Source organism: Nicotiana tabacum, chromosome 22 (assembly GCF_000715075.1).
Source record: "Nicotiana tabacum cultivar K326 chromosome 22, ASM71507v2, whole genome shotgun sequence".
Lineage (NCBI taxonomy): Eukaryota > Viridiplantae > Streptophyta > Magnoliopsida > Solanales > Solanaceae > Nicotiana > Nicotiana tabacum.
This window is the reverse complement of record NC_134101.1, coordinates 72,886,912-73,031,090: the sequence shown is the minus strand read 5'-3', so window position 1 is coordinate 73,031,090 and position 144,179 is coordinate 72,886,912. Positions and strand designations below refer to the sequence as shown.

General features: G+C 37.0%; 6 protein-coding genes across 8 annotated transcripts in view; 3 read left to right on the top strand and 3 right to left on the bottom strand.

Moving 5' to 3' along the window:
* The first annotated feature begins 56,054 nt into the window (after positions 1 to 56,054).
* LOC107825048 (hypersensitive-induced reaction 1 protein-like) lies at positions 56,055 to 58,807 on the top strand. Its single transcript, XM_075244829.1, has 6 exons — positions 56,055 to 56,215; positions 56,988 to 57,179; positions 57,330 to 57,450; positions 57,588 to 57,679; positions 57,771 to 57,867; positions 58,246 to 58,807. Exons 2-6 carry the CDS (start codon positions 56,991 to 56,993, stop codon positions 58,602 to 58,604), a joined length of 858 nt encoding a protein of 285 aa, XP_075100930.1. The 5' UTR covers positions 56,055 to 56,215; positions 56,988 to 56,990; the 3' UTR covers positions 58,605 to 58,807.
* A 21,591-nt stretch (positions 58,808 to 80,398) lies between these two features.
* LOC107775130 (uncharacterized) lies at positions 80,399 to 96,380 on the top strand. Its single transcript, XM_016594814.2, has 13 exons — positions 80,399 to 81,655; positions 83,362 to 83,536; positions 86,213 to 86,325; positions 86,476 to 86,574; positions 87,641 to 87,710; positions 88,200 to 88,255; positions 91,812 to 91,862; positions 91,995 to 92,099; positions 92,310 to 92,354; positions 93,283 to 93,391; positions 93,971 to 94,173; positions 95,630 to 95,713; positions 95,945 to 96,380. The coding sequence occupies exons 1-13, from the start codon at positions 80,525 to 80,527 to the stop codon at positions 96,134 to 96,136; spliced, it is 2,433 nt and encodes an 810-aa protein (XP_016450300.1). The 5' UTR covers positions 80,399 to 80,524; the 3' UTR covers positions 96,137 to 96,380.
* A 10,059-nt stretch (positions 96,381 to 106,439) lies between these two features.
* LOC107775128 (isochorismate synthase, chloroplastic) lies at positions 106,440 to 122,025 on the top strand. 3 transcript variants are annotated; one of them, XM_016594811.2, is made up of 16 exons: positions 106,440 to 106,735; positions 106,832 to 107,026; positions 114,932 to 115,182; positions 116,403 to 116,520; positions 116,621 to 116,737; positions 116,849 to 116,995; positions 117,199 to 117,273; positions 117,361 to 117,429; positions 118,187 to 118,305; positions 118,402 to 118,459; positions 118,721 to 118,831; positions 119,110 to 119,194; positions 119,614 to 119,711; positions 120,022 to 120,114; positions 120,259 to 120,334; positions 121,644 to 122,025. In XM_016594811.2, exons 1-16 carry the CDS (start codon positions 106,541 to 106,543, stop codon positions 121,649 to 121,651), a joined length of 1,815 nt encoding a protein of 604 aa, XP_016450297.1. In that variant the 5' UTR covers positions 106,440 to 106,540; the 3' UTR covers positions 121,652 to 122,025. The 3 variants fall into 3 exon arrangements, with proteins under 3 accessions (XP_016450297.1, XP_016450295.1, XP_016450296.1); XM_016594809.2 differs by having other exon boundaries at positions 106,449 to 106,735; positions 121,844 to 122,025; XM_016594810.2 differs by having other exon boundaries at positions 106,449 to 106,735; positions 121,606 to 122,025.
* A 94-nt stretch (positions 122,026 to 122,119) lies between these two features.
* On the bottom strand, positions 122,120 to 124,411 carry LOC107775129 (pectate lyase-like). The gene is made up of 4 exons (XM_016594813.2): positions 124,136 to 124,411; positions 123,052 to 123,703; positions 122,711 to 122,953; positions 122,120 to 122,581 (listed from the first exon to the last, which is right to left on the bottom strand). Exons 1-4 carry the CDS (start codon positions 124,321 to 124,323, stop codon positions 122,360 to 122,362), a joined length of 1,305 nt encoding a protein of 434 aa, XP_016450299.1. The 5' UTR covers positions 124,324 to 124,411; the 3' UTR covers positions 122,120 to 122,359.
* Positions 124,412 to 125,152: 741 nt separating this feature from the next.
* LOC107775126 (uncharacterized) lies at positions 125,153 to 129,428 on the bottom strand. The gene is made up of 2 exons (XM_016594808.2): positions 128,109 to 129,428; positions 125,153 to 125,690 (listed from the first exon to the last, which is right to left on the bottom strand). The coding sequence occupies exons 1-2, from the start codon at positions 129,287 to 129,289 to the stop codon at positions 125,663 to 125,665; spliced, it is 1,209 nt and encodes a 402-aa protein (XP_016450294.2). The 5' UTR covers positions 129,290 to 129,428; the 3' UTR covers positions 125,153 to 125,662.
* A 14,464-nt stretch (positions 129,429 to 143,892) lies between these two features.
* LOC107786410 (delta-1-pyrroline-5-carboxylate dehydrogenase 12A1, mitochondrial-like) overlaps positions 143,893 to 144,179 on the bottom strand; it is a 7,924-nt gene continuing 7,637 nt past the window's right edge. Inside the window, exon 16 of the mRNA XM_075243476.1 lies at positions 143,893 to 144,179. This exon is cut by the window's right edge and continues 234 nt beyond it. The gene's annotated coding sequence lies outside the window, so the exon portion shown is untranslated.

The window sequence follows — 144,179 nt, the reverse complement described above, 5'->3', positions numbered from 1 at the left end:
ATTTAAGACTTGCACGCAAAATTTGGTGTCATTCCGAATAGTAAAAGTATTTTTCGACGCGTTCAGAGTAAGTTTGAATCAATTTGGTTTGAAGTATGATTCTTAGTTTTGACATTGTTTTACATGTTCTGAGGGTTCGATCAAGTCCATTTTATGATTTCGAACTTGTTGTTATGTTCGGATGGGGCTTCGGGTGTCAACCGGACGAGGCTCGGACCAATTTTGGAGTTTGGAGCAGCAACTGAAGCTTCCAGCTTCTGCTGCAATCACACTTGCGCTTGGGAAGTCGCAGGTGCGAGCATCGTAGATGCGATATTTTGCTCGTAGAAGCGAAAAGGGGAGTCCAGGCCATTAACCGCAGGTGTGGAATTTTTGGCGCACCAACGAGCACGCAGGTGCGAAGGCGTAGGCGTAGGCGTAGAAGCGAAAATGGCACAGGTGCAGAGGCTTTGGTCGCACTTGCGGATGCGCAGAAGCGGCCCACTTGACCGCAGGTGCAGAGCCAGGCCAGAAGGAGAAATGCACACCTGCGAGGGTGTTTTCGTAGGTGCGGCTATCCCTTCGCAGGTGCGAAAATGTTGTTGGACAGAATGTTAAAAGGGGGTGAGGCTCTGTCATTTTTAGCCCGTATTTCCTCTATTTTTGGGCGATTTTGGAGCTTTTTCAGAGGGGATTTCAACTAGCAACTTGAAGGTAAGTTAATTCTACACACTTTGAGTTAAATACATAGATTATGGGTAGGTTATAACCTGTAAATCATGGAAATCAAGAGTTTAGGTGAAAACCCTAGATTTTTATAAAAATGAGATTTTAACCACGAAAATAGTTATGAAATTGGATGGAAATTGTATATTTGAGTTCTTGAGATTATGGGTAACGTTTTCCTCCAAACATTTTCGGAATCTGGGTACGTGGGACCGGGGTGAAGTTTAAGAATTTTACCATTTTGGGTTGGGTAATTAATTTAATAGTCTAATTTCGAATTATTGAGCATGTATTAATTATTTTGTATAATATTTGGATAGTTTCGGATTTTTCTGCATCGAATTGAGACTTTAACGCGACGTTGTGATCGGGAAGTGGGCTTTTGAGACAAGGTAAGTCTAATGTATAACCTTGTAAGAGGGAATTTACCCCATAGGTAATTTTAGTTAATAATTGTTGCTAAGGGTGGGTGCTACGTATGCATGAGGTGACGAGAGTCCATGCGTAGCTACTAATTATGCTATGTCCGGATAGTTTAGGACTCAAATCATGAATTACTTGTGATAATTGCATCCTTTATTTATTTAAAATACTGAAATTATATTGTAAATTGTTAGAGAAAATAGTAAAAGACCGAAATTTCGCATACTTAAATTTTTGTGCAAATTATTTTACTATTAATGAGATTGTACATCCTTATGTGTTAAACTTATAATATCTTCTCATTTCGGAGGTTCATAAGAAAATGTCCTCCTTTTTGTGGAGCGGGACGAATGCCTCAGAAGTATAGATGCATCTATGGATCGTGTCGCACATACCTCGGTAGTGTACGCGATACTCTGGATCGGGCCGAACGACCTCGACAGAAATCGTGCCTAATAATAATAATTATACGATACTCTGACATTTTATTGCAGCTTGTGAAGCTAATTAATAAATTAGAAATTATTGCAATTGAAAGAATTAATTATTTCTGATGGTTAAAGAAAATTATTGTTATTCCTATAAATCATGTTGATTTAAATTTCTATTTTAATATTATTGTCCCTTAGGGAGTGTCAAAGTCGACCTCTCATCACTACTTCTTCGAGATTAGGCTTGATACTTACTAGGTACACGTTGTTTATGTACTCATGCTACACTTGCTACACTATTTGTGCAGGATCTGAGACAGGAGTTTTAGGTGGTCCTACCGGAGCGCATCCACGATACCCCGAGGCCTAATGATGAGTTGCCTTTCTGAGTCGTCATGTAGCAGGTAGTGCCTCTCCTTGTATTTGTATTTTATTTATTTTATTTCAGACAGTATTTAAAAATTTTGTATAATCTACTAGATGCTCATATACTTGTAACACCAGGTCCTGGCACACACACTAGTAGAATTATGGTTTTAATTATTTTCTTAGTTTTTATTCAAATCAAAATCATTTATATTTTCTTAAATATAGCAAGTGAAAAGAGTTTAATTGCTCAGAAAATTTTTAAAAGAATAAATATTTGTTTAATTCACTAGTTGGCTTGCCTAGCTGTGATGTTGGGCGCCATCACGACATATAGGTAAAATTGGGTCGTGACAAAAAGGATCACATCTTCGCCCTATCATCCGAGCGCAAATGGTCGAGCGGAATCAATAAATAAAGTGATTGTACAAAATCTCAAAAAGAGATTGGAAGCAGTTAAAGGTAGATGGCCTGAGGAACTACCTAGAGTGTTATGGGAGTACCAAACAATGGCCAAATCGAGCACCGGAGAAACTCCTTTCTCCCTTGTGTATGGAGTAGAAGACTTAATCCAAGTGGAAGTAGGGGAGCCCACCTTGAGATATTTCCAAGAAAGTTAAGAGACAAACAACGAAGAAATGTTAATCAACTTGGAGCTACTCGATAAGCGTAGGGACATGGTGCATATAAGAATGGCAGCCCAAAAGCAGAGAATAGAAAGATATTATAATCGAAGATCTAACCTCCGTTATTTCAAAGTGTGAGACTTGGTTCTAAGGAACGTAACTCAAAACACTCGGGAACTCAACGCAGGGAAGCTAGGTCCAACCTGGGAAGGCCCCTACCGGGTTTCAGCTGTCACCGAGAAAAGTTTATAGGAGTTGGAGAATTAGGATGGAGAAAAGTTTTCAAGCATCTGGAATGTGGCACACCTCAAGAGATATTATTGCTGATGAACATCACATGTACTGAAAGTACATGATGCACTCTTTTTCCCTTTGTCCAGTTTTTGTCCCAATGGGTTTTTCTGGCAAGATTTTTAATGAGGCAGCAACAGAAAGCATACTACGAAGAAGGTTTCAACAGCAGCAATAAGACCTTTAATAGCAAGGCACGCGAGCGAAGAACCACTCCGGAGCGGTTAGATAATCTTTGGCTCAATAGCAAAATTCCCACCGGAAAATTAAGTTTACTATCAAGCAAAGGTTACCCGGCCTTTCACAAATGCAAACCACTAAAAGATTGTTACATAGTCTTTGGCTCGATAACATAAATTCCTAAAGAGAAGTGATGTTTGTTACCATACTAAAGATTATCTAGCAATTTATTGGTGGAGTCCTTGTAGGTGCAAAACTTTCAGTGTTCCAATTCACATTCTTCAAATTCGAACACTAGGGGAATGATATGAGGATACGGCAACAATGACAATCACATCGACCGGAATACGAAAACCGAAAACTTAGTTGTATCATCGAGACCGGGGACTACACAGTCAGCCCCGCAGAAATAAGTTTTATAAGTTAGCCACAAGAAATGGCAATTTCTTTTTAGCATAACGAATGCTTATGTACTTTTTGAAAATGGAAGGAATAAAGTAAAGTCCTTTTATTTCTATCTTGTTTCTTGTCTGAACGATGAATTTATTTTGTCATTTGAAAGTTAAACAAGTACTTCAAATGTTAGTGTCGTAATGAAGAGGAGACGTTCTCTTCAAGAGCACCGTAAACATAAGAGGACCCTCTCTTATAAAAACCCTCACGACAAAAAGTTGATTTCAGAATAACTTATGCCTGAAATCCAAATGCTTTCGAGGGAAAATACACCCGAAAGCCCTGCATAGTCAGACGCAAATAAGTAAACTTTCGCAAAACACTTAAGCAAGAAAGAACGCAAAGATTAAAACTTACATAAGTGTTCAAACTAAAGAACGCAAAAAGACTCATGCAATACTTGAGAAAAAGATGTTTTTATTCACAATAAATGTGTCAAAATGGCACAGGCACAAAAGTTGGGAAAAGAAATGAAAAGCTAAATTGCTGCATCTCTGGAACCAGGAGGAAAAGAAGCATTCGTGCCCCCAGGGGAAGTGGGTAAATCCGTCGTTGGCTCAATATCTTGACCCTCATCAGTTTGGCCTTCAACATCTTTGCCATCCGGCTCTTCTTCAGTTCCTGAGGATTCGGAACTAGAACTAGAATAATCGGAAGCATCAGGCCCTGCCGGGAGACCCCTTTTAGCAGCTGACTCTAGCTCACGGTCTTTAGCGATTTCGGCATCAAGGTCAATGACGCCCACTTTAGCCTCTTTCAAGGTTTTTCTCCTCATGCTGTACATAACATATGTTTTTTCAATAATGAGGGAAGCCTCTCGGCGCTTGAGTTCTTCTTTAAGTTAGATAACCTCGGCAGAAAGGTTTTCCCGGGAGGATCTAATGGACTTGAGACTAATGTCGAGTTCGCGGACAGTAGAGCTGAAAATTCTATTATGCTCAGTGGTCTTCTTATACTTCTCCTCCAATTGGGCATATTTCACCCCCGTAGCAGCAAGCTCTTCAGTTTTATAGTTCAAGGCTTCCTCCAAGTTGGTCAATCTCCCAGCAGAGGTAGCCTCGCAATCGGATGCAGCAAGATCGGCCCTATGGACTTCATCCCATTTGTCCTTGGCCTCTTCAAATTGAACCCTCAGCGGGGCAATCTCTTGGCCAAGGATTTCCACTTCTTTCTCGCTTTACTGCAAACGAGCCTCCAACACAACGGCCTCAGTAGCTTTGGCTTCCCGTTCCGAGAGGAGAGCAGCAACGTGGTCCCGCTCGGCCAAAAGCCAATCTCGGCCGGAGGTGAGTTATTATTTTTCCCGAATCAACATCTAGAGGTCCTCGGAAGCAAGGAAATTGGCATGTAAAACAACAAAGGCGAACTAAATTTATTACAAAATCAAAGACGAGAGAAATGACAAAGGAAATGAAAAATGTACCACTACGGCGTTGTGCATGGCATTGTTCAACAAGCACTCTCCCGAGAGAGCCTGTATATTTTCCCAATCTTTTTCTGAAGCCAAAGGCTTCATATAGTTAGCAAGTTCCACCGGCCGAGATAGCAAATTGCATCCGGTGGATACCGAGAGAGTAATGCTCCTCCTCCTTTGCGGATCTTCTGAGGAGGATTCATAATTTTTCCCCAAATTCCCATAGACTGGGGACTGGGAGAGAGAAACATCCTCTTCTCTAACAGAGGCGGACAGTGGAGATGATGTAGAAATTGCTGGTGGAAGAGTTGGTAAAGAAGGGGATGAAGCTGATGGTATTGAAGGGTGAGAAAAAGTTGCGGCAAACGCAGTGTTGGTAGTTGGTTGCTCATCAACCAAAGATGATAGGGACCCGGTACTCAGCCCCACAATACCGGGCGCAGCAATTGGCATCCGAAAACGAGAGTTCACATTTTTCACCATTTCATACTCCCCCTAGAGCGCCGAGGCATCCTCCTCGGTTAGTGTAACTAACTCAACAGATTGAGCAGTCCATTGAGTTGAGGAAGGTCATTGTCGTCTTCTATGTAGAGAAGCTCCATCCTCGCTAGCTTCTCCATCATCGTCAATCATCACAGTATCTATGGTCGGCCCAGGCGGAGGGCTTGCTATCACAACTTCCGGAGATGACTCGGGGCAGCATTCTTCGCCCTCTTATTCTTTCCCCCGGCCGCGGAGGAACGCCTTTTTTTTTTGTTGCTTGTTCTCCGGACGGGGACTCCGAGAAGAAGCACTTGCACCAGGAGCAGGCCCGGAGATGCCTGTCTATGAAAAACGCCTTCTGCAGTAGCCTCGCCGCATTAGCAGGAATAGTCAAAACGTCCTCCTAGGGGACGACAACTGAGTCATGGGGTAGACCTATATTCAACATGAGAGAAGAATCATACAACTTTCTCATAAGAAAGGATAAGGACAAGATGAGTTCAACTTACCTTGATTTTTGGTCTTCCACCCATATTTTAGGGACAGCTCTTTCCACGTGCAGGTTTGGGGCGTAGTGACGTCCAAAATTTTTTGAACCCATTGGTCCAAGCCCTCAACCATAGGGGGAACACACCGAGTCGTTGAGACATGTAAAGGGATAAAAGTTAATAATGACGAGGAATGGTATTTAACAGAATCGAAAGCAAACTATATACTTACGAGTGCGATTCCAAAATTTCGGGAAAGATGGACCAGAGGTCGGGATGATATCACCGGTGGCAACTAAAAGAAATTGTTCCATCCACCCACGGTCGTTATCATCATCCATGCTGGAAATAAATGCATGGTGGCCCCGCTTGTTGAAGTTAATCATTCCCCCACGGAAGATCTTGGGGAAATAAAGGTTCATCACGTGAGCTAGGGATAGCTCCTCCCCCGTTTCTTGGCACATGCGCCGAAGGCAAGCAATCGTCCTCCATACGGAGGGACTCACCTGTGCCAAACATACTTGGTAGCAGAGGCAAAATTTTGCAATAACGGAGTCAAGCTCTCCACTCAAAGAAAATATCCCCAAAGTGAAGGGATACGTGTAAAAGTACGTAAAACCATTCTTGGATAAGGTTACCCGCTCCGCCAGATCAGGAGCAATAATGTCGAAATCCTGGCAATGACATCTTCTTTCACATCAGGAATACTGGAAGGACAGATGAAAGAAGGATATCTGCCAACGGCCCAAGTACGAGGGCTAGCAGAAGGAAATTTCTCTTCGAAGTCTTTAGTTATGACGAGACTTCTAGGGATGATCGTGCTCACTATAGGGGGAGCGGCCTCATTGGCTTTGCTTTTGTTCTTTGAGGAACTAAGGTTTTTGAAGAAGAAGCCATTATATGTTGGAGAAGAAGGAAAAGTGTTTTCCTATGAAAAGAATTAAAGAAACATTGAAGAACAAAGTGCAAATTCAATGAAAAGAGTTTGGAGAATTATGGGGTGTGAATAAAGGAAGCTGATGCGTATAAGTAAAGGTTTAGTCGGCTAAATTCGTGGCCATAATTACCTCGATAACCGGCAAAAGTTATGCTGAATCATGGGATGACGTGTATTCGGGGCATTAAATACGGAGAGACGTATGTCTAATCAACCGTCAGAAGCTTTTCATAAGGAGTTAGAGAAATTCCCGCCAAAAAGAATATTTTGCCACCTTCCCGGTGACACAAAGTTATGTCACCGGAAAGTAGGGGGACTATATGTATAGGTTAAAATATGATATGTTAAGTGATTGCATAACATAATGACATGTGGAGCCGAAGGCAGAGGATAGCTAAAACCGTAGACAACTGTTCTATTTTGTTACCGAAAAGAGTGATGCTCATAAAGATGCAATAAACGCCTGCCATCCGGTAGCATTTCATGGAGAATATTCTACATCATTTTGTACACTGCCCCGTTACAAAAAATTTGTCATCCATGCCCACCGTTATACATTCTTCAATGGCTCTCATAATTGACGTTAAAGAAGGGCATGATCCTAGAACCTTGTTCCCTAGGTCCAACTATATATAGTGAGCTCTGTTATCATTGTAAAGGACGCAAATTTTCTCGCGAACTAACGCTACAACCTATTAAAATCTTTATACAACTTTATCCTCTTGCTTTTTGATTTCATCGTTGTTTTACCCCAGAAGCCCTGCTCCAGAAACTATTGTTTCTGCTCTTTCATTTTCATCTCAATGCTAAGTATTGCATATTTATTCAATTATTTTATTATTTCAGGATCGAATTAATTCACTTGTCTAGAAACCACGTATAAATTCAATTGTACCTTTTTACACACACACACACACACACACACACACACACACACACACACACACACACACACACACACACACACACACACACACACACATATATATATATATATATATATATATATATATATATATATATATATATATATATATATATTGTCCTAATTTTGCTTACGTTTAATATGTCACTTTAATTAATCACATTGTAAATTATCATTCTCTTAATAATATAAAATTTTAGAATTGTTATGAAACAATAAAAGGAGAAGAAGAATATTGCAGAGAAAAGTAGAGAGAGGGGATTCTTATTGATTTGGGACCAATTATAATGGAATAGAACTCCTTTATTTATAGGAAAAAAGTGACTTAAATTAAAGGGATAATGGGTGTGTTTGGTATAACGGAAAATATTTTCCAAAAAAATATTTTCTTAGAAAACAAGTAGTAATCTTACTCATTTTTCAGTGTTTGGTACGCAAATTAAGAAAAATAATTTCTCAAGAGTATTCATAAATAATTTAGATACAATAAACATGAAACCATAAACTTTCGAACCAACAACCTTCCGAACCCACAAATTCCATAAACTTCCGAACCGCTAAATTTTCAAACCCGTAAACTTTATAATTTCTAAACCCGCAAACTTTTAAACACATAAACCTCTGAACTCATAACTTTGGAACTCATAATATTTCAAACCTGTAAACTGAAAAATAAAAAAATCAAAACTGAAAATATATAAAAAAAAAAAAAAAATTATTCTTTTTACTGGGGGAGGAGGATTGGGGTCAGATGTGAGGGTAGGTGGAGTTTTTGAAAAATATTTTCCTAACTTTTTCTAAAGAAGTCATTTTCAGGAAAATGTAATATCTAGAAAAATATATTTCAAACTATTTTGTGCAACCAAACGGTGAAAAATGAGAAACTATTTTCCAACCATACCAAATACACCCTATATCACATAAACGAAGCCTTGAGTTGAATTGTATCATGAAGTAACATCAGTGAAAATTCACTTGAACCAAAATTAAAGGGAGAATATTCCTTAAATAAAAATTTTATTATAGAAACATTTCTTGAAAAATTTAGATTAGATTTTGTCCTATTGTTGTTGATCTATATTAGATTTTATCATAAAATCTATTAAATTTTATTTTAAAAGTGCCAAATGGCTTTTTTCTCAATATGCCACTTGGCATAACCTCGCGATAAAAATGTCATTTCATTTTCTAGGGCATTTTGCTAATTCAACTTTTTAACTGGGAAGCTTCCCACTTTTAAGTATAAATAGACTGTTTCTTTTGTACTGTAATAATAATACTTGCGTGTCAATCTTAAGCAAATTACCTTAAATTATATATATACTAGATGATTGGTGCTCGTACATAGCGGATGCCCGTATTGTCAGTACAATTACAGGACTATCTAAGAACTTCAACACTGCAAAGATAATTTTATACTATGTACTTCTTATCGAGGAACAAAGTTGTATAATATCTGAAATATGTATCGACAACACATTGTATTTTCAACTTGCTTCCATGACAAAACCTACATACATTGTAACGACCCAACTAGCCGTTTTAACTGTTAGAATCTCGTTCCTCTAAATAAGACTCCACATATGTGCTTTTACTAATTAATAACTTGCGGGGATGGTTGGTTCGGGATTTAGAAGTGTTCGGGTTGAAATCGGAACACTTGGTTCCTTAGTTGGCTTTACAAAGGGCGAGTTTGACTTCGGTCAACATTTTTAGAAAACGGCCTCAGAATCGGGATTTGACGGTTCCAATAGGTTCGTATGATGAATTTGGACTTGGGTGTATAATCGGATCGGATTTTGGATGACCCGGAGCGTTTCGGCGCCTATTGTAGAAAGTTGGCATTTTGGAAGAATTTTATAAATTTGGGTTGAAGTGCATTTCAATGTTATCGATGTCCGTTTGGGATTTCGAGTCTGGGAATAGCTCCGTATGGTGATTCTGGTCTTAGTAGCGCGTCCGGATGTTAATTTGGAGGTCCGTAGGTAATTTCAGAGTCATTTGGCGAAAGTTATAAATTTAAAGGTTTTTAAGAAGTTTGACCGGGAGTGGACTTTTTGATATCGTGGTCGGATTCCGATTTCGGAAGCTGGAGTAGGTCTGTAATGTCAATTATGACTTGTATGCAAAATTCGAGATCAATCGATTTGATTTGTTAGGTTTCGGCGTCGAATGTAGAAGTTTGAAGTTCTAAAGTTCATAAAACTTGAATTGGGGTGCGATTCATGATTTTGATATTGTTTGATGTGATTTGAGGCCTCGAGCATGTTTGTGTTATATATTGGGACTGGTTGGTATGATTGGATGGGGCCTCGGGTGTGATTCGGGGTGGTTCCGGACCAAGTTTGGATATTTTGATGTTGCTGGTTGATGGTTCTGGTGTTCTTCTTCGCGTTCACGAGGAGCCTCTCACGTTCGCGAAGAAGGATTTTGCTGCTAGGACTTTGTTCTTCGCGTTCGCGAAGAAGGAATTTCTGTTGTCCGCCGTCTGACTTCGGAAGCTTATATCTCTCAATCTATAATGAATCTGGAAATGATCTAAAAATGAAAGTTGTAGCGCTTAGTGTCTAGTTTTTAGAAAGGTAAACCATTTATCATTTGGAATTGTTTATAAAAAGTTATGGTGGATACATTACAGACTATTCGAGAAGAGTTTAGAAATCTCTACTGTATAGGGCTGACTTTGGAAGCTTATATCTCGCAATATACAATGAATTGGGAGATGATCAACATATGAAAGTTATAACCCTTGATGTCTAGTTTTCAGAAAGTCAAACCATTTGTGAAAAATGAGGTGTGACAGCTCTAGCGACTCTGCTGGGGACGAGAACCCAGAATCTCTGGTTCAAGGTTCAGAATTCGAGCTTGTAATGTGATCTATACTTGGCTTTCTTGATTGTTGAGAGTATTGTGTTTGTGGGCCAAATGTTCTAATTGCCGCTCATTTACCGCTTTGATATTATTTGAACTGTATTAAACTGTCTTCTTACTCTTCCCTTCTAAGTCTTCTAAAACTTTGGTGCACACGTACGCGTAGCCCATTTTCCTGTTAAAGGTCATACCAAATAGAATGAGGCTGGATTAGCAACTAGGCCGTGTAGACTTTCGTGCTCCCGGTACATTGCCCCCACCTCGGCTCAAGTTGTCCGCTTGGGTAAGCCAGATCTAGAACATACCCCCGAGCTTTTAAACCTAGAATAACATAACCTCATGTTGGATCCCTAGTAGGAACGTTTGTTTGCATCACGTGCATTTGACTTTGGGGACTCAACACAGGGGTTGGGTCCGTCTAGGACAGGTGTACCCGAAATAAAAGACCATCCTGATACATCATACATAATATTTGTGCATTTATTTGTTTTAGCTTGCATGTTGATCAGCTAGGGAAAGAAAATTGAGAAAAAGCAAGAGTGAGAGGTAGGAAAGAAAATTCATTCGGTTTTCAAAAATTCCGGTATTTGAAAAGTCCTAAAACTAAGCCGAAACTTTTGAAAATAAAATGAATGAAAAAAAGAAAATGGTCATTTCAAAATGAGTCAATATCGTGTTTTTCCGATTATATCAAAAATGATCGAACTATGCGGGTATGATTCTCACCTAATATGAGATACGTAGGCAAACCTCATCGTTTCCAACCCACAATTTTCAAAAAATCCAAAAATATTTTCCTTTACTTCTTTCTTTTAGACCCCAATTTTTAAAAAAATACAAAAATATTTTCTTTTTAATTTCTTCCTAAAATCCAAAAATATTTTCATTCTTCTTTCTAAAATTGAAAAGAAAATTCAAGATTCAAAAATATTTTATTTTTTCTTTAGAAGTATTTCTTTCATAAATTAAAAATAAAAGTCCAAAAATCCAAAAATATTTCCTTTCTTCTTTAGAAGTTTTTCTTTCGAAATTCCAGAAAAATAAAAGTCGAAATTCAAAAAAAAAATCTTTCTTCTTAAGAAGTCTTTCTTTTCAAAAATTCTTAATAAAAAAAACAAATCGAAATCCAAAAATATTTTCTTTCTTCTTTATAAGTCATTATTTCAAAAATTAAAAAAAAATTAAAATCCAAAAAAAGAGAGTTAATTTATTTTCTTTATTCCTAATCTTCCCGAACTACGCAAGATCTGATACATGTTCCCACATAATACATAGGCAACCCACATCAGGTTCGATCGACCATTTTTAAAAAAAACATGTTAAAAAAATAATAAATGATGATGATAATAACAAGGACCGACTGAGTCCACTCTAACACGTCTCTTGTTTTGAATTGTAAAGAAACATTGAGGTGGTCGGTTTGTGGTAAGCTGACAACACAAGATCCAAGGAAAAATGACAACTGACATCGAAGTTGTTACGAGTGCTCAAGAGGCTCAAGGTCAGAGGGTTCAACAAAAGTCTATTGTGGCTGAGGAAAATAGCGTACTGAAGCAGCAAATGACTGAAATGTATCAAGCATGGGCAAATGGCCAAGGATCGCCTTTTTCTATTCATGGTTTACCATAGTTCACATCCATTTCGATTACTACCATTCCGGTCTCATTGCCTGATCAATCCTATCCACCTGGGTTCAGTCTTTATCCCAACTGTATAACTACAGTTGAAACTTTTGTTGCGCGCTCCCAAAGTGTGCCATTGACAACCAATCAGATAACCACTACTGTTATGCCTGTCTTCACCATCCCACAGCCGACGGTGGTGCAGAGGAAAACTCATGAGTCACAATTTGCTACCCAGCAAGAACAATACCACTCTCATGAGTACCACTCGTACCTATTTGATCTTCCTGTAAAGATGGAGAAGCCTGCCCGAAAGATGGCACACGAAGAAATGACCCAAAGAATGAAAAGCTTAGAACAAAGGTTGAAAAACATGCAAAGGTCGGCAGGTCAGAAGAGTATTGCCTTCAAGGATCTATGTATGTTCCCTGATGTTCGTTTGCCACTTGGTTTCAAGACTCCCAAATATGAAAAGTATGATGGACATGGAGACCCCATAGCCCACCTGAAAAGGTATTGCAATCAACTAAGAAGTGCGGAAGGAAAGGAAGAATTACTGATGGCTTATTTTGGAGAAAGCCTTAGCCTCCGAATGGTTTATGGATCAAGACACATCTCGCTGGTATGTCTGGGATGGCATGGCCTAGGCCTTTGTCAAACAGTTCCAATACAACATCGACATCGCCCTAGACCGCAATTCCCTTTCCAACCTGAAGAAGAAACCAACTGAAAGTTTAAGGGAATATGCCATTAAATGGAGAGAGCAAGCGGCTAGAGTTAAGCCACCCATGGATGACCACGAGCTAATCACTGTCTTCCTTCAGACTCAAGAGCCAGATTATTTTCAAAACATGATGTTCGTAGTTGGCAAATCCTTCTCGGAAGCAATCAAAATGGGGGAAATGGTTGAGAATGGCCTTAAGACAGGCAAAATTATAGGTCAAGCAGTTCTCAAAGCCGCAACTCAGGCTGTCCAGATTGAATCTGTTAATTTTAGTGACACGAATGAGAAGAATTAAGAAACCATGATGATGTCAGGGTCAAGAAGAGGTCCTAGGATAACATCCCGAAGGTATGAGTAGCCTCATTTGGTTTCCTATGATTCCCCTTAGCACTACTACCCACCTCAGAACCCACAGTACTTTGTTGCTCCACCTCAATATGTTGTCCAGCCACCAAGACACCCAGAAGGAGAGCACCAGTACCGCAAAATCACCACCAGCCTCCACAAAATTTTCAAGTGCCCTAACCCACATCCAAGCCAGGGGTAAAGAGGGGAACAAAGGTTGAAAGATAATTTTACACCAATAAGTAAGGTCTTATGCAAGCTTGTTTGAGAAATTAAAGCATTATGACATGATTGCACCTATTCCTCCAAATTATGTGGACCCACATGCAAGAAGCTTTGACCCTTCTTAAAGGTGTGAATACCATTCCAATATCCCAGGGGCACAATGTTGGAAGCTGTCGGGATTTGAAAAGAGAAATAGAAAGGATGATCCAAGAAAACTGATTGTGATCCAAGACAGTGACACTTAGAATATCGCGCAGAATCTTTTACCTACACATGATGATGCACACTTTGTGGGGATGATGCATGGTGACAGGGAGTATGAGAATCCCCTCGGGAACTTGCTGCCTGAAGTTAATGATATTTAAATTGGAGAAGGCCCTGGTGATTCTGATGAGCAATTTTGTGGCTAAATGTCAAGCTTAGCAATTGAAAAGTCATTCCCTCCTCACTAGGAAGGCATCTTGGTAGCTTGTTTTGATGTTTTTTCTATTATCTGGGTTATTTGAGGGTTGTGATCCAGATTTTATTTGTTTTATTGAGTCAAACCCTTCTATCCCTCTATTATGTTTGTGTGAGTCTTGTCAGTCTGTTCTGTTGCTATTTTCATTATCCGGGTTATTTTATGGTCGTAACTCGGATTTTAGGTTGTTTGTCTTATTGTTAAACCTTTCCATCCTTTACTCAATGAAATATAGTTTGTCCTTTTGTGTCATTCTGTGCTTAATCCTTTTTCTGCTAGTTCTAGTGACATGACATGCATGCGGAGTTTTTGGCTAGATCTTAGAAAATTGATTTAAGCTTGAATTGGATAACTGAGAACAAGAAACTTTTGAGGATGGATAAAGAATCTAAAACACTTTGGAATTAAACTTGAGAAAAATTCACGTGGAACTAGAATAGTCATACTCGTGGAGGTTAATGATCTTTACCTTCAAATCATTGTGAAGATCGGGTTTGAGGAAGAAGCAATTGAAGATTGGTGGAAAGTTTGACCTTAATGGATTGAAAGTGTCTTTCGACTACAACACACCGAGAAGACAGACATGTTCATCAATGTTGTGATTGCACGAATGGATACTATGTTTGGCGTTCTCGAGGCTGGGAGGCCCTTTTTCTGCAACCCAACTACATTATACCCTTTGTTACCCCTTTTTGAGCCTGTGTTATCTTCTTTGACCACCCTCAATTGGAGTCAAGTTTCGAGTTAAAAGTAAAAAAAATGGAATAAAAAATGAATAGAAAAGTCCATGCCCCAAGAGTACAAACTAGGGCAACTCTTAAAAAGTTCAAGTGAAAAAGAAGAAGATAAGAACAATCAAAGTTCATGCCCTCAGAAAATAGAAGTTAGGGCAACTTGTTTTGAAAAAAAAAAAGAAAAAAAGAAACAAAAAGAAAGAAAAAAATAATTAGGTCAGATGTTTGAACTACGTTTGACCTGATTCCTTTAAAAAAAAGGATACGTAGGCAGCCTTACACGGTTCGGTCTAACCAAATAAGAATTCAAAATAAAAAATCCCCAGTATCTGAAACTGGGGCAAAGATTTTATTTCACATTTAAAAGAGTCGATTCCAAGGGTTGTAAGTCTACAAGCCCCTCATTTTGAGTCTACTTTGAGCCTTATGTCGTCCCTTCTTTCCAACTCTATCCAAAAATCTTCCAAATAAAGACCTCCTGATCAGCCTTCAAGAATGCCAAGAGACGCATGCAATGAGAAACAGTTGTCACACGACACAGAACACTGTCAAGTTGCTCACACAAGAAAGCAAAAGAAAAAGAAAAATAAAGAAGAAAAGATTAGAGTCTTACTAATGAAAACCCTCACGGGCACTGTAAGACGACGGTAAAGCAGAGATGAATAAATGAGAGAGACTTTGTTGGTGAAAATCCCTCGGGGCACCACTAGTCGAAAGTCAGTCATGAAGCTGATGCATAGAATTGGCACGAACAAGCCCGACTTCAAAGGTCATAAGAATGGTAAGAGTGAAGATTTGATCGGTTTGATAGATCAGGATGTTAAGTCCAAAATGCATGTCATGATCATTAAGGCTAGTTATTGAAAAAAAACTCTTCCTTCTGTCCTTCCCGACAGGGGCATTTCTTGTTAATATTGTTTTTTGCATCATTGTGTCCTCCACTCTGAGTCAATCCCTGTACAAGCAAGAAAAGATTTCAAAATCTGCTACCAGCTTTTCAGTTACACAAAGTGAATTTGACCAGCACACTCAGTTATTTCAGTCAACATTCCTTGAGTATTCATGCGAAGGCTTCCCCTCCCCCCCCCCCCAAAAAAAGACTCTTGCCAGCCTACTTGGCTAAAGCAAATAAAGATAACCTCAAGGTTAATTAGGGACTCTCTGTAGTACTGAACAAGGACTATGAAGTGTGCACATCATGCAAAAGGCACTTACTAGTTGTGATTTTCTTTGACAGAGAATTTGCTTCAAAAGCAAAAGTCATTCAAGATATCAGAAAAGGTTGTCTAAGAAAAGAAATCTCTTTTTTGAGACAAGGCTTATTGAGCCAAAACACCAATGGCATTGGGAGCAAAACAATCAGGGTTGATACAGAAAATAAAGGTCCCTTGAAAGCAACAACAGAGTCTTCCAGCAGTGCAACCAACTACCAATGCAGTCGGTCTTCCAAAGGCTGGATGATCACATAGCCAAGATGCCCAAGACTCAAGGCCACAAACCGACCACTACTTTTAAAACTGACAAAATTTTCTTTGTTTGAAATAGGAACAAAGCAGTGCAAAGAAAGTGGTTCAAGGTAAAAAAATAAATAAAAAATAACCTAGTTTGATGAATCTTTCTCCTAGGATAGAAGTCTTAATCTGATGAATTTTTCTCCTAAGATAAGAAAACCTAGTCTGATGAATCTTTCTCCTAGGATAGAAATCTTAGTCTGATGAAACTTTCTCCTAAGATAAGAAAACCTAGTCTGATGAATTTTCTCCTAGGATAGAAATATTAGTCTGATGAATCTTTCTCCTAAGATAACAAAAAAGAAACCTAGTCAGATGAATTTTCTCCTAGGATAGAAATCTTAGTCTGATGAATCTTTCTCCTAAGTTAAAAAATAAAAAAATAAAAAAAAACTAGTTTGATAAATCTTTCTCCTAGGATAGAAGTCTTAGTCTGATGAATGTTTCTCCAAAGATAAGACAACCTAATCTGATGAATCTTTCTCCTATGATAGAAATCTTAGTATGATGAATCTTTCTCCTAAGATAAGAAAACCTAGTCTGATGAATTTTCTCTTATGATAGAAATCTTAGTCTGATGAATCTTTCTCCTAAGATAACAAGAAAAAGACCTAGTCTGATTAACTTTCTCCTAGGATAGAAGTCTTAGTCTGATGAATTTTTCTCCTAAGATAAGAAAACCTAGTCCAATGAACTTTCTCCTAGGATAGAAATCTTAGTCTGATGAATCTTTCTCCTAAGATAACAAAAAGAGAAAAACCTAGTCTGATCAATTTTCTACTATGATAATTAAAAATAAGTCTAGATTTTCAAAAAAAAATAGGGTCAGTTTTAGTTTTCCTAAGTTGTTAATCTTCAGCTTTTTTGGAGTTCAGGGGTCTCGCCTGTAGAATAAGGTCAGTTTTTGTTTCCTTAAGTTTTCAGTCTTTTGCTTTTCTTAGTTCAGGGGTCCCGCCTGGAGAATAGGGTCAGTTTTTATTTCCTTAAGTTTTTAGTTTTTAGTTTTCCTTGAGTTCAGGAGCCCCGCTGATTAGTGGAGATTTTAACCTATTATTTGCTCTCTTTTACTTGTGTTTTAGGCCAAAAGTACTTGAAGGTATTCCCGGAAACTAATGAAATATGCTTGCTTGCAGGAATTGTTCAAAATGAGCCAAAGGAATCAAAATCAACTCACAAAGGAGTCAAAAGTTAAAAAAACACCAAGACTAGGCAAAGAGGTCTGAAGTGCGGACGCACAAATATTGTGCGGCCGCGAAAGCCAAGATGCGACTGCGTTCATAATTATGCTGTCCACAAGAGGGAAATTCAGAGAGTGTGATTTTACGCTAAATGATGACCGCGGACCGCGATGACGGAGATTCAGAGAGCTGACAACTTAAGCAAAAGAGAGAAGTGCGGACCGCACCAGAATTGTGCGGTCGCGGAAGTCCCTTGTGCGGCCGCGATCAAAATTATGCGGTCTGCAAGATGAAGAATCAGAGAGTTAATTTCAATCCAAACTCAAGCAAGTGCGGACCGCATCACTTTCATGCAGCCACATAATTTGGTGCGCAGCCGCACTTAGAATTATGCGGTCCGTGAAAGTTCAGCTCAACCCAGATCCAAAAGAGATGAATGCGGACCGCATCATAATTATGCGGCCGCGAAAGCAAGAGTGCGGCCGCACTTAGAATTACGCGGCCACACAACCTCCGCATGGGCATGTTTATCAGATATTTTCAGCTTAGTATAAATAGAACTTTTTGTGATTTTTAGGTTAAGTTATGTTTTGTATGAGCACCTGAGACGGCTGACTTTTCTGTTTTCGGAAATTTTGTACTAGATTCACTTCTTAACATTAGATTTTCATTCTATAAATTAATATTATAAATTTTATCTTCATTTTATCTTTAATTTTTCTGTTATTTCCATGAGTAGCTAAACCCATAGCTAGGGTTGTGACCCAACCCTAGTGTGGGTATTTGATTTTAGGGATTGAATGTGAATGGGTTAGTTATATTTAGCCTAGTTCTTGCTAGAACTCAAGAATTAATAGTTGCAAACATTGATTCATGCCTTTATGAGTTAGTCTCTACTTGAGAAAGAGAGACTAAGTCTAGGAAAACTAGGCTAACAAGGAATTAGGGTGAACTCAAAAAATTGATAGCCCCAATTAAAGGGTTAAACCTAGATATAGTAATACCCAACTTGAGCTTATATCACTTGATTTGCATGAATACCCATTTGGACTTGAGAAAGCCAAATTGGGCAAAATCACTCAAACTACCGAGAGGAATAGAGTGAGTACCCGGTTGTGATACCTATATTAGAATCTCAACTAATCAATCTTGCCCTAGATTTTGCTACCCGTTAGATACCCTCCTAGGTAGAAGTCACTACCTTAGTCTCTTTAAACAGTTGAAAAATAACAAAAAAACTATTGTCCTTAGTTTCAATTATTGCAATCTTTAGAGGAATATTAGAAGTAGAAATCAAACTCAAACTTGTGGAAGTGTAATTAGGTTCAAAACCCGCATCTAGCTTAGATATAAATCTGATTCGAAACATTAACTCCCTATGGATTCGATCCCGACCTAGTTGCGTTAAAATTGTATCGACCACCCTCGCTATTCAATAGTAGTGTAGGCTTGGACCCGATCAATTTTTGGCGCCATTGACGGGGAGTTAAATGGATTTATCTATATATCTAGGTATTTGTGTTCTTTGTCTGTGTTTCCTTCCGAGTCACTAATTTTGTTTGTGAATTGCTTTTAGGTATAAAATGGCCCTTAACAACGAGCCCCTCAGAAATTTACCATTAGGGGAGGAGGTAGATGATGATCAAGTGGATGAGGTTCATCCCGAGCCTCAAGTAAACAGGCAAGGCCGACCGCCTCAAGATAATCTCCCAAATCATCCCCCACCTGCACCAAGAGCAGCGTACCGGGTGTTTCCGAACGAGGGTTATGCAAGTGCAATAGTCCCGCCCCGGATTAGGGCGGGCAACTTCCAAATAACCAACGTGATGCTTACACTGCTTAAGCAGCGGGGTTTCTTCACCGGAGCTCCACAACAAAATGCCTACAAGCATCTCAAGGGTTTCATCATACTTGTTGGGGGAGCAAGCAAACAAATATCCCCGAGGATGCACTGCGATTAAGGTTGTTTCCTTTTTTCTCTACGGGGAAAGGCTTTGGACTGGTTAGAGAGATTGCCCAATAATTCCATCCACACTTGGGATGAGTTGGTCGAGAAGTTCATTGACAAATTATTCTCTCCGGGGCACACGGCTACACTCAGGGATGAAATTTTAGCTTTCAAACAAGAGCCCAATGAGCCATTGCACAAGATTTGGGAAAGATATCGCACCACGGTCAAAGAATGATCGAACAATGATATGACCGAGGCCATGATCCAACAGAACTTCTACAGGAGGATCAACATAACAAATCAGTGTGTGGTAAATCAAATCGCTGGGGGTAACTTCATGAACATGCCTTATTCTGAAGCTTGTGAATTCTTGGATGAGATGGCGGACACCTTTTCGGCGTGGCAAAGTAGAGCCAATGTTCCTTAGGGTGACCTAAATATTATTCACCTACACATGGAGCTACATAATCATGGGAAAGCTATTGCGGAGTTGACAACCACCATGAACCAATTGGCCAAGGCTCAGCTTCAACAGGTTCAAGGGTCAAAACAAGTGAATGCTATGAAAGGGGTGAACATGATGGTAAACAAGAGACGGCAACGAGGTCAACATGTACAGAACCATCCGGAACAATTTGAGCAAAGTAATAGTGGGTATAATCAAGATGATTCATATGATGAGCAAGATGAAGAGGTTCAATATGTCAATAATTATCAAGGTCAAAGAAGCAATTCTCCAAATCAACAACAATGGAGATCACAAGGAAACTGGAACAACCAAGGCCTCCAAGGAAATTGGAGTGGTGGCAACAATAATAATTAAAAGCAATTGGGGTAATCAAGGAAATAATCAAGGTAATTGGGGTGGAAACAGTCAAAACAATTGGGGGAACAACAATAATCAAGGGGGTTGGAACAATAACAATCAAGAAAATTGGGGGTCGGGCTTTTAGAGGCCCCCAATGTATCAACAACTAAACAACCCGCCTCCATATCCGTCGCAAGGTCCTAGTTCTTCCAATAGTGAAATGGGATGGATTGAAAACATATTTAAGCAAATGATGGAGAAAATCGCCGACTCCGATGCCCAATTAGCCTCCCACAACACTTCTATCCACAACTTGGAGGTTCAACTTTGCCAAATTTCTCAAGCTTTAAATACTCTCCAAAAGGGGGCACTACCTAGTGATACTGTGGTGAACCCGAAAGGTGGGAATACGGGGCATGCAATGGCCATGATAATAAGAAGTGGGAGAGGTGGAGTTGCTAGTACCTAAAACCAAAGAAGACATGTGGGTGATGATGTGTTTGTGCAAGATGCTGATGAGACAAGCAATGATGTTCTAGCTAATGAAGAAGTGGGGATTGATATTGATGAAAATGTGAAGGAGACGCAAGAAGAAGTGAACCCGTCTAGGGAGAACGTGACTGACATGCCGGAACCGGTAGTGCCAAAGGCTAAGGTACCAATGCCAAGGCCTCCTACTCCATACCCTCAAATACTTGCAAAGCAAAACAATGAGAATCAATTCAAGAAATTCATTGATATGATGAAAAGTTTGTCCATAAATGTGTCGTTGGTTAAAGCCTTAGAACAAATGCCGGGATATACCAAGTTCATGAAGGATTTGGTAACAAAGAAGAGATAAATGAACTATGAAATGATCAAAATGACACATCAAGTGAGTGCTATGGTGCACTCCATGGCTCCAAAGTTGGAAGACCCCGGTGCTTTCACAATCCCGTGCACTATTGGGAGTGCCAATTTCGCCAAAGCTTTAAGTGATTTGGGGGCAAGCATTAACTTGATGCCCTATTCTGTATTCAAAATGTTAGGGATTAGGCAACCAAGACCCACATCCATGAGGTTGCAAATGGCGGATCGAACAATGAAAAGGACATTGGGGATAATTGATGATGTGTTAGTTAGGGTCGACAAGTTCATCCTTCCCGCAGATTTTGTGATACTTGACTGTGAGGTTGACTAGGAGGTGCCAATCATTATGGGGAGACTTTTCCTTGCTACAGGGAAGGCCTTAGTTGATGTGGAAGCTGGAGAGCTCACCTTCCGGGTGGGCGATGAAAAAGTGGTGTTCCATGTTTGTAAATCAATGAGGTAGCCAAATAGCAACGAAGTGTGTTCGTTCGTGGATCTTTTGACCAAAGTAATTGTTGATGACACAAGTGTTGTGATAAATGTGGAAGATACCTTGGAAATTGTATTGTTGAATTATGATGAGGATGAGAAGGAAGACTTTGTAGAAGGTGTCAATGCTTTGCAAGGAATGGGATCATATACTTATAAGCCCCGAAAACTTTCCTTGGATCTAGAAAACCGGAAGACTCCACCAACAAAGCCCTCAATCGAGGAGCCTCCCACCTTGGAGTTAAAGCCTTTGCCTTCACACCTCAGATATGAGTTTCTAGGCCCTTGTTCCACTTTACCTATTATTCTTTCCTCGTGCTTAACTAACGTGCAGGTAGATGCCACCCTTGCGGTGCTTCAAAGGTGGAAGAAAGCAATAGGTTGGACATTGGCAGATATTCGGGTATAAGCCCCGCCTTTTGCCTGCACAAAATTATTTTGGAGGAGGATGCCAAACCCTCCGTAGAACATCAAAGACGATTGAATGAGGCCATGCAAGAGGTAGTAAAGAAAGAGATCATCAAGTGGTTGGATGCCGGGGTGGTTTACCCCATTTCCGATAGTTCGTGGACATCGCCGGTGCAATGTGTCCCAAAGAATGGGGGCATGACTATGATAACAAATGACAAAAATGAATTGATCCCCACAAGAACTATCACCGGGTGGAGAGTGTGCATGGATTATAGAAAGCTCAACAAAGTTACGCAGAAATACCATTTTCCGCTTCCATTTTTTGATCAAATGTTAGATAGGTTAGCCGGACGTGCTTATTATTGCTTCTTGGATGGATATTCCGGATATAACCAGATTCTTATTGCACCTGAAGACCAAGAAAATACCACCTTCACTTGTCCATACGGCACTTTCGCATTCTTGCGGATGCCATTCGGGTTATGCAATGCACCGGTAACGTTTCAGCGGTGTCTGATGTCCATCTTCACCGATATGGTGGAGGCCTTTCTCTAGGTTTTCATGGATGATTTATCTGTCGTGGGGGATTCTTTTGAAGAGTGCTTGGATAACTTGGAAAAGGTATTGGCACGTTGTGAAGAAACTAACTTGGTGCTGAATTGGGAGAAGTGTCACTTTATGGTCCAGAAGGGCATTGTCCTCGGTCACATGATTTCCAAGAATGGTATTGAGGTTGATAAAGCAAAAATTGAAGTGATATCCAAACTCCCTCCCCCTACTTCCATAAATGGAGTGAGAAGCTTTCTAGGTCATGCGGGGTTTTACCATCGATTCATCAAGGACTTTTCTAAGGTGGTAAACCCCTTATGGAAACTCTTGGAGAAAGATGCCAAGTTCCTTTTCAATGAAGATTATATGAAGGCATTTAAACTACTCAAGTATAAGTTGACTATCACTCCTATTATCACCGCACCAAATTGGAGCTTACCATTTGAGCTCATGTGTGATGCAAGCAATATGGCGGTTGGTAAGGTATTGGGGAAATGAATTAATAAGATTTTTTATCCGGTTTACTATGCTAGCAAGACCATGAACGAGGCCCAAGTCAACTACACGATGACTGAGAAAGAACTCCTAGCCATTGTCTTTTCTATGGAGAAGTTCTGCCCGTACCTAATGGGTACAATGGTGATTGTTCACACCGACCATGCGGCACTTCGTTATTTGATGAGCAAGAAAGACTCTAAGACAAGGTTGATGCGGTGGGTGCTTCTATTGCAAGAGTTTGATCTAGAAATTCAAGACCAAAAGGGTAGTGAGAATCAAGTGGTGGACCACTTGTCCCGATTGGAGGAGGAGGGGAGGCCACATGATGGCCTTGAGATCAATGATTCATTTCTTGACGAACAACTCCTCTCCATTTCTATGACCGGGATGCCATGGTTTGCCGATGTGGCCAACTATCTTATGAGTGGCATTATTCCGAATGAGCTCTCCTCAAACCAAAGGAAGAAGCTCAAATGGGACTACCTGAACTACTATTGGGATGAGCCATATCTCTTCAAAATTTGCACTGATGGTGTTATCCGGAGATGTGTTCCAGAAGAAGAGCAATTGGGTATTTTTGAAGCTTGCCATTCTTCGCCCTATGGTGGTCACCAAGGTGGGGCAAGAACTGCTACAAAGGTCCTAAGCTGTGGATTCTTCTGGCCTACCTTGTACAAAGACGCTAGCGATCTCGTTAAGCATTGTGATGATTGCCAAAGGGCCGGTGGGATCTCCAAGAAAAATGAGATGCCTCTCACCACCATCCTCGAGATTGATATTTTCGATGTGTGGGGCATTGACTTTATGGTTCCATTTGTGAACTCGTGTAGGAACACCTATATTCTTGTTGTTGTGAATTACGTTTCCAAATGGGTTGAAGATGTGGCTTTGCCTAATAATGAAGCACAGAGTGTGGTGGCTTTCTTGAAGGAAAATATATTCACAAAGTTCGGCACCCCAAGGGCCATCATTAGTGATGGGGGTTCACATTTTTGCAGCAAAGCCGTTGACACTTTACTCTCCAAGTATGGTGTCACTCACAAGATGTCAACCCCCTTATCACCCCCAGGCAAGTGGACAGGTTGAAGTCTCCAACAGGGAGATCAAGCGTATTCTATCCAAGACTGTCAATGCAAATCGGACTGATTGGTCAAGGAAACTTGACGATGCTCTTTGGGCCTAAAGAACAGCTTGTAAGACTCCAATTGGTATGTCTTCGTATCGGTTGGTGTTTGGGAAAGCATGTCACCTTTCGATGGAATTAGATCATAAGGCCATGTGGGCGTTGAAGAAATTAAACCTTGAGTGGGGTTAGATTCATTCCAAAAATGTCAAATTGATGCTTAATTCTTGTTTAGAAGCATGTGGGTAGTGTTTGAATGCATAATGGGGGCTGGGGTTAGTAGCTTTTATTGTTTAATTGCCACAAATCATGCCTAATTAGTGAAAACTCTAGTATTAATCGTACTTCAGTGCCGCTCAGATTTGAATTTCGCGGCCGCACACATTATTGTGCGGTCTGCGCTAGGGTATGCAACCACATACAAAATTGTGCGGTCCGCGATACCCTAGGTTGAAGGCATTTGTCATTGTTAAGTTTGTGCGGCCGCACGCAATTTTGTGCGGTTTGCGGTTGGTTTTTTTTTGCGGTCGCACTCAATTTTGTGCGGTCCGCACAATTAAACTTTCGAGACCCAGAAAATCGATTATTCAGCCGCACTCAAATTTTATACAATCCGCGATGGGTTTTTGCAGCCGCACTCAAAAGTATGCGGTCCGTACTAAGGTAACTTCAGAGAACCAGTAGTCTGAATCTAGGATCTTCGTGACCGCACTCAATTTTGTGCGGTCCGCGATGGGTATTATGAGGCCTCACTTATTTTTGTGTGGTCCGCGATGGGCAGTCCGCGGCCGCACTCACTTTTGTGCGGTCCGCGCTGCCCTGTTCTGAGAAGCTATGTCTTTCTTTTCAACTGTAATTCAATAACACATGTTGAACCCCAATTCTAACTGACTTTCACTACTTGTGTGTTGCAGATAATGGTGCGTTCTCGTGGTCAAAGTGATACTTTCAAAGGGAGGGCAGAATCCTCCCGAGACCGGGATAGAGAAAAACCCAACATGCCACTATCAGACCAGAAAGTATTGGGCAAAAAGACTACTCTCAGTAGACCACCTCCAGAGCCCTCAGACACCAGTGAATACCTCTCATCCCGGGAAACTTTTAAGGGGGGATTCTGTACAACCATAACCGGGGGCACAATCACAACAATTCATCGATAGACTCCGTTTAGTCGATGAACCTACCTCCTCCTCTAGTTCTTCTAATGGCTCAAAGGGAGGTAGTCAGGCATCTGAACCATCCTCCCCACATGTTACAACACCTGCCACAATAGCTACCCCAATCAATTTAGATGATGATGATGAGGTCCCTGGATGACGGGAGAGGGGGTGACACAATTGTGGGAAGCATGGCTAGATCAAGGAAGCCGGAGGTGTGGGCTGATTAGATTTGTAAGTGAGAAGGCATTTGCTAGATTTCAGGAATTGTGTCCCCAAAGGTCGCTCACTCTTGAGCGATAATTCATAACCAAAGACCTAAGCCAGCATAATCTGAATATCCTAAAGAAATTTACGGAGAGAAAAGGATGGAAATGGTTCAACGAATGGTTGCAAGATGCCAATGAATACCTCGTCAAGGAATTTTATGCCAATGTTGCCCACATCAAAAAGGGTACAAAGATGACAAAGGTCCGGAACTTGAAAATCTGATTTGATGGCCACGCACTGAACACATATGTAGGGTTTGAGGAGGTCGAGGCAGTGCAATACCTGGAGAAGCTAGCCTTGGGTGATGCAGTTCGCCCATGGCTAGCTGAGATACTTGCTATTCTAGGGACAACACCTGCATGGCTCACAACAGGAGTTCAAATTGTAAGAGTCACCCTTAACTTTGAAGTAAAAGGGTGGCAAACATTCGTGTGCAGCCGTCTTGACCCGTGCCGGCATGAGAATGTCCTTCCACTCCCCCAGGCAGTATTGGTAGCTTCCATCATAGTAGGCTATCCTATTAATGTAGGAAACTTGATATCCTACAACATTTCCAATGCAGTACAGAAAGAAAAGAGATCGAATCCCTACCCCAACTTCCTCACAGAGCATTTCCAAGACCAAGGGGTAGAGCCGAGACATTTTGATGTGGAGGTGAAGGCTAAAAAGCCTTTCTCATGGTACTACCTCCAGGGAGCAGACAACCTGAAATTCAAGGGTAAAGCCACTACCTCCACTGGCCAGTCTGAAGAGCTAGGGGTAGTGGCCACCGGGTCAGTTGCTGAGCCCTCCACAACAGTTGGTACTTCTGCCGGAGCAGCTGTCATGCCTCCTCCTTCCTCCGGACCATCCCTCTCAGTGCTACTGTCAGTGCCCACATTTTCTACCTACCCTCTGACTGCATTGCGGGTTACACATACACTATCCAGTCTCAACAACTGGATGCAGGCAGCTACCACAAAGCTGACTGCCATATCTAGTGCAGTGGCAGCACAGTCTTCAGCCCCATCAGAGCTTCAGATACCTCCATCAGTGAAGGAATCTTTGAAGAAGATTCTGGACAACCAGAAGAAGATTCTGGATGACCAGAAGAAGATCTGTGAGACTCTTGATACACATGGGAGGATTATCAAGGATTTGGGGAGCAGGTAAAAAAGATGCGGAAGACTCTAGAATCTAAGGAGTTGGTGGAGAAGTTGAGCAAAGAGGTTGAGAATACTGCTTCTGCTGGTGATATTCCACTGGACCTGCTCATAGAGCGGGCAGTCCCAGCAGCACATGCAACAGTGCCCGAGGCATCAGAGGCAGCAATCGGCCAGCCTGAGGAGCCGGCTGCCACTTTACACACTGCTGAGGAGCTGATTCAGATGCTCAGCAACCCCGTAGTCCCCCAGTCAGAGGATGTGGAGATCCAGTTAGAGGATACAGAGGGTGCTGATGAGCCCATCCATGTTGAGGTCCCGATGCAGACAGAGACCACATAGGGAGTTTTCTATACTCTCTACCCCTTTTCCCTGTTCTTATTTGTTATGAGCAAAGAGGACAATGCTATTTTTTATTTGGGGGTGGTCCATTTTGATTTGATGACATTTGGTATGTAATAACCATTATACTATTTTTCTTTATCTTTATTTACCTTTATTTTCACTTTTGGTATGTATATATTCTTACCATTCGATGTATATATTCATTTCCGTTATGTATATATTCGCTTTACTTCATTTTGTACATATTCAGTCTACTTTCCGTAGTTTACTTCGTAACTTCTTTCGTTATTTTTCCTTAGTAGCATAGCTTCTTATTTACTTTAGTAGCTTTTTTTAAGTTGTTAGCTTCTTTTTACATTTTGTGTGAACAATAAGCCTTTGGTTTTCTTAATGACATGGTTCTTTCCAAAGGTGGATGTTGTATGAACCGGGTGGCTCTTCCCAATGATGGATGGTGTGACAACCTTCTTAAGGGATTGAGTCTATTTTATTTATATTTTTGTATATATAGTAGTAATGAATAAAAGTGTCTCAAGCAGGCTTCACTTGGTACTAACACATTTACCTTCGACCTTATGGTTAGAAACAAGTTGATTGGCAAAGAATAGCTCTAGTTGTGACCTTTAGACTCTTGTGTTGACTAAAACAATCATCGAGTGGCTTTTTTTGAGCCATTTGTGATTTTTAATCTCAGCTAGGGTTGTTGTGGGCCCTCAACTCTGTTCTCTTTAACAATCCAGCAGCTTGAGAGGTGAGGTATTGAATTGCAAGTCCAAGTTTCGTGCCAATAAGTCTAGAACCTGCCCTGAATGTTTGTCTAGGCGAAATTCTAAGTGTAGCTCGACTTGAGAAATAATTGTAGGCTCTCCTTGATCCAATTTGAAACTTGAAAGCTTCCATAACCTACCAATGTGATATCCCTAGTCAACTCCTTTGAGCCGAAGTCCTTTTTCATTCAATAGCCATGCTACAAGTCTTTATCCATTTTATAATGACCCTCTCTTGGCACCCGATCTTTCCTTAGCATTCTTGATACAATTGGTAAAAGCATAAGTTTGGGGGAGAGATGAGGTATGTTAAAGTGATAAAAGGTACAAAGAACAAAAAAAGAAATGAAAAAAAAGGGAGGGCAAAGAAAAGGAAGAAAGGCCAAAAAGAAATATGTCAAAAAGAAAGTGAATAAAGTAGAAAGTTGAAGGGATTCAAAGAAAGCAATGATGAAAGGCATGAAGTTATTAGAAAAGGAGAAAAATGATCGTCATGAGCAAGAAATAGTGACATTACATCTCTCTAGTTCCCCTAAGGAAGAAGAAAATGACTCAAAGAGTCAAGAAAGTATGAGCCAAAAAGAGGAAATGGAGTGCTTAAGGAAAGATGAAACCATAATATGCCGATAAATCCTACCTTGATCCAAAAGCCTTCATTACATTCCCGAAAAAGCCCTATATGATTTCAAGTTGAGTGAGCGTACATTAGTGGTGATTTACATAAGGGGTAAGCTTATGGTACTTAGAGCCGGACTTGTGACATTCTTTTGAGAGAGATGAGTGCACTTCTTCACAATCCTTGTTTTGAGTGTTACATTCTAAAGTGAGATTTACTCGTGGAGAGTAGAGGAGGAGGAGGAGTTTGGGTTCCACAATGACCTATGTGATAGAGCGAGCTTCCTTGGTGAATTAAGTCAACTCTTGATGCTCTAGTGTCACATTAGAACTATGGTACTCAAAAGGTCAAAACATGGTATTGTTAATAATTCATTTATGTTGAGGGTAATTGTTAGTCCCAATTGATGCATGATTGATTCACCTTAGGCCAGCTGAAATATCCTTTTTTTTCTAGTGGAGGTGGGAATTACCTTATTTGCTTGAGGACAAGCAAAAGCTTAAGTTTGGGAGAGTTGATAAGTGGGATTTTAACCTATTATTTGCTCTCTTTTACTTGTGTTTTAGGCCAAAAATACTTGAAGGTATTCCCGTAAACTAATGAAATATGTTTGCTTGCAGGAATTATTCAAAATGAGCCAAAGGAATCAAAATCAACTCACAAAGGAGTCAAAAGTTGAACAAAAACCAAGGTTGGGCAAAGAGGTCTGAAGTGCGAACCGCACAAATATTGTGCGACCGCAAAAGCCATGATGCGGCCGTGATCATAATTATGTGGTCCGCAAGAGGGAGATTCAGAGAGTGTGATTTTACGCTAAATGATGAGCGTGGACCGCACCAAAAATGTACGGCCGCACCAAAAATGTACGGCCGCAATTGAAATTCCGCGGACCGCGATGACTGAGATTCAGAGAGTTGACAACTTGAGCAAAAGAGAGAAGTGTGGATCGCACCAGAATTGTGCGGCTGCGAAAGTCCCTTGTGCGTCCGCGATCAAAATTATGCGATCCGCAAGATGAAGAATCAGAGAGTTGATTTCAAGCCAAACTCAAGCAAGTGCGGACCGCATCACTTTTATGCGGCCGCATAATTTGGAGCGCGGCCGCACTTAGAATTATGCGGTCCGCGAAAGTTCAGTTCAACCCAGATCCAAAAGAGAAGAATGCGGACCGCATTAGAATTATGCAGCCGCGAAAGCAAGAGTGCGGCCGCACAACCTCTGCAGGGGTATTTTTGTCACATATTTTCAGCTTAGTATAAATAGAACTTTTTGTCATTTTTAGTCTAAGTTATATTTTGTATGAGCACCTGAGACGGCTGACTTTTCTAAAAGTTTGTACTAGATTCACTTCTTAACATTAGATTTTCATTCCATAAATTAATATTATGGATTTTATCTTCATTTCATCTTTAATTTCTGTTATTTCCATAAATAGCTAAACTCATAGTTAGGGTTGTGACCCAACCCTAGTGTGGGTATTTAATGGGCATTTGATTTTAGGGCTTGAATGTGAATGGGTTAGTGATATTTAGCCTAGTTCTTGCTAGAACTCAAGAATTAATAGTTGCAAACATTGATTCATGCCTTTACGACTTAGTCTCTACTTGAGAAAGAGGGACTAAGTCTAGGAAAACTAGGCTAACAAGGAATTGGGGTGAACTCAAGAAATTGATAGCCCCAATTAAAAGGTTAAACCTAGAGATAGTAATACCCAACGTGAGCTTATATTACTTGATTTTCATGAATACCCATTTGGACTTGAGAAAGCCAAATTGGGCAAAATCACTCAATCTACCGAGAGGTATAGAGTGAGTACTCGGGTATGATAGCTATATTACAATCCCAACTAATCAAGTTTGCCCTAGATTTTGCAACCTGTTAGATACCCTCCTAGGTAGAAGTCACTACCCTAGTCTCTTTAAACATTTGAAAAACAACAACAAAAATATTGTCCTTAGTTTCAATTATTGCAATCTTTAGAGTAAAATTAGAAGTAGAAATCAAACCCAAACTTGTGAAAGTGTAATTAGATTCAAAAACCCCATCTAGCTTAGATATAAATTTGATTCCAAACATTAACTCCCTGTGGATTCGATCTCGACCTAGTTGGGTTAAAACTGCATCGACCACCCTCGCTACTCAATAGTAGTGTAGGCTTGGACCCGATCACCCGCCTAGAGAATAGGGTCAGTTTTTAGTTTCCGTAAGTTATTAATCTTTAGCTTTTCTTAAAGTTCATGGGTCACGCCTGGAAAATAGGGTCAACTTTTAATTCTCTTAAGTTGTTAGTCTTTAGTTTTTCTTAAGTTCAGGGGTCCCGCATGGAAAATAGGGTTAGCTTTTAGTTTCCTTAAGTTGTTAATCTTTATTTTTCCTTAAGTTCAGGGATCCCACCTAGAGAATAGAGTCAGTTTTAGTTTCCTAAGTTGTTAATCTTTAGCTTTTCTGAAGTTCAGGGATCCCACCTGAAGAATAGGGTCAGTTTTTAATTTTCTTAAATTGTTAATCTTTAGTTTTTCTTGAGTTCAGGGGTCCCGCCTGGAGAATAGGGTCGGTTTTTAGTTTAGTCAAACTCAATTTATAATTTTTCTTAAGCTCAATCTCATAGGAGACGTGCATCCTAGTCGAGTCTTTAGTTTTACTCTCATCATTGCGTCCTTCATCAATAGCATAGGTGATTTACAGTTTTGCTAACAACTCACAAATCTTCCTAGTGCAAACTAGGACAGAAAAATTTTGTTCGTTTTGTTTGTTTTGATTGTAGGCACCCACCTGGAGAACGAAGGCAATATTTCAGGAATCCGTTTTAAGTTCAAATCAGAGAAGTACCAGGAGCCCGCCTAAAGATCATGGTCAACTTTCAGTTTCTTTCAAGATCAAGCACGAGGATCCCGCCTGAAGAACAGGGTCAACTTTCATTTTTCAAGATCGAGTCAGAGACACCAGAAGCCCGCCTAAAGAATAGGGTCAACTTTCAGTTTTCAAGTTCAAGTTAGAGAAGCATCAGGAGCCTGCCTGAAGAACAGGGTCAACTTTAAGTTTTCAAGTTCAAGTCAGAGGCAGCAGGATCCCTCCTAAAGAATAGAGTTAACCTCCAGTCTTTTCAATTCAAATTAGAAGTAGCACGAGCCGCCTGAAGAATAAGGTTTGCAAGCTCAAGTCTACTCCAAGTTCAAGTTTATTTCAAGTGCAAGCAGTAGGATGCCCGCCTGAAGAACAGGGTCAATTTTCAGTTTTCTTCAAATTCAAGTCAGCAGGATGCCCACCTGAAGAATAGGGTGAATTTTCAGTTTCATGTTGAAGGATCAAGTGGAGTTTGAAGAAGATTCAAGACAAAAAGTAAATAGGATCATGTATTTTTTATTTTTATTTTGCTGTAATCTTTTGCTTTCAATTTATGATGTAAATGGCAGGGACTATGGATCGGAGCCTCGACGGAACCTTACTCGACTCTCCAACTCATCATTCTATCATTCTCCTTGAACTACACGTGATCTGATTCCCTTATAACCCGGGATATGTAGGTTGTCCATAACCAGGACTCGGTTGCACCCTTTTATTTGCTTATTTTCCCTTTTGAATAAAGATTTGGTCAAAAATTAGTCACATGGCTCACCTTGTCTTTGCTTGAAAACTCTTTTTCCAAGCAAAGAGAGGCATGCTGTGAGCACCTAATTTTTTACCATATTTAGATCTTTTATCACCTTTTAGTTTTTAAATATTTGTTAAGTTTAATCTTGATATTTTTGCCTTTATTTCACTTTTTAGTATGTTTATTTGATAAAATTAAAAATCATACAAAAAGAATCACATTTTAGATAATAGTTGTGTTTTATTTGCAAAAGAAAAGAAATTCACAAAAAAAAATATTTTTTCTTCTAATTTTGGTAAGATTAGCAATTTTATAACCTTTTTCTTAATAGTTTCTTATATTTTTCTGATTTTTAATATTAATGTAGTATTTTTAATTTTAGATTATTTTTTCTATAAAAAAAAAAAGAGCCAATGAAGAATTGCCAAATGTCAAAACATTCCATTTTATCTCTACTAACTAACTCCCACTCACTCACTTTCTTGGCAATTTACGCCACATTCACCTGCCCCTGAGTTCCTTGCTCCCTAATTCATCTCACACACTATATAAGTTACACTAACCTAGGACAAGAAAAGGGAGTGAAACGAAAAAACAGAGAGGAGGAAATCTGGGGAGAAGAAACAGATTGAGAGAGGAGAAAAACGGAAATAGAGAGAGACAAGAGGAACGAGAGAAACAGATCTGGGAAAGGGACAAATTAGAAAAGCTAAGCATCCATATTTTTCTCTTCTTTCCTCATCATCAATCATTAATTTTTCTTCCATTTAAATCATAAAAATAGCTCCTTGAAACTCCATGAAAAAGCTATAGAAAAGCTGCTCAAAAGCTCCAAAAAGCGAGCTGAAAATCTGCCCGAAAATGCAGTCATTAAAGCAACCTTTAAACTCCACCAAAAACCAGTGAAAACTAACTTCAAAACCAGCCCTTTTTCTCTGTTAAAACTCATCTGACAAATGCAGCGAAGACACCATTAAAACCATTGTTGTTCTTCCTCAAAGCAGCGGGCAATTGGTTGAGTCAGATTCGAGTTTACGACAAGGTTCCCAGCTCCGGTTGGTGGTCTGGCTCCTACGCTTTGTCTGACTCGGGAATACAGATGTAATATTCAAGCAATTTTTGTCAATATGAAGGTTCATCTTCCTATTTCATTCAAGTTCATATTATTCTTGCTAGTGACGGAGCCACCTTTTATGGAGGGGTGTCAAAAATACACAGTGTAGGTAGGTAAAAAAATACATTTTATATATATACACTATGTATTGACTCCCCTTAATTTTCTAATATGTTTACTTTTATATATTTTGACACCCCTTAACGAAAATTCTGGCTCCGCCACTGATTCTTGCTCAAGTTCCATGAGTATGTTGTTTGATGTTTTATTAATCTTTATCTTTCTTACCTACTGAATTAATATTGAACTTGCATTGAGTTGATTTCTCCTTGCTAAATAGTCTTTGCTTCTTTGTTCAAATTCCTCGTAGATGCCTTTCATATTTTTGGTTCGTTTAGTTCTATTGTAATTAGTCCACTGAATAATTTTGGATGCTAAATGTTTAAGGATAAGCTGTTGTTTATTCTATTTGTGAGGTAATCAGTTAGGATTAATTGAGTAAACTAAGAAATAAGGAAGAGTAGGGTTTGAGAATTTGGACTGGATTTTTAGGAAACAATTGGACCGCAACAACAATAACCCAGTGAGATCCCACAAGTGGGGGTAGTGTGTACGCAGACCTTACCCCTACTCCGAAGGAGTAGAGAGGCTGTTTTCGATAGACCATCCGCACAATGGTAGTAATTTAAGAATGAATTTTGGACTTGGTTGAGCCACTAGAATAATTTTGAAACCTTAACAAATTTGTTTTTTTAATGTAGTAACATAAGGCCCTTAGAATACATTTGAGACAGATATAGGCCAAAGATAATTTGGGCCTTGGACAACTGTCCGATGGGTAGAAACAAAAGGAAAATCAGACCTTTAGGATTTGGGCTAAAATAATATGCTGCTGGCCCATCTCCTCTTTATTAACAAAGCTAGCCTACTTTAAATTATTTCATGTTTTTTCACCATAAATTCCATAATTCATCAAAAACCTTAAATGTAGGAGATGAACAACTTATTAATATTCGTAGAAATGCCTTTAGGCACGTTTGGAAATTATTATCGTGATTATGTACACGTTCGCGTGACATAACTATGATTCCCAAATAAATCAAAGTACGCGTCCGCGCGATTTTGGCCGAACAATCCTAACAACTAATAAAGCGTGATAAATTGCGTACACGTACGCGTGACATGATTTTTAACGCGTCGAATAAAACGGGTTTACACACATGTGATCCGTTTCAAAGATAAATCCATAAAACGCTACAATTAAAGCGGTAAAAGGTAAAATACACATAGGTTCTAAAATGAGTAATTAAACAAATTAATTAAGCCGAGTATGATTAAAAGCGACCGTACTAAAACCACGGAACTCGGGAATGCCTAACACCTTCTCCCGGATTAACAGAACTCCTTACCTGGTCTTCTGATTTCGCAGACTTTAGAACAGAGTCAAATTTTCTCGATTTGGGATTTAAAATAAACCGGTGACTTGGGACACCTTAAAATTATACCAAGTGGCGACTCTGAATAAATAAATAATCTCATTTCGATTAATGTCACTTTAATTGAAAAACCCGCTATTCCCTCGGGAAAAAGGAGGTGTGACATGCGCATTTAAACATCATTCAAACTAATCAGGAGGATGTTCGCACCTATAAACAGAATCTCTAAATGTCAAAGTATAGGCACATATCAGGATTATTACATATAATACAGGCTTTTAACTCAAGGAAGGTGATCTGATTAGAAGCAATAGTTCTTACACAGATGCAGTTTGTACCCAAGCAACCTAGAGTTGATTGACTTCAAAAATGTCATAAACACTCAACATCTAAGAAGTTGGATCTGTCAGAATCACACAGCAGAAACACTTTGTTTCCAGAGAAAATTTGAGAACTCAAGACTACAAAAGAAGTTCTCCAAGTTTTTTCTCCTTTTTGTTTTGGAGATGACAGAAGAGGAGACGAAGTTGTTGTTCATTGTAATTACTAATCTTGAGAGAAATGCAAAGGAGGGAAAACGTCAAGCTGTGATTTATTACCTTTTGTTCCATGAGTATAGAGGTCAACAAAACATGTATACTGTCATGGGCGGCTTTCCATCATCGACCCATGACCCCTTGGACGCACCCCTTGGCGTCCCGGCAAGCCTCCCAACGCCTAGCGCCATGGTCGGCCCCGTGGTCTCGGCAGCGCCAAGTGACAAGCGCGCATGCGCCTCTGTCGCCCCACCGATAATCAGTGCCAGCGGCTGGCGAATGCCATCAGTGCCGGGCGCACAAACCATCATGTTGCCAACAGCGCCGCATGCACAGACAGTGCCCCGCGTGCAGATTCAATGCCAAGCACCAGCGTCAAGCCGCTGGCATATCCAAATAGTGTCGCGCGCGCCAACAACAATGAGCGCGCAGACCCTGATGCTCAAGACAAAGTTGCTGCCATCGGACTTGCTTCCACCTTGTAGAAGACTAAGTCCTTTTCATTGTAATTATAGAGTAGTTTTACTTCATTCATTTTCAGTGTGCTTCTACAGCTTTCTTAGGTCAACTCATGTAACTTTGGTTTATTTTTTGTAAGCATTATTAAGGGGGACCAAAGCATTCAAACAATTCTCTGTACTGGTGTCTCTCCCCCTCCCTCCCCCGACACCGCATAGCATCTTGTAATAGCTTCCATCATCATCAATACAATCATCAGCTTTCATCATCAATTGCTCATTTTCCGCTACTCAATTGCTCACGATATTGGTTTTCCCGTACGGCACTGACAATCTAGTCTAGCGTACGGAGGGGACCTCAGTTGGCGCATAGCAACCGCACTGACATCGGTTGTTTAGCCTTACATCGCCCTTCCAAGGAATTTCAGGAAGGCGCCGCATAACAATACACATGAAAAAATATCAAAAGCAAGCTGCAGTAGGGACTACCTTTACCTGCAAAACAGCTATTGATATATAGAAAATATAATATTATTTTGCATGTTATGGAATCAATTAGGATACCCAGATTACTGTTACTAAGCCTTCTCTCAGTGTGAGTGGCCACATGATATACCAATATCATAGCATCTCTTGATTTTATACTTACCTCTAAGAGCATTGCATAATAGTTGTTGATCATAGACAACTTTCTAGGTCAGCAATTGTAACCCCATTTTCCTCGCCAGTAACTTGCCATATAGTTTCTACTCGAGTGTTGTAGTTCCACACTTCAATAGTCACTGGATTGCATCTAAGATTGGTGAGGGCATTACTTACTAAAGATAGCAGACACAGTCTATCACTTTTAGTTAACTCAATTAAGTTGTGGCTCATCCTTGTAGTAATCCCAACTAATCTTCCCATAGAAGAGGCAACACAACAATCGGAAGTTCCCGTCTTGATTTTTGACATTGTATACTATCAACAGAGGACAATTGATCATTTCATGACTCAATTTACATCACCAAAGCACCTGTCAAGTTGCTGAATAAGAGATCAGTACGCTGTAGAACAGCTGTAAAAAGGTAAAAGTAATTAAAAACAGTTAATCTAAGCAACACCCTCGGTGCATCAGTTTGCAAATTGGATATCATTACCCATACATGTGAAATCCAATAGGAAACTATCCAAAGATTCAAAGAAACTATTATTACCCATAATGCCGGTTCAATATCATGTCAAGCAATATATATACATATGAGGTCTTGCATCTAAGCCAGTGGCGGAGCTACATGCACCCAAGGGGTGTCAACCGATACTCCTTCGTCGGAAAATTATACTGTTTAGTTCGGTAATGTTTTTTAAAATATGTATATATATTATATAATGACACCAGTGGCGGAGCCACATACACCAAAGGGGTGTCCACCGATACCCCTTCGCCGGAAAATTACAATATATAGCTAGGTAATTTTTTTAAAAATATGTATATATACTATATAATGACACCCCTTGACTTCTTGATGAATTTATTTCTTTATGTTTTGACTCCCCTTAATTAAAATCCTGGCTCCGCCACTGAATGATACCCACTTCTTGATGAGTTTGTTTCTTTATATTTTGACTCCCTTAATAAAAATTCTGGCTTTGTCACTGATCAAGGCATCCACATTTTCTTTCAAAAATAAATATTATATCCATCATCAACCCCATAACCATCTCCTTCTATTTTTAATTAGTGTTTGAACAAGACTCTCCTCTCTCTGCATTTATCTACAACTGGAATCGGTTTTCACTGGATGGAGTTATACGTAGAATGCCCTTTTAGCACATTTCTCCTTTTTTTCGTGCCAAGGGCGGCCCAACCCTAAAGCAAGTGAAACATTTACTTTAGGCCCCAAATATTTAAGGCCCCCAAAATAATTACTATTTTTCTATATATATTAGTATATTATTTATATAATTATCTTTTATTATTGATAACTCGATTTCTTCCTCTAATTAATATAACTAAAATAGTTTTCTGTCAATCTTATTTTACTTTTTTACTTAATTATATTTCTCTATTCATTAGTTGGTCACGTAACTATATCTAATAATCTAACTTATTATTTATTTTCCTTACATAAATTATACTCTCTCCGTCCCAATTTATATGAAAGTGTTTGACTGGACATGTATTTTATGAAATAAAGGAAGGCTTTTAAAACTTGTAATCTTAAATAAATCATAGAAGTTTTTGGGCTAGAAATCATCTCATTAATGGTAAAAAGAAAAATCTAAAGTTGAATTGTTACCAAATATAGAAAGGGACTTACTAAAAAAAGGAGTCACTTATGTTTTCTGGATTCTCCCATTTCAGTTGTGATGCAATCAACGTTAAATTCATTTAATTTTTTGTATTTTATAAAATTAAGTTCTCATTTTTTTTAATTCTACATCTGCACTTGTCTAATTTTTTTAAAAATGATGTTTATTAAATAATATATATATTAAGATCTCTTATTAAGATTTTGCTTTAGTCCGATGAGGTTTATTAAGATTTTGCTTTAGGCCTCCGATGAGGTTGGGCCGCCCCCATTTCCCGCTCATCTCATTGTTAGCCGATGGGATTGGCTTCCTACTAATTTGCTTTTTCCATTTACCTCACAGTAGTGCTAGATTTGTACTAAGTTGTAGTTTATATCCATCTAGAAAAAAAAAACTTGTTATATTTTACATTATAGAGTAATTCCTTTAACTTAACTTTTATTTGGTTTGTTATATTAAAATAAACAGAAAGTACAACAATTATGCTATCTACATAAGCAACAAGCTATATAAGCTTAGTTTGCTATTTGTTTGATCTTCCCCCTGAAAAATTCTTCTGGTCCTCTCCAATTAACATTCCACAAAATACATCAGAATTCCACAATATGCACGTCTAAATCAGGTACAAATACTGACATGCATGTAACAAAATATACCAAAAAGGGATCTAAAGAGTGGGAAAACTAACAAAAACACATCAAACTCCAATAATATTACAGAACTAAAGAAACAAAAGACCAAAACTCAGGAAAACTAACTGACACAGTAGAGGCCAAATAAAGATATTAACCCAGATGGAGAAATTCAGACTACAAGCTAAGAAGCGAGGGGGAGAAAGAGGAAGTAGCAAAATAGAGGAACGATGAAAGGAATGGAATGAACAAAGAGATATAATAATAATTTTAAGATATTAATGAACATAATTCCATGCTAATTAATTATAGTAGAACTTGATTGATAACCAATGTTGAATTTGACAAGATTAATGTGAACTAGTGTGAATATTTGAAGCCTCCTTTTAGGAAGAAATTGGTAGATGCATTTTTCATGCATTTACATTGCACGTTCGCACTTAATATGATGTCATGCATGACATTATTAAGGTCATTTCCCTTCTATAAATAGCAAGAATTTTGTTCATTTGAAAATATCTCTCACTTGCCTTCTTATCTCCTAAGGCATTTGAATCTTCTTTCTCTCTTGTAGTATTTCACTTGTATTTTTGGAGTAAAATAAAGTTTGAGTTGATTGTGTCCGAGGACTAGGCAAAAATTAAATTTTGCCGAACCTCGTTAATTACTGGTGTTCTTTTTATTATTATCTCATTTACTATTTATTAGCTACCTTTAGATATAGTAGTTATGATTTAACCACTCTCTATATATTCGGCTTCCGCAACAATTGGTATCAGAGCCAAGGTTCTATCTTAGTATGCCATGTGGTTGCAGCATAGTCTGAACTTCCACATCAGAAAAGAACTACTTTGGTGTTCTGTACTGTCAGCAAATAAATAGTATCTCTAGCAAAATGGGAGATAATAAAAATGAAGAGTCCACATCGGGTGTCAATAATACGTCGTTGGCATTTTCGCTTATGACAAGAATTATGTCAAATGCGAAATTTGCAGTTGAAATATTTGACGGGTCAGGACATTTCGGGATGTGGCAAGCTGAGGTTCTTGATGTCCTTTTTCAACAAGGGCTAGATATTGTCATAGAAGAAAATAGACCAGACAATATCGGAGAAGGAGATTGGAAGATTATCAACCGCAATATTTTTGGTACCATTCGATCTTACCTCGCAAGAGAACAGAAGTATCCATACACAAAATAAACTTCTGCAAGTAAATTGTGGAATGCATTGGAGAATAAATTCTTGAAGAAAAAAAGTAAAAATAAACTTTACATGAAAAAAAGACTGTTGCGCTTCACATATGTTCCTGGTACTACAATGAATGATCATATTACCAGCTTTAATAAGTTGGCGACAGATTTGCAGAATATGGACCTGACCTTTAATGATGGAGATATGGCCTTAATGTTATTAAATTCACTTCCCATTAGTACGAGCACCTCGAAACAACTCTACTTCATGGGAATGATGATATATCTCTCAAAAATATTTGTTCTGCCTTATACAGTTATGAACAAAGAAAGAGAGAAAAAGCAAAAGAGTGGAGAAGGAGAAGCACTGGTTGTGAGAGGTCGTTCTCAAAATCATATGAGAACGAAAAAAGGAAGATCCAAGTCAAGATCCAGACCTAGCAAAGATGAATGTGCCTTTTGCCGAGAAAAGAGGCACTAGAAGAAAAACTGACCAAAATTGAAAAGCAAGGCCAAACCTAACAATGGGAAGGCTGTCATGGATTCAAATGTAGCTGATTGTGACGACTCTAATTTTTCACTAGTTACAACTGTGCCATTCAAACCACCTGACATATGGCTGATGGATTCAGCTTGTAGCTATCATATTTGTCCCAACAGGGACTGGTTCATTGATATTCAAGAAGGGAAATGTGGAGTTATTCACACCGCGAATAACAATCCTCTTACCGCATATGGTATTGGTTCAATCCGATTAAGGAACCATGATGGATTGATCAGAACATTAACAGATGTTCCATACGTACCTAAATTGAAGAAAAATCTCATTTCTGTAGGAGACTTAGAGTCAATGGGGCTCAAAGTCGTAGCAAAAAATGGGATAATGAGAATATGCTCCTGTGCACTAGTGGTAATGAAGAGAATTCGGAAAAATAATAACATGTACCACTATCACGGCAGTACAGTTATTGGGACAGCAACAGTGACATCCAGTGATGACAAGGAGGCAGAAGCAACTAAGCTATGGCACATGCGCTTGGGACATGCTAGAGGAAAATTCTTAAAGATTTTATCATATTAAGGATTGTTAAAAGGAGTAAAGACTTGCAATTTGGAGTTTTGTGAGCATTGTGTCAAGGGAAAACAGACAAGGGTTAAATTTGGAACAGCAATCCATAATACTAAAAGTATTTTGGATTATGTTCACTCTGATGTTTGGGGTGCTTCCAAAGCACCTTCATTAGATGGGAAACACTATTTTGTAACCTTTATTGATAACTTTTCTCGGAGAGTGTGAGTGTATACTATGAAAACCAAAGATGAGGCGCTAGAAATTTTTCTCAAATGGAAGGCGATGATAGAGACTCAAACAGGCAGAAAGATAAAGTGTCGTCGCACAGATAACGGTGAAAAATACAAAAATGATCTTTACAATAAAATTTGTGAAAATGATAGCATTTTGAGACATTTCACCGTCAGAAATACACCACAACAGAATGGAGTGGCAGAACACATGAACCGAACTTTGCTGGACAAGGTTTGGTGTATGTTGTCCAATGCTGGCTTGGGCAAAGAATTTTGGGCTGAGGCAATAACATATGCATGCCACCTCATTAATCGTCTACCATCTTCTGCTATTGGAGGCAAGACACCATTTGAAAAATGGTATGAAAAACCTGCTGAAGATTATAATTTTTTGCATGTGTTTGGCTCAATTACATACTATCATGTGAAAGAGTCAAAATTGGATTTGAGGGCAAAGAAATCTATATTTATGGGGATTACTTCAGGAGTCAAAGGATACCGATTATGGTGTCCAGAGACAAGAAAAATTATATTCAGCATAGATGTTACCTTTGATAAATTTGCCGTAACAGATAAGGTGACAGTTGAAGATGTCAAACAAACTGATGTTGTTTCAAAGCAGGTGGAGTTTGAGGAAAAATTAATTTTCCCAACATATTGAGAAAACGAGGAAACAATAGAAGATTTTTCCCTGGAAGAAGAGTCAGTGGAAGGGAAGATTCCAACTCAGGAACCCCAATAACAACTTGAATCAATAGCAACCAACAAGCCAAAAAGAACAATAAAGAAATATGTTCGTCTCATAGAGACGGTGGCTTGTGCAACCTCAATTGTAGTTGATGGTATTCCTACCACTTATAAAGACGCAATCCAAAGTTCAGAAGAAGATAAGTGGAGGATTGCCATAAATGAAGAAATACAGTCCCTTCATCAGAATTGCACATGAAAATTGGCCAATCTCCCGAAGGGAAAGAAAGCAATTGGGTGCAAATGGGTATTTGCAAAGAAAGAAGGATTTCCTAACCAAGAAGATGTTCGGTACAAAGCAAGATTGGTGGCCAAAGGGTACGCTTAAAAGAAGGGAATTGATTACAATGAGGTATTTTCTCCAGTCGTGAAACACTCCTCCATTAGAATTTTATTGGCTTTGGTAGCATAGTTGAATTTGGAACTAGTTCAGTTAGATATAATGCATTTTTACATGGAGACTTGGAAGAGGAAATCTATATGACTTAGCCAGAAGGATTCAAAGTTGCTGAAAAGGAAAATATGGTGTACAAACTTGAAAAATCATTGTACGGATTGAAATAATCTTCTAGACAATGGTACAAATGATTTGACAAGTTTATGTTGCGGCAGAAGTACAGAAGAAACAAATACGATCATTGTGTGTATTTGCGCAAGCTTGAAGACAGATCCTTCATATATCTTATCCTATATATTGATGATATGTTGATAGCTTCCAAAAGTAAAGAGGAAATTGAGAAGTTGAAGATTTAACTAAGAAAGGAGTTTGAGATGAAGGATTTGGGTGAGGCGAAGAAAATTCTTGGCATGGAGATAAAAAGAGATAGACATTCAAAGAAACTTTATCTATCTCAGAAAGAATACTTGAAGAGAGTAATAGATCGATTTGGCATGAATGAGAACACGAAGTCGGTTAGCACTCATCTTGCTCCTCACTTTAAGCTTAGTGTTGCTATGTCGCCGAAGAATGAAGTTGAACGAGAGTATATGTCAAGAGTACCATATGCGAATGTCGTTGGTAGCTTGATGTATGCAATGGTTTGCACAAGACCTGATATTTCACATGCTATCGGAGTTGTAAGTAGATATATGCATGATCCAGGAAAGGAGCATTGGCAAGCTGTAAAATGGATTCTACGATATATTCGTAATACTGTAGATGTTGGATTGATTTTTGAGCAGGAAGATAGTCAGTATCTGGTTGGATATTGTGACTCGGATTATGCGGGTGATTTGGACAAGTGTAGATCAACTATTGGTCATGTCTTCACTTTTGCAAATGCACCAGTTAGTTGGAAGTCTACTTTGCAGTCAATGGTTGCTTTGTCTACTATTGAGGCAGAGTACATGGCAATTACGGAGGCTGTAAAGGAGGCAATTTGGCTTCAAAGGTTGCTTAGAGATCTTAGTATTGGTCAAGAAAGCATCACACTATTTTGTGATAGTCAGAGTGCTATCCAATTAGCAAAGAACCAAGTTTATCATGCAAGGACGAAGCACATTGATGTTCGATATCACTTTGTACGAGATATTATAGAAGAAGGTGGAGTCATGGTGCAGAAAATTCGGACTACAGACAACCCTGCCGATATGCTAACAAAAGTAGTGACTGTGATCAAGTTTCAACATTGTTTGAACTTGATCAACATTGTTGAACTTTGAAGATTGAAGTTGAAGACACAATCAAAATTTATCAATGAGAGAAAATTGAAAAAGTGAAATCTTGCCAAGGTGGAGATTTGTTGAATTTGATAAGATTAATGTGAACTAGTATGAACATTTGAAGCCTCTTTTTTGGAAGAAATTGGTAGATGCATTTTTTATGCATTTACATTGCTTGATCACACTTAATATGATGTCATGCATGACATTATTAAGGTCATTTTCCTTCTATAAATAGCAAGGGTTTTGTTCATTTGAAAATATCTCTCACTTACCTTCTTATCTCCTAAGGCATTTGAATCTTCCTTCTCTTTTGTAGTATTTCACTTGTATTTTTGGAGTGAAATAAAGTTTGAGTTAATTGTGTCCGAGACTAGGCAAAAATCAAATTTTGCCGAACCTCGTTAATTTCTGGTGTTCTTTTTATTATTATCTCGTTTACTATTTATTAGCTATCTTTAAATATAGTAGTTGTGATTTAACTACTCTCTATATATTCGGCTTCCGCGACAACCAATTCACAATAAGAAACACATGGAACAGTCAACTTGTGAGAATACAGCAAGAGAAGAAAAAACCAATTGTCACTCACAGGAGATGGCAATAATGCTGGATCCCCAATCGCTTGATATCTTCTTATTGTCGACAAGAATAGAGGCACATAGCTTCACAAAATAACTACTATTACTATTTTTTTAGCCCCCACTATTGTTTTTGTAAGAAAGTTTGGAAAGAACCTGATGCAATTTGAGATTATTACAGATGAAAAAAGGGAAATTAGAAAAAGAAAACAGAAAGAGAGACTGAATAATGAATAAGGGTGAATATATATATATATATATATATATATATATATATATATATATATATATATATATATATATGCACTTCTTCTAAACCATCATTCCCATTTATCTTTTTGCTCATTCTTTTGCGTTTTTGTTATATTTTTTTATTTATCATGTTGTTCGTAATTTCATAGAGTCATTCGATCTGAATGCTATATGAAGAACATAAGTCAGATGACGTAACGGGAAGACTCATAGGATGAAGCCAATCAAAAAAAAGCATGCAAAAGAAAGAAAAATTCGATTTGGATAATAGCTTTTCTTATGACACAAGATTGTTCTGTTCCGGGACTGTAGTGAATAAAGAGGGTCAGCTCTTGTTAACCCGGTACAACAAAGTAATAGAAGAGAGTTAGTACTCATTTAATTGACCTCCTTTTCGAAGTCAATAAATTTCTTTCTTTTACTTTTATTTTGTTCAAGTTGCTTTAGTGAATAAAAATGCTCAATAAAGCAGGTAGGTCTTACTAGCCCTTACACTCGTCAAACTTATTTACTCATTCTCCACAGTATAACCCAGTCAGATGTCTCAGAAAGGGTAGTGATCTCCCCCTGAAAAGTATCACGACCATAAAGAGAAGAAAAGAGGGATTGCATGTTGATAACAGAAAATGGCAATCTGTTGATTAAATACACTGTAGTAGTGAATGCTTCAACCCATAGATGCTTTGGTACTCCTTATCTCATTCCATTTCAGTGGCTCAACCAGTAACCAATGGCGAAAACTAAAAAATCCATGGTTTTTCGGTAGAACCCTATTTCGCCCAAGTTGTTTCGGAACCGGAAAAAAGAAGCGATTTTTCGCACAGCTTGCTCATAGTGCAGGTCCCACTTGTATATCGTATTTGGCCGAAGAAGCATCGGACAGGTTGGAGTTCAGCGTGAAACTAAGAAAGAGAGATGTGCCTAAGGCGACATGTAAGTAAACTGTGCACGCTAAGAGAAGAGGAGAGATGTTTACAATTACTACCACAAGAAAGCCGCCCACCTCTTTCATGAAATTACATGTCCCGAAGTTGACTGTCGAAATCCATTGTGACTCTGGAGGTGATCCTCGGTACTTGAACTTGATTCTTTAAAGCCGGGAACAGCCATAAAAGAAAGGAAAAAATTAGTAAAGATGCCCTGCACGAAACTAACTCTTCTAAAACCTGAAATGGGGAAGGAGAAAGAAAGGAAGGACTAGCTATTCGATTGATTTACTTTTTATTACCCCGTCTGCTCTCTTGTTCATATATTGGTTTTTAGATTTGATTCCCCCGAACTGAAAGATCATTTCGAGATCTTCGAACATATTCGAGGGTTCGATGTTACTATTGTAACTTCGGCCAACACACAAGATGAGACTTTACCACCGTGGAGCGGCTTAGCTGAGAATGAAAATTAGCAAATTTAATATCTACGGCAGATTCTGTGCCCCAAATCATTTAGACCCCCTATGCATCCAACCGTTTCACTAATGTGAATAGGTTATACAGAAGGGTAGGTTGGTTATATACTCTTATGCGCCTTCCTTCTTTGAACCTTTTGGTATGTATTGCCTCATGCATCAAATGGTTGTCTCTCCTCTCTCAAAGCAGGCAAGCTTCAAGCTTGGAAGATCAAGAAAAACGAGAACGGGAACTCCTAGAGCTGCTGGAGCGCCTAACCCGGCTGAACAGTTCCGAAGTAGCAAGACGAGTGAATGAAGGCCGCCTGAATCAGTCCCTTTATGGACTTAAACAAGCGTCCCGAAATGGGTTTGCAAAATTGTTGATTTGGTGAGTTTAGTGATCATGCCTGGCTCACCTGATCTATCAGCTGAGTAGTAAGCCTCCTTGGGATAATTATAAATATCTCTTCCTATCAAAATGAGATTAGGAGGGCGCCCTTTTTAAAGAGCCAGCCTGTCTTTCAATAGAAACTATTGGCAATTACCTTAGTCAATGTAGAAGATCATAACATGAATTATCGTATCCATCACATAGTTTACATACTCAGACAAACTGACTTCAACGCCTATAGTAATAGTCATACTAAAACTAAAGAGATCCCAATAGTCAATCCATTACGCCCCAATGTTGTTAACGAATAACCACCTTGCCTTACTAATATATGAATTAAGACTTAAAAAGTCAAAAAATTACTGCTCCAAACGTTTCATAAAACGCAAACACTTATTCATAAACCGTTTTTTCATATAGCAAAACCACCATTTCTTAAACTGATGATGCTTATATTCCTATTCCTCAAGTCCTCACTAATGGTTCCAAAACACTCTCATTTATTTTATGACAAACAAACAAAGAGAGCTTTATAGCCTTGAGATTCCACCATGAGCGAGAAAGCCAGAAATTCAAATGCTAAACATATCAATATATACCTTCCTCTGCTTCTTTTGGGTTCTCTTTCTTTTTTGCCATGTGCGGTAAGATTACTTAATATTTTTCCTCCAGAAACTCAAGTTTGAGTTTCCACTTACACTCCAATGATTCATATTCCTTATTAATGCAAGAAATTATTTTTATCACTACAGATTGCTAGGAGTTAAACAAAAATTGCTTATTAGCATTTTTTAAATTCGTGATACTAATATTATCGATTGTTCATGCGGGGAGTATTGTTAAAGTTTCGAGCAATAATTACACCCGTTGAAATAGTGCAACCAAAGCCTTAAAAGAGGTACATTCTATACATGCTGTCTTCATTGAATATTGGTAAATAATATTTTATTTTGTATATATAGTAGATATTGACACACCTTTGCTTCATTGTAGATTTACTTCTTTATATTTTGACCTCTCTTAGTAAAAATTCGGATCACCAATATTAAAACCAATATAAGAGTAGATGATAATTGATGGAGTATTATTAAGATCACTTGCAATTCTTCTCTCCTTGGCTTTGCAAGAGATTCTTCCCGGATTAAAAGACAACTCATTTTAAGGTTATTCTAAGTTTCTGTGACAATATTGGCTGTATAACATATAACAACAAATTAAATGGTAAGATCTACGAGATATAAGTTTTGGCAGAATAGAGAATTCATAAAAATTTATCCGCGTATGCTGTAGAAAAGTTATAATCCCCCTCCTGTAATTGTCTATTTATTTGATGTTTTCACATCCATTTATATACTCTTTTATTTCCTTTTCGTGGTGTTTGACCTTCTAATCTTCTCTTTTCTTTTTTGGGTAAGCCTATATATCCCTCATTTTGGAACTTCATTTTTATCATTTTCTTTTTGTAATTTCTCCTTATTTTTTCCGGTCAACACAAGCATTTTAATTCATGGAAGGAAAAAGAAGACTAAAGAAAACTGATGGTATAATACTTTAGAGTATTAATTTAGGGGACAACTTTCATGGTGATTTGATCGCTCAATTAACTATGATACAATCAAGTATATATGCAATTTAATCATTTATGTAATTAACTAAACGGATCAATCTCTTTGGTTTTACCCTTTATATTATATTGTTTTCCTTGCCGAAGATGGTTTATACCTTTTACTCCCTACCCATGCACTTAAAAATATACAATTGATAATTTTGATAATTAATAAATATACTCTTTTCCAAAAATATTAATTAAGTAGTCACAAGTGTAGTGTTTTTATTTGCAAGAAAATGAAATCTCTTATTTCCACTTTCTAATTTCAATAGTGAAAAATGACCTTACAAAAATCTTGATCGATTTTATGTGTTATTTTCTATTGATCTTGTAATGACCCGGCCAACCGTTTTAAAAGTTGTAGCCCCATTTCTCCATTTACTGCTCATTCTGTACTTTATAGCTGTTATGTGACTTGCCGGGTAATTGGTTCGGGTCCGATGAGGTTTTTAGAATGAATTGGAACACTTAGTTCCAAAGTTTAAAACTTAAGTTGAAAAGGTTGGCTGGATGTTGACCTATGTGTAAACGACCCCGGAATAGAATTTTGATGATTCCAACAGTTTCGTATGGTGATTTTGCACTTAGGAGCGTGATCGAAATATTATTTGGAAGTCCGTAGTTAAATTAGGTTTGAAATGACTAAAATAGGAATTTAAGTTTGAAAGTTTGATCGGGGAGTTGACTTTTTGATATCGGGGTCAGAATCCAATTCCGAAAATTTGCATAACTCTGTTATGTTATTTATGACTTGTGTGCAAAATTCGAGGTCAATCGGACTTGATTTGATAGGTTTCGGCATCGAATGTAGAAGTTGGAAATTCTTAAGTTTCATTAAGCTTGAATTGGGGTGTGATTTGTGATTTTAGCGTTGTTTGATGTGAATTGAGGTTTCGACTAAGTTCGTATAATGTTTTAGGACTTGTTGGTGTATTTTGTTGAGGTCCCGGGGGCCTCAGGTGAGTTTCGGATGCTTAACGGATCGAAATTTGGACTTGGTAAACTACTGAAGAATGCTGGTTTTTTGTCACAGGTTTCCTTCTATGTGATCGCGTGAGAAGGTCCGCGATCGCATAGGCTTGTTTGGGCAAAGGTGAGATTTGTTCAGTGCGATCGCGTGAAGGCACCCGCGATCGCGTAGGCTTATTGAGGCAGTGTTGATTTTGTTCTTCGTGATCGCTTGAGGTCAACCGCGATCGCATAGGTTGGGTCAGTCTGTGCTACGCGAACGCGTGGGGAGATACCACGTTCGCATAGGGGAACTTGAGAAGAAGTTGGGCCACGCGTTTTCTCTATGCGATCGCGTAAACAGGGTTGCGATCGCGTAAAGCTGGGATCCTGTGCATCGCGATCGTGTGAAGGCAATCGCGATCGCGTAGGGTTTTTCTGGGCAGTGGAAAATTGTGCTTCGCGATCGCGTGTGTTTGTCCGTGATCGCGTAGAGCAAATGACTGGGTAAAGAGTTTAAGTTCTGAAAATTCGTCCCATTTTCTTTTTTTACAGATTTGGAGCTCGTATTGAGGCGATTTTTGGGAGATTTTTAGAGAAAACATCGAGGTAAGTGTTCTTAACTCAATTTTGGTTAGATTACCTGAATCCGTCACTGTTTTTATCATTTAATTGGTGAATTAAGTTGGAAAAGTTTGAAAATCTTCTTGGATAAATTTGAGGTTTTGAGGGCCGGATTGTTATCGAAATTTAGTAATTTTGGTATGGTTAGACTCGTGGTTGAATGGGCGTTCATATTTCGTAACTTTCGCTGGATTCCGAGACGTGGGCCCCACAGGCGATTTTTGAGTTAATTTTGGATTTTATTGAAAAATGTAGTATTTTCTTATGAAATTGATTCCTATAATTTTTGTTGATTGTATCGAATTATTTTGGCTAGATTCAAGTCATTCAGAGTTGGATAATCGAGGAAAAGGCCTACTAATGGATTAAATTGGAGCAAGTCGAGGTAAGTGACTTGTCTAACCTTGTGTAGGGGAAATTTTCCCTAGGATTAGTATTGATGTGATAATTATAATGTGTTGAAAGTCGTGTACATGAGGTGACGAGTGTGTACACGGACTAAATGTGAAAGATTATATTTTTTAAATTGTGTAGATCACTATTGCATATTAATTAAATTATTTTATTTTGTTATATTCTTCATCATTGATCTTATTTTTATACTTTAAATTTTTTTGATATTTTCGTGCTAATTGTTTTACCTATTTAGTTGAAACTTGATTTCTTTTATTCTGTGCATTATTTGAAGGTTGAATTTCTTTAATTTAAATATTATTAATATAAAGTATTTGATATTTTAAATTTGGTACGGAGGAAACGTATTAAAAATTTTGAAATATTATTTTTGCTGAGTTATATTTATTCCCGAATATTTTATGAGATTTTTGTACTCATTGTGATTGAGCCATGAGCTCCTTGTTGTGGAAAATATTGTTGATGTTGTTTATTTTGGCAAATTGAAATATTTGAGCACGAGGTGCAAATTGTGATATATTGTGATATTGATATGTGTGCGGTGGTATAAGATCTGGGTGTTGAAACGCATGCGGTGAGATAAAGGTGGCTTGATACGCGTGGCTAGTAGGGGAACTACCAAAAGTCATGTGGTGTGATGAGGGTGGCTAAAATGCGGGATGCTATTTCGGAAAAAATATTTTCTTTAAAATTAAATGTGAAGGCTCCCGCGGTGATATAAGGAAATGAGATATTGTAAATTTATTTATGATTGGGGACTACGAGGCGGTACCTCGGGAGTGACCTTGTTGATATTTATTTATGGCCGCAGTTGCCTTTGATTATTGTTGTGATTTTCTTAAAGCTGAAAAATTCTGTTTTGCCTCCGCGAGGTATTGTTTGCTCTTATTTTGTGAAATTAAATGGTGACATACTACTTGATTCATTTTCATTATCATTTTATTGTTATTACATTGTTAAACATTTTACTATGCCTTTTATTATTTTCAGTAGGGCCTAACTTGACCTCGTCAATACTCTACCGAGGTTAGGCTTGGCACGTAATGGGTACCGCTGTGGTGCACTCATACTATATTTTTGCACATCTTTTTGTGCAGATCCAGGTACATCCTACCAGCCCAGACATCAGTGAGCTACCTGTGTACGGAGACTTTGAGGTATATCTGTCAACGTCCGCATACTCCGGAGTCCCCTTCTATCATTATTATGTTGCTTCCTTATTTTGTTTAGACTCTGATATAAAGAGATATTGGGGATAAATTATTAGAAGCTTGTGACTTATTTTTACCGGATTTTGGGAGTTGTAATTATGTGAATTGCAGATTTATTTATTTCATATTTCTATTATTATTCCGCATTGACAGGCTTACCTAGTCTCTAAGATTAGGTACCATCACGATATCCTACGGAGGGAATTTGGGGTCGTGAAAGATCTCATGTGAGAAAAGGTCATATAACTAAACAAATATTTGTTACACTACTAAGCCAAATCTAACTATGCAAATTAAGATGGTGCTTTTATTACTTTTATCTGCATAAATGTAATAGTATTATGAACAATTAAATAGGAATTTGAAATCAGGAGAAATGGTTCAATAATTCTTTACAATTTTAATAGAAGAATATGATTTTGAAAATCTCTTGCATTTTATTTTCAAATCTCAGGTGTGTACAAGATCGCATGGGAGATTTAACAAAAGATTTTTAAAAATTGCAATGGAGACGAAACCAATTTACCCTAAGAGGAACCAAAGGGAAGAAGAATTACATTACACAATATTTTTCTCTCTAAAATGAACGCTAACGTCCCTTTCCAAATTGATATTTGAGAGGACTATTCGTCGAGAACTCTTCCTTTCTAAAAGTAAAAGAAGATGGACAATTTATTTGTATCTTTTTTCTAATTAATCTTTTCCTTGGGTATTTTTCTTTATACATTTGATTTTTATGTATTTTAGTATGCGTTCCTTAGATTAAATATTTGTCGTTTTTCTTAAAATTTTCGTATTAAAAGAAATTTATTTCTTCAATACCAATTAAAATTAAAAGAAGAAATGTATAATTGTGCCAAGCGCGGGTTAATTAACTAGTTAATTAATGAATGAAAGGGAAGCCAGTTGTCCCCCATTAATCACTTAAACGAAACGTGTCACTGAAAAGGACTAGCTTCAATTACCAAAATGCACATACTAACAATAGTATTACTGAAATACCCTTTGGTGTACAAGGTACCTTCACTTATTAGATATTTTCTTTGGTCCACAATAAATAATTTTTTGGCTTTTTTTATGATCCAGAATAAGTGATTTTTCAGATTTTAAGAATGAATTAATTATTTTTTTTCTACGCTGTCCTTAGAGAGTAAATAGTGTTGGAGTATGTGTTAGGAGTGTTTATGTGAAGAGATAGTAAATGTTAATATGGTCAGTTTCATGCTAATTAATGTTAAAAGGTGAATTTCTTAATCTATGTAAAAACAACCAAAAAATCACTTATTGTGGACCGGAGGAAGTAGTTAAATAAAAATAAAAATATTTACTATTCATGTAAACTCATTTCAGTCCATAACATAAATCCATCTATGATATAGGAAGGGATTTTTACCTTCGTATATACTATTTGAAACTTTATTACCCTCTCAACTCAAGTTTCAATTTAATTATATAGGCATATACAATTTACCAATTATATACACTTTATGAATTAATGAGTATCCCTTTTATATTAGGAACTGAATAAGGAATCAATTATTTCTCATCCTTATTCTCTCTCCCTCACGCGTTCTCTCTCTACGTCTCTCTCTCTATATATACGTCTATCTCTATCTCTCTCTCTCTCTCTCTCTCTCTCTCTCTCTCTCTCTCTCTCTCTCTCTCTCTCTCTCAATTCCTCATTCCAGTAATGTGGAGCAAAGAAAAAGAGAGCACCAATTCCACGCTTATTGAAATTTCAGTAATGTAGAGCTGAAGGTGTTGCACAATTGGTGTTCAAATTCCATTAATGTTGCACAATTGGTGTTCGAATTGAAACTGTCAATCAATAAATTTTGAAGGTGTTTGACTTTCCACCATTGATAGCCATTAAAAGGCTTTGAAGATTTGAATTTAAATTTGGGTTTTTAAAAACCATTATTTGTTTGGATTGGGTGTTGTTGCAAATAATTGGGAATATTGTTTGGAGTTTATATCTCAATTTTGAGGGTGTTTGGTGAAGATTAGACTTGATTTTGGTTAAATTTCATATTGAAACTCGAAGAAGAAGAAGAAGAAGAAGAAGAAGAAGAAGAAGAAGAAGAAGAAGAAGAAGAATACATGACATACAATATACTTATGAAATTGTAGTAAAGTTGTAGTATAATTGTATGTAAATTGTATTCTGTTATAGTTATATATCTTTTTTATTTGAATGTTGTATGAAAGTTGAACAATAGTTGTATAATGTATGAATCATTGTATAAAATTTGTATTTAAGTTATCAATACAATCTTTTTACATAAAGTTACTGATATGTATCAAAATTGTATTAAGAGAGTAAGTTTTGATTGGAATTTTAGAGAGGAATAAGCACACACCACAGACAAAATATATACAAATCAGATACAAAATATATATAAAAATATATTGTATAAAATTTATATAAAAATTATATTTTAAGTTGTATGATATTGTAGTTGTATATAACTGGGTAGAAATAATGTATGAAAGTTGTAGATAAGTTGTAAATAAGTTGTATACTATATAATTAGTTGTATGAAATTTATTTTTACTATGTATAAATCAGATACAAAATATACAAAAGACATATTGTATAAAAATTGTATTTAAGTTGTACGATATTGTAGTTCTATTTAACTGAGTAAAAATCGGCATGTTTTCCTTTTCGTCTGCAAATTGGAGCTGGAGTAATGCTTGCGTTCGATGAAAGTTCAAGTCTCAAGGTAAGATTGCAAGGTAGTATATGAACCAAGTCATTTGAAGAACCGGTAGCTGCCTCAATGCCTTTTAGTTTGTTGTAGCTAATGGAACTCGTACTTGTTCTAGTCAGTTAGAGAACTTCAAATGTCATGTAGTATCTTTTTAAGTATATCCTTCTGTTGCCTAGTTGCTAGATCGATTCATGCCAGTTTCTAGAACCTTTACTGTAGTTAATATTACTTGAACCTTATTTGCTTCGAGAATTATTTTCTGTTGAGAATTGTGCCTTCCCCGAGATATTGGGCGGTATACAAAATATTTCTCATATCGTTGCCCCAACAAATGAAGCTAAATTTCCACGTGGAAGAGCTCTGTTGATAATCCGATGGATATAGTCAAGTAAGAAGAAAACGTAAGAAAAACTCAGAGGAAGTAATTTACATCAAAAATTCAAAGAGAAGAAAAGACCTTAGATATCAAGGGTATAGCAAACAGAATCCGGAGAGAAGAGAGAAAAAAGGAAAATGATATAACTAAATCCCTTGATTGAAGGCAATAATAATGGATTAGGAATCTTTTAAGGTAAAATGTATATATTTTGTAGTTAAAACGTGTTTAGGTCGGATAAATATAAAAACTTGAATATTTTTCGTAATAAGATTTCAAATAAAGTATAGGAACAAAAAAAAATGTCATTTAGGAATCCTTACTCATACGTACTCCTTCGCATTAATACAGTAATGTGATGAAATTTTTGTGTACTTTCGTGACACATGACTTAAATGTCCATGTACTGCACACCTATTACCTATATTGGGAAATATACTAATTATTGTACCTTGGATATGCTTCCAACTAATAATATGTTTGACCAACCTTTTAAATTCTGCCTTCTTTTGAGAAGTGCTTTTAAAAAAAATGGTGAAAATCAGTTTGTGTTTGACTAATCAATTTCAAAAGTATTTTTGAACAGCAATTAGTGTTTGACCAAACTTTCAAAAAGTACTTATAAGTGTATTTTTCTCAAAAGTATTTTTTTAAAAGTGTTTCTAGGGAGAATTTCTTTTTTCTGCTTCTATTCAAAAGTATTTTTTTTTTCTTTCGAAAAGTTTGGCCAAACACCTTAATTTTGATTTTAAAAACCACTTTTGACCTATGAGAAAGGAGTATAAGAAGTCAAAAGCTTTTGCACATATCCATCACTAAAAGTATACAGACGTGTTTCCAACTTTATTATAGTGGATAAACAATCTTTATTCTAATCGGATTCCTCATTCCTTCTATGTAATAAAAAAATACCAAAACAAGAAACTATTAATTACAAAGTCACTGGGCACAATTATAATGACAAATTAAAATAAAAGTATCATTCAAAGAATCGAAAGTTACTCCTTTTCTATTAGCGCCAACAGATTTAGGCATAAGTTATTGCCCATAGGATAAAAAAGAAAATGCAACTACCGACAAAACTCCAATATATTTCGTCCGTACCTCTAGGTGAGAAATTTTTTATTTTTTCATTTAATTTGATTGCTCCCTTTTTATTTTCTAGTGTAACTCGAATATGGTTTAACATAATAAGCAGGGTCGACTTTAATAGAGGTGGAGTCAGGATTTTAACTTTATGAGTTCGAAATTTTAGAACGATAATTTTAAGAGCTAATAACTGGGTTCTAAATTTTATATTTGTACATAATTAATAAATTTCTTAACATGAATACACTATTTGAACAAAAATTATTGTGTTCGACGAAACCCGTATTTGGGCTTCTAGCTCAGCCTCTGGGCTCTAAGGTTATTACAAGTTAAGCTTATACTTTAGGCCTCCAAATTTAAGGGGGGGAGAGGCATTTTTCGGAAATAATAGGTTGGTAGGTATTTTTTTAAAAAAATATTTAGTACTTTTAATATAAAAGTTGAGTTTTCTATAATAGTTACCGCAAAAAAAATAAGTTTTTCAAAATTATATTTGATAAAATCTTACCTAAGATAAAAAAAAATATCTCCAAAAAAATTAAATATGTTGGCTATACTATCAATTGAAAAGAGAGTTATTAGAGAAAATCGATTATAAAAAAATTATTAACAACTTTACATTTCAAAAGGTTAGAAAAATATAATTTAAATATATATATATATATATATATATATATATATATATATATTCTTTTTTTTTAGACAAGAGTGGGTTGCTATAGTGGTGAGCACCCTCCACTTCCAACCAAGCTCTTGTGAGTTCGAGTCACCCCAAGAGCAAAGTGGAGAGTTCAGTACTCTTCAATATCATAATTCATAGCTTGAGGTAGAAGCGTCTCACTCAATTATGCACCAATCATAGTAATCTACTGCGATTAAGCGTTAATTCAGATAACGCGCGTAGTATATTTTTTATTATGAGGCATGTTATGTATTTATTACTTATTAGTTTAATACATGAATTAATCGGGACAAATATTTTGTGTACCACCAATGCAATATGACAAATTGCCAATATCCAAACGCAATGGCAACAACTTGCCAATTGCTAAGTAAGTTATACCCTGCTACGTAGGACAGCCTTAGGAAATTTTGATAATTTCCAAGTCTACAACTTTTATAAGTCTCCAACTCCATCTCCACGTACTTTCTTACCAAGTTTCCACCTCCAACATATCCCTTATATTATATTAATGTAAGCTCAAACTTCCTCTACCTAGCGAAACCCAATTCAATTCTTCATACTCTTTTTTGCTATTCCTGTGCTCTATTGCTTGCTGTTAAGCCGTAAGTTTCTTTGGCCAATTCAATTGCTTTTTCTTTAGCAGTTTTTGTTATGGAGTTAATGCATGACATAAGATCAATTTTGTTAATAAGTTATAAAGTGAAAATGGCTTCTCTGGTTTCTTTGATGAAATGTATTTTAGTTTCTTGCCTTCTTGGTTGAATAGAAAATCGGTGTTTGGTTTGATATGGTAATTAAATTAGGTTGAAAGGTTTCTTTCTTCTTTTTTTTCACCTAGAAGATTGACAGGAAAATTCAATTTCCATGTCAATTTGATGGGATAAGACTTTTGTAGATGCAGATGCATACAGTGGAAAACAAGGATTAGACTGCTGAATGTGACACTGAATCTTTTCTTGCAAATTTTGCTGTAACTCATCACAAAGAACTGCTCCCCTCCTCCCCCCCCCCCCCCAAAAAAAAAAAAAAACCCCCACAGACACACACACAAAGAAAAAGAAACGTGCCCTTCTTTTCCAAAAAGTTTGAATACATTTCATCTTTAGTCCCCTCGAATTTGGAAATATAGAATCATAGTTCAAAAATTTACCCCTATTGGATTGTGAATTTGAGGTGTGCAACTATATTTTGTAAACTTTTAGCCATTTGACATGAATCGGTTGATACTCGGAAAAAAAAGTAGTATATGAAGTTAAGTTGAAAAAGGGTATTTGGAAGTTGAATTTAGGATAGTATAAATTGTTGTATAAACCTGGTATAGTCTAAGTTGCTGGTTGAATGACAAGTTCCTTTGGTGTAATGCCATCTTCACAGAGTATGGGCAATTTGTTGTGCTGTGTACAAGTTGATCAATCCACGGTTGCAATTACGGAGCAATTTGGCAAGTATCAAGATGTGCTTCAGCCTGGGTGTCACTGTCTCCCTTGGTTCCTGGGATTCAAGCTAGCTGGTCATCTCTCCCTCAGGGTGCAGCAATTGGATGTGCGCTGCGAGACCAAGACAAAGGTCTATTCTTTTTCCTATACATGTGTTGGTTTTTCACAGCCAAATCATCAAACTCAACCACAATTTGACAATTGCACAAACGTAAGTAGGTGTCAGCTTTTCAATGTTTTACGAGTATATGACTTGTACATTTATTGCAAAAATATGCAGGATAATGTATTTGTCAATGTTGTTGCGTCAATTCAGTATCGTGCCCTGGCAGATAAAGCAAATGATGCTTTCTACAGACTAAGTAACACTAAGGGTCAAATTCAGGCCTATGTTTTTGATGGTAGACATCTAAGCTTTCTCTCTTTATCTTTTTATGATTTGTATTTTGAAGTTGAGTTTTATTCTTCTACAAGCATATCTTTCGCACAATAAATTGATATTACTAATTTAAAAAAAAATCTATGTTCATTTTTCCAGTCATAAGAGCGAGTGTTCCTAAACTCAATCTTGATGACGTCTTTGAGCAAAAAAATGAAATTGCCAAAGCTGTTGAGGATGAACTTGAGAAGGTAATCCAATTCTTTGCGGTTTTTGTCACTGATATCAGCAATCTGAATTACTTATTTGATCTCGTATGATAGCCGTCATGATCCTGTACAGGCTATGTCGGCTTATGGATATGAAATTGTTCAGACACTTATAGTTGATATAGAACCGGATGAACGTGTTAAGAGAGCTATGAATGAAATCAATGCTGGTATGTCTAAAATCTTTCCCTCTGATTATGCCTAACAATGACGCGGCTGTTTCTCAAATGCTCTGACTACATAAGCTCAAGAGGAATATAAATATCTTCTGATGGAATTTCCCTTGCACTACCTTAGTGAATTATTTATGCAGAATAAGTTCTATATGCAGATGCCGCATGGCAGTGTTAGGAACTCTGATAACTTTTATGCATACCAAGCTCTTCAGGACTAGTATCTATTCTCTTTTACCCGTTTAATGGTTTTTGGGATGTAAAGCAAGGATTTGGAGGGTGAGGGTAGTGTTTTTACTTTGCCAAATTGAAGACTAATATTCTTAACCGGTTTGTCTTGCTTTTTTTATGTCTTAACTGTCTTCGACTGTACAGCTGCTCGGATGAGGGTGGCTGCAAATGAAAAGGCAGAGGCTGAGAAGATTTTACAAATTAAAAGGGCTGAAGGAGAGGCAGAGTCAAAGTATCTCTCAGGGTTAGGTATTGCACGACAACGTCAAGCAATTGTGGATGGTTTAAGAGACAGTGTGCTCGGCTTCTCAGTGAATGTGCCTGGAACCTCAGCAAAGGATGTTATGGACATGGTCCTTTTAACTCAGTACTTTGACACCATGAAAGAAATTGGCGCTTCCAGCAAATCATCTGCCGTTTTCCTACCTCATGGGCCTGGTGCTGTGAGAGATGTGGCAAGCCAGATTCGCGACGGACTCCTTCAAGCTTCTACTGAGCATTAAATGTTCTCTCTCAGAAATGTCAATGTGTTTCCCTTGAAGCAGCTATTCCCTTTTGTCTTTATTTTGTCAAGTGTGGATATATTTGGTGAGATTGACTTTGAAGTTGTGAATATACTAGTATCCTATGTGCAGGAGTATGTAAGTTTTTGAAGATTTCCAGACCCTTTTTTGAAGAATTGTGAATTGCTATCTGATTTTTAGCAGCCTTACCTTTACTCTTAGTCGTCTCTAGTGGAGCAATCTTGCTTCATGGGGATCTGAAATCTTTCATATCATAGTATTCAAGATGGTAATACTCTATTATTATACTGTTGGTTAAAGCATCTGTAAGAACTTCATGCAGTACATCGATGGTGTAGATCTCCTGTACTGTTGACTCGCTTTAGAACGTATTATCTTTTTCAATTAGATATCGTTGAAATCACATGCATGTATAAATTGTCATTTACTCTCATTGTTCTTTGAGGGTTAGGAAGGAAGACTCCTACGTTCAGAGTTAGCATGCTAAATGAAACCGGCTAACAGGAAAGTTCCTTTATTTTGTGTATTTTTCTGTACCTCTTCAGAGTTTACCAAATCTATATATATATATATATATAGATATATATAGATATTTTTTGCCTTTTCTTTCATTTTATAATTTATTGTGTTCAATTAAAATTTTCAAAATGCACTTTATTAACCTCTTTATCACACCTATACCAAAAGACAATTTCTTCCTCTTAATTGTACTTTCTCTTCTTTCGTTTATTATGTGGTTCACCCTTGATGCCCTTAAACCCTTGAGATGCCGATATCATTAAATTACTCTTCCTCACACTTTTTTGTGTCCCCAAGTTTTACAATGCTTCAGCGTAAGTTAAGGCTTCAGCATAATGTTATGACCTTTTAAATTCTTATACGTTAAGGCATTTTCATCTTTTTGGAGCGGTTATGGATCCATTTCAATGGGAAGAGATCTTTTAAAAAGTTTATCCGAAATGATTATGTATACTGTTATTCTGTATTTCTTATTTCAAGTTCTTTTATATCCTAAATTATTATCTTAATTTTTTTTTATTGCAGTTTTTCTATTAGTCATTGTAGTCATGACCTCATCCTAAAGTCGTGACCTCTTCGTTTATTTCTTTGTCCCTTCAATTCTTTGGTTTATAATTATTCGTATTTATTGACTTTAAGTTTGTTGGTTTTCGCAAGTTGGTTGGTGTATGAATACTGGATTAGTTTTGTTTTTTGCAGATATTATTAAAAGTTGTTTCTTGCGTGAATTTTTCGAGTCTATTATGACAAATGGTAATTGTAATTGCATGAGTCACTAGAGTAACTTGCTTCTTCTTTTTCCTCCTTTTTTGTTTTCTCTCCTCTCATTTCTTCCTTTGATCTTCAAGTAGTATAGTTTCTGTTTGTAAAAAATATAATTCTGAATGATGCATAATTTTAAAAAAAAAACATTGAATGTTTCCTTGCTGTGAATTTGGTCTATTGTTTTTGTAATTTGGAAAGGAAAAAAAATCTTTTGTTATAAATGCAAGTGGAGAATAATGTATGAAGAATTTAACTATATTTGTCATGCACTTTTCGACCAATTATACTCTTTTAATAGTCCATTGATAATATAATTTTGATTTTTGAGAAAAACGTGATCGATATTTTTGTAATGAAATAATAACTACGGGGCAAAAAAAGAAGTAATGAATAAAATTGAAAGAAGAGGGGAAAAGGAAAAGAAGAATCATGTGGGAAAGAAAAAGAGATTCATTCGTTGAAAGGGGAAGTGTAATGGTCTTCTCGGGTTCCTTCAAATCTAGCATTTTACTTTTCGTGATGACAATAGTAGCTATTTGAAATTATTAGTAGAGTTTTCAAAAAATTATCATTGATACTCATGGAAACTTAGGATCTTTCTCCCATATTGAGTTTAGTTGTTGACTATGAAATTTTTTTATATGATATATGTATGGAATTTAATTAAAATTTGTGAATACTTTCATATTGTCTATTTAGTTCTTCAATAGATTTTTGAATAATGAGTTTTTTTCCATGAATGACATGTGTATGAACTAATGCTAATTCGTGGAGTTTTATTGGTTTCTTAATTAAAAAAGAAATTATATTTTCTTTTTATCAATTCCTATGATGTCGACTCATTAACATTTTATTTTCTTTTTTTTATTGTTTTTTCAGTAGTGAAAAAACATACTTAGTTCTAATTAAACAAAAAATTATCTCTATCACGATTTGATTTATAAGGTTATTCCAAATTTCCTATTATACCGTGCGAAGGACGGACACATTCACTAGTAACAACTATAAAGTTCCTCAATGAAGATTTAAGCTAAAGGATCTTAATGAGTGTTACATGTTAACTTTGTTGCTCTTACTTATCCTTGACGATTGGTCTTTCTGTTGTCTCACTGCCCTAGAGTAAAGGGTCATATTTTTGTTGCGTATGTGAAAAAGGAAGATGGTTTACTTCTCAAACAAAAAGAAAATATTCAGACGGTAGTTTTCTCTCATTTTGGCAATATCAATGGACTGATGATGATGAAATTTTTCTTACAATACAAAATTTCCTTCTAACCTTGTTTTATTGAGTGAAACTGTTGATCAACAGAAATTTTGATTAGATGTTGCATAACAACGAGCAGTTCCCCTGTATGTAATGATGAGAAAAGGTGACTTTTTAGATATCAATATTCTTGTTTTGTTGACTGAAGATGCTATTTGAACGGTTTTGTTGTATAGAATCAGAACTATTATTGTTGTTGAGTCCAAGTTTCTCCATTTTTGTCCTGTTTACTTTTTCTGGAGGTTAGGATAGGAAGCTAGTAAAATAAACTTTGAATGACGATAAATCAGATAATAAAAAAATATATATCAAAAGAGACACAAATATTTAACGTGGTTCAATCAATTGACCTACATCTACATGCGGAGATGAACAAACCATTATATACAAGAGAGTACAAAATGTCAAGAGAACAATCTCACAAAGAAGCACACACACTTCTCCCAAAAATTCTCCCCCTAAACAAGACTCTCAAATGTCTGATGGCTACATTGTGATGCTACTGAATGAGAAGGAAGGATACTTCATTTATATAAGACCAAGAAAAAAGACTAGCCAAATATGGAAGAATTATATTTTCTTTATCGTCAAAGAAAAAATCAATTATAATAAATATGTTGCTCTTCCTTCTGGAAATAGAAAAATCAAATATGATAATAAAATTAACACAAACACCTAAACGGCCAACAAAAATAATTACATCGGACCAGGAATAATAAATAAAATAAAATAGCGTAAAATCGTATAATTTTATATCAGTACGACTTTTGGCATCATGAAAGGATTGAAACCACATTCATGGCCCGACAATTTTCTGAACAAGTCGAACTAGGAGGTTCTCAAACTGTAATTCAGCACATTCATTTCTTGGGCCCGTTAAAATTACTATTTTTTTAAAAGAAAAATGGCCCCGTAGCCACTTAAACTTGCATCAATTTTTCATCCCGATAAATAAACTTTCAACTTTTCCATTTGAACACCTTAATTTACCAAGACGCATGTTTTAAACACCTCCGTTAGAGTGTGATACTTAATTGCGCTGACAATGATAACACGTCATATGATAAGGCTTTTTGTGGTTTGACACGTGTAATTTGTGGGTCCCATATTTAAAAATTAATTTTTGGAATTTTTCTATATATATAAAAAATATTTCTCTCTTTCTCAACCCCACCAAAACCATATCATCGCAGCCTTACCACCACCACAAAGCTTCATTCATAACGAATTTTTGACCGCACAAAAAATCTCCTAAATTATCTACGTTTTTTTCCTTTTATTTTTAATCCAAACCTTCTCTTTTTAGTCTTATGTTCAATATAATCGTTATTTTGTCCATAAAATACTTGGCCGCATTTCCAGAAGAATTTTCGATATGCCAGTGGCACTGCCGTCGTCATGCCCTGCTTGAGCACCAGCAACTCTGCATCTCTTCAGAGATCGAAAGTACCAACGAGCAACAAAAATTAGAAAGACACAGTCGGCCACCAATCCAACATGACCTTTGTACTACCAGTGAGTTACCTACTTCCACCCAATCTCCCCCATCAATTCCAAATCTTAAACCCCAACCTCTTAATCACTTAGCTGCAACTAAGAAAACACCAATCGATCTTCATTAAAAGAAGACCACCTGTGACAACACCTCGCAATAACCCTAACAGAAAAATCAATCGAGAAAATGAAAGAAAAAGAGGAAAAATTAAGGAGGAACTGGGGGAGGTGAAGGGATCGGGAATAATAGGGGTGGGAATACCATAAATGGGAAAGAAAAAGGGAGGGGGGGAAATGAAGGGGAAAGGGGGAGGGGTTAAACGATAGGGGAATTACGGGTTTTTTTTCTTTTCTTTTCTTTTTTGTTTTTTAAGTTTATGTTTTTGCCTATTTTTAAAAGGAACTCAGCATAGTCACGCGCATTATAAGCATGATTTGCATATAGTTTGTTCAAGTCAACTATGTTATTACCACGTAGGCATAGTCACCCGTCAAAGTGACTTATTGATATGTAAATAATCAAGTTGAGGTGTTCAAATAAAAAAGTTCTAAGTTTATTTACCTGGATGAAAAATTGATGCAAGTTTAAGTGTCCAGGAAGCCATTTTGCCTTTTTTTTTTTTATTATTATTGCAATTGATCTCAAAAGTTATATGGAGCACTTTCACACCTTTCATGTCTTAAATCTACCGTTGAGCGAACAATCATTAGAGGAACTAATCCAAAATCTTGAATAATAGTGAAGAAATTAAATTCTTTAAGGACACACAAGCAACTTGTGGGCTCAGAATTATTTTATGTTTCTGTTTATTGCATTAATGTTTTATTGCTTCTCTGAGTTTTTTATTTTGAGTACATATTACAAACAAGCGAATCAACCTAACATGACATACTTAACATAGTCCATGCACGATTACAATTTATAAATATTTGGGAAAAACGTTTTCAATCATAAAGCGTGACCACTGGTCTAAACGTTAGGGGAAAATAATGCACCATGTACTTGTCCCAAAAAGTCAGTTTCACTGTTAAATTTACTTGCGACTTATTACCCCTTTGCTCTTACTTAGGGTTATTTAAGGGGAGAGTTTTAGGTACTTAAAGGAACTAGGTAAGGGATCGGTACCGGTAAGGGGCAGATCGGATCCCAGCCCTTTTTTCCCTGGATGTCGCATTGCATTTGCTCGAACTCGGGAAACACTTTTCTAATCTGGCTTCTAAAACTATTTTTAGGTGCCCTCTCGACCTTTCCAGCGATGTTCTAATATAACCTTCCGATTCTATGGTTCTCCCTGGCTACGAGGTCTCATACGGGTAAAGTTCGGTTTCTTAAGGGGACTGAGGTTAAGGGGAATTAAGGGTACGAGTTAAGAGAATTTTTGGGGTACCGTACCAGTACCACTAGTGGTCTTAGGGGAGGGTACTTAAGGGGCCAGTAAAGGTACTTAGGGGTTAATTAAATTTTTTTAAAATTGCTATATTTAAATACTATATACAAACTTAGGGGTTAAAAACAATTAGGGGATAGAGGGTCGTTTTTGGTTGTTGCCAACGTCTATTTTTAAAAAATTAATAGGTGGCTAGTAGTCAAAAAAAGATTAAATTTAATAAATAAATAAAAAAATGTTAAGGGTACCGGTCCATGTACCTTAAGGCTACCAATTGGACCGCTTCTACCGTTAACTTTTTCGGTATCCTCCCACTCTCGTTTCCATTGCTTAAATACCCTATCCTTACCTTTCAACCGGACCGATATGGGTACGAACCAGACCTGTTTCGAGCAATCCCCTCACCTTATACAATGCTAACATCAACTAATTGAGGATTAAAAGTAGTAGGAAAAAAATTGCTACTTGTTATAAAAATATTATATTGTGAATGTCCATTCATTACTCCGCTATAGATAATCTTCCTGAAGAAGATTATCCATTTAGTACTCTGTTGAAATTTATCTATAAGTAGCTGATGCAGGCAGGTTGCAAGCAACTCAATAAAATAATTTGTAGCAGTTTCTTATTAAACAGGCAGGTTGCAAGCAGCTCATGCAGACAGCTTACAAGCAGTTGATGCAGGCAGGTTGCAAGCAACTAAATGAAATGATTTGCAACAGCTTCTTATTAAACAGACAGGTTGCAAGTAGCTCATGCAGGCAGGTTGCAAGCCACTAAATGAAATGATTTGCAACAGCTTCTTATTAAATAGACAGCTTACAAGCAGCTAGAGAAAAGCCTTGCAGCTGCTTTCTGAAAAGCATCACAACTGCTTCCTTTCTTCTATAAATAGAGGAGTTTTCAGTTCATTATGAACATAACTTTGAAAGTTGAATAAAATATCAATCTCCCTCTATACTTGTCTTCAATTTATTTCTTTTATACTCTTTATTTTATAATACGTTATCAGCACGAGACTCTGCCAATTTGAGCACTTACATCGAATTTAATTTTTATTTCAGTGTTCATCTCCGATGTAAGGCGACACTCTTATGTTCGTGGTCAGATCATGTTTATTCCGAGCATCATAAGACAGATTATATCCGTGAGATGGTGAGTTTTTCTTCTTGGCAGTAGTGATGTAGATATCACTTACATATGGAGTGGCCAAATTTACGTAATTTAATTTGAGCTTTTTGCTTATATTTTAATATCTTTATCATCGCTTGCTTGGTTATATGTTACGTATACAGTATCTATTTTGGTATTTGTTTTTATCCCTATTATCTTAATAAATTATTACAAAATGGATAACATTGTTAGATCCACTTAAACTCCAGCAGAGTTTGCAAGAAATATATAACTACCATAAGTCGTTATATTTCGTATATCTTATTGTAACTAAATTTTGTTAACCACCAGAAGTGGTATATGTCTATGACCACAATAAATGATAATTTAGGCTTTCTATGGTTACAATTAAAGATAAACTAGAGAAATATTCTCTATATTACATACACGCCTCGATTTGCTCCTGAAGTAGTAAATATTTTAAAAGAGGTTGAAATATCACAATTTGATGTGATTAATGCGCGTTCAGATAATTATGTTCGATTTTCCTGAAGGATGAGAATTTTTGATAAATATTAATCTATTCCCTGAAGTGAATGTGATAATATTAATAAAGTCGTAAACATGAACGCGCTCTTGTTGTAAATATATTACAATTCACCTCCGGAAGAGTTAATATGATTGAGAGAATATATACTCAATATTTCGTATTTTAAATTTGCTTCTGAAGAAGTAACGCAATTGAAATTTCCTCCTGAAGTCGGAAAATATTTTGAAGCAGTATCTTTATGTGCTTAAACAAAATAATGAGCTATTCAAAGTTATTTTTGAAGCACATTTTTATTTCCTGGAGTGAATGAAGAAATACCACAACTCACCTCCTGAAGAGGTAGAATAATAGAGGATATAAATATTATTTTTGTAGCATAAAGATCATTGCCACACGTACTTGTTGTACGTAAAACATCTTGGATAATTTTATTAAGTATCATTCTAAGGCAAAAGCATTCTTGTAGAATGCTTTCTACTACAACCACAATAATATATTATGGTTAGTTATTGAGTTCCCCGAAGAAAATAACAACTCGTGTGTAATGACCCAACCGGTCATTTTAACTTTTAGAACCCCGTTCCCTAAAATAAAACTCCCCATAGGTGCTTGTAATGATTTATGACTTGCGGGGATGGTTAGTTTGGGATTTGGAAGTGTTTAAGGTGAAACCGGAACACTTGGTTCCTTAAGTTGGCCTTAAAGTGCTAAGTTTGACTTCTGTCAACTTTTTGTGAAAATGATCCCGGAATAGAATTTTGATGATTCCAACAGCTCCGTATGGTAATTTTGGACTTAGGAGCGTGATCGGAATTTTATTTGAAAGTCCGTAGTGAAATTAGGCTTGAAATGGCTAAAATAGGAATTTAAAGTTTGAAAGTTTGACCGGGGAGTTGACTTTTTGATACCGGAGTCGGAATCCAGTTCCGAAAATTTTCATAGCTCCATTATGTAATTTATGACTTGTGTGTAAAATTCGAGGTCATTCGGAGTTGATTTAATGAGTTCCGACATTTAATGTAGAAGTTAAAAACTCTTAGTTTTATTAAGCTTGAATTGGGGTATGATTCATAGTTTTAGCGTTGTTTGATGTAATTTAGAGGTTCAACTAAGTTCGTATGATGTTTTAGGACTTGTTGGCATATTTGGTTGAAGTCACGAGGGCCTCGGGTGAGTTTCGGATGGTTAACGGATCAAAAATTTGAGTTAAAAAGCTGCTGCAATTTTTTCTCTTCTGTTGGACATTCTGGGCTGTGATCGACCCCAGATATCAAGCCCAGGTATCGACCCCAGGGTTGACGAGGTACAGGCTCGAGCTAGTGTATCGAAGCCATGATCGAAGGTTCAGCTCGAGGGCCATGATCGAAGGCAAGGCTCGAGGGCCAGGACCGAGACCCAAGATCGAGGGTCACAATCGAAGGCTCAAGCTCGATGCCGTGATTGAGGCTATGATCGAAGGCCCAACCTCGATACCCTGATCGAGCCATGACCGAGGTCCAGGCTCGATCCTGTGATCGAAGTCGCGATCGAAGGTAAGGCTCGATATCATGATCGAAGGTATGGCTCGAGGGCTAGGATCGAGGCCTAACCCTCGATGCCCTGATCGAAGGCACATGTTCGATGCCGCGATCGAGGCCCTATTCGAGGCCCAGTTCCGAAGTGTTGGGCAGTGTTATAAAGAGAGGACATTCGTCCCATTTGCCATTTTTGACGAACTTGAGTTTGAGCAGAGACGACTTTTGGCAGATTTTCAAGGGAAAAATATTGGGTAAGTGATTCTAACTCGGATTTGGTCTACATATACAAGTATATCATTGTGTTCACCATAAATTAGTGTTTTGAGATTGAAATTTGAAAAAGTTTAGAAATCTCATAGAAACGAAATTTTTAGATTTCGGTATCGATTCAGAGTCGGATTTGAGTGAAATTGGTATGGTTGGACTCGCAATTGAATGGGTTGTCGGATTTCATAACTTTCGCCGGATTCCAAGATGTGGGCTCCACTAACGAATATTTAATTAATTTCGGGATTTGTATTAAAATTATAGTATTTTCTTATAGAGTTGATTTCCTATAATTTTTATTGATTATATCGAATTGTTTTGGCTAGATTCGAGCCAGACGGAGTTGGATAATCGTGGAAAAGGCCTTATAGTAGATTAAATTAGAGCAAGATGAGGTAAGTCTCTTGTCTAATCTTGTGAGGGGAAAATTACCTCATAGGTGATTAAAAATTAAATAATTGCTGCTAATTGTGAGGGCTACGTACGCACGAGGTGACGAGAGTCCGTGCGTAGCTACTATTAATGCTAAAGTCCGGGTAGTTTAGGACTCAAAGCATGCATTACTTGTGTAAATTGTATGCTTTGATTAATTAATATTAATTGATATATATGAATATATATTGTGAATTGTTAGATAAAGATATTAAAGGATGAAAATCTCATATACTTGATTCTCTATTTAAATTATTAATTGTTAAAAGAAATTATTCTTCCTCCCAAATTTATCTCATAATAAATATACTCTCCTTCCGGAGGTACATAAAAATGTCCTCCTTTCTTGTGGAGCGGGCCGAACGCCTCGGCAGGATAGATGCATCTATGGATCGCGCCGCACGTCTCTTGGCAGTATACACGACACTCTGTATCGGGCCGTACGTCCTCGGCAAAAATCGTGCTTTATAATAATAATTACACGATACTTTAATAATTTATTTCAGCTTGTGAAGCTAATTAATAAATTGAAAAATCCTTGAAATTTAATGAATTATTATTCTTGCTTGTTTAGGAATTTATTGTTACTCCTGTAAATGAGATTTAATTGATAAATTGGAATTTATTTGAATTGAAGGAATTTAATTAATATATTGAGAATTGTTACATTTGAGGGAATTTGATTATTTCCGCTGATTAAATAAATTATTGTAAATTCTGTAAATCATGCTGATTTAAATATCCTAATTTTATTTCAATTATTATTGACCTATAGTGAGTGTCAAAGTCGGTCATCTCGTCTCTACCACTTCGAGATTAGGCTTGATACTTACTGGGTACACGTTGTTTACGTACTCATACTACACTTGCTGCACTTTTTGTGCAGGATCTGAGACAGGTACTAGTGGAGGACCTATCATCACATACCCACGTCATCCCGAGGCATAGTGGTGAGCTGCCTTTCTGAACCATTCTGCAGCTACCAATGTCTCTTCTTATATTTATATTCTGTCTATTTCATTTCAGATAGTATTTGGATTTTTGTATAATCTACTAGATGCTCATGCACTTGTAACACCGGGTCTTGGCACACATATTATTAGAAATTGGTATTTTATTATTTTCTTGGAATAAAAGTTTAACCAATGTACGATTGACTTATTAGTTGGCTTGCCTAGCTTTAGTGTTGGGCGCCATCATGACCTATAGGTGAAATTGGGTTGTGACAACATGGTATCAGAGCACTAGGTTTACATAGGTCTCACAAGTTATGAGCAGACCTAATAGAGTCTTGCGGATCGGTACGAAGACGTCTATACTTATCTTCGAGAGGCTATATGGTGTTAGGAAACTACCTTTCTTCATATTCTATCGTGCAATTGATGTAGTACTAAATATCCTTTTCTTATTCTCTCACAGATGGTGAGAACACGCTCTAATGAGATTCCAGACCAGGGAAGAGCTACTCCCCCAGTTGCTAGAGGCCGAGGGAGGGCTCCAGCCCGTGGTAGAGGGCGAGGACGTCCCAGGACTATTCCGGTTATGCCGCCAGTAGATCCAGTAGAGAATCCCATTATTGAGGAGCAGGTTGAGGTGTCTGCGGCAAAGCCAGCTCTGGTGGACTTCACATCTGCACCGGGATTTCAGGATGTCATGGGTCGTATGCTGCGATTCATGGACAATATGACTCAGGCCGGTTTATTTCCGGCAGACCCAGCCACATCTCAGGCGGGCGGGGAAGCACAGACCCCTACCACGCAGGCTCATGGACAGGCAGCTGCTGTATATCAGACCCAGGGTGCACTACTCGTGGGTGGAGTCCAGCCAGTGGCAGCAGCTACACCTGAGCCCAGGCCAGCTGTAGCCGCCGATCCTCAGAAACTATTGGACAGATGGACTAGACTACATCCTTCTATCTTCGGGGGTGAGCGACATGAGGATCCACAGGATTTCATTGATCGTTGCAAGGATAGACTGTACAACATGAGGATATTGGAATCCCATGGGGTTGATTTCGCTTCTTTTCAGCTAGAGGGTAGAGCCCGTTGATGGTGGCAGTCTTATGCTCTTGGCAGACCAGCAGATTCTCCTCCCATGACTTGGGACAGGTTCACCCGTATCTTCTTGGACAGGTATATTCCACCCTCCCAGAGGAAAGAGTTGCGGTTTCAGTTTGAGCAGCTCCAGTAGGGTCAGATGTCAGTGACTGATTATGAGGCGAGGTTTTCTGAATTATCTCGCCATGTACTAATGATACTCCCTACTGAGGCGAAGAGAGTGCGAAGGTTTTTAGCCGGTTTACATACCGGTATTCAGGCCACTATGGCGCGAGAGGTTGAGATGAGTACTTCTTATGAGCGAGTTGTGGAGATAGCCCGGAGGATTGAGGGTGTACGTCAGCGGAGCCGAGAGCAGATTATGAGAGATAAGCGGTTCAGGTACTCTGGAGAGTTCAAAGGTGCTCCGTCCGGGGGCAGAGGTCAGTTCGTGAGGGGACAGTCCAGCAGACCCCCATATCCAGCACCTCCAGTGCGACCTTATCTCAGTGCTATCCCAGAGAGTTCTTACTGCCCACCAGCTATTCAGGGTCCTTCCAGTGGGTATTCAGTTCCCCAGGGCCAGACACTTAGTCAGCAGCCCATCACACCGAAGAGTTGTTACGAGTGTGGGGATCCCAGTCACATGCGGAGGTTTTGCCCCAGGCTTCGAGGTAGACCAGTACAGCAGGGTCAACAACCTATGCTTACCGGACCAGTTGCTCCACCAGTAGTCTGACCACCCAAAGGTGGAGGACAGGTGGGTAGGGGCCGTCCTAGAGGTGGAGGTCAGCCAGACGGAGGCCAGACAGTTGGCGCTCCAGCTCGGTTCTATGCTTTTCTGGCTAGACAAGATGCAAAGGCCTCAGATGCCGTGATTACAAGTATTATTTCTATTTGTGGCAAAGATGCCTCAGTATTATTTGATCCAGGATCTACGTATTCATATGTGTCATCTCTATTTGCTCCATTCCTGGGTGTTTCTCGTGAGTCCTTGAGTACTCCTGTTTATGTATCCACTCCTATGGGCGATTCTGTTGTCATGAACCGGATCTACCGGTCCTGTATTATTACATTCTGTGGTTATGAAACTAGAGCAGATCTCCTATTGCTTGAGATGATCGATTTTGAAATTATTCTGGGTATGGACTGGTTATCTCTATATCATGCTATTCTAGATTGTCATGCCAAGACTGTTACCTTGGCTATTCCAGCATTGCCTAAGCTGGAGTCGAAGGGTTCGCCTGTTAGTTCATTTAATCGAGTTATTTCTTTTTAAAGGCTCAACACATGGTTGAGAAGGGTTGTTTAGCCTATCTAGCCTATGTTCGGGATACTACTACAGAGACTCCTGCTATTGATTCAGTGCCTGTAGTTCGGGAGTTTCCTGATGTATTTCCGTCAGATCTTCCAGGTATGCCACCTGATCGTGATATTGATTTTTGTATTGACTTGGCTTCAAATACCCAGCCTATATTTATCCCACTATATCGCATGGCTCCGAAAGAATTGAAAGAATTAAAAGAACAGCTTGAAGAGTTACTAGCCAAAGGTTTTGTCAGACCGAGTGTATCGCCTTGGGGTGCACTAGTATTATTTGTGAAAAAGAAGGATGGAACAATGCGGATGTGTATTGATTATCGCCAATTGAATAAAGTCACTATTAAGAACAAGTACCCGTTGCCGCGTATTGATGATCTATTTGACCAGTTGCAGGGTGCTAGGGTATTCTCTAAGATCGACTTGAGGTCGGGGTACCATCAGTTGAAGATTCGGGATTCGTATGTTCCGAATACTGCTTTCCGTACTAGATATGGTCATTATGAGTTTCTGGTAATGTCTTTTGGTTTAACTAATGCCCCGGCAGCATTAATGGATCTGATGAACAGGGTATTCAGGCCATATATTGACTCATTTGTCATTGTCTTCATTGATGACATTTTGATCTACTCACGTAGTAAGGAGGAGCATGAGCAGCATATGAGAGTAGTGCTTCAGACATTGCAGGAACAAAAGCTATATGCTAAGTTCTCTAAATGTGAGTTTTGGCTAGAGTCTGTAGCATTTTTGGGACATATCGTATCGGGCGAAGGTATTAAAGTTGATCCCAAAAAGATTGAGGCAGTTCAGAATTGGCATCGTCCCACTTCAGCGACGGAGATCAGGAGTTTTCTGGGTTTGGCAGGTTATTATCGTCGGTTCGTGGAAGGTTTTTCATCTATTGCAGCACCTTTGACCAAATTAACCCAGAAGGGTGCTCCATTCCGATGGTCCGATGATTATGAGGTGAGCTTTCAGAAGCTCAAGACATCATTGACTACAGCACCAGTATTAGTGTTGCCTTCCGGTTCGGGGATGTATACAGTGTATTGTGACGCTTCGCGCGTTGGCTTGGGTTGTGTATTGATGCAGGAAGGGTGACGAGTGTCTATACGTTGTCAAATTAATTGTTTGCCTGCTTACTTGAAAAATCATAAATTATTTTTAATCATAGATTAATTATTATAATAATTGTTTCTCTCTTATTCTTTATCAAATATTAATTCTTGAATTCCTGCATTAATTATTACATGTTATTTGAATTATGTGCCTTAATTGTTATTTGATATTTAGCATATTAAATATTGAACTGCCTATTTGCTCCCTGATTTCCATAACAAGTTATTGCATGTGCTTCACGTCAGCTGAAGCCCCACGAAAAGAATTATCCGGTACATGATTTGGAGTTAGCTGCGATTGTTCACACTCTTAAGATTTGGAGGCATTATCTTTATGGGGTGTCTAGTGAAGTTTACACTGATCATCGCAGTTTGCAGCATTTGTTCAAGCAGGGGGATCTAAATTTGAGACAGCGCAGATGGCTGGAGTTACTAAAAGATTATGATATTACTATCCTGTATCATCCGGGCAAAGCAAATGTGGTTGCAGATGCCTTGAGCAGAAAGGCGGAGAGTATGTGTAGTTTGGCTTTTATTTCAGCAGAAGAAAGACCATTAGCCTCAGATATTCAGTCTTTGGTTAACAGACTTTTGAGTTCTTGCACGTGTTGTGGCCCGGTCTTCACTATTTGAACAGATCAAGGCTCGCCAGTATGATGACCCACACCTGGTGATTCTTCGTGAAACGGTACTACGAGGTGGTGCCAAGGAAGTCACTATTGGTTTAGATGGTGTTCTACGACTCCAGGATCGTCTGTGTGTTCCTATTGTAGATGAACTGAGGAAAAAGATCCTGGAGGAGGCACACAATTCTCGATATTCTATTCATCCAGGTGCTACGAGGATGTATCGTGACTTGAGACAACATTATTGGTGGAGACGAATGAAAAAAGACATAGTTGATTATGTAGCTCGGTGTTTAAATTGCCAGCAAGTTAAATATGAGCACCAGAGGCCAGGTGGCCTACTTCAGCAGATGACCATACCAGAGTGGAAATGGGAACGAATTACTATGGATTTTGTAGTTGGGTTGCCGCGGACCTTGAGGAAATTTGATGCAGTTTGGGTGATTGTTGACAGGTTGACTAAGTCGACACATTTTATTCATGTTGTGACTACGTATACTTCAGAGAGGTTGGCTCAGATTTATATTCAGGAGATAGTTCGGTTGCACGGTGTGCCAATTTCCATCATATCAGATAGAGGTCCTCAGTTTACTTCACATTTCTGGAGAGCAGTACAGAGTGAGTTGGGGACCCATGTAGAGCTCAGCACAGCCTTTCATCCACAGACCGATGGACAGTCAGAGAGGACAATTCAGATTTTGGAGGATATGCTCAGGGCATGTGTGATTGACTTTGGAGGTCAGTGGGATCGTTTCCTGCCTTTGGCCGAGTTTTCTTATAATAATAGTTACTAATCCAGCATCGAGATGGCTCCATTTGAGGCTTTATATGGTCGGCGATGTCGTTCACCTATCGGATGGTTTGAGCCAGGTGAGGCTAAGTTATATGGTACTGATTTGGTAAGGGATGCCTTGGAAAAGGTAAAGTTGATTCAGGAGAGACTTCGTACAGTACAGTCCAGACAAAAGAGTTACGCGGATCAGAAAGCGCGTGATATATCATTTGTGGTAGGTGAAAAAGTTCTCATGAAGGTTTCGCCGATGAAGGGAATTATGAGATTCGGGAAGAAGGGCAAGTTGAGCCCAAGGTTTATAGGCCCATTTGAGGTGTTGAAACGAGTTGGGGAGGTTGCTTATGAGCTTGCCTTGCCTCCCAGCCTATCGGGAGTTCATCCAGTTTTTCACGTATCTATGCTCCGGAAGTATCATGACGACCTATCACATATGTTAGACTTCAGCACAGTTCAGCTAGATAATAGCTTGGGTTATGAAGAGGAGCCAATTGCCATTGTTGATAAACAGGTTCGCCAGTTGAGGTCCAAGAGGATTTCTGCAGTAAAAGTCCAGTGGAGGGGCCAACCGGTCGAGGAAGCGACTTGGGAAGCCGAGGAAGACATGTGGAGCAGATATCCACACTTATACAGCACTCCAGGTACAATTCTAAACCCGTTCGAGCACGAACGTTTGTTTAAGAGGTGGAGAATGTAATGATCCAACCAGTCATTTTAACTTTTACAACCCCGTTCCCTAAAATAAAACTTCCCGTAGGTGCTTATAATGATTTATGACTTGCGGGGATGGTTGGTTCGGGATTTGGAAGTGTTTGAGGCAAAACCGGAACACTTGGTTCCTTAAGTTAGCCTTAAAGTGCTAAGTTTGACTTCGATCAACTTTTTGTGAAAACGACACCGGAATAGAATTTTGATGATTCCAACAGCTCTGTATGGTGATTTTGGACTTAGGAGCGTGATCGAAATTTTATTTGGAAGTCTGTAGTGAAATTAGGCTTGAAATGGCTAAAATAGGAATTTAAAGTTTGAAAGTTTGATCGGGGAGTTAACTTTTTGATACCGGAGTCGGAATCCAGTTCCGAAAATTTTCATAGCTCCATTATGTAATTTATGACTTGTGTGTAAAATTTGAGGTCAATCGGAGTTGATTTGATGGGTTCCGACATTTAATGTAGAAGTTGAAAACTCTTAGTTTCATTAAGCTTGAATTGGGGTATGATTCATGGTTTTAGCGTTGTTTGATGTGATTTAGAGGTTCGACTAAGTTCGTATGATATTTTAGGACTTGTTGGTATATTTGGTTGAGGTCCCGAGGGCCTCGGGTGAGTTTCGGATGGTTAACGGATCAAAAATTTGAGTTAAAAAGCTGCTGCAATTTTTCCTCTTCTGTTGGACATTCTGGGCTGTGATCGACCCCAGATAACAAGCCCAGGTATCGACCCCAGGGTTGACGAGGTACATGCTCGAGCTAGTGTATCGAAGCCATGATCGAAGGTCCAGCTCGAGGGCCATGATCGAAGGCAAGGCTCGAGGGCCAGGATCGAGACCCAAGATCGAGGGTCACAATCGAAGGCTCAAGCTCGATGCCATGATTGAGGCTATGATCGAAGGCCCAACCTCGATACCCTGATCGAGCCATGACCGAGGTCCAGGCTCGAGCCTGTGATCGAAGTCGCGATCGAAGGTAAGGCTCGATGGCATGATCGAAGGTATGGCTCGAGGGCTAGGATCGAGGCCCAGCCCTCGATGCCCTGATCGAAGGCACGTGTTCGATGCCGCGATCTAGGCCCTGTTCGAGGCCCAGTTCTGAAGTGTTGGGCAGTGTTATAAAGAGAGGACATTCGTCCCATTTGCCATTTTTGACGAACTTGAGTTTGAGCAGAGACGACTTTTGGCAGATTTTCAAGGGAAAAACATTGGGTAAGTGATTCTAACTCGGATTTGGTCTACATATACAAGTATATCATTATGTTCACCATAAATTAGTGTTTTGAGATTGAAATTTGAAAAAGTTTAGAAATCTCATAGAAACAAAATTTTTAGATTTCGGTATCGATTCGGAGTCGGATTTGAGTGAAATTGGTATGGTTGGACTCGTAATTGAATGAGTTGTCGGATTTCATAACTTTTGCCGGATCCCGAGATGTGGGCCCCACGGACGAATATTTAATTAATTTCGGGATTTGTATTAAAATTATAGTATTTTCTTATAGAGTTGATTTCCTATAATTTTTAGTGATTATATCGAATTATTTTGGCTAGATTCGAGCCAGACGGAGTTGGATAATCGTGGAAAAGGCCTTCTAGTGGATTAAATTGGAGCAAGACGAGGTAAGTCTCTTGTCTAATCTTGTGAGGGGGAAATTACCTCATAGGTGATTAAAAATTAAATAATTATTGCTAATTGTGAGGGCTACGTATGCACAAGGTGACGAGAGTCCTTGCGTAGCTACTATTAATGCTAAAGTCCGGGTAGTTTAGGACTCAAAGCATGCATTACTTGTGTAAATTATATTCTTTGATTAATTAATATTAATTGATATATATGAATATATATTGTGAATTGTTAGATAAATATATTAAAGGATGAAAACCTCATCTACTTGATTCTCTGTTTAAATTATTAATTGTTAAAAGAAATTATTCTTCCTCCCAAATTTATCTCAAAATAAATATACTCTCCGTCCGGAGGTACATAAAAATGTCCTCCTTTCTTGTGGAGCGGGCCGAACGCCTCGGCAGGATAGATGCATCTATGGATCGCGCCGCACGTCTCTCGGCAGTGTACACGACACTCTGTATCGGGCCATACGTCCTCGGCAGAAATCATGCTTAATAATAATAATTACACGATACTTTAATAATTTATTTCAGTTTGTGAAGCTAATTAATAAATTGGAAAATCCTTGGAATTTAATGAATTATTATTCTTGCTTGTTTAGGAATTTATTGTTACTCCTGTAAATGAGATTTAATTGATAAATTGAAATTTATTTGAATTGAAGGAATTTAATTAATATATTGAGAATTGTTACATTTGAGGGAATTTGATTATTTTCGTTGATTAAATAAATTATTGTAAATTCTGTAAATCATGCTGATTTAAATATCCTAGTTTTATTTCAATTATTATTGACCTATAGTGAGTGTCAAAGTCGGTCATCTCGTCTCTACCACTTCGAGATTAGGCTTGATACTTACTGGGTACACGTTGTTTACGTACTCATACTACACTTGCTGCACTTTTTGTGCAGGATCTGAGACAGGTACTAGTGGAGGACCTATCATCACATACCCACGTCATCCCGAGGCATAGTGGTGAGCTGCCTTTCTGAGCCGTTCTGCAGCTACCAGTGTCTCTTCTTATATTTATATTCTGTCTATTTCATTTCAGACAGTATTTGGAGTTTTGTATAATCTACTAGATGCTCATGCACTTGTGACACCGGGTCTTGGCACATATATTGGTAGAAATTGGTATTTTATTATTTTTTTGGAATAAAAGTTTAACCAATGTACGTTTGACTTATTAGTTGACTTGTCTAGCTGTAGTGTTGGGCGCTATCACGACCTATAGGTGAAATTGGGTCGTGACATCGTGTATCTTTCCTTAAAAAATGCAATGACTATGTGGTTGCCGTATTGATATAAAATATTCAGATGTTAATGATATTTCTCCTTGAAGGAGATATTTGTCACAAAGTTAGTGGTAGAAATATTATAATTCTTAATTTTTGTCATTTATAAATTTAGAATTAGCTTTATATTGTTCATTTGATTATGATTTTCTCTCATGACACTAGAAGTGTCTGAGCAATATTTAGTAGTATAACAAAAGCTCCTGAAGAACTAACTGTTTGTCTAGAAGACACATGACATAAGTAGTGTCTGAATAATATTTGATTGTGGACAATAAATGGAAGGCTCCCGAAGAGATTATTTGTCATTATTGTGGTCAAAACATATGTTATGATAAACCGAAGTTTACTAATACATATGACTATCATACTGAGACTACAAATGATTGAAAGATTGAAAATCTTCATGTTTCCACAATCATATGGGTAAATGTGTATGTGAGAAGTTACCCGCCTTATTCTTCAAATTTTTACTACATCATGTATCACAGTATACTAGAAGTTTACTAATACAAAAGTAGCCACAGTAAATTAGAAGTTTACTGATGCAAAAGTTTATGCCATATTAAACTAGAAGTTTACTTAGAGATATCACATGCCATGATAACTTGAAGTTTTCATCTGCCATTTTTAAATGAGCTATTTGAGAATTCAGATAAGCATATACTGAAGAACTAGAAGATTCTTCAAGAATTCTCTTGTGTTGTTTGTTCTCATAATAACTTGATTATACCAGCTAAAGTTGGGACTAAAATCCCCGAATTCTGAAATATATAAAAGGTGAATACGGGCCCATTCACCTATCATGTGAACCACTTATAGATGCACATATAAGATGGTTATATGTATGTTTATTGTCAACCTGCAGTTTGGCATTTTAAATTGTCTTTCTCAATTAAGAGCATAATTTTTAGATTATGAAATCAAGATAGTTCATCTTGATGATGTTTTATATCCAAGCTGGTTTAGCATTGAATACCTCCTATTAATGGCTAAACTATTGCTTATGAGAACAAAGACTCATGTGTTGGTCTAAGATTTTCTAAATTGCATACAATAGCACTTGTATGCATCAAACCAACAAAATATGATAAGTCCTCCCATCACAATTGGTTTAGGATCAAAAACCATATATTTTTCCTATCTAATAACTTTTGATGTGTGGTATATGATTAATTTCTCTACCACAATGCACAAAGATATGTTTCCCAAAGATGATTGAGGATATGAGTTAGTTTTTCTAACATTTGGGGGATGGAATAAAACGGCAGGAAAATATGCTATATGAATCGAATTATCATTAATATGATCATCGCTTAGAAGATAATTCAAGTCAAATGCCATAAGCATTTGCTGATCCAAAATTAAATATCATATTTCAGCTGCAAATACTCCTATTAAAATTAAAGTCCCTGAAGGATAGAGTTTACTGTACGCATGAAGCGTGGTAGACCAATCGGTTAATCCTCGAAAATAATAGGAGCAAATGATCAAAATGATCATAATAAGGAGGAAATAAGCTCTGGAAGAGCCCACGACATAACATTTCATGAAACTCCAGAAGAAGTTCAGGTACCTGAAAATAAAGAAAGTGATGAGACCTCAACAAGTTATGTCCTTGCGAACTAATACGAAATGATCGTCGACGATATATTTGATACAATATAGTGCATAATATTGTAAAAGATTATGAGGATCAGACCTGTAGTCTAGACACCCGAAGATGTCATACCATTTAAATGTAAGTCATAACCTATATGACTCATTTGATTAATTCTATATGAAGATCCCTGAAGGATTTAAAATGCCTGAAGCAAATTCAAAATCTCGGGAAATATAATCAATCAGATTACAAAAATCTTTGTATGGTTTAAAGCAATCTGGGCGCATGTGGTATAATCGTCTTAGTAAATATTTGTTGAAAGAATGTTACATAAATGATGTTATTTGTCCATTGTATTTTTATAAAGAAAAATGGTGACATTGATGTGCAACAAATTCGTTCAAATAACAATCCGGCAGATTTGTTCGCTAAGTCTTTGCCAACTTCAACTTTTGAGAAGACGGTATACAAGATTGGAATGCGGAGACTCAAATATTTAAAACAAGGTTTTCATCAGGGGGAGTGAAATATGCACTGTACTCTTTTTTTCTTACTAAGGTTTTTTCCCATGGGGTTTTTCTTGTAAGGTTTTTAATGAGGCAACTAGAAATGCGTATTACTAAATATGTGTACTCTCTTTCCTTCATTAGGTTTTTTTTCACTGGGTTTTTTCCTAGTAAGGTTTTAACGAGGCACATTATCTTTTAATGAACATCCAAGGGGGAGTGTTATGAAAATATTATATTGTGGATGTCCATTCATTATTCCGCTATAGATAAATCCATTTAGTACTTTGTTGAAGTTTATCTACAAGAAGCTCAATGAAATGATTTGTAGCAGTTTCTTATTAAACAAGCATGTTGCAAGCAGCTAATGCAGACAACTTATAAGTAGCTGATGCAGGCAGGTTGCAAGCAACTCAATGAAATGATTTGCAACAGCTTCTTATTAAACAAGCAGGTTGCAAGCAACTTATGGAGGCAACTTACGAGCAGCTAAAGAAAAGCCAACTGCTTCCTTTTTTCTATAAATAGAGGAGTTTTCAGTTCATTATGAACATAACTTTGAAAGTTGAATAAAATATCAATCTCCCTCTATACTTGTCTTAAGTTTATTTCTTTTATAATCTTTATTTTATAACGCTGCTAATAGTAATCTCCGGAAATAACAACAACAACCCAGTATAATTCTACCAGTAGGGTCTGGAGAGGGTAGTGTATATGCAGATCTAACCCCTACCCTAATGGGTTTGGGAAAGATAGTGTGTATGCAAACCTTACTCCTACCTCCTCCATCCTCCAAGAATACTAAAACCTACCCCTCCAAAATAAGACCCTTAAGACTTCCATCTTCACTCTTCTAGTATTTCCCTTTCCATCTTCACTTTTCTCAAGGAGTGATCCAATCACAAACCCCAAACTCCAAACGATTCATCGGGTGCAAAGTTCCAGATCGTGTGATGGATCATTCATGGCGTCCTCATCTTCCACCACCCCCAATCCAAGGTAGAATCTGTCCTACTTGCTCAATCTCACACTTCCCTTTTTGCCCTCCACCGCCCCCTCCCCCTTTCCCTTCAAACCCTAGTTTCACCCAGTATCCACCTTATCCTCCTCATCAATCCCTCCCCCGCCCTCCACTTCCATCCCAACCGGCGGCTTACGATCCCTTCGTCGATCATCGCGCTGGCCCCCCCATGCCCCCTCAACTTCATCCGCGGCCGTCCGATGCATATGAAAATTCAAACCCTAGTTTTGATTACGGTAATGTTGGAGTAAAGAGAATGAGAATCGATGATTCAACAGGTTCGTTTATGAACCAAAAGTTGACAAATTTAGCTAGGGTTTCAACCGATAACGAAAGGAGATTGAAACTGATTAGTGAGTTCGGTGCAGCGAATCACGAATTAGACACGGGGCATGGTAGCTTTGATGGTGGAAAATATGATGGATTTTTAGGTGCTAAAAATAGCAATAATAGAAGTTATATTGATCCAGGTTATGGTAATTTGGATAGAAAACGAACATTTCATGAGCAAGAACATTTTGGACAATTAGGATATGATGACAATTATTTGCCAGGAAAAAATGGTTACAAATACAGTAGTCCTCAAGCTGATAGTTACCACCACAATGTAGAGCATGACCGACAGATTAAACTGTACCATGGACATCAGACCCCCATGGATGGTCACGGTTATAGCCAAAATCATTATTCGGAGGCTGCTTCTGCAATGCAGAATACTTATATGGAGTCGAAATTACATCACTATGGTTCGCCATATGACCAAAGGGTTGTTAATTCAGTGAACGGCAGTGGCATGAGCTTGTATTCAGCACAACAGGGTTGTAACGCATTTGCTAGCCAGCCGCCCCTTCCAGCTTCTCCACCACCTCCTCTTCCAATGGAGCCACCTCGGCATGAGCGGCTTGTTTCGTCTTCACCACCTGGAACATCTGCCTCATTTTTTCCAGTTTCTGCTGGTTCTTCAGCTCCTTTGTCATCAGCTTATCCTCCACCTCCTGAATATAATCAGTCCATATCAAGTTATCAGCACAATCTACATGTATCATCCGCATCTGCAAATGAGGTATTTCTTCAGCTTTTTTGGGCGTTTCAGTGTTCTTGGCTTTGCAATTTTTTATCGATTGACTCAGTATGGCTATTATTTATATTTATTGATTGATTGCCTAATTTATCAAATAAATATTGAAATTATACATATAAAAAGTTTCAAAATTCATATTAATTTGTGTCTGTAACTTTATTATTATTGGGTATGTTCTGCTTTTACTTTACTATAATGTTGTTCTTGAAACCTTAAGTTTTGATCAATAATTTGTTATACGTGATTAAAGCAACAGCAAAAGTACCAATACTAATTACTTGGAAGTAGTTCTAAAGGAGAACCAGTATCCTAGTATATTCTTTCTTGATGGTTTCCATCTATTGATGTTTTTGTTAGTTTGCCACGTATAACTATGCTATAGGTATTTGTTAGTTCGATCTTTTACCTTCCTCCTTTTAAAATATTGTACCTCTTGTTTAGACTCTTCTTGAACCGTGTACTATATGAACTGATGAGTTATTTATTTAGAGGGAATGATTGATTACATTGTCAATTTACCTCTTAGATCGTTAATGCTATTGCTAACTTGGGATATGCATGTTAATCCATTAGTTGACTGTTTAAATTTATTGTGAGGTATTTGGGATCTTGTTTTTTCTTTATCCATTTGTCTCTTCTATTGATCCCAAACAGTTCATTCTTTAACTAGAGGGTTAGCATGGTCGGGAGATGCCTCCACTTCCAACTAGTTGACTAGGAGTTCGAGCTGGTTAAAGGGAACTGCTAATGATCTCCTTGGGAGGTGGGGTGGGTTATGAAAGAGGAAAAAGAGAAATTCATTCTTCTTCTTGTGTTAGGATAATATACAGTACTTATAGGTTCAAACTCTTGAGTAGTGATAATTACTTTGCTGTACAGGGAAATCCAGGGAAGTGATTGCCTTCTTGTATGTTGATTCACATGATATTGATATAAGTTCTTATGCATATTTAAAATATAAACACCAAAAAAACGCTTCCTATGTGTTTTTTTCAATTAAGGTAGACTTATTTTATGCTTTACCAATTAAGCTTACGGTCTTCTAATATTAAATTTTCGAATTGTGAAAGACTTGAAACAGTGCTCTACTTTTGCAGGCAGGCTTTGGGGGTATACGAGTTTAACTCTTTGTGTTTCTAACAATATTTATTTGTTATTGTTGGTATGTCTTACTATAACAATTTGGGCGGGCCTATTATCTACTGATGTTTCGAACCGTGTGCCAATGGTCCTTTGGATTTCTCAATTGTAAAGAAAATGTCTTACTATAATAATTCGATCTTTTCTGCATTATCTTGTTGACATGGGTTTCTGCATTATCTTGCAATATGATTCACATTGATGTACGCACTTCACATGATGTGTATTTGGATGTGCTCCAATTGACAACTTTGAATCTTACAACATCCTATGCACGCCTAAACAATATCTCCTAACATTTTTTAAGCTAATCTGTTGTGCGATTTTGTGGTTCTATCAAGTATTGGGATTCTACTTCTTTTTTCCGTCTTTTTGGCCTTTTCTTTTCTTTTGCACCCTCAGCTGGAAAGAGGTTCTTCTTAAATAACAGATGTACATCTCTGTGTCTTTAGCTTGCTTCTTGACTTAACAAGTTGGGGTATCCCTTTTATGTTGGTGTTATGTTATGGTGAAGCAGGCCTTATATATCTGATTTTTGTGGTATCCAGGAACTCCATATGCTCCACTATACGTCATCATCTATGAGCTCCAGAGGAAGTGAACAACCTCTGCGTGACCTACCTTCGGAGAAGTCAAAAGTCATTGATGCTTTTCACATACTAAGGCATCCATACCGTGCTACCCGTCCTGATCATCTTGTTATAATTCTTAGGGGGCTTCCAGGTGCTTCTTTCTTTGCCAGGAACTACTACATTTAGTTATGCACTTGTCCATTTTGTTTTTAGTTGACATATGATGGACTACAAGCTTGAGATCTTTGAATGAAAATTATGATCCTTATATTAGACAAGAGTGGGTTGCTCTAGTGGTAAGCACCCTCCACTTCCAACCAAGAGGTTGTGAGTTCGAGTCACCCCAAGAGCAAGGTGGGGAGTTCTTGGAGGGAGGGAGCCGAGGGTCTATCGGAAACAGCCTCTCTACTCCAGGGTAGAGGTAAGGTCTGCGTACACACTACCCTCCCCAGACCCCAGGGATTATACTGAGTTAAGAGACTAAACACCTTCACCACTTAAATAGAGACTCCTTTTGACCCCGCCCCCTCTCCCCAAAGAAAAGGAAAAGAAAAAGGTGAGCCCTTCTAGTTAACGGAAAAGGAGGTTGAATTCTTTACTATTTTAAGTCTGTTTGAGACATATTAGGTGCTTACAATTCTTCCAGACCACTGAAAATTAGAGAGTACCTCTCTGCACAAGTATTAGTTAGTTCTGAATGAACTTGTTTTAACTCTCCCCCCCCCCCTCCTTTTGCAGTTGTCATGGTATTACATTCTTGCTTTGGCAAAAAATTGAAGTGTGATGTAGGATTAGAAGTATCCTTTTCCTGGTATACTGGGTTCCGTTGAGACAATTCTTTCGCTTTTTTCCTTGTCGCATTACATATGTTGTTCTTCATTATTCCATCTACTAGTCGCAGTAAGCCCGGGCCAAAATTCAAGGTCGAAAAGTTACATATGATTAAAAAGAACAATTTGCATTATGTTTTTAAGTTTTCACCAAATATCTTATTTCTTCTGATAAAAAACAATTGAGTGTACTCAACCAAGATAAATTTCAAACCACCAGCACGTTTTCAGTCTTGTATTCCATGTGAATCCCGAATTGATATACCATGTGTCATATTTAAGAGATTTGCTTAGAACTCGTATCAACACAACAAAGAAGCAAATCTAATTCCCCTATGTTTGAACTCACATGGCTTTAGTTTGCTGATTGCTACCTTTAAAATGCAAAGTTCTATTTTTATTTAGAGGTAAGATTAACGTGGACGTCTAGCGGACATAATCAATATAAATTTGGGGGTTCATATTTTTATTTAAAGGTAATAATATCCTGTATATTTATGATCAAAATATCTTGTTGATGTTGTATGGATCTTCGCTTTTGGACATTTGTTCCTTTGCTACATATTGTAGGATAGACAAATATGTCAGTCTTAGTTTAAACTTCAAAAAGTTCAAAATCTAACGATGATGACAATAATTATGTTTTTTTTAAAAGATCTTCTCATAATTTCTAGAGCATAAGTTGTCCTAAAATATCTCTCTCTCTCTCTCTCTCTCTCTATATATATATATATATATATATATATATATATATATATATATATAAATTTAAAATACATTTTTCTTTGAAAAGTTCAATTTTGATTTCAAAAATTAAATCGGAATAATTTTTGAAACAGAAACAAAAAAAAAAAAAAAAAAAGCACAAAGTTATGTTTTGAAAAAACAACCTGACCAAAATATTCTATACAAAACCAAAATACTATTTAAAAGACCAAAAAAACCTAACCAAAAAATTGTTCTTTAAGAATAAATTTTAAAAAAACAAAACCAAAATCAAATTGAAATTAGGCAAAGAAGACCAAAGAGACACCTTTGTTGATACCACTGGGAATAACAATACTTAATACCTACAATCTTCTTAACAAACAAAAAACTATAAATGTCCACACACCAAAATAGAGTTTAAAAATATTAGGCTTAATATGTTTTACTCTTGTTAATATTTGAACTTTTTCACTTTTAAAGGATGCGTTTATGCTAATGTAGCGATAAAATTATGAAGACCGATGAATAGGAGTTTGGATGCTTACATGTTTTTCTTGAATTTGTAAAGGTAAAAGGTACATAGAAGCTATAGTACTTCAACAATTCTAATTATAGAACCAAACATTCTGGTTAAGATGCAATCATGACTCCATTTGAAGGCTTAAGAAAGCCCATTACTTTTATTTACGAAATGTCTGAGGGCATTTACTGTAATAAAAGGTTAATGTAAGGTGAGAAGGAATTGTAGAAAGATACAGTGTACTATCTCCTAAATAAGAAACACACAGAATTACAAAATAGGACTTAAAAGTGGTATCATTAACTCAACACCAACAAAATTGATAAAGTAAAAAATGGCAACTTTAAGGTCAATAGTTTTGAAAACTTGAACGCCAGGACGACAAAATCTTTAGGTTGTCCCTTATTAATAATAGTAAATTTGACTGTAAGTACTGTAGGGGCAGGAGAAGTATGATCATTTGCTTTCTTCTTTTAAAGATGATGTTAAAATGTTTTCATCTAAATCTTCTGAAAAGAAGTGGATACGTTGTGATCTATAGATTCTTGAGGGCTACTACCATGGGCTGATATGTTACTTTCTCTCCTAACCACTGAAAGCAGGCATTCATGTTATATGTCCTTTTGTGACTTGAGTACCTGCATTCTTATTTGAAAATTGTTAAAAGGCAATAGCTTACTATAGAGAAACATCTGTAACAAGGCTAAAGAATTTGGATTCTCTTTTAAATTTTCTGCTTGTATTTTCAGCTTTATATTACCTTTTTCAGGGAGTGGAAAGAGCTATTTGGCAAAGATGTTACGTGAACTTGAGATTGAAAACGGTGGCACTGCGCCTCGCATTCACTCAATGGACGATTACTTCATGACTGAAGTTGATAAGGTCTTCCTATCTCGTTATCTTACTTAAAGTTCTTTTGATTGTCGACATCCCCCACTTTTCTTTCTTTCATATATTCTAGCCTCCTATTAATACCCGTTTCTAGTTAGAATAAGTCTTCTGCCAAAAAATTTATAAAGCAAGTACTTTCAGGTTGAAGAGAGTGAGATTACAAAATCTTCTGGTTCTGTCAGAGGCAAAAAAATTACAAAGAAGGTCATGGAATACTGCTATGAACCTGAGATGGAGGAGGTAAAGACATCTCTACCTAAGCTTAAGAGATAACTGAACTTCCATGATTTAAATTTGGAGCCATTAGTTTTAAATTTTATTATTTACAGTGGAGTGGAATCCATAACCCCCACCCCCCACCACCACAAAAAAAGAAGAAGGAAAATAAGGTGCTCGCTTACTTCTGCAGTTCTCATCTTGGATCAGGAATTAGGCCTGATATAGCTTCCTTTCATCTTTTTGTTGCTTGATCTTGCAAAGCTCTTGTTTGGTATTTGAGGTTTATCCATAGCATTGTAAGATCTGGTGATAGATGACTTGTACAGAAGTTCAGTCTTTTACTCGAAAAAGGATATTTTATTTGGTTACCCAAGTTCATGGTTCCATTTTCTTTTTTTATAAGTAATAAAGACTTTTATTAATGAAAGAAAAAGCACCAAGTTAGTGCCCAAACATAGTTACAAGTTGTGCAGATTTCCGATTATATTTAACAAGGCATTCCTGTACATAGAAAAGGTTGCACCTAAAAACTACCAAAGAAATAGAGCTAAACTTAAGGCTAAGTATATTCCACTTTGCCTAGTCTTTGTAAGGCTAGTACCTTGAGGTTGAGTGTTTGAGTCACCAAGGGAGCAAATTGGGAAAAGCCACTGTTTGGTTACTGATTAGGGGGTTGAGTTCACCGTATCTACAAAGAAACATTTTCATATTTATTGCATGCTCGGTAACTTTTTGCTTAAAACTATGAGGTAATCCCTATGTCACTGATTTATTATACCTTTAGTCCTTTAGTAACAGAAACATAGCACTAGGCGATAGTATGTGCCCATGTGTTGCTATTTCTCTTGTGGGTTTAATGTTGATGTAATGGTATATCATAATTTCATCTTTCAAGAAGCTTGACTCGTCCAAACTGTAGCGATTTTGGAATCAATCAATGATGTAGAAATGATCTTTTGAAATTCCTGGTTGATTGGGTTCGGATTTTGCCCAACTCATCATGATGTTAATTTGCTTTTCCTAGTTTTCTGCAATTTAGTGCCTCGTATATATTGTTACCTATTACCTATTTGATTCTGTGTTTCAGGCCTATCGGTCCAGCATGTTGAAGTCTTTTAAAAAGACCCTGGATGATGGGGCTTTCTCTTTCGTAATTGGTATGATATTCTGGGGCGAATGGATTGCTCTTACTCTGCATTTCCATATTTCATTTTTTTGACCATCATCTAAGCCTGGCATTTGGAATAATTTGTATCAATGTTTCCTCTTACAGCTGAATGGCAATTCTTTTGTTTAATATGTCTGTGAGATTCATTGAAATTTGCCTGTGATATGAATGCACACTGCTATCAGCTGTTTTGTCATGCCCTTTGTTGCTCCCCACTGTAGCATATTTCTAAAGAAAACCTCCACTTTTGTTGGATCTAGGAAACTCGAAGGCAAACAGTGTCTCATAGGTTTCTTGATAATAGCTAGCACATTGGTTCTTGAGTCATGCTAGATTGTCTAGTTAAAAGTTAAACCATAGTTTAATTATAGATTAAGTGGTGATGCAGTGCGTTGCACTGCCTTCAGTTTACTAACTACAGATGCAGTTTTGTTCGGCAATTGACCCATTTGTTGCTGGTATTTGTGCCTCATCTTAGTGGATGACCGCAATCTGCGGGTAGCTGATTTTGCTCAGTTTTGGGCAACTGCAAAGGTATACTCTCAGTTCTCTCTATTACGCAACCAGTTCACGTGCTATACTCTTGTTTAATTGTTTTCTAGGACACTTTGGATGTCTGAAATTCGTAACCTTTTGTGTTTGTCTATGTGTGGTTTGTCACTGTTTTATAGGTTGTTAATTCTTTGGAGTTCTAAATAATATAACCTTAGTTGATCAATAGAACTTTTTGCTGCAGTGACTTTGGTTGTTCAACATGACTGGGTGGTTACTGCGTGTTTGAAGATTTTCACTCCATCCAATCCTAACTTTTGTTATAGTTGTCTTGTATTATCAGCTTTTGTCAGTTGCAATTTATTTAATTCACGGTGTGCATTTTTCCTGAATTTCTATTTTCTTTTGTCCACTTAAAAGTATCGGTTCCTGATCACTTGTCTTTGTACTATTTAGGATTTTATCCCTTTCTTGGGTGGTAATGATCTCATATAGAACACCTTATCATGCATTTCTTTAGATAGTAGAGTTACTGAAGAAGGAAAAAGTAAGCACCATGTCTTGTGTGTTTGGTTTTGTTTGGCCAATGTGGCATCAATAATTTAGTGGTGATGTTGCTTTGCAGTTCGCCCAAGACATTTTTGCTTTATCTTGTTTTGTTTCACAGTGAACATCAATTCTAGTGTAATACATATCAATGTGATAGGAATTGCCAAGGTTATCTTTTTCACGTCTCGATTTGATTGGATAGGTTCCTGGATTTTGGAACTTGTGAATTTTGTTCTAGGTGAAAGTTCGTTTAAGATTATAAAAGGGGGTCGCTGTGGTTCAAGAAAGTGTTACTTGATTTTTTTAAAAAGGTTCAAGCAAGTGTTGATTTTATCAAAAACTGTCTATAGAGTTGTTTGGTTTGTGGTAGGATTTTGTAATCTTGGGTTGTTGATATTTTGATTCAGAAGATAATTGCTATTCAACAACCACAAAGCTTCATACATCAACTCGGACAAATTCTAGAACTTAATTTTTAGTACTAAATTATAGGATAAGAGTGTCATATATCCTGACGTGCAGTTTCATTAAATTTGAAGCTTCAGACTAAGTTTCACCTAAACACTGCAGAATTGTGAATTTTCAGCGAGCAAGTTCAATTGTCATTAGTGATGGTGCTAAAATTTCCAGCTAGAACAACGGAAAAGTAGAGCAAAAATTAGTAGCATTTCTTTGGATCTACAACTTCTTTATAGAAGCTAGAAATCTGTGGATGACAAATGGGTGTAGAATTTCTAGATTTATCAGCTGCGGAACTTGCTTTGCTGTCGAGGCACTGCTGGTTATCTAAATACAGCTAAAAAGCTACATGTATTGAGAAAGTATAAATTTCTTTCTTTTGCCTTTTTTTTTTGTGTTTTTTTTTGTGGGTGGGTTTTCGGTGAGCAAGCTCAATTAAAAAGAGCTTGATTGATGAAAGCAATTCATATGTGGAGAAGCCAAGCAACTAATAAGCCATATAATTGAAGTATAGTTTATGTTTTAGATTTGTAGCCAAAAGAGATTTGAATCATATCTTGAGCCACTTAGCTTGTCCTTTAGTAATTTGGTTTTCCTTATAGAGTCAGTTTCTGTATTGACTGGAGCCTCCACAGGTAGGAGCCAAGTAACTGCTGATGGCTTGTTTCTGCTATTACATAGAATTAGTTCGATGGTTATTATGCATGAATTTTCAGAGGAGTTGGTATATGAATCTTTCATTATGAACACCTCTTTGTGATCAATTATTCTCCCTCTGTTTCAGTTTATGTGACACTATTTTCTTATTAGTCCGTTTAAAAAAGAATGACACATTTTCATATTTGGAAAAAATCTAACTTAAACTTTCCATTTTCCCCTTAATGAGAAGCTTTTATAGCCACACAAATGATATGGCATGTGCTAGACCATAAGTTTCATTAGTTTTATTGCCACAAGTTTCAAAATTCTTTCTTTCTTAAACTCCGTGCCGAATGAAACTGTATCACATAAATTGGAACCAATGGAGTAAGATTGAATTTGTTAAAATTTGCTAATCAGATATTTGAAATGTACTTGCTTGATGCCGTGCTATGCTTTTTTCATGTCATTTTCCTTTTTATCTCTGTTTTTTGTGATGAGACTGAGTAATGCTGGTTGAGTTCATGTAATTATTGAAGTAGCAAAATTGAGTTGAGTTAATGTAGTTTAGTTTTCTTGTTGGGGATTTGCCTGAATTTGTTATACATATATTTTGAAATTTGAGCTAAGCATTTAGAGTCTAGTGTAAATTTCATTGTGTGAAGGCAATCAAACTCTCTCCCAGTAACTCGGTAGGTTCCTATTTATTCAGTCTGGTTATCTGTTGTATAACATCATGAATGTGGCTTATGTAGTCTTTCTAGATACAGTTTTCTTAGAAGGCAATGATTTCATTCTTAAAACACCCAGTAGGTTTCAAAAAGATATGTTCAAGGTTTAAAGTAAGACTCAACACAAGTCATTCAAAGTTGTCCACCAAGCTTGTCCATCTAACTATACAAGTAGCTGCATAAAGTGCCTTCGTTCATAAAAAGATGAGACTAATAGCCTGTTTTGGCCCAAGCTTCTCAAGAGACCAAAAGTGCTTTTTTTCTCAAAAATATTTTTTTTCCTAACTTGAGGTGTTTGGCCAAGTTTTTTTGGGGAAAAAAGTGCTTATGGGAAGAAGCAGAAGTAGTTTCTGAGAAGCAGAAAAAAGTAGCTTCTTCCCAAAAGTAGAAGCAGAAGCAGTTTTGACTTTTCTTCTTACCAAAAATAACCTTAACAAAATATTGTATATATCAAAATAACCGTTAAACCTAATACTTAGGATATTAATGTATTAATATTTCTTATTATTTTTAGGATAGCTTTCTAATATATAGTGACTTTAGGGGTGAATGCTTTTATATTTGTTGAATGATTTTTAATATATTTAACTTATATTAAAAGAATTAAGTATTTTTAAATTTTATTTTCATATTTTAGTTAAATAAAATAAAAAGATTTAATTTTTGCCTGTAATAACAATTTTTTACGATTATTCTTTGGTCCTTTTCCATATTAATTATTAAATAAATCTATTCATGTCCTTATTCGTAATTTGATACTTAAAAGCACTTTCTGAAAAGCTTGGCCAAACACAAATTATTGCTCAAAAGTGCTTTTCAGAGTGATTAGCCAATCACAAACTGTTTCTCTCCAAAAGTACTTTTGAAAAAAGCACTTCTCAAAATAAGCTGATTTCTCCAGCTTGGCCAAACATGCTATAAGTAAAGCTGATATTATTAGGTCTCTCGTCATTTATTTGAATGTTAAATGACAATTACACTCTTGGTCGGTGTTCTGGCATTTTGGACCAGAATGGTGCCTCTTGCTTTTTAAATTTGTTGCTCGTGTCATTTCCTACAGTGATGCATGCTGCTTCTGTTACTTCTGTACTATTGTGGCTTCTTCAACTGTTGATTATCTTCTTCAAAATCACTGTCACATTTATTTGAGGAACTGATTGTTGCCCATCTGTTTACCATGATTGTTTTGTTTGTTTATTTTGTGTTGCTTATTATTTCAGAGATCTGGTTATGAAGTGTACTTGCTAGAGGCGACCTATAAGGACCCAGCGGTAAGTTCAGTCATGTATTTCTTTGTACCATGACAATTTTTCGAGCATTATGTCTGCTTTATTGATTTTCTTCCGTAGCTTGTATATATCCACTGAATTTACTCTTTTATCCTCATGTCCTTGTGGATTCAGGGATGTGCAGCAAGGAATGTGCACGGTTTCACGCGGGATGACGTACAAAGGATGGCTGCCCAATGGGAGGAAGCTCCATCCATGTACTTGAAACTTGATGTTAAGGTACTTTCTCCTTAAAAACTATCCTGTTGCATAGTTGGGTAGGTTCTACATTCCTGGACTCTCAAGTGGATTTATACAATTCAACTTATTCCAGAGAAGTAGTTGTTACTGTAGTCTTTAAGACCTTATGTAAGAAGTCAGTTTTATCAGCTTTTAGGAGTTGGATGCTCATGTCTTTTATTCTTGTGTGTTATTTCAACAATGTGGCAGTCATTACTTCATGGAGATGCTCTGGAGGAGGGTGGAATCCAAGAGGTAAATTTTGTTATTCATATGTCATTGAATACTATCTAACCTAGGTTCAATTGATGCACGCACATGACCGTGTGTGTGAACACAGACACATATGTTCAACGTAACCCATAGAATTCTCCTAGGAGATGGAGTGAGGCCTGCCTAAAGTTGCAGATAGAAGCTACTAAGCGAAAGATAAAGCCCTGTACAACTGGTGTAGGGGGTAGAAGAGGAAAGAGGAGAGAAAGGAGGAGGTAGGAACTAGGAATGGGGTCTATTGTAAATAACCTCAACCCCAGCTGTTGCATCCCCTAGTGTAAACACCTGATGGATACTTGGGCATCCAATCGAGTATGAGAGGTAGATTAATGGCGTGGGATGCCGCGACCTTTATCTGTGCTCTGGAGTATCTGGAAGTAGCTGTCTGGCCTTTTAACTATAAAAGGAAAAAAGAAACAGACTAGCCTATGATTGTGTTGGAAATGCTACTTGGAGAGTCCAACAATTTCTTTTATACAGTTTTGGCCTATGTTGCTCGGACTCTTCAAAAATTTTGTTGGGTGCGTGTCGGATCCTCCAAATTTAGTGCATTTTTGAAGGACCCGACACGGGTGCGACAACACTTTTGGAGAGTCTGAGCAATATAGGACTTTTGGCATAAAGGAAAATTTTCCTATGGCTTTGAAGTTGTCAAAAAAATAAAATAGAAGAACCCCATGGCTTGTAAATTTGGCATCATTTAGCTTCGAGAATAGTTCGCCTTTTGGAACCTAAGCTTTGTTCATTTAATTATGTGGCTTTCATTTATAAAACAGAAAACTGAGATAATCTGCTAACTTATAATGTCTTAATTCACATCTTTTTCTGGTGGTGCTACCAAAGCATGTGTGGTTTGTGCTACTGGGAGGTAGAAAATTCTGAAATTATGGGTCTTATTTTGGATCTGCAGGTGGACATGGACATGGAAGATGATGACTCATTAGGAATGCCTTCTGCTTTAGATGAAGAGAACATTGAGAAGTTTAGTATACCTCCCCAAGAGGATATTCCGGCTGATGGTAGGTCATGATTCTGTCATTAGGATCATTTGTATTTATTATGTTGATCTCGTCCTTCTTGTCGTATGCAAATTCTAACTAGTGAACAATTTCACAGTTAGCATGGATGGAATCATTTCTGATGATTATCTCAAATCAAATTTGCTATAGTTCTGGTGTAGATGTATATTGTTTCCTGCCTTAGCAACAGTGGACATTGCCTTTTTTTTTTTTTAAATTTTTTAGATTTGATGTAGTAATAGTAGGTCATATGCTTGTTTTGAGGCTTAAAAGTTGAGTTAATTTTATTGTGTAATAACACATAGAACCCAACTTTTTATGGTGGTTGAATTTGGCTAATTCCAAGGTTCAGCTGTCAACACTTTATCTTTGAACACTGGGCTGTAACATATTCTATCTTCCAATGATTACTTGTCACATGAGTTAGGCTCTATTAAATGTAGTCTAAGGATCTCTTTATCTTTATGTATATCATTCTGGAGTAGATACATACAAATTTATCCTTTCTTCATTGTCTTGGTTTCAGAAAGGTGTCTAATAAGGCATCTAATTATATTTCATTATTTAATTTAATATTAGGCGATGTAAAGGATGATCAGGAGTCGGACCATGAAGTTGACCAAATAGCTGATGTAAAAGGATTAGCAAAGAGTAAATGGTCATCTGATTTGGATGAAGATGATACTCGAAGAAATGAAGATGCCACTAAAAACTTAAATGCTCTCTCAGGGTTGATACAATCTTACAGCAAAGAAGGGAAGTCAGTACGTTGGGGTGACCAGGTAACTTTTAAGTGTTATGAACGATAGCTATTCCAAGTCCTTTGTTGATGTGGTTCTCTTTCTGTGAATATGATTGGCGAAAACTTTTCATCTGTCTGCTTTCCATCTCTGTTTTTTCTGATGGGTTTACCAGCAAAGATTGACGTATTTGTGTCATTATATCTTTTCCTCTTCTCATCGTCTCATCTCCTGTCACTTAAAACTAGCAAGGGTCTGCTGGATACACTGTCGTGAAGAATTCCCCCTTCCACTCTATGCTTTTACTTCGAAAAGAAGTATTTTGAGAAAGGAAATGAGGAGTCCAAAATATTTTTAGAAAGGAAATGAGGAGTTCGGAATATTTTCTTTAGCAATGAAAGGAGTCTCTCCATATTATAGGTTGTTTCTGTGCCTATGTTCTGTTTGGCGTGATCATCCGGCAAATTATGTTTAGATTATCATCACATGCTTCATTGTTAATTTGCATATAATAGAGGTTCCTGACTGCAGAATCTGGGCAGATGAATCAAGCATATTTTCTTGTTTCACAAATGTAAATTAATAAAAAATGTGGAAATGTGCTATTTGTTTTTTTGTTGGGTTGCACATGGGGTACTTCAACGATTCTTCTCTTAACAATATTATTGTAAGTTTGGAGTGTATGTATCTTCATGTTTTTTTTTCTGCCATGGGCATGCTTTATATCAGTGGGTTTCATTACTGTTCTAGATACTTATCAGAAAGAGAAGCACCTATATAGCTGATATTGATTACTTTCGAATGATGAGCAAAGATCTTGTTTATCCCGAAGGGGAGGGAAGAATTTTTGGAATTGAATTAAGTGGTTCCATGTCATTGAAAGGTTAAGCTGTTTGATGTGGGGAGATTTCTTTTTTCAATTTTACATTAGCATTAGGGGGAGGAAAGATTTGAGTGGTAAATGGTTCCATCTCATTAAAATTTATGCTTGATGGGAAGTTTCTTCATTCACATTTGCATTGGTGGTGTATCATATTGGCATGTTTACGTAGCTATTACTCGTTTCAATTTATGCTGTATACTTTCGTATATTTAGTAAGTTTTTAGTTACAACATTCCAATTTTATCAGTGATGACACTCCCTTGTAGGAATGATTTGGCATTAAGATCACAAGATTTAAAACGGTAATTTTGATATATTCTGCACACTTTTAGTTTAAAATCACAAGATTCAAAAGTCTTCTTCACCCTTTTTGAAATTCGTACCAGTCCAAATGAAACAGAGGGAACAACAAGGTTTTGATGATAATTGTAACTTGTTCCAGACTTCCAGTTTGCTAACTTTATCTATTACAGTGCTATCAAAATCTTTACGAGGAAGTAGAGATTACCTGTTTCTACCAATCTGATTGTTTTTTTTTCCAACCTGTTCTACTGTTCATGTTAAACCATTCTCTCGCTAAATTTTTTCTGCTCACTTGTTTTTTTTTTTTTTTAGGTGACCAAAAGAGGCTTTTCGATAGGGGCAACAAAAGCGACCAATGTATCCTTGTTAATTGGTCCTGGTGCAGGATACAACTTGGTGAGATTCCACGAACAACTATTATTTAAATTATTTGAATCATCGTCATTTCCATGTTGGTGTTTATTTAGCTATATTATGCTTGTAACCTTGCTGAGTAACTTTCTAGTTACTTTCTGGAAAGCTTGTTCTTCATAATTCAACATTTGGTTGGCATATGCTTTCAATTTCTGTGTGTGTGTACGTGGAACCCGTACGATAAGCTGTCTTATTCTTTCAACATATATGCAGAAGTCTAACCCTTTGCCAGAAGAAGAGAAGTTGATATCAACTAGAAATAATGGCGAACCAAAGAGGCAAAACATATTTCAAGAGAGACTACGAGCAGAGCGTGAGTCGTTTAGGGCTGTTTTCGAGTCTTTTAGAACAGGCTCTGACAAGAGGCGGCATCGGATATCTGGGCTTGATGCTGAAGGTGAATAGTACAGAAGATGGGTCTAAAATCACATCTTAGCAGTGCTGGAGAGGAAGAAACCTGCCAGCCTTGTGCGGAGGCCGGCGGAGGGCTAAATTATTTCTGTTGTAATTTAGTAGTAATTCGTTTTACTAGGAGAAAAATAGGAAGTTGGTGGGCCTGGGCAATAGTCATGGGTGCATTCTTGCGTCTGTACAATGGAAAATTTTGGAAATGAAGGGGTTCAATGGCAATAGTGGTTCATTCAAAGTAGCTAAAGATGTTATCTCTTCCTACTTGGTTTCCACATGTTTTACCGCCAATTTGCAGTTTCTCCTTGAGCTGCAGAACTGAGGAGTTTGTTAGAGATTTAAATAAGCAAACATTTAGAGCCTGTTTGGAAAGCCACCTAGGAATTGGATTTGGGTGTAATTAATTACACATTTTGACATGCCAAGTAATTACTTGGTCAGCATGTAATTGGGTGCACTTGGTTCGGCAATCGCATAAGTTTGCTTGAACTTGGAGGTGTTTTGCCTAAGGAACAGTAAATCCTTAGTTCCAGATTGTGTCAATGGGTTGGTTACCTCAATATTTCCGTTAGGGGTCTTTAAGTTAGGATAAAGGAGCACGATCCAAGCATTATCTTAAAAGATTAGAGTGCGCAGTGCTACAATGGTTGCAAAGAAGTAATCTCAGCAAAGAGATGCATGATTATATGCCTTCATTTAGATGTGTTGGGGGAATTGGAGGATATCCCCAACTCCGACATAGACAAATACCAGATCTTTTTATTTGCTCAAGTTTTGATGGTTAGAGGTAATAATAGACTTGATGGAATAGCCTAACCTGAGACCACCACGACGACAAAAAATTCTATAAGACGACATTATATAAAATATAAAAAGTACTAGAAGATTTTTATATTTCCTGCGAGTACAAGAATGTTCAATAGAGGAAGCATAGAACTTAAAAAACTAAAATTAGGCATGTGGATAACTTACAAGATCAATGAAAAGAGAGAAGTTAAATTGCGTGTGATGTAACACAAATTGAATTTGATGGTGACTACAAGACCTTAATATAATCATAGGACAAATTGGTGTAATAATAGGACCTAAAGTAAATTAACGCACGTGGCTATAAAAGGGATGAAGCTTATGTTAGGGATATAGTAGATACGCCCTAGATCCATTCTCATATTTGATGATTTGAACATATTTTTGTGAATGTTATTTGATATAAAATATATGGCATTTGATATTCTTTTATCATAGTTATTATTAATTGCTTGATTAATTTAATAAGGTCCTTGATTAAATTTTGAAACTTGTCATCATGATGGAGATCATGATAATGAGAGTGAAGTTTCTTATAATTTAATCTAAATTTGTTCTTGATCGTAGGATTATTAATTTGGACATTAGTAATCCGGTTAGATCAATATTTATGTGATCGTCTTTATTGGATAAAGATTAGTTGATCTCATTAACTAAATCACATAGATAGATGATGCATATAGAGATATGATCATTGAACCGACTCATTGGATAATTCCTAATGGTTAGAATTACCATAAACTATCAATAGGATATTCTCTTGAAGAATGTGATGTAAGAGTTTCCTTTGACCTGAGATCGTCATAGTAATTGACAAGTTATTTATTGTGCTTTGATACTAGACACCTATGGCCCTAGGGCGATAGTTGAAAGGATATTGGGTATGATTAAATGCTTGTAGAATTTGTGATTGATCAAGATGGAATCTGTCAACTCTTGGTAATGAGTTTAAGCTCCATGTTGTCATGAATTATAGACGAACAAACTAAGACCTTGGCCAGGGCAATTGAATGAAAGAAGAAAAGAGTTTCTTAGGTCATTCAATGGTCGATTATATTTGTCATGAACGCATAGTTGGTCGCCTATTAGGATTTGACAGTTGAACCATATCCTAGGATGATCGGGAGCTATAAGGACAGAAGGAATTACTATATTATTCTTCTACGGGTTCTTGAGAGTAAATTGTATACTTCATTCTATCCGGTCGTTAAGGAGTGTTGCTAGACGCCACCCTTGATTAGTATATTGATGTGATCAACTTACTACCGGCTTAGTATTGAACCTATGGGGTCGCACACTAACGAGTGTTCTGATCTTTGCTAAAGGATTAATTACTTTATTATTTGATAATTAAATTAAAGAATTTAATTAGTCAAATAAATTTAGTTATTACTCCAAATAAAATATTATTATATTCTTTGCTAGCACAAAGGATATAATCAATATTGTGAACAAACTAAAATTTTCTATTTGGAATAGAAATTGAATTATATTTCTTGGTTGAAACATATATATATATATATATATATATATATATATATATATATATATATATATATATAAATTAATATTTATTTTATATAAGAGATGTATATAAAATATAATATTATTAAAAGGCTTGTTAGTAATTCCAATTTGGAATTGGATTAAAATCACGTGTGAAGTTCACTAAAGGAACTTGTCGCCAATTTCATTAATATTGTATTAATTATGAAAGGTTTACGAGCAATAGATTCCAACTTTGAGTTGTAATAATCACGTGAACAAGACTTCGGCAGTCACAAACCGATTTGAATGGGATTCGAACTTTTATGGAAAAAGTTTACAAAGTTTATTTTTGGAATAAACTTTTACCCTAAGTAAATCATTACCTAAACCAAATAGGAAAAGAGTTTATATATGATGCTATATAAAGAGTGATAGAGAAAAATTTGCCGCATTATTTCTTGAGAAGAAAAAATCACTTTGTGAAAGTAGGAGTGCAGTACAAAGCCAAGAGAGAAAATACAATTACAAGAAAAGTGTTTCTTGGTCTTCTACCTTTGGGTTGGGATTTTTGAGAAAAATTTCAACACAATTTTTCCGTTCAGTTTGTTTGCGTGTTTCATTGATCAAAGAGTTGATAACAAGAATCAGTCTCGGTGTGGATACACATAGAGTCTTCGCACTATCGAAGAAATTTTGAAACGAGACTATCTTTACCAGGTACGTCTCAGATCCGATCTTTGACATATAAATAAATTTTAAACACGAAAAAATCGTTCTAGGATTGTTATTGTCTTCCGCTGCGTGTTACGAATATTTATACGCAATCCTTCAGTGGTATCAGAGCCATGGTTTCTCGTGTCTAAACTTTATTTACGAAATATTTTTAAGGTTATATTTAAAGAGTTCAAACCATAATACTTTTGTCATGTGCAATAGTCAAATTGTTTGAATACATATGGATTGATATTATTTTATTGTGAATAAAATATGTATACATATAAGTTAACTATTGAGATAGTTCGTAACTTAAATTTAAAACTTTGTATTAGATACGACGGTAATCTATAATAGGTTATTAGACTCTACTGTTATTTTAATTGTTATTAGTTAATGAGATATTAATTAATAATAATATTCTGGCATGAATTTTTTTTTATGTGATATATAAGATAAACATGTTAGAAGTATGTTGAATTTCGTTTTTATGTCACGTGTTTGTTCGTTACATAATTTTGAATTGTTATATGTGATGTAAATTAATTTAGGATTAAGCATGTAGACAACTTGAACTAAATTCACATGTTATAAAAGATTTGATCTTCATGTTATTAAAAGTTGTTTTAGTAACAATTCCCTCTTACTAAAATTTGAGTTCTTAAATAATGAAATATAAGATATTTTACTGTAAAATTATCCATCAAAATAAATAATTTTATTTATTCCTTGTTTATAAGGAGCGGCCTGACTACCAGGAGATTTATAGTTCGAGAATATATTAAAATTATTTATTGCATTAGATGCATGGTTTGGAAGAATTATTTAATTTTACGCTAAACGCCTGGACTACCTAGGGGAGTATAAAATTTAATAAGTTCTTTGTTATCATGATGGTTGAACTCAACTATGCCAATAGGACCGACCTGACTATCAGGGGACTATTTGACATAGAGTTATTTAAGAAAATTATATGGGGATATAATTGGTAAGAGTACCTACTTTTAAAATTTATGTGGGAAACGACTTGACTTCCAAGAGGCTCATACATATTGTTAAAGGATTCCTTTACTCCACTAACAAAAATAAAGATTTCTTAAACTATAATGAGGGTAAATAGTTTAAAATAATTAGTGAAAATATCATTTAGATAAAAGTCCATGTCTTTATGATATGTGTAAATATGTTCTTATATTATTGTCTTTTCTTTTCTAATTTTAGATTTCTCAATATGTCTGCTAGATCACTGCGTGGAATACTTGAGACCAACAAGTTGGTAGGACCAAACTTTGATGATTGGTACAGAAATTTGAGAATTGTTCTTATGCATGAAAAGCTTATTGATGTGATCGATAAGCATGCCAAGGAAGTCCCAGATGAGGATGATGATGATGCTACCAAGATTTATCAGAAATACTTGAAAGAATGTCTTACTACCAAATGCATCATTCTCGCTTCTATGAGTTCTGAACTACAGAGGAAACATCAGGATATGGATCCAACTGCAATCATTGAACATCTTAAGAAGATGTTTGGAACATAAAGCAGGACAGCTAGATACCAGCTATCTAAGGCTTTATTTGGATCCAAATTGACTGGAAACTCTCCAGTTGGACCCTATATCAATCATATGATTGATCTTATTGAAGAACTTGAGAAGTTGGAGTGCAAGCTGGGGAAAGAGCTTTCTCAAGATTTGATCTTGCGATCACTATCAGAATCTTTTTTCACAATTTGTTATAGTTTCAATATGCATAAAATGGATTGTGATCTTCATGAGATGCTTAACATGGTGATTGATTATGAGAATCAACTTATATCTGAGAAGAAGAAAGGAACTGTCCTGTTGGTTGGAAACTCTTCTAAGAAGAAGGGTAAGGGTAAAAGTAAACCCAAGAAAAAGCCTACTGCGCCTAAGGGTGGTGTGACCAAACCCAAAGGCAAAGAAGGCAAAGCTGACCAAGTTTGTAGTATCCGAGTTTTGCTGGTTAGTTTAGTGAAAATTTATAATGGTTTTCTGCAAGGAGTATCTCGCAACTCTAAAGGACATGAAACAAGGTAAGACTTTAATGAAAAATATTTTTAAGGTTTCTTTAACTACTACTGATTCTTTATTGTGGGTATTAGATACTGGCAGTGGTTATAACATCTGCAATATGTTGCAGGGGTTCCAGATAAGTAGAAAGTTGAAGAAAGAAGAAGTTAATCTACAAGTTGATAATGGTGCAAAAGTTGCGGCCGTAGCTGTACAATCAATTTATTTAGTAATGCCTACGAGCAAAGTACTTATGTTGGATGATTGTTATTACGTTCCTAAATTTGTTTCCAACATAATTTCAGTTTCTATGTTAGACAAACGTGGTTTTCGCATTATTATAGGCAATGGTATTTTCTCCATTTATTATGGCGATAATATATATGTGAATGGCTATCTCCAACATGATGTTTATGTCTTACCTAATGTGAATGCTAATTCGATTATGTATGTTTCAAGTCTTAAAAGAAAAAGAGATGATCATGTAAATCCTACATACCTTTGGCATTGTAGGCTTGATCATATTGGAGAGAAAAGAATTAATAAGTTGTATAAGGAAGGGTACCTTGATAAGTATGATTTTGAATCATATCCAACTTGTGAATCTTGTCTCAAAGGAAAAATGACCAAATCTCCATTTACTGAAAGTAGAAAAAGAGCATCTGAATTATTGGGACTAATTCATACAGATGTTTGTGGGCCCATGAAAATTCAAGCTAGAGGTGGATATGTCAAGATATTAATTTGTGTATCTTATGAAACATAAATCTTAATCTTTTGAAATGTTCAAAAGGTTCCGTAGTGAAGTTGAGAAACAGACTGCTAAAAGTATCAAAGTACTAAGGTCTGATAGAGGTGAAGAATATCTTAGTGAAGATTTTACTAGGTATCTCAAAGAGAATGGGATTCTCTCCCAGTGGACACCTCCAGGAACACCACAACACAATGGTGTGTCTGAAAGGAGAAATCGAACCTTATTAGATATGGTGAGATCTATGATGGGGTTCACTGATCTTCCAATAAATTTATGAGGATATGCTTTGGAAGCAGTAACATACTTACTTAATAAATTTCCCACTAAGTCAGTCTCTACAATACCATATGAGATATGGAAAGGATGTAAGCATAACCTTAAACACATTAAAGTTTGGGGTTGTCTAGCTTATGTTAAGAGACTGCAGTCTGATAAACTTGACTCAAGATCTGATAAATGTAGGTTCATTGGGTATCCTAAAGAAACAATAGGATATTATTTCTATCACCCTTCTGATCATAAAGTATTTGTTGCTAGAGGAGCAACCTTTTTGTAAAGGGAATTTCTTTTGGAAGGAAATTATAGTGGAGAAATAGAACTTGATGAAGTTCAAGAAATTAATGAATCAATACAAAATCAAGATCATGAGACACAAGTTAAAGAACCTTTATTGGATGTTTTGAAGTTGCCATCTTCAACGGTTGAAATTCAAGAACTAAATATAGTTCAAGAACATGTTAATGAACCAGTTCCAAACCAAATTGAACAACAACCAAATCCAACACAAGGTGAACATGTTGTACAAGCACCTCTTAGAAGGTCTACACGAGAACGTCATGTACCAACTAAATTAAATCTAATGGTACAAGATGATGTATCAAATGAGGTTGATCATAATGATGATGACCCTAAGACCTATGAAGAGGCTATACAAAGTTCTGATTATGAGAAATGGCAAAAGGCCATGGAATCCGAAATGGAATCCATGAAGGAAAATAAAGTATGGACTTTAGTTGAACCTTCAAATGATATAAAAACTATAGGTTGTAAATGGGGTTTTTAAGAAAAAGATTGTAGCAGACGGAAAGATGGAGACCTACAAAGCACGTCTTGTTGCCAAGGGATATCGTCAGAAAAAAGGAGTCAACTATGACGAGACTTTCTCTCCCGTGGCAATGCTCAAATCAATTCGGATTTTGCTTGCTATAGCAGCATACTATGATTATGAAATATGGAAAATGGATGTGAAAACAACTTTCCTTAATGGTGACACAACCTGAAGGTTTCACATTTTCGTCTGATCATAATTAAATTTGCAAGCTACAAAGATCCATTTATGGGCTAAAGCAAGCTTCTCGAAGTTGGAATATTCGCTTTAACAAGATAATTGAAATGTTCAATTTTGTTAGATGCGAAGAAGAACCTTGTGTGTACAAAAAGGTTAGTGGGAGCACAATTATATTCTTAGTATTGTATGTTGATGATATATTACTCATAGGGAATGATATACCGACATTGCAAAGTACCAAGATTTGGCTATTTGAACAGTTCTGCATGAAAGACTTGGGAGAAACAACTTATATATTAGGAATAAAGGTCTATAGAGATAGATCGAGGAAGCTGCTTGGACTTTCCCTGTCTTTGTACATTGATACCATTCTGAAAAGGTATAATATGGATAATTCCAAAAGAGGCTATCTATCGATAGGCACTGGAATTACTCTCAGTAGGGAGGGTTGTCCTAAAATACCTGAAGAGAGAGAGCGAATGAGTAGGATCCCATACGCTAGTGCAGTGGGAGCTAGCATGTATACCATGACATGTACACGTCCTGATGTGGCTTATGCACTTGGAGTGACTAGCCGATATCAGGCAAATCCTGGTGAAGAACATTGGAAGGTGGTGAAGACCATTCTTAAGTACTTAAGAAGGACTAAAGACCAATTTCTCATTTATGGAGATTCTGAGTTGAAACTTGAAGGTTATACTGATGCAAGTTTCTCTTCAGATAAAGATGATAGCAACTCTATTTATGGTTATGTATTCATCTTAAATGGTGGTGCAGTGAGTTGGAAAAGTTTCAAACAAGTTACAGTAGCTGATTCAGTGACTGAAGCAGAATATATAGCAGCTAGTGAAGCTGCTAAGGAAGCTGTATAGATGAAAAAGTTCTTAACTAAACTTGGTGTGGTTCCTTCAATATTAGGTGCAGTTCCATTATTGTGTGACAACACTGGAGCCATTGCTCAAGCAAAAGAACCAAGATCACACCAAAAATTCAAACATATTCTGCGAAGGTATCACTTGATAAGAGAGATCATTGAACATAGAGACGTCGAGATTCAAAAGGTTGATGGAAAGAAAAATGCTGCAGACCCATTCACTAAAGCTCTTGATGCAAAGGAGTTTGACAAGCACAAGTGGAAAATGGGAATGGAGTACAAGAGCGATTGGCTCTAGTGCAAGTGGGAGATTGTTAAGGATATAGTAGATATGCCCTAGATCCATTCTCATATTTTTGTGAACATTGTTTGATATAAAATATATGGCATTTGATATTCTTTTATCATAGTTATTATCAATTGCTTGATTAATTTCATAAGGTCCTTGATTAAATTTTGAAACTTGTCATCATAATGGAGATCATGATAATGAGAGTGAAGTTTTCTATAATTTAATTTAAATTTGTTCTTGATCGTAGGATTATTAATTTGGACATTAGTAATCCGGTTAGATCAATATTTATGTGATCGTCTTTATTGGATAAAGATTAGTTGATTTCATTAACTCAATCACATAGATAGATGATGCATATAGAGATATGATCATTGAACAGACTCATTGGATAATTCCTAATGGTTAGAATTATCATAAACTGTCAATAGGATATTCTCTTGAAGAATGTGATGTAAGAGTTTCCTTTGACCTGAGATCGTCATAGTAATTGACAAGTTATTTATTGTGCTTTGATACTAGACACCTATGGCCCTAGGGCGATAGTTGAAAGGATATTAGGTATGATTAAATGCTTGTAGAATTAGTGATTGATCAAGATGGAATCTGTCAACTCTTGGTAATGAGTTTAAGCTCCATGTTGTCATGAATTATAAACGACCAAACTAAGACCTTGGCCAGGGAAATTGAATGAAAGAAGAAAAGAGTTTCTTAGGTCATTCAATGGTCGATTATATTTGACATGAACGCATAGTTGGTCGCCTATTAGGATTTGACAGTTGAACCATATCCTAGGGTGACCCAGAGCTATAAGGACAGAAGGAATTACTATATTCTTCTTCTACGGGTTCAGTAAATTGTATACTTCATTTTATCCGGCCGTTAAGGAGTGTTGCTAGACGCCACCCTTGTTTAGTATATTGATGTGATCAACTTACTACCGGCTTAGTATTGAACCTATGGGGTCGCACACTAACGAGTGTTCTGATCTTTGCTAAAGGATTAATTACTTTATTATTTGATAATTAAATTAAAGAATTTAATTAATCAAATAAATTTAGTTATTACTCCAAATAAAATATTATTATATTCTTTGCTAGCACAGAGGATATAGTTAATATTGTGAACAAATTAAAGTTTTTTATTTGGAATAGAAATTGAATTATATTTCTTGGTTGAAACATATATATGTGATGTATATAATATATATAAGAGATGTATATAAAATATAATATTATTAAAAGGCTTGTTAGTAATTCCAATTTGGAATTGGATTAAAATCACGTGTGAAGTTCACTAAAGGAACTTGTCGCCAATTTCATTAATATTGTATTAATTATGAAAGGTTTACAAGCAACAGATTCCAACTTTGAGTTGTAATAATCACGTGAACAAGACTTCGGCAGTCACAAACCCATTTGAATGGGATTCGAACTTTTATGGAAAAAGTTTACAAAGTTTATTTTTGGAATAAACTTTTACCCTAAGTAAATCATTACCTAAACCAAATAGGAAAAGAGTTTATATGTGATGCTATATAAAGGGTGATAGAGAAAAATTTGCCGCATTATTTCTTGAGAAGAAAAATCACTTTGTGAAAGTGGGAGTGCAATACAAAGCCAAAAGAGAAAATACAATTACAAGAAAAGTGTTTCTTGTTCTTCTACCTTTGGGTTGAGATTTTTGAGAAAAATTTCAACACAATTTTTCCGTTCAATTTGTTCGCGTGTTTCATTGATCAAAGTGTTGATAACAAGGATCAGTCTCAGTGTGAATACGCATAGAGTCTTCGCACTATCGAAGAAATTTTGAAACGAGACTATCTTTATCAGGTACGTCTCAGATCCAATTTTTGACATATAAATAAATTTTAAACACGAAAAAATCTTTCTAGAATTGTTATTGTCTTCCGTTTGCGTGTAGAGAGAGACAATAAATAGAGAGAAGAGATATAGGGACGAGTGGGCACAAAGCGACGTGGTGAGGTGAGATTTCCACTCCTCTATCACAATTTCTTTATAGCGGGATTTCTACCTAATATGGTAGTGGTGGCCCATTGTTCAGACCATCCACGGCCAATAATAATAGCCTACCAAAACTCTTGACTATTTGTTTATCGTATGTTTATGAGTTCTAATCTTCTTTCTGTATGCAATGTGTTATTCAAAAGAAACCAAAGAAAACAAGAGCTAATTTCCTTTATCTCTCCCATCGTTTTTTCTATATCGTAATGGCTGTAGGTGCAAAGCACTGCACTCTACGTGAGTCATCACTCATGAAATGCTCGCTCTTGTCTTCTCCTCTATATGGAAAGCAGTCTATTCATTTCTCCAACTCTAGCCAAGTAAGATAATGTATTCTGCAATTGCTTGCTTCTTCTCTTTTATTTCCCTATGAGTTACACAGATTATGATGTCTTTGTGTTTGCTCAATTAAACAGAGATATCATCAGTCTTGTTCATTGTCGATGAATGGTTGCCAAGGCGACCCAAGAGCTCCTATTGGAACCATAGAAACAAGAACGTTGCCTGCAGTTTCTAGCCCTGCATTGGCTATGGAACGTCTCAATTCCGCCATCTCTGACTTGCTTAAATCCGAGCCTCCTCCTTACCATTCTGGTATCATTCGTCTTGAGGTAAATCCCATGTGTATTTTATCACTCACATTAACATTGGCGGATATGTATTTATTTACAACATTCCAAATGAGACATATGATGCATCCATTGCCACACATGAAAAATAGACTCTGTATGGAAAACACATTAAACATAGTGATTGCAATATTATTTTGAATCACTAATCTAAAATTTTGAATCCGCTCGTAGAAGAATTCATCATTGCAATTGAATGTCAAAGGCCGAATGCAGTTTACAAGCCAATTGAAGGAAACCAAGATAGTAATGATAGTAGGACACCAAGCCAAGTTGTCTATCTTTGAATATAAGACACGTGGTTGGCTCAGATTATTCGTGATCTTATTTCTTATCTAGTCTCAAGAACACTGCCCAAAGGCCAAATGATTGTATTCTTGTCACAATACGCATAAGACTGTCCAAATCAGTAGCAACAAAATTAGGCTGCGCTGTTGATAAATCACCTCTATTTTTTCTACTTTGAAACGGAGAGGATAGAGTTTTAGCACCAACACTAAACGTCAGTACATCACATGCTTGTAAATTAATATACAGTAATTAATAAAAGAGTAAATTTCATTTAACCTCTTAACTGGTTAGGGTTAGAAAATACAGTAATTAATAAATGAATAAATTTCACATAACTTCTTAAATGGTTGGGGTTAGAAAATAGCATCCTCTCACTATTTGAATAGGACAGACATGAGTCAACATTTTCTCGTGATTTTCAAAATTTTGGATTTATGATTATGTCCATCCACCTATAAAATATTTTGAAAATAAATATAACTTTTTTACTTGTTTATTTTTTAAATACTAAATACCAATGCAATGTTTCGAAATAAATATGATAAAATATGTATAATTGAAAAATAAAAAAGAATCATAAAGAAAAATGAGGTGTTGGAATTCAAATGAAAGTTACAAGAATAAAACAAAAATCAAGTTCTAAATTTTATAAGTTATAGTAATAGTATTTAGGAGATCACAAGCAAATTATTATTTATTAGAATATTAATTATAAGTTGTCTAGCAACCAATATTAATCAAAATTCTTAAATGATTTACAAATACTAGGTATTAAAAAAGTCTAACACATAACATTATTAATTGAAAAGAGAAATGAAAAAATTGACAAGGATATCACACATTGTATTGGAGCGGGGGTGAATGAAATGGAGGCTCGCTTTCGATGTTTTGCGTGATAAAAATATTCCAGCAAAACTTAAAAGTAAGTTTTTTTTATAGTATGTCATATGTGGCTGAATGTTGGCCAGTCAAGAATTCTGTCATGGGCAGCTTTTCATTCATGCCGCAGGCAAATACCAACAGTGCCGCGCGCGCAGACTTTGATGCTAAAAATAAGGTTGCTGCCAACGGACAGTAAATGCACGGACATTGGTTGCTTAGCATTACGTCGCCCTTCCAAGGAATCTCAGGAAGGCGTCACGTAACAGTTGGTATCAGAGCCTAGGCTCGACATCGGACGAGGGAACACATTGCCATTACCACCATTTCTGACCCAGTTAGCGGATAGTAACTGCACGAACATTGGTTGCTTAGCATTACGTCACCCTTTCAAGGAATCTTAGGAAAGGCACCGCGTAACAGTTGGTATCAGAGCCTAGACTCGACATCGGACGAGGGAACACATTGCCATTACCACCATTTCTGACCATACTAAATCACGGGGATCGTATTGCGGCCCTTGAGGAGACGGTTAACGTATTACAACCCATCGTGAATACGGTACCTGATCTAAGAACCAGCCTAGTGCAAAGGTTGGACGACCTGGGCCGCGGTATGCGGCAGGCCGAAGGTGATATTGCAAACATCAGTCGTGACTTTGAAGGAGACCGACAAATGACAGCCACAAAGGCAGCCAGAATTTTCATTAAATTTGAGGGCCTCCAATAAGAGTGGACCGAGGATTTAGCCTATAGAGAACAAGAGGCAGACAGGGTGACTGCCATGCAGCAGACCATAGACAATTTGATAGGCCAGCTCAATGTTGTCAGTGCTGCATTACAAGGCCTACTTCGAGGAAGCGGAAACCAAATTGGGGCTGCTGTGAACCTCGCCCCTATGCTACAAAAGCTGAAGATTCTTGAGCCAAAACCCTACAATAGGGCTCGAAATGCCAAGGAAGTGGAGAACTTCATCTTCGACATTGAATAGTACTTCGATACCATGTGGGAGTTAGAAGAAGCAAAAGAGGTAGCAACTGTTGCCATGTATTTTCAGGGTGATGCTAAACTCTGGTGGCGGGTAAAATACGAAGCCATCAGGGCAGGCAAAGATACTCTTGAGACTTAGGCACACCTGAAGGCAACCATACGCCTACAATTCTTCCCCGAAAATATTGAGTACAATACACGGAGAAAGCTCCGGGAGCTTAGCCAGACCAATGTAGTCCGGGATTACGTCCGGGAATTCTCCGCACTCATGCTGAACATACAGGATATGTGGGACAAAGATAATTCTTCAAATTCCTAGAAGGTTTGAAACCTTATGCCCGTATGGAGCTGCAAAGATAAAGGGTAGATACTTTACCTAAGGTAATCCAAGCAGCGGAATGTCTTGGGAACTACCAAGTGGAAGCTCGAAGGATAGGCCTCAACTGCCTGTCCGAGGAGGATATAAAGGGGGCCAGCCTAACAATGATGGCCCTTGCAGAAGTGGAGGAGATTAGAGTGTAACCAAATCTAAGACTCTTTCCTCAGGCAGAAATAGTGTTGCGTCTCACAACAACGATCGGGGGACCCCCTTCAGGATGTCGCCATTGCGGCGTGCCATATTGGAGAAATGAATGCCCACATGCACAAATGAATGACCATCAAACCTTTGATATGGGACGGATGACGACACAGATGATGCTGACCAGACAGAACCAATAGATGCCTCCAACGCACTTGTTTGTTCTTTTTCTCAGGCCTTAGTAGGAACCAATGCCGGTATCCATGAGAAGAAGGACTCATGCCCAACCACCAAGAAAGGGAAAAAGAAGGCGGATGAGGGGCCTTCTCTTAACCAAGAGAAGACTCTGATGTTCGTCGAAATGAAAGTTAATAGCAAGCCCATTCGGGCGATGATAGACACGGGCACTACTCATAACTACTTAGCCTCAACTAAGGTAGAGCGCCTTGATCTAGTTGTAGGAAAGGGCAGAGGTCGTGTCAAGGCTATCAACTCACCGCCTCAGCCAGTGGGTGGAATAACCAAAGGAGTGTCGGTAAAGCTTGGTCGAAGGAAAATTTAACTTGCGTGTGGTGATCATAGATGACTTTGAGCTGATAGTTGGATTGGAATTCATGAGGCAAACCAACACCATTCATGTACCTTATACAGACATGCTGTTGATGATGGGATCAAACAGGGCCAAGCCCTGCATTATCCCATGCACAACCATAAAAATGGTCGCGGAGACCATCTCGACCTTGCAGTTGAAGAAGAGAGTCAAAAGACATGAACTTACATTCCTGGCTACCCTCTGTATTGAAGATATTGAACGCTCTTCGAATCCCATTCCTGCACCTGTGAATGAGCTGCTAAAAGAGTTTGAAAATGTCATGCCACAGGACATGCCAAAGTGACTCCCGTCTAGGCGCACTGTGGACCATGAGATTGAGTTGGTGCTTGGTGTGAAGCCACATGCCAGGGATCCTTACATAATGCCACAACCCAAACTCATCGAGATTTGGAGACACTTGACGGAAATACTGGACACGGGGATCATTTGCCCTCGAAGTCCCCTTATGGGTCCCCTGTGCTATTCCAAAAGAAACTGGATGGCACCCTACGACTGTGTGTGGATTATCGGGCCTTAAACAAAATCCCTGTGAAGAACAAGAACTCTATCCCACTAATGGCAGACCTGTTCGATAGACTGGGTGGTGCTATAGTGTTCACAAAAATAGACTTGAAGGCAAGTCCCGATTGCCGATGGAGATGAACACAAAACGACCTGTGTGACAAGATATGGGTCGTATGACTTCCTGGTCATGCCATTCGGCTTGACTAATGCTCCAACCACATTTTGCACCCTGCTGACCAAGTCTTCCGAGAGTACATTGATGAATTCATAGTGGTCTACTTGGACGACATTGTGGTATATAGCAAAACATTGGAGGAACACCTGGAGCACCTGCGAAAGGTTATAAACCAACTGTGGGAGTACAAATTATATGTGAAGTTATTCAAGTGCTCCTTCACCCAAAAATAGATTTGACTTTCTCGGACATGTCATCGAGGAAGGGCGAATCAAGATGGACCAACAGAAGATTCAGGTTGTCACAGATTGGCCGCTGCCTAAGGATATACACGCCTTGAGGGCGTTCCTTGTCCTATGCAACTTTTATCGGCGGTTTGTGAAGAATTACTCTCTCATTGCAGTTCCATTGACAGAACTCCTAAAGAAAGCCACGCCTTGGATTGGGGTCCGAGGCGAGCGGAGGCCTTCAACGCATTAAAAACGGCTATGTCTAGTAGCCCCGTCTTGCCCTCCCTGATTTGGCCAAGCCGTTCGAAGTATAAACAGATGCCTCTGACTATGTTCTAGGCTGAATCTTGTTACAAGAGGGGCATCCAGTAGCGCACGAGAGCCGGAAGTTGAAGGATGCAAAACGACGCTATGCCACCCCGCGAAAAAGAATTATTGGTTGTCATCCATTGCTTACGCCTTTGGAGGCACTATCTGTTGGGAACCCCGTTCGTGGTCAAGACAAACAATACAGTTGTTAGCCATTTCATGACCCATCCAAAGTTGAATGGCGAACAGGCTAGCTGGCAGGAACTCCTAGCGGAATTTCACTTCAACTTGGAGTACCGAAGTGGGAAGACCAACCAAGTTGCTGATGTGCTTAGTCGGAGGGTTGACCTAGCATCGGTGTGCCTACTCGCCAACCTAAGGGGGAGCAAAATGTCCACCACTATAAAAGACCAGATACATGATCTACTCACCAAGGATCCTGTTGCACAGTACTTGGTCGATTTGGTAGGACAAGGCAAGACTCGCCAGTTCTACGGGGAAGATGGGTTCGTGAAGGTGAAAGGAAATCGACTTTATGTTCCTAAAGAAAGAGATTTGTGAAGGAATCTTCTGATGGAATGTCATGATACTTTGTGAGCCGGCCACCCAGGTAAAGAACGCACCATGGTGTTGTTGCGTCATGCTTATTATTGGCCTCAAATGGCTGATGACGTTGCGCAAGATGTGAAGACTTGCCTATTATGCCAGAAAGACAAGTTAGACCGCTTGACACAAGCAGGACTTTTGGAGCCATTGCCTGTTCTAAAGAGACCATGGGAAAGCGTTTCACTAGCATCACCGGATTGCCCAAGGTCGGAGATCTTACAACTATCTTGGTTGTGGTAGATTGGTTTTCCAAGTATACTAAATTTATAGCAGCCCCAAAATATATATCAGCAGAAGATACAACTCAACTCTTCTTCTCTCATGTTGTCAAATATTGGGGTCTGCCTAAAGACATCGTTAGTGATCGCGACTTTCGCTTCACTAGAAACGTTTGGACTCACCTCTTTAAGTGCCTCGGGTCCAAGTTGAGCCACAGTTCAAGTTTCTATCCGCAATGTGATGGCCAGACGGAGCGGTTCAATGGCATGCTGGAGGAATACCTCCACCATTTTGTTACCGGATCGCAGAAGAATTTGGTGAAGCTTCTGAATGCTTCTCAACTGTCTTTCAATTCACAAAAGAGCTCTAGTACAAACAGAAACGCTTTTGAAATTGTTACTGGACAACAACCGCTACCCCCAAACATTGTGAGTGCCCCAAACATATCGAAATCTCCTCGAGCTTCTAGCTTCTTGAAGGAATAGAAGCGAAATTTGTAGATAGTGCGGAGCTATCTTGTCAAAGCCCAAAAGCGGATGAAAAAGCATGCTGATCAAAATCATCGCTTTGTTGAATACCAAGTAGGAGACAAAGTGATGGTGTAAATCCCAAATCAATACTTGTTCGCAGGGGTTCATGACCCTCATCTATTGCAAAAGTACATTGGACCCTTGTTCATTCAGAAGCGTATTGGGAAAGTTGCATATTGGGTGGATACCCAGCATGGTGGAAGATTCATCTAGTCTTCCATGTCAGCCTTCTGAAACCTTTTCGGGAAGACATAAAGGATCCTTCGCGGATCCCAGTATTCGAGGTCCTAATTCAATCGGGAAAAGGCGTGCAGAAGCTATTCTCGATGATCGATTGATTCATGCTTCAAGGAAAGATCACCAAGAGTTCTTGGTGAAATGGCAGGGATGTGATAGAGAGGAGAATACTTGGAAGATAGAAACAAACCTCAAAGCCTACAAGAGCATGATCGATGATTATTTTGCAAGTAAGGCGCCGAGGAAGTCGCCAACTCAGGTGGGGGAGAAAGTCAGGGCGGCTTTCTAGCCATGCCCCCATGACCCCTTGGACGCGCCCTATGGCGTCCTGGAAAGCCTCCCAACGCGTAACGCCATGGACGACCCCGTGGTCTTGGCCGCGCCAAGTTACAAGTACGTCTGTGCCTATGTCGCCCTACCGATAGCCCTCGCCAGCACCCAGTCGCAGGCAAATGCCAACAGCGTCGCGCGCGTAAACTCTGATGCTAAAGACAAGGTTGCTGCCAACGGACCTGCTTCTACCTTGTAGGAATCTAAGTCTTTTTTATTGTAAATATAGAGTAGTTTTACTTCCCGTATTTCCATTATGTCTCTCTAGCTTAGTTATGTCAAGTCATGTAACTGTGGTTTATTTTTTTTAAGCATTATTAGGAGGGATCAAGCAATAAAACTTTCAAGTAAGCAAATAATTCTCTGTATTGGTGTCTCTCCCCCTCGACACCTTGTTGCCTTTCTGTAATAGTTTTCATTAATGCAATCAAGCTTTCTTTTATTCTCATTTTCTTTTCTGTTCTCTCAATTGCTCTTGACATTGATTTTCCCGTACGACACTGAGTTTTGTTTAGCGTACGAAGGGGACCCCAGTTGGCGAATAGTAACTGCACAAACATCGGTTGCTAAGCCTTATGTCGCCCTTCCAAGGAATCTCAGGAAGGCGCCGCGTAAAAAATTTCATGTTCAGAAGATGAAGGCAGTAGAAATGCGGATGTTGAAATGGATGCACCCTCATACCAGGATAGATAAGACTAAGAATGACGATATTCGGGACAAGGTGGGTGTGGCTCCCGTGGAGGATAAGATGCAAGAAGTGAGGTTTAGATGGTTCGGGCATGTGAAGAGAAGAAGCATCGATGCCCCAGTAAGGAGGCGTGAGAGGTTGGTATTTGCGGGTCTAAGAAGAGGTAGAAGTAGGCTGAAGAAGTATTGGGACGATGTGATTAGACAAGACATGACAATGCTTCAGCTTACCGAAGACATGACCCTAGGAGAGTGTGGGATCGAGAATTAGGGTAGAAGGTTAGGTAGTCGAGTGTGTTCCTTGGCCTTACGAGTAGTATTAGTGTTGGCCTTTTATTTTCTTAATCGTGATTTTCTATTACTATTTGTTATTTTTTTTGCTTCTGTGTTTTTATTGGAGCGTTGGTGTTATTGTTTGTTGCCTCAACTTCATTTTGATCTTTGCTTTAGCCGAGGGTCTTTCGGAAATATGCTCTCTATCTTTTCACGGTAAAAGTAAGGTCGGCATACACATTATACTCCACAAACCTCAGTTGTGAAATTATATTAGGCCTGTTGCTGATGAAAAGAGAAAAAACTAGTATAAGCTGAAATTAAAAGGTTTCCAATGATTACACTTGTCGATCTATCGAAATTAGAAATTGACAATGTGTAGTTTAAAAATGGAGTACTATGATTTTAGATAGTTTCTGAATGTTGATTTTGATATTTCAGTAATTCTGTTTCTGCTGATAAAATATTTTTAACAATGGGTATCGTGTTGGAAAGGTGCCAATTGAAGAGCAGATAGAAGCGCTTGAGTGGCTTCATGCACAGAACCATGTCCTCCTCCCGCGCTGTTTCTTCTCCGGTCGAAGGGCAGCTGTTGATTCCGAAATGTGCTTTATTGATCACACAACCAAAAGGAATGGAACTTCTCATTCCTCTTCTAAAGTGGTCAGTGTAGCTGGTGTCGGCTCTGCTGTCTTCTTTACCCATTTACGCCCCTTCTCCTTTGACGATTGGCGTGCTATACGCAGGTTATTTTACTCTAATTCTCTTTTAAGTATTTCTGCCTTCTTTGCATTTTGCTTTCACCTAAAATATGCACACCTTTTTTGGTTTGCATTATTGTTTTTAAGTGTGAATATGACTCGGATTGAGAGAGCTGATGAAGTTAGTGTAGCGAAGGAGAAAAACATGAAACAACTTGGAGAAAAGAAGTCGTTTCTAAGTGTGAATATCAAAGGCGGATAAAGCCATTGTATAGGTTCAACTGACCCAATATTTTCAATGCAGAATGTGTAAAAGTAAATGTGTCTGTGTCTGAAAATCACCAAAAATTCAATAAATATTAAATTCTGAACCTATAATTTTATAAATAAATGAGTCAATATTAGAGGATGAACTCATCAAGTTTAAATTTTGAAAAATATGATTCAGATTAAGGGAGTTGATGACGTTAATGATTCGAGAAAATCATGAAACAAATTGAAGAAATAAAGTTGTTAAAGGACATCTGTTTTGCCTTATTAAAAAAAGGAAAAGATCATCACATGACATGGTCCCAAATGTGGGTAGTGGTAACACATAGGTTCCAGAAGTTATTGTTTAACTTTGACTTTGTTTTTCCATCTTGTTTGAGTCAATGAGATTGCTATGCCTAAGTTCACAGTTGCTTAGTTTGTCTTATTTTTAAGGACCACTACTGATACAACTTTTTTGCATTATATTATTTCAAGTTGAACTGATCAACCCACGGATGTTATTTTTCCCTTTCACATTTTATGGCAATCTGACATGGCTAATGATGTTTTATGCAATTTTAGTGTTACTAAATAATAGTTGAAAATTAGGAGCTGCACAAACTTCACAAAGATAATAAACTGGACTTGAAATCTGTCCGAGCTTGCTGGACAGAGTTACGTGGTACCTGTTGAGGTAGTAGGTATCCCGTGGAATTAGTCGAGGTGCATGCAATCTGCCCCAGACACCATGGTTATTAAAAGAAAAGACAATAAACTGGACTTGAAATTTAGTTTTACGCTAGAACTGACATTTTTTATCAGATAGTATCCTAATCAGAGATTATTGGAGCTAGACTTCAGAAAAGATTCTTAAAAAGAAATAAGAGAAACAGGAATCGCACAAGGATCTCAGCTAGCAATAATTGGACAACCTGGAACCATAGTTAGCAAAAGACTTGGTTAAACTCCTTGTTTATGTTCTGAAGGCTAGCATTGTTTTATCTCTGCCAAAGGTTCCTCTCCAAGAAATGTCCTCTAATTCGTGCTTATGGGGCAATCCGATTTGATGCAACAGCCAATATAGGCCCTGAATGGAGTGCTTTTGGTTCATTTTATTTCATGGTCCCTCAGGTAAATGGATTGACTTTCATCTCTTCATTGCTTAGGACCTATTTGTTAGACATGTTGTCTCTTGAATATAATCCATCCGTTGCTAGATGCTAAATGACAGGTTGAGTTTGATGAGCTGGAAGGAAGTTCGGTTATTGCTGCAACAGTCGCATGGGATAATGCTGTCTCTTGCACGTACCAGAGGGCAATAGAAGTACTTCAGGCCACAATATGGCAGGTCTCTCCTTCTCGCTTCATTTAATCCTTTTTGTTTGGTTGTCGTTTCATTTTATTCCATTTTTTCTTTCCTCATTAACTTTTCTTTTAAACCCTATGTTAATGAATGCAGGTTTCCTCCGTTCTTATGAGGGTGCAGAAAAAAATCCCTCATTCACATATACTTGCAAGTACTCATGTCCCTGGTAAAGCATCTTGGGACCAAGCTGTTAAGCGTGCTTTGCAAATAATAAGAAGAAACGACCCGATGCTTATCAAGGTTGTCAGCTGTGTTCTTTACGTTTGAGTTATATTCTAACAATGTATTGCTTTTACTCTAAAATGAAGTATTGTCATAGAGGACTAATAGAAATAGCAGAACAAAATGATACAGCTGATGCTCACATTAGTATATGGGTTCATACTTCATAACAAGTAAATCTAGGTGGTGTTAAAGTGCATACCTTTTCCTGTAAACCGCAGGTGGTACTTGCTCGTAGCACCAGAGTTGTGACAGCTGCGGACATTGATCCTTTAACATGGTTAGCTTGCTTAAAGGTGTTGATTAGCTACCTTATAATGATAAACAGTTCACTAGCATAGTATCTTTTCTTTTGCTAAAATATAGAGAATTAAGTCTTGCAGGTTGAAGGAGAAAATGCATATCAGTTCTGTTTGCAACCTCCCCAGTCAGCGGCATTCATTGGAAACACTGTAATTCAAACTCTTTCTCAATAACTAAATGGTGTAATGAAGCAATGTATTCAATCCATAGAATGTATCCTTTCTTTGGTGCGCATCCCCTCAAGGTTGACACTAACATAGATTATGGTCCATCGACCAGGTGAAATGACTATTCACATCAAGCAAAATATTTCCGAATGGTTCTACATTGCACCTTTCATTATATCATTTAATATGTGAAGAGTTATTGGCACTGAAAACAGTTATTTCTGTGTTTGTGTATTTGTTGAGTGAAGAGAAATATATTAATTATGTGTGCATTCTGAAAATATTTCAAGTATGAAATCCTGATGCCATCATGAAGCCATCATCTTCAACATTGAAAGGACATGAAGCTAAATTGCCTGACCACAAACATCCTTAATGCGTTTAGAATGAAAAGAATCTTATTAAATTTTTTATAGCTGAGTTTTTATTTACTTTAATTACGATACTGGTAAATAGATGAAACCATTTACTGATAGCAAGTTCAGGAGATAAGCAAAGCAGTTGTACTGGTGAGAACTGGATTCTTGTGACGAAGTTCTTGCTCCATCTATTGAAATTCAGTAAAGAGATCCCATACCGACTATCTTCTATTTATCTGGAGCATCAAACTCACTTCTGAATGTTTCTAGTGCCAATTATAAGTCATGGTATCAAAGTACATGGATCTTTTGTATACTGGATGTAGAAATGGTGAGGAGATAAAACAGTTTTATTTAATACTTATGCTCTTTTTGAATAGCCAGAGCAGCTATTTCATCGGGACAGCCTCAGCATCTGTAGCGAGGCTTTAGCTGGAACACGGGCTAGGGGTGGATCAGAGCTTCTGGATCTTAAGATAGGACAGGATTTACTATCCAGGTTCATCTTTTGTGCTTTATAGATAAAACACATTATGTTATTATTGTATTTCTTTGTCCAGTGGTGTATTGTCTATATTCTTTTATTCTTCTGCAGTGCCAAGGACCATAATGAGTTTGCTATAGTACGGGAGTGCATAAGAAGAAAATTGGAGGTAAGCCTGGTTAAGTGGCTTCTAAACAGAATCTTCTTAAGAGGACTTCATAAGGGAAGGCGCACTTTTGAACTTTCCAATTTGAGATTTGCACTTGTTCAATAATTTTTGGTGACATGTCCATTTTGTTGACGTGTTGAAAATTTAGCATGTCAAATTTGATCTATTCCAAATTTGAAATTTCAAAAGTTCCCTTGTCCACTTTTAGGATATCTCAGGAACCTTTCATGTTGTATAAAGCTAGCTTATTTTGTTTCATAGGCTGTGTGTTCCAGCGTCTTAATTGAACCAAAGAAAGCAATAAGAAAATTTCCGAGAGTTCAACATCTTTATGCTCGATTGAGGGGAAGACTCCAGACTGAAGATGAGGAGGTAAGTCTTGATATCTTTTTTAATCCATCTACTAGTTACTGAGATGGTAAGTTTCATGAGAACTAGAACTGATTGACGACGCATCCATCAGTATTTTCTCAAGCAATCTTCCTTAATTAGTTCATAATCACTCCCTCTAATTGGCAAAACTGATGAAACAAAAGCTCACTTTGAATTTCTACTATCAGTAAAGATTTGCTGATTATACGTATAGATGAACTTATTGTTTCCTCTGTTCCTTTTACAAAGTAGCATACTAAACATCTACAGTTTTCCAGTTTAAGATCTTGTCGTCCATTCACCCTACTCCAGCAGTTTGTGGGTATCCAACAGAAGATGCACGGGCTTTTATTTCAGAAACCGGTATGATTAATCTTTTTTTACCCAGCTCTTTTTGCACCAAAAATGTTAGGTGACTTCTTATCTTGGTGGATAGAATAGAAAGATAACAGAATGGAAAATATAGGCTTGTAGTTAATGGATCAGATTGTCCACTTATTACCTCAACCAGTCATAGAAAGCCTGATTTCCCTTGCTTCAAAATGCTTTTCTATATCTAACCTTAAGACTTGTCCTTAGTTATCCTCATCATGATATTCACTGGCAGTATATGGGAATATTTTTCAAAAGGCAAAGTCATGCATAGATTTCCATGTGCGGCCTGGATGCTGCTGGTGCTTTCAAATGCTGTAATTAGTCATTCTAATAGGTTTTGATAATCAACCCATGGCTTCTTGGACCTTGTGCTCTGGTATATCTTTTAATCAGCTGATGTTTCCCAGAAATGTTTGACCGAGGAATGTATGCTGGTCCTGTTGGTTGGTTTGGAGGGGAAGAGAGTGAATTTGCTGTTGGAATAAGGTCAGCTTTGGTTGAAAAGGTGAGGTTAATATTTCATTGCATTTCACCTTCGTCCAAGAGTACTTCTCCTCTTCAGAGAACTCGTTTTCTCCACACATAACCACATGATGTAATTTTTTTATGAGGGACTAATTAAATCAGGCATCGCCTATATAAGTATTTACTTTTGCTATATATCAATAATGATTCACAGGTTCCCTACTTAATGTTTCACATGTTAGAAAAAAATCAATTTTGTTGTTACAAATATTTCTAATCCAATTTCGTATGTTATAGTAATATATTTAAGTGATGTATTTTGAACACTGTTATTAAAATGAAATAACTAGGGTCTTGGCGCATTAATTTATGCGGGAACTGGGATAGTGGAAGGAAGTGATTCATCTCTAGAATGGGAAGAGCTCGAGCTGAAGACTTCACAGGTATATATCCTTGGTAAATTGATTTCTATGTTATTAGACATGCCCTTTATTATCTAGAGGGTGAAGAGTTTCTCTACCTTCTGAAAGCAATTTAGGAATGACAAGAGTCTTTTTTCTGCTGCATCTTTCTATTGTCTCCTGCAGTTCACCAAATTGATGAAACTTGAGGCACCTCTTTTGACAAGAAGAGAAATTAGGACTATCAATCAGAATCAGAAAGGTTTGTCATGCCTGCAGCATCACATTTAGTTTGTCTACACCACTCATTCTGAAAGCAATTGTGGTTTATGAAATTAATTAAACGGAAAAGAGAAAATTATATGGACATCTTTTCATGCAAATATCATCAAACTATCATTGACAGTAGTTTCCCGTCTTTTACCTATTATGTGTATACACTTCTAGATTATTGGTCTATTGTTCCGCCCTGCAATTCTAGCTTTAGATAATGTTACAACTTACATACACTTAATTTTTACTCTGAAGGGGTGTGTAATCAGTTTCTATCTATACTGTTTTTACCTGAAGAATGAATTTGCATCAAGTTTATAACACAAAAGAACATCTATATCTGGTGGTATTTTTGAAATGGAGAAGTCATATATTGGTAGCTAATAAATAATACTCCCTCTTATTTTATATGATGGTGTTAAACAGGAAGCAGAGTTCTAAAAACACTTTCGACAAATAAGCCAAATATTTTTGTGCAAGTACCCTTAGGGGTCGTTTGGTACGCGGACTAAATTATCCCGGTATTATAATCCTAGGAATAATCCCAGGACTAATTTATACCACAGGGGAGGTGGGATAAAATAATCCCAAGTTTGATGGGATAAGATGGGATATCATGGATTAAGTCTGGGATTAAATTTATACCGTGTTGGTTAGAGGTATAAATTTATACCGCCATTCAAACACGGTATAAATTTAATCCCACCTTATCCCTCGTACCAAACGACACCTTAGTACTTAGTGGTCTTCAACATCCTTTGTCAATTACTATAAGAACATGTCACTAAAGCAAAATGGGAATGTTAATATTAAGGGCTTTCCAAATATAGAAAAGTCAAAAGTATCAATCTTTGGAATGAGACCAAAAAGGAAAAAGCATCATATAAAATGGAAAGGAGGGAGTATATAGGATATGAGATATAACCTAAAGTACTCAACAACTAATCTTTGAACCAGTAAAGCTGAAATTTATGGTTGAAATAGAATCTGGCTATTCTCAAATAAATGTTGTACTTTAAGTAAAACCAGAATGTGCTTATTTATACTTGGAAATCCATCCTAATGTTAATGTTATGAGATAACATTATAACACACCATGTATTAGCTATTTTGGATGTATATCTTTTGACGCGAAAATACTCCAAATTTTGATGCTTTTACTAATTCTTAGACATAATTAATTTGTTGGATATCACTTTTTTCCCAACTTACGAGTTGCTACACTAGTTTTTTTTATTTGTGTGATCAACTCCTTTTCAGATCTTAAAACTGATTGATAAACAATTTCTGCAATTTAGTGAGATGACATCTTCTTGGAGGAGAGATGATATACCTTGAGGGGATCAATGTCAATCATATGATATTAACACCATTATCTTCAGCTTTTGATAGCAAATCCGATGAACACAATTTAGCTGCCAGATTTAGTTACTCAATTGCAAGATAAAACAGCATCCAGATCTTTATTCTTATTTTCTTTCAATATTTATATAATCAGGTGCAGAATTTTTGCCAGAGCAAAGCAATTATGCCCTTCAATTGGCACAATACAAGAAGTAGAAATTTTGTATAACGATTATTTTGTACAGATGTATTTTCTTTTGGTATGTACTCCTGACTCCAAAACCAGGGATATTGGTTATTAGAATACAGAAAACCTTCACGTTTGTATTGCAGAAATGAGTGATTTCTAGAATGCCTTGTTTATTTGTTGTTTCAGTGGCAGCAACATCCTTATCTCGGAGTGTCCAAATATCATGAAAAATAGCTACTATCAATTGGAATTGCGATTTTATTGGATTTATCACTTTTACATTGGTAGAAGGAAAAAGGACATGGACTCAAGAATTTACAGAAGCACAGAGCATCAAAAACCTAAAAGCATTTCCATCTTAGCTCACACTCATTCTCCCCTTCTACTAGCAGCTTTGCATTTGAGAGGAGAAAGGGAGCAAACTGACTTCTATAGTTTCAGGTCGTATTTCTATTAGTAGAAAATTGGCGCAGACAAGCTTTAACAAGGCTTCCCTTCAATGCAGTTCAAAGAGCCTGAAAATCTTGTTAGCCTACTTGCATATGAACCTGGCCTGGGGTGGATCATATCAGGACCCTTCATGAATATATGATTGGGATTTCCAGATTCCACAAAGAACGCTCCGTTCATCATCAGATCTCCCTGTGATCTCCACACCCAATTCTTCCACACACTTTCAGGTGAATACTCCCTTTTGGTCACCTACAAAAAAAAAAAGAATGAGCATCAATTTCAACTAAGAGCTAGTCACAATATAATGTGTGTGTTCACTTCTTTCCATGATCAGGATAGTGATGAAACTTTGTTGGTCACAGATATTGTTAATTTTACCTCCTTTGCATTAGGGTTAGGCGGGGCGATGAACCGGTTGCCCTGGCTGAGGATGGTGGGGTGTTGGCTTCCACCAATTGCATACATAAGCCAGTGAGTATAGTCATTGTTGACTGCATGAACAAATCCCCATCTCACTCTTGGCATCCTCTGGATCAACCCTTGTCCAAAGTGATTAAAAGCAAGTGTTATCTGTAAAATTGAGTCCTCCGAGTAGCTATCACTTGCTCCAAACAACATAACCTAAACGAAAAACATGCAAATATTAATATATACATGCTTTCTTGTTTCATTCTTCAGCAGAAAAATGTTCTCAGTATATCAAGTTTAAGCTAAGTTACATCATTATGGTTAGTGAAATGGCAGTTGGAAATGGTAATAGCAGTTGAAGCCTGGACAGCATCAATGAGTCCATCATCACAATTAGACATGGAAACATGATCAATCCAAATATTTGTGGATCCAAAGATTGAAATACCATCACCATCACTCCTTGATCGAAAACCATAATGATTGATCGAGTCTCTAATTAGTCCACCATTACCAGCCTTAATATCATGGATATGAAGACCATGAATAATGACATTGTTTATGAACTGTAACATGAAACTAGCACCAAAGGCAATGTGTACTTTTTGCCCTCTGGCATCAATTGTCTTGTTGCTTGTCATGATAAGTTCCTGGTTAAGCCTAATGACCATGTGATGTTTAAATATGATCCAAAGTGGCTCTGGTTGTATGACTGCGTGGCGCAGTGTTCCTGGTTTAGGATTCACCATATCGTCGTCCGAAGGGTCAGTTACTACGTAGATTTTGCCACCTTTGCCACCAGTTGTATGGTGGCCGAATCCAAGAACACAATCAGCTAGCTTCATGCGGTTTTTAACCCAGTTTGGGTCACATCTCCAGCAACGATCAATAGGGTTAGTAGACATGCATGGACCATCGTACTTGTGCAAGTCTCTCCTTGTGCTATTGCTACCTTCTTCCCACCTTCAAATTAAATACGATGAAAATGTGAGGTTGACTGTAATATGCATCTTCTTTTTAATTTTTGTTTTTTTTCAAAAATGTTCGAAAAAAATAATCTTGACATGAAACTCGGCATCACTATATATGTGAATTCTTTTTATGTATATATATGTTGATTATTGAATCCCATTGAAAAATAACAAAATTAAAGCTTCTAGTGTAGTATCAAAAGGAGGTTCAAAAAAAGGTTTTAGGTCGTGAATTCGTCTATGTAGCATTTTTTCAATCCCCTTGTCTCTATGATACAACTCCGTAGTACTCATACAACATTTGTTGCACAAAATCTGTATATATAATACGTATGTATATTTCCCTGCTCTTCTTCAAACTTTAAAGAAAAAAAGAAGGGAAAAAGTGAAAGTCAAAAAGCAAGAAATGTGAGAGAAATAATACTTGTGAACATGTTTGTTGAGATTGTCTGCGACAGTTTCAGGATGAGGATTATAGGAATCCTGAGCAGTTTTCTTTGCTTGCGTAGCTCGAGTCTGCCACACCTCATCAAACTCACTAATATTTGCCTCTATGCTTAAAACTAGAGTGACTAAAACAAAGAAAATCAATCTATTTTTGAGAGTTCCCATTCTCAATAGCTATATATGTACAACTTTTTTTTCTTTTTTCTTTTTACTTAATCAATTATTCCCCTATCTTTCTTTCTTCTGACAGAGGGATGATTTGATTTTTTAATACTAATGGGTAGGCTTTAAATGCTAATCTAGCAATTATGGAGAGGCCATATGTTTGGCTTTTGCATGTTTGGCTTCTTTATCTGAGAGGGAGAAGAGTTTGTTTAAATACCACTAAGTGCTACAAGTAAATGTGAGAATGAGGAATAGAGAGGGAAAAGTGGGGAACCGCTTTTACTTCTAACGGTCAACTTTTGGTCTACTTGTTTCTTTGGATAAACTGTTTAATCCAGAGATATTGGCTGGTGTTTCCTAAATTTTCTATGGATTTGCTACAAAATAAAATGAATAATTTATCTATCTTTTATGAGCCAGGTAATGGCTTAAAATTATCTATATTTATTTCTCCTCAGTGACTTCTTAAATTATTTAGCAGTCTTTCTTCTCTTCTTATTTTTACATTTTTTAACGCAAACCAAATGCGTTTGAATTGCAAGAAAAATGCTATCCGTGAGAGATTTATTACTTTGGACATACATTTTCCAAATCATTTTTGAGAATTTGGTGAAGATCAGTGTAGGCAACACATATTAACCCTACAAAACTGAAGATATTGTATGACGACAGTGTAAATAGCTTCAGCTTTATATTAATAATAATGTCTAAATGTTGATCAAAGTAAGTAGTAATAATTTAATTGTAAGAATTTATGTTAAAGAATTACTTCCGTCCAAATGTAAGAAGTCAATTATCCCAATTTGGTAAAAAAAAAAAAATCCACAACTAAGTACCCAAACACAATTTAAATGATGTATTCAAGTAAATCACCCTACTTAAGATTGTTTAAACAAAAGAAAGAAAGATTAGCAACAAGTAACCCAAATACATGGTTCTACAACTACACAAATGTTCTCCAAAAACTAATTTTCCGATCTCTTGATCTTTCAAATTTACTTTAACACTGTTTTTAAACTAATCAAAACCATATCACAATTTAAACGAATGATGTACTTGCCCGATACTTGGCTTAATTAGCTTAGTACAGAACATGAAATTTGACATCTGCCCTGCAAATAATATCTAGTGTATACCTTAAATGAAAATACAAGTCTGCATTCTTTTCTTTGTGTCTCGTGTGGTCGAAGTCAAGAGAAAGGGAGCTCCAAATCGGTTGATTCGTTCAATTGGCAACCAAAACATTCACCCATTAGAGTGTGACTGGCAAAATTACAGATCAAACTCCAGCAACGTCATTGATCTTGTCAGAGATCCTTCAACTGAAAAGTAGGAGAGATTACTCGTAAGCTGCATCGCCAACTACCCTGCAAAATACTTGGACTGTCAAAGCATTCCATCTAGAGAACTTCAAGAGCTTGCAAATCAAAATCCATATCATAAAATAGAATTGAGCAATAGAGTAGAATTGTGCTTCTTAATTTAAACAGAGTGAAGACATTCACATTTCACAAGTATAAGGAATCTCTAACATGAACATAATAATGCACAAGTACATCCATTAATCATGTACTTCACTGTTTGTAGATATCCTTGACGCCTTGCATCGAAGTTCAGAGTAGGAAAATTGGGAAAAATAAGTAATGGAAGGAAAGGTTGAACTACTCATATATTGACAAGAGTCACAAAGGAAATAGATTTAAGCATAACACAGGATACCTGTTTGCATAAATAAGGGATCTTTTTCTTTTTTCTAGTGACGGATGTGTTCGGGCCAGCTTGTGCACACCTCGACTATTCCACCAGGTACTTGGTACCTATGATGCGCGGACTCTTCATTTTAGGCGCCACACCCGTGTCGACACGACACTAGTACGGGTAAGGGTTTGGAATTCGTACCGGATGTGGTTAATCGAGATAAGGTACTTTGACCACAATCCATGGACAAATTTGAAGAAAAACTGAATTTTGATTTCTCAAGATAAATGCTAGTACATATTTAAAGCCATGGGAAATGGCATACCTTCAATATTCTGCTGCTGTGAGGTAGAAAATTCTACTCCTTTTGTCTCCTTTTCAGCTTTTCCTCTTGAATATATTTTTATATATCTATTTTTAGAATTTTGAATTATTTTTTGCCAAATTCTTACACCCGTATCCGTACCTAGATCCCTTATCCCCGAATCTTAAAGTTTAGATTATAAAGGATCCGACCTCTCGATTCGCACCCGGATCGGATAGCTGCACTCGAGTCCGAGCAACTTAGCATGCTACCTGCCACTAGCACAAGTATGGGTAGCTCTGCCACCAATGCTTAGGCATATGAGAAGAATCACCTAGTGTTTTAAATAAGGAAAAATTATTTTACTAATAGTTGATAGAATCATCAACAGAGCTCAGCTTCAGTGCATTTGAGAGCTTCATCACGATCCACTATAATGTGAACTTGTGAAGTGTCACAACTTTCATTGCCAAGTAGGGAAAAGAGACTACACCAACAGTAGCCTAATTACTAAACTGAACTGCAAGCAGCTGTGCACACAAGTCTGCTTCTTCTTCCATCCGACTACCTTCTTTTCAATCAATATTACTTGTCTAGACTATAACAAGTGTATAAATACAGATGGAGACACAGTGAACGAGACAAAGCTAGGTTAATGATTCTGAAAAACTGATTTAGCTGATAATACGGGTGGCAATTTGACCTGGTGGTATTTGTGCTAGTTGCAAGTAGCACTAGCAAGAAATAGTTGGCCTAGAGGAGGACGAGGAGATGGATTCGATAAAGAGAAAATGTCAACAGCGGCAGCAATGACTGTACTACAAGATGTAACCAGGCATATCTAACTTGCCAGCAATAGTGGTCCAGATTACATTTGACGCTTTCTATCTCATTCTTGGTTGTCTTGAAAGTACAATTACATAAAGTGATTTTTCGTCAAACATTGCTGAATGGGGCTTTCCTGAATAGGCACTTCACCTCCATTAATTGCAAAAAAAAGAAATTGGAATTTCAAGCTACTCTAGTATGCCATATAATTGGAAGGCTTGATAATTTTATAATTCATCAAATCATGTTTTTTGATGAATTAAAAATACATCAAATCACTTAATAAAGATATTAAACACAAATACTCCTGATGTACAACTAAATCACATACCATCGCCGTTCTATTTATTTTGGATTGCACGTATGCTCTATCTCTATCATACTCACTAATCTGTGATTCAAACATGGCTATGGAAGTTCCAGATTCAGGTTCACATCATCCAAAGATTAGCATCTTTAACACTGTTCTAGGCTATTCAATATCTATGAATGATCATGTCACACCATCCAAAGATCGGAAATTTTACCACAATTCTAAGCTATTCAATATTTAAGAATGGACCACACCCAACGTTACCAAGATAGCGTTTTTGATTAATAAAGTGACACAGACGCTTACTGGGATATCAGCACCAACAACTATAAATGTGTTACCATCTTCTATATCAAAACTACGTGACTTGAGTTTTGCTCTGATTATACATTTCTACCGACCACAAAAATTTAAAAACTGAAAAACATTTATACCGATCATTGGACATTCTCCTGTGAAATGAAGTCAGGAAAATATTTAATACTTATACCTACTATATAGTACATTCCTGAAAGAAAAACTTTGGGGATAATACACATCAAATCTAAGATGTCAATACATACTGGCAAGAAGTGTGTATAACGAAGAATTCAGAACAAGAGATATAGAGATAATATAGAAGTTTCAAGTTCAATCACAAACCTTTGAGTTTGCTTTTTCAATGCCTCAGTCAAATTTGACATGATGCCACATACTTTTGCTTCTGCAGTTAAGGAATTGACAACTTCATCTAAAGATTTCAATTCCTCATGAAACTCTTGATGCAAGACCAAAGAAGAGAAGTGCTCATCTACAACCAAACCGAGACACTTGACTACGTCTTCAAGTGAAGGAGCCCATTCACAAGCCTTCAACCCCAATTCAAATGATGCCTTAGGACAAGGACACACCTGAGGAAACCTCTCATACTTATTCAACCACTTTTGCAGGTACCGGATCAAAACCATTATCTCTGAACCAGTTAATTTACTAATGCAAGCACCCAAAATAACTTCATCTACATTCCTCGACGCAAGAAAGTAATGCAAACACATTTCATAAACCGAAAACCCATCATGTGCTAGCATAAGCAAAAATGAAGCATCCCTAGCTAGACTCATCCTATCCGGACCAAGGCTCGTGTCCATTGCCTTGTCAATTGCAGACATTGCTTGACTCTCCCACTCCTTCCTCACAAAAGTCAAGCTACTATCCCCGTTTTTTGGAAGGGAAAGAAAGTATTTCAACACACAAATCATATCATAAGTTTGAATATCTAAAACATGCTTTACACACAAAACAACCAACCAAGATTGCTTCTTTTCAATTAGGTTATTTATCAAATTCGATAAGCATGAATGTTCAACAAGCCCATTAACAATCAAACTCCCCAAAACCTCCCAACTCTCTAAAACAAAACATGCTTCCAAAACCAAACCCTTAACATCTCTACCCATAAAATTACCCACCTTTTCGGTCAATTTTACAATATTGCCATCGTCCAACCCATCAACATGAATTGAAACACCAAATTTCTCCCAAATTTCTGCCACGTAGGCAACAAACATCCCAAAGAACTCGTCTTTATTGAATGTATTAGGGTTTTTCATCTTCCTCTTCAATTTTTTGATGAAATTTTGCCCTAACTCGATTAACTCGACATCAGTTGATAAAATTCTCCATCCAGTACCTCGTTTGACTAGCGATACGCCGTCTTCCTCTTCCTTTTCCGGTTTCAGTTGAAGCAGAACTGGTTCTCCGCTAAGAACAATTGAGTAATTTCCCTCGGAGGTGGTTGGAGAATGTTCAGTCGAAGCTTTGGTTATAACTTCCAGCAAAGACATTGAGAAAAAATGGATATTTTGTTTTGGTTGTAGAAAGAGAATTTTTCAGTGCTAAAGGAGAAAAAGAGGCACCGGGAAGACAGGCGGCGGCGAGGTGGCCAGCGGCGAAGAAGGAGAAGTGAAGTGAAGTTTGAAGCCCTAGAGAACGAGTTACAAGGTGATAAAGTTTTAAATGGACTGGGCTAGTTATGCTTCACAGAGTGATCACTTGAATGCCTGAGCCCATTTCTCAGGCCACCCAGTAAAATCGAAAGAAATTGTCATAAAAATCTCCAAAATATTTGAATTGGCCATGTGACCTCCTATTTTTTTTTTTAATTTCTTTTGATTTGGAAAATAGTTAAATGAGTGGGTTAAGGTGGTTGGGGCCTTTTTAATATTTTCAAAAGTTGTAGGTCACTTATTAAACTTGGAAAAAGTTTATTTCCTTCATTTTCCCACTAGTTTCTCTTTTCTCTCTCACTCGACCCCCTCGACCATGGTGGTTTCCGGCGATATCCGACAAAAATCAAACTTCGATTTTAGATTGAATCATCTCTATAGACCCAACAAGCATTGTATATTTTCTCATAACTTGTCAATTTGGTAAATCCTAAATTCTTATTTTTTCGTTTCTTACAACTGTGATTTTGGGGTTTGTAGAGGGATTCGTGCATATGCATTTGCAATTTCGATTGAGTTGTGTATAGTCATATCTTATATGGCATGGTTGGTTATATTTTCTTCTTGGACTACCTCTGGGCTCTGTATTTTAGATTTTCGTCGGTCTCGCGACCTAATATTTATTGATAACTTGTGGTCGATTGTCGTCTGGTCATAGATGTTTGATGGAATTGGGCTTATTTTTCTTATTCCGATCATAAGTTTCAAATTATTAAATGTGATATTGCATATGTAGGTAACATGAGGAAGAAATCAATTGCTAAGAAGTATACTTCTTCGGCAGAGATAGCGATTGAACACCCTTCAAAGCTTAGAAATAGGAAACGAAATGCAAATACTTCGGAAACGTCGCCTAGTAAAGCAAATGCTTAGCCTTCAAAAATTACTACGAGGAAACGAATTGTAGATACTTCAGAAGTTTTCCCTAGTAAAGCAAATACTGAGATTTCTAAGCATGATAAGAGAAAAAAGAACAAAGAACCATTAAAGTCTACCAGTAAAAACAAAAAGAACAAGATCAAATTCTAGATTAGTTAACGAGGACATACATATTAGTAAAAACCTGTTGCAAGGAGCTTAGCGTTAAAAGGTGTTGATGAGGAGGAGAAAGAAGACTTAGACATAAATTCAACACAAAATCAGATGGAAGAACAAGTTTCCGAAAAAGTAATTGTCAAAGAAGAAAATGACAGTATAGGTAAAGCTTTAGGTAGGGAGGAGGATGAAAATGGTGATGATTTAGGAGATTGATAAAAATGAAGAAGAAGAAGAAGAAGAAGAAGATGATGATGATGATGATGATGATGATGATGATGATGATGAATATGATTAACAACTTGAAGATGGTGAAGATAAGTTGGAAAGTGAAACACATGCAACAATTGAAGGTGACCAGGTTCTATCAATTTCTGTATTTGTAAGGGCGGTCAGCGTATCTAAATACAAATTCAGGACTTTTCTAAGAAAGCATAGACGTTTCACGGCCAAGATTAGTGTGAGGTCTAGGATCAATAATTTTCATGAGTTCAAGGAAAAAATTGGAACAGTCAAATTGATGCAAAAGTTTGATAGTAGTTGTTTTGGACAGTTTGCAAAACTTTCAGAGCATTGGACATAGTTTAATGGACAACATGTCCATTCCTTGCTACAAAATCTATAACGCACGAGTTATAGATTTTAGTTAGAGACAAACCTGTTAACTTTGGATTGAAGGATTTTTCTTTGATGACTGGATTGAACTGTGGTGCCAAACCCAGTAAAGAAGAAATGGATAAAGTATTAGAAGATGGCGAAGGATTCTGCGACAAAGTAAGTGTAAGTAGCAGGAAGGGGGTGGAAGAAGAGAAACTTTTGATGATGTTGAATTCCAAGAGATTTAACACATAAGAGAGGTTTAAGATTTCATAGGTGTTGTTTGTCCATCCAATCTTACTTTCAAGGGATAACATATAGCGCGTCGATAAGAAGTGAATTTGTATGGCTAACAATTTGAAAGTTTTCATGAAATATCCATGGGACTAAGAGTGTTTTGAGCTTACAATTGAGTACTTTAACAATGACATGTTATCAGTTTACAAATCATATGTAAGCAAGAGCAAGGAAAGAAAAATCTCTGTACAAAGTCCAAATCGGCTAGTTATGCTATGTACGACTTCCCATGGACCTTTATGGTAAGTATTAAAAAATCTTCTCAAAAAATCTTTACAGTTGAGTACTATTATTTTATTTGTAGCAGACGAAATTTAATATTTTTTTGTTCATATTAAATTAGGCATGGGCGTACGAAGCAATTCCGCTATTTGGTCGTAATATTGAGAAATCAAAGGTCGTAATGATGCCACTGTCAAGGATGTTGAGGTGGCACAGCAAGAAAGTGACTTCTGACCCTGATTGGGATTCCTTTAAGTAGAGAGTTGATAACCCTGGTGTAGTAAGATAGGGAGTGCAATAACACTCCACCAGTAGATTTGACTTAACCAGAGTAGAAGATTATCATAGACCTCGTGTGGATGTTTTAGTACTGTTTGTCTATTGACTTCTATCTATGTTATATTTCAGAAGGTGCACCTTTACCTTATTCCTAACCTATGTGAGATGGATATGGACTATATGAAGCATTTGGTACCATACAACGATGAGATAGCGGATCCTATAATCGACCAGTTAGCGGTTGATTTAGAAAGGGTAACTGCCATTAAAAGGGCACCTGGTGCAATGAGCTTAGAGATTAATGATGAAGTTGACTTTGTTGATGATGACCCTTTGAATGGGAGTATTCCTGATTCACCACTAGTTGGTAGTTTTTCTGATAAAGATATTGGTAAAGGAGTACCATGCAAAATGTGCAATGTTCAGTCAAGTGATACAGATGTGCGTGAAGAGTTGAAGGTTGTGAATGACAAATTAAATAAGGTGGTGAAGATCCTTGGCGATATGCAAAATCAGAATGAGAGTGTAGCAACCCCTAGGAGGATGCCACTTATAAATACTAATGTAATACTTATTCTTTTAATAAAATAAAATAACAAAAAGAAAAGAAAAAAATAGAACAATTTTCAATACTTCCATGAGGTTTTGGGAAAAGAGTTCAAGTATTCTAATAAGATTTATAAACTAGTTTTTCAAATTATTATTATTATTTATTAGCAAATAAAAAATAGGCTCATGAATAAACTTTAACATATGACATCTCAACTTAGAAAAATCTCATAAAAATCTCTTTAAAAGTGTAAGATACAACTATAAACAAAAAAATGGCAACATCTATTTAAATTAAATAATTACTTTAGAATTTATTTAATACTTAGTAGATGAATATTTTTCATACAACACCTTTGAAGACTTATACAAAGCATAAAACTCAACTCTAAAACTCAAATACAACTATTAAGTCCCCAATCAATTTTTTCAGGTTCAATTCAAATATCAAATTTAATTTATTACAAGACTTGGGCATAAACATCCCCAAAACAGTCAAATTATTCACTAAAATTAAGTTACCGAAATAATATTGTCATGACCCAATAGATATTCAAAGTGCATATTTAAGTGTATCATACGGATCATGTACAAATCCCCAAAAAGAATACATATGCTTATGCAAGTGTGATCTTCATTTATGCTTCCAAAGAATCTACTTCAAATGGCCACCCTCAAGTCTCTCCTGGTACATCACCTACGATAGTAACAAACTATCACTAAGCATAAAGCATAGTGGCATATAAACTTAACTAATATTTTATAATAAAAGAAAGGTAGCCTATGTAAGGAATACAAGGAATAAATTCTAGATATGAGCTTATCAAAATTCCCATCAAGTACTTAATGAAGGTACAATCATTTCAAGAAGGCTAAATATCAAATCATAAAATAGTTTAAGATACCATTATTCAAAATTTTAAATGTCAAGAAGATTTACAACTCTAATCCGAGGAAGTCCACCGTTTAGTTGATTTCGCTCAACACATAGGTCATGCAATTACATCAAAGCATAATCTAGTAACAAGAAGGACTGGAGTCCTAGATCAAGTAGGGTCGTCACACAATTATCAATAGAATCAAGAGCCATATTGAAAGTGGACTTCCTATCCATACTCAAAATGGACAAAGTCCATGATTAAGATGGAATGTGAATCCAAAGTCAAAATGGGTCAAGATCTAAATAAAAACCATGTCCATATAAGTAACAATGTCATTATCACAAAAGGGACAAGATTCCAACAAGAATGCAATAATGCTCAAGTAATCAGTATATGTGTGCGAGTTCATAACTCAATTACAAAGTGACAAATTCATATGATTTTAACAAAATTACACGACACCTATATGATTTTAACATATTCATAACTCAATTACAAAATTAAACCTTCAATAACAACTAATATATCAAAGTGTCTCAAATATTCTTTCTCAAGCAACAAAGCAAGTAAACTAGTAAAGTAGCAACAAAGTCAATATGACAATAAATTTAAAGTAGGTTGAAATTTCATCAAACCTTAACCACCCACAATATATCAACAAATTAAATTGAAAGGAACACTCAAATTTATATGCAAAACTTGAAACTTTAGTGTTTCTAAAGCTCAAATGATATTAAGGGATTTAAGATCTTATAAGCCAAGAAAAGAGCGATTTTCTTAAAGTGTGCTCCTTAGCTTGAACGAATGTATTTTATACCTTAAACATGTAATCAACACACACTTAAGGTCTGAAATTTAAATATGTTTAAAGCAAACCATGATAAATATCAAAAGATGGATTAAATGGGTCACAACTATTCTAATAAAAATCTTGAAGCAACTCTGCCTTGTATTTCAGCCCCCTTTTGACATAGTAGACAACAAAACTAGCCATTTTAGTCTTCATAGAAAGTTTAGATCTACGTCTTATCTTTTTACATAATTTTGAAGTACTACAATTCGAGTTTTAGAGAAAATTTGGGATTAAATCTCTTACTTTCAAGATCTCAAATTCTCTAACAACAAACATAAAAATTTTACCAAAATATGTTGAACAAGAAGCTTACCACAAATTTGAAAGAGTTTCTCCACAAATCCAAACCTATGGTTTCAAATAAGCTTAACCCATCTTGATTCTTGAATATAACATTCCAACATACATTCAAAAGATAGAGACTAAAACTTTTATGTAACAAAATATGATCTTGGTGGTAGTGGGAGAATGTTACTTGTGTTGAGAGTTCTCCAATAAAGGGCTAAAAGAAAGAAGAAGGAGAAAATATTTTATGAGAGAGAAAGAGATTTTACTAATAAAGAGTTTATCTCCCAAATGGGTAGAAGATAGATATCATTTTCATCAAATGGGTCAAAAATAAATTTCAAGGATCCAATATGATATAATAAGTATTTTTATACCTTTTTAAAAAAAATCAAACAAAGTAGGAAAATTAAATTTAAGAAAAGTGATAAAAACATTAATAATAAAAACAAGAACACCTATACACATAATTTATTTATAAAATTCAGAGTGTTATAGAGAGCTCTTCTAAACTATCTGGATCACCTTGGTACATGGTAGCAAGATTGCAAAGCAGATTGAGGAAGGCTCCAATTTCTGCAAGCAAGATGAAGAAGATGAAACAGATTAAGAAGAAGAAAGCGAAGGTAGATGTACTCAAACTCGTTGCGAAGGAAGACAAGAAATTATTCTGAATGATTTTACAATAAGAAGAAGTTTCCCGAAATTTTTTTGACTGACAACTATGGTTGGAGGTTTTTTAAATAGTTGTTAATTGCTTATCTGTTTGTAACTAGTTTTGTAAGTCCCTTGATCACTGCGTATATATATTTTTTAGTATCTACATATTTAACATACATTTTTTATAATATTTAGCATGTGGAAGTGTACTGGGTGTGGCAAATTGATAACAAGTATTTTGTGCATGTTGTTTTCCACTTGGCAGAGAGTTTGATTCTAATTTATGATAGCAATTTCAGTTTGTATGATGATAATAAATTAGAAGAACTTGTTCAACCCCTCGCACACATGGTGCCTAGTATTTTGATGAAAACTGGCCAATTTACAGACTTAGGCCAAGATGTGCTTACGAAGAAATGGTCGTAGGAGTGTGTTTTGGATGCACCGTCGATTTAGCAAAGGTAAATTCAATATGCCATCCATTCTGTATTACTCGTTCTCATGGGTTGTTTAATAATTAACTGTGTCTTTGATTATTAGAGTGAAATCAGTGGAGCAAATGCAGTGAAGATCATTGACTTCCTCCTAACTGATATGCCGATGGTGCAGTTTAATGACAAGAATGGACTTGTTCTGGAAAACATTTACGGTGGATATATTCGGGGGAAAGACGAACCCTTCCTAGTTTTATTAGTATAATTGATGTTTGAGTTGATCACATGACAAATTCATTTTGGAGGAACTAGTTATAATTTGTGATTTTTGCATCTACCTTTACGTAATAAAGCTGCCTTTTTGTTGATTAACTATTAATGTTGTAAATTCAAAGTTTCGATGAACTTACTTTTTGTATTACAACAAGTTAGAGGTTGTGTAATAGACAATGTGTCTAGTAATGAATTAGCTACTTGGTTACGTAATAGACACTGGATCCATCAATCAACTAGGTACTTGGTTGTGTAAAAGACTCAAAGTCGCATCTAATAACTTTATCAAATATCACATTACACCAATAGAAAATTACATGATCCAAAAGACTTCCAACAAGCAAACTTAGAATAATTAAACTATTCCAACCAACAACAAAAATGTTCTTTCTCACTTTATCATCCAAGCTGTCACAAATCCGACAACAATGCACAAGAACATAACCCACTTATTCAGCCTCATTTCATTCATCTTAACCGTCCCTCCAATATAATCTTTTACAGAAATATGCGCTGCCTCCAGTTCAACCCTTCTATCATCATCATTTTCCTCGTGAACATCCATTGCTAACATATTTTCAAGTCCAACCACCTTCATCTACAAAATATTTTTTCACGCTTAAGAGCGTCCTTTTCATACTTCAAACTACTAATAAGGTCAGCAATCCTTGGATCTGCAGATTATCATCCCATTTCCAAAATCGATATCTTTTACCCTATCGAATGAAATCAGAAAATAATTTATCAGTAAAATTGAAACCCTACAGCTAATAAGGCATGAAATTTTAAAATTATCTTACCTCAGATTTGGAACATTTTGAGAATCTCCTACCATAATTCACCGGAGTTGTAGCTGTGAATTGGCTTGCAGCAATGCTGCAGTGATAGTTCTTTCTCGATCCAAAAGACACACTTGATCCTTGACTCATTTTCTTCAATTATTTGAGTATTACTTTTCGGAAGTGAAAAATGGGCTATGTCAGCAATTTTTGTTTTGAGATGGCCTATCAAATGGGTAATTTTAAATGAGCCAAAAATATTTGGTTAGGGATAGGCCACGTAGACATATTTTAATTCATTAACACCACGAGTTGTCTTCCATCAACCACTAGTCGCTGATAAACCCCTTTAATGATTTATAAACCCTGAACTCTAGCCCCAACCATGAACCCGTACCCTACACATTCAACCTAAATCAATAGACATTCTTAATGGGCGAGTGTCAACTTTAGTTTGTGTCCTCCACTCTTACTATGCTCGAGGATAAACTCATGGTCGAGAATTCATTAAAATAATAATTACACCATATTTGACATTTTGTTTATTTTATATCTTTTAAATATCTTATTAATCATCATGAAATATTTAAAGTTACTATAATGACGGTGTATTCGTACCATTAAGAGTTGGTTATTCTACAACATGTAACAACTCAAGAAGTAAGACCTCTAAGTATAAGTGTGTTGTCTAGTAAAATGTTGTCAACAAGTAATACATCTAAGAAGATGAATATTGTATTGTGAATTTTGGGCTATATTATCAACATGTTTTGATATTAACTGATATTTTAAACGATTATAATCGGTAATTAGTCTTCAAATTGCATATATTACCTTAGCACAGCGATAAGTCTCTCACAATTGCTCTGATACCATGTGAGAAGGCACGGGAGAAAATATGTTATTGATATTGGATGAACAATACAATACAAGAGGTCCTTATTTATAGCTATACTATACAAGGACATACTACTCTTCTACCAATGTGGGACAATACTACACTATATACATGCTGTAAACTAACACTCCCCCTCAAGCCGGTGCATACAAATCATATGTACCGAGCTTGTTACATATATAACCAATACGAGGACCAGTGAGAGACTTGATGAAAATATCTGCAAGTTGATCATTCGACCTCACAAACTTTGTAGCAATCTCTCCTGAAAGTATCTTTTCTCTGACGAAGTGACAATCAATCTCAATGTGTTTAGTTCTCTCATGGAACACCGGATTTGATGCAATATGAATAAAAGCATAATGGGAAGATGACAGACGATGATATCTCAAACCGACATAATGAGGATTAGGGTTGAGTGTGGTCCGTATACCTTTTCGAAGTGCAATCGGTGTACTAGGAGCAGGGTCAGGTGCAGGACGAGAACCAGTTGGGCCTGATGGAGGACGCAAACAACGACGATAAGTCAAGAGTGGTGTTCATGTGGCTGGGGAACTAGGGGGAACAACACTAGACTCCTTAACGGTTGGTATGTATGAAACCTTTGTGGTCGAAGGTGAAGGAGGAGCTATAGTAAACTTCTCAAAGGTCGGTATAGGTAAGATCTCAGATATATCATGGTGGTCAGTAGAGGTAAAGAAAGGTTTAGACTCAAACAATATGACGTCAGCTGACATAAGGTACCTACGAAGATCTGGACAATGACAACGATATCCCTTCTGAACACGAGAATAACTAAGGAAGACACACTTGAGAGCACGATGAGCTAACTTATCTTTTCCAGGGGCTAAGTTATGAACAAAACACGTGCTCCCGAAAACACGAGGTGGAAGAGAGTATAAGGGTGACTGGGGAAATGAAGGCATCCGATTAATCAAATAACAAGCTGTGAGAACTGCATCGCCCCAAAAATGCAACGGAACACGAGATTCAATTAGAAGTGTGCGAGCAGTTTCAATAAAGTGCCTATTATTTCTCTCAGCAACCCCATTTTGCTGAGGGGTATAAGGACAAGATATCTGATAAATAATTCCTTGAGAAGTCATAAACTGCTGAAATTGAGAAGATAAATATTCTAAGGCATTATCACTGCGAAAAATGCGAATAGAAACACCAAATTGGTTTTTGATTTCAGCACAGAAACTCTGAAATATAGAAAATAACTCAGAACGATTTTTTATTAAGAAAAGCCAAGTACATCTTGAATAATCATCAATGAAACTGACAAAAATAAAAAAATCCCAAGGATGAACTGACTCTACTAGGACCCCATATATCATAATGAACTAAGGAGAAGACAGACTCTGCATGACTCTCAACACTACGCAAAAAGGAGGCTGGGGTATGTTTCCCAAGTTGACATGACTCACAATCTAATGTAGACAAACTAGATAAACTAGGCACCATCTTCTGAAGTTTGGATAAACTCGGATGTCCTAAACGTATGTGGATTAGATCTGGAGGATCTGTAACTAGACATGTTATGGAAGGACTGAGTGAGTTAAGGTAGTAAAGGCCTTCTGATTCACATCTTGTAACAATTGTTTGTCCCGTGCTGTGGTCCTGCATAATAAAAGAATCGTCAATAAAATATATACCACAATGGAGGGCACGAGTCAAACGACTAACAGATGCAAGACTAAAAGGACATCCAACGACATAAAGAACAGAATCTAGGGTGATAGAAGACAAGGGATTAGCTTGTCCAACTCCTTTTGCCTTAGTTTGACATCCATTGGCTAAAGTAACAGTGGGAAGAGACTGTGAATATACAAAAAGTGATATATTACCAGAGATGTAATCAGAAGCGCCGGAGTCCATGACCCATGGGCCAAGAGTGCTAGACTGGAAAACACAAGCAAAAGAATTACCAGTAACAGAAGTATCAGTCTGAGCAACTGAGGCTACTTGTGGAGATATCTGCTTACTTGCTCGATACTGAAGGAGCTCATTATATTCTTCCTTAGATTAAGAAAATCCTTGGTTACCTGGAGTCTCGGTCTGAGCAATGTAAGTATTTTTGGGTGGACGACCATGTAAGGAATAGCACATTTCATGAGTGTGTCCAAGTTTATGACAATAAGAACACTTGGGTCTAGATCTTCCAAAATGACCTTCTCGTCATCTATGCTCCATAGTTTGAGATGCCCGAACATCCATTGTCTGGGATGCAAGAACAGAGAAATCAAGTATATGTGATGGGATCACTGGTGGACTTGGTGCTGCAGCAAGGCGGAGTAATCGAGCGAATAATTCATCAACTGTCGGGACAGACAGACTAGCCAAAATCTGGTCGCGTACTGAATCAAGATCATTAGGAAGTCAAGCGAGGGTAAGAACGAGAAACATCTTCTGTCGCTGCTCTTGTTGTTTTTCCACATTAGCAGAAACTGGCATCAACTTCTCAAATTCTTCCATGACTGCCTGTATTTAATCCAAGTAAGTAGACATATCCAATTCCTGCTTCTTTAAGGTTGTCATCCGCGATATCACATCATAGAAATGAGATATGTCATTAGTGTATAAGGTGTGTGCCTTTGCCCAAACCAAATAACATATCTGGAATGGATGAAACAAGGGCATCAACTTGGAATTAATAGATCGCCACAAGATGCTACATAACTGAGCATCGATTTTTGCCCAAAGTGCTATTGCCTTTTCATCTCCATCGCTAGACTGTTTGATTAGATGATCTTGAACACCTTGACCACTACACCAAAACTCGATAGATGAAGCCTAAGCTAAGTAGTTTGAACATCCTATTAAAGGTTCTGAGGTAATAATAACACTAGAGCTTTCAGAACTCATGTTTCTAGACCCAAAAGCATCAAATCCCAAAGACATTGTTGCAAATTATTACCAAATAAGAGAAAGAATCAACTGTAATCCACTGAAATAGTGTATGGAAATACAGAAACAGAATACTGAAATACTGTAGCTGCCGAAATCTACTGTAGATTTCGGAATATTACTGTAGCTGCCGGAAAAAACTCAAAGTTATCGGAATGAAATGAAAACAGTAGGGGTAGGATCGGAATTACCAGGCGACCCAACTGTTCTGAAGGAAGATTTTCAAAAAATGGCCGGAAGTGGTCGTACGCGCCGACGCGTGAGCTTCTGGTGGTACGTGGAGGCGCGTGAGGAGGCTGTTGCTGGAGTTTTTCACTGGGGTTTGGTCGCTGGACAGTGACGACTCTTGTGGTAGTGTTGGATTTTGCACAACACTGACAGAAATGAAGCAGATAGAAAACAGCCTTAAAAAAGTACTGATTTCTCTTTTCCGGAATCGCTGGAATTTATGCACATCGATAAGTCTCTCACAATTGCTCCGATACTATGTGAGAAGGCACGAGATAAAATATATTAGATGAACAATACAATATAAGAGATTCTTATTTATAGCTATACTATACAAGGACATACTACTCCTCTACCAATGTGCAATAATACTACACTATATACATGTTGTAAACTAACACAATGAAAGTTGTGTTAACCAATTATTGGCTTAGGTTATTACCAATATGATTGATACGTAATACTAATTTATTTTATCCAATCAAAGTGTGCAGTTTGATGAATAAGTACAACTTTAAATTATTCACAAATAATTATAATATTTGTATTAATGTAACTAAATTACTATTTTATATTAACGAATAACTAATAATCGACGACCCACCTCTATGCTTATCCAATTTATGATTATTATACAATTCTTAATTCTTTACAATGGAATTCTAATTGTTTACATTTTCAATGGATTTATAGACCACCAGTGGGGTAGAGTATATATTGTAGGTTTATTGTAATTCATTGGCTGGAAGCTCTTCCACTCTATCTGCATCTTCCAGGTCATACGAGTTCATTTCATTGTCACGAAAATCATTCAACCCATGACTAAATTCACTAAAGCCATCTTTCACCATTCTTTCCTCCTCTGCTTCTAAAATTGGTGGCTATATTGTTGTTGTTGGTGGTGGTGGTGGTGCAGCTACGACATTTGAACCTTGATGAGACCTTTCAATTGGAACTTTAACCAATTCTTCGAACTCATTTTCAGCCACAAATATCTTCAAACAAGGTCAAAGAGGTACAATTACAAATCATTGTCATTCTTAATTAAGGAAGGAGGAATCCTGTCCCTTTTCGATGCAGAGCTAAGCATATATGTATTATTCATTTGCCTCAGCGAACATGTTAGTTTTTCACGTTTAATGGCAACATTAACAAATTCGTCAAATGTAATAATTCTAGGTATACAAATAACTATTGTAACCTTTATATAGGAACTTTAACTCCAAACTATTTGGCCCTCCAACCCATTCACAAGAATAAAGACCACATACTATTGTACACTAATGGTCGCGTATTTGTGAATCAGTGGTCTATGGTACACTAGTAGTCGAGTACTATGCATATAAAATCTGCAGAAACCTAAATTAACAATGACGAAGAAGATGAGATGCAAACACTTACCAAATAAAAGAATTACAAAATATACCACCTAAAATAAATTATCAATCCAATGTACCGCCAATTTCATCCCCAAATCGACAGATCCAAAAATCCGCCAATTTCTAATTTCCTCTCCATAATCGATAAAACAAAAGAATGGGGCTTTGCGAGGAATGGGGAAGAAGGGAGACGACCTCTGTGTGAGGAATGCAAGAAAAACAAGTTGTAATGGAGGATTCAGCCGTGGAAAATGGGGATGGAGAAGTGATGAAACATGGGGAATGAGTTTTGGGAATTTTCTTTTTTTAAATTCTGAAAAATATTGCATTTATATAGGTTGGGCCAAAGTGTAATAAGTAAAATATTAGGGATAAAGTCTGAACTTCCACTCTTCACTTTATAATTAATTCATTTTCTATTTAAACACTAATTAATCATGAATGTCAATCCTACAATAATTAATTAAAACAAGAAAGTCAATTGGCAATTCAAGTTTAAAAATGGGCCAGGCCACCAAGAGGCCCCAGAAACTCCCACAACCCCTTTTGAAGAATTAATTTAAATAATCGTCCATTGAATCACTTAAACTAAAAATAATCGGCAAATTTGTAATATATATGTAATTTATATATAATATGTATATAATCGTATATAATCAGTATAAAATCTATGCAAACCGAATAGAAAAAATAAATAATAAATCTGCCCGATTATTTTTGTAAATATCTTGACGCCTTTTTTCTTTTTCTTTTTTTTGGTTATTTGCGACACAAGGTAAGAACTAAGAACTATTTACATTCTTTGTACAGTACATCTACTAGTAAAAACTTATTTTTACTTGGTGTTTATACGAACTCAATAAATGCATGTATTCACATACTCCTATCACTAATCATAGTTCATTAATACATGTTCTCACCTTAATTTATTACTTAACAATAATAAATTAGTATGATTTGGTGTAAACACTAGATGCCGATAAGTTTTTACCCCACCAAGTAGTGTAAATTAAGGTCTTTAGCACAAGTAGAGAATACACAGAAGTTGGACATGAAACTGTGGGAATTGAATCTTTGAGCTTGAGGTTGCAGCATCTCCGCCTTAATTTGATTACTCGTACGGTTGAAAATAATTTGATATTAAATTTCATACTAAGTAGAGCTGTTCGATTGCAAATTTGTTTTTTTGTTACCAATGGACGTTAATCATTTTGTACGTAGTATATTATTTCACATAGAATTCCTTTTTTTTTTTTTTTTTTTGCATCATTGTATTTTGTCAACGAAATGAACGACTCATGAGATGATGAGCTTCGCACAGGTCTGAAGTTACTGACAAATTATAAAGCCACACCCAAAATGTCTCACACCAAACTTTGGAAATTCTTGGAACTAAGGAAGCTCCTATAGAGCACGTTTGGATGGGCCGGTAGTGAGTGACTTTTAAGTCAAAAGCCATTTTTGCTTATTTTTGTCATTTTAGCTTAAAAACAAGTGTTTAAAAGTACTTTTTACTTTATCAAAACATTACAATATGACTTAAAAGCTATTTTGGCTTAAAAGTACTTAAAATAAGTCAATCCAAACAGGCTCTCAGTTACTTTAAGCTCGACAACTGCAAGAAGTCTCTTGATCTTTAAGCTGATAAAAATGCTTGCTCGTGCGTTATGAATTTATTGTGGAATTATACTGGGTGGTGGTTGTTGTCGTGGTGCGTTATGAATTTATTTCTAACTCATTTGAAGCTGTAGATTAGAGAAACAACTGTTACTGAATCTTACGGAATACACCGTATCGTGCTCATCCACAGTCAATGAAAGACCATATCCCTTTCCGACAGTTACAGGCATCATTTTATGTTGAGCATGACAAGGATGAGATTCAGATGGGAACAGATTCTCTGAAAAAAATCGCTGGGAACAGCTTGAAAAGCGAGATCAGCATATCGTTGTTTTTGACAGTATATATAACGATTAACGGTCCTAGAATAGCATCATAGAAAATGATGAAGATAGTATTCTAGAATACGAAGAATAGAATCATAGAAAATGATGAAGATACTATTTTAGAATACGAAAACCGCTCTCTTATTTATATAAGCTGCTCATAAGTTTGCATTAACATAAGCATTCAAATAACATCCAAGTGATCTCATGTAACCCAGGCATT

What these genes read in the sequence shown, in the direction of transcription:
- LOC107825048 (XM_075244829.1), top strand. Translation starts at nt 56,991, where the DNA reads ATGGGCAATTTGTTGTGCTGTGTACAAGTTGATCAATCCACGGTTGCA. An exon ending in TTGAGGATGAACTTGAGAAG is followed by an intron (nt 57,680 to 57,770) that starts GTAATCCAATTC and finishes GATCCTGTACAG; the next exon opens with GCTATGTCGGCTTATGGATA. An exon ending in TATGAATGAAATCAATGCTG is followed by an intron (nt 57,868 to 58,245) that starts GTATGTCTAAAA and finishes TCGACTGTACAG; the next exon opens with CTGCTCGGATGAGGGTGGCT.
- LOC107775130 (XM_016594814.2), top strand. Translation starts at nt 80,525, where the DNA reads ATGGATCATTCATGGCGTCCTCATCTTCCACCACCCCCAATCCAAGGT. An exon ending in CAGTACGTTGGGGTGACCAG is followed by an intron (nt 94,174 to 95,629) that starts GTAACTTTTAAG and finishes TTTTTTTTTTAG; the next exon opens with GTGACCAAAAGAGGCTTTTC. An exon ending in CTGGTGCAGGATACAACTTG is followed by an intron (nt 95,714 to 95,944) that starts GTGAGATTCCAC and finishes ACATATATGCAG; the next exon opens with AAGTCTAACCCTTTGCCAGA.
- LOC107775128 (XM_016594809.2), top strand. Translation starts at nt 106,541, where the DNA reads ATGCAATGTGTTATTCAAAAGAAACCAAAGAAAACAAGAGCTAATTTC. An exon ending in CTGGTATCATTCGTCTTGAG is followed by an intron (nt 107,027 to 114,931) that starts GTAAATCCCATG and finishes CGTGTTGGAAAG; the next exon opens with GTGCCAATTGAAGAGCAGAT. An exon ending in GGCTTTTATTTCAGAAACCG is followed by an intron (nt 119,195 to 119,613) that starts GTATGATTAATC and finishes GATGTTTCCCAG; the next exon opens with AAATGTTTGACCGAGGAATG.
- LOC107775129 (XM_016594813.2), bottom strand. Translation starts at nt 124,323, where the DNA reads ATGGGAACTCTCAAAAATAGATTGATTTTCTTTGTTTTAGTCACTCTA. An exon ending in CTCAACAAACATGTTCACAA is followed by an intron (nt 123,704 to 124,135) that starts GTATTATTTCTC and finishes TTTAATTTGAAG; the next exon opens with GTGGGAAGAAGGTAGCAATA. An exon ending in ATTTCACTAACCATAATGAT is followed by an intron (nt 122,954 to 123,051) that starts GTAACTTAGCTT and finishes TTTTTCGTTTAG; the next exon opens with GTTATGTTGTTTGGAGCAAG.
- LOC107775126 (XM_016594808.2), bottom strand. Translation starts at nt 129,289, where the DNA reads ATGTCTTTGCTGGAAGTTATAACCAAAGCTTCGACTGAACATTCTCCA. An exon ending in TTGAAAAAGCAAACTCAAAG is followed by an intron (nt 125,691 to 128,108) that starts GTTTGTGATTGA and finishes AGTATTTTGCAG; the next exon opens with GGTAGTTGGCGATGCAGCTT.